Source organism: Cupressus sempervirens, chromosome 3 (genome assembly GCF_028749045.1).
Source record: "Cupressus sempervirens isolate cs-2001-9-10 chromosome 3, ASM2874904v1, whole genome shotgun sequence".
Taxonomy (NCBI): domain Eukaryota; kingdom Viridiplantae; phylum Streptophyta; class Pinopsida; order Cupressales; family Cupressaceae; genus Cupressus; species Cupressus sempervirens.
Window position 1 is genome coordinate 736,922,346 of NC_143120.1, and position 144,179 is coordinate 737,066,524.

Genomic DNA, 144,179 nt, shown 5'->3' on the forward strand with positions numbered 1-144,179 from the left:
ATAAATGTATGGTGAATGATTTATATTGTTAAGTGTTGAATTGATTTTAAGTTTTTGAGGTTCTTGATTCACCCCTCCCCTCTTACTAACCTAGCTAGTCTCCTCTCTCTCCTCTTCAAGTTTTCTCAGGTATAGAATCCTCTTCTCTAGACCACCTTTATAAATTTCATCTTCAATCACTGTTCTGAGTTTATTCATGGCTAATTCTAGAGGTAAGGGGAGATTAGCCTCAATCCTGTAAACCAATTCAAAGGGAGATATGCCAATTTCCCTTTTAGGTGTCACTCTATCTGACCAGAGTGCTTCATGAATCTTTTTGTGCCAAGTCTTTTGATTATCTAAAACCAAATTCTTAACAATATTCATCAGATTCTTGTTACTAGACTCAGCTTGACCATTTCCTTAAGGAAAATAATCGGATGAATGACTGATAGTGATCCCATAGTCAAAATAGAAATTGATAATTTCAATTAAAGAGAAATAAGTTGCATTGTCCATCACTAATTTAATGGGAACACCAAACCTGACTAGTATGTTTTCTTTTATGAATTCACATACCACCTCGAAAGTAGTTCTCTTGGTAGCTTTAGCTTCCACCCACTTAGTGAAATAATCAATTGCAGTTATTACATACTGGTGACCTACACTAGATGCTAGATTAATCAGACCAATAAAGTTGAGACCCCATTGTTGAAAAGGTCCTTCAATGATGACAAGTCTTAACAACAGAGCAGCTAGTTGAGGGTGACCACAAAACATCTTGCATTTCTCGCATCTCACTACCTAGGCATAGGCATCTTCAAACATCCCAGGCCAATAATAGCACTACCTCAGTATTTTAAAAATCATGACTAAAGATGAAAAGTGTCATCCGCAAGCTTCATCATGAAATGTTCTCGATAGATTTTCTTGTTGTTGCTTGTCCACGCACCCGAGGAAAGTGTCATTAATGGATTTTTTGAATAATTTTCCATCCCAATTCACATACTTAGTTTCTTTAAATTTAAGATCTATCCTTTGTCTTGCAGTTAGGCCTTCTAGACATTCATCATATGTTAGCAGATAAGAAATATTCTCAAACCATGAATCATAGAAACGTATAGCTAAAACCAACTGCTTCTCCCCTGATTCTCCTGATTCTTCAGTGATCTTGTTTTCTGCAATCACCTTGCATAGAGAATTTCCCCTTATTAGCTTAGTAGGCTTGATTTTTATAACATACTCCTATGTTTTTACTACCCATGCTCCTTTGACATTACAACCTAGATCCTATTGTGTTAACATGATTTTCACTACTACATTTGGGATAAAAACTACAGAATGTGAATATAGGATATAGAATTAAAAAAAATTGAGTACCTTGACCACTACATACGCGTGTTTTTCAATTTGTGAATATTTTAGTTCATGATTTTTCAAAGGTATGCATGAAAGCTATTGGAGCTTGTACTCCTTCATCATTATTTTTCATAAGTATTGCAGATAGAGTATGTTCAGAAGTGTAACAATAAATGATGAAATCTCATTTATAATTTGGATGACATAATATCAGGGCATTTGCAATAGTAGTTTTTATGTCCTGAAAGGCCTGCTTTCCCGCCTCATTCCATTTGAAATTTGAATTCCCTTTCATCATATCCACTATATGCTTAGTGATTTCTACAAAATCTGGCACAAACCTTCTGAGTAAATTCACTTGCCCAAAGAATGATTTAACTCTTATTTTATTTGAAGGCAAGCTTAATCTTTGAGTGGCTTCCACTCATTCGGGATCAATTCTAATGCCTTCCTAGGACACTATATGACCTAGGAGTTTTCCCTCTATCACACACAAAATAGATTTCTTTGGATTGAGAGAGATTCCACGTTCTCGGCATCTTTGTAAAACTTTCCTCAAATCTTCCATATGATCTTTCCTCTTTTTTCGAGAATACAGTCAGGTCATCCAGGTATATGACTATGATTCAATCCTTCAGATCAGTGAACATCTTGCTCATACATCTTTGGAATGTAGCACCACTATTGATAAGTCCAAAGGGCATTCTATGATATGCAAATGTACCTCAAGGACTGGTGAATGTCATCTTATGTTGATCCTTCTCTTCTACTTCAACCTGATTCTAACCTAAGAATCCATCGAGCATGGATATCATTTTAGATCTCACCACCGTTTGTAGTAAGTAATCCATATTGGGAAGAGAAAATTTATCCTTTAGAGATGCCTAGTTCAAATTGTGGAAATCAAGACTGATCCTTATCTCTCTGTTCTTCTTTCTGATAGGTACTATGTTAGCTATCCAAGTGGAATGATGAATAGGATAGATGATCCTCGCCTTTAACATTTTATCTACCTCCATAAAAATAGCATCCACAACCTTAGGATTATAATTCCTTTATTTTTTTCTGAAAAGGGATTGCATCAGGTTTGAGTGGGATTTGATGTTTCACTTTCCCACCTCAATAACTTTTCAAATCTTCATAACTCCAAGAAAAAATGTCTCTATATTCTATGAATAATTTTCTTGCGGCCTTTTGCTCTTCAGGTGAACAACATTTCCCAATATTAATCATCTTAGGATCATTAGCATCTCCAATGTTCACTCCCTCATATTCACCCATGGTAGGCCCCTTTTCTACTCTATTTTTCTTTATGTAAGTATCATGTCTATTAAATAGTTTTTTTAAAGCCACAAAGTATGGGGGAATAATATTACCTTTAAGTTGAACTTCTCCATTTTGATTATGTTTCCTATTAACATTAGAGCTTTCATGATCACCTTCACTAGATTCATATTCAAAACTAGACTTATCATTTTCAAGGAATAGCTACAAACTCTTATCATCGTTAAAGACTTGCCAAGATTCTACATTGTCTGGAATAGAGGATGGATACACAATTTCAATCTGATACTTTTTATCTTTGAAGCTTGGATGAGGAAGTAATAGGGAGGCAGAGATTGCAAGTGAATCAACCTTAGTGTTCATCTCCCTCGAAAGTGCTTCAATAGAGAAGGTGTCTAGGCCTTCTATCTCATCCCAAACTCTATTTTTGTAATTCTTCAACTTGTGATTTTTCACAGAATATTGTCCTTTTTTTTTTTTTCAAAATGAGCTCTGCATCACCTTGAGCTTTCAAGATCTTTATCCCTCTTTCTTTTGTTGTTATTATCCCCAGTAATAAGGCCTCATATTCTGCAGTGTTATTTGTATTCCCAAATTCTAATTTGAAGGCCAAGGGTTCATGTTCTCCTTTTGGGGCTATCAACACTACACCTACTCTGAACCTTAAGGAGGCACAACTTCCATCAAATTCAAGTGTCCATATGCCTGCTGCATCTTTATTTTCATTAGGAACTCTTCCACTTTGATTTTCATCTTTCTATTCATCCAGAGCCTCTTCAGTAAACATCATGTAGTTGCCGAATTCCAACTCTTGATATAGGATCTAAGCTTTAGGATCATATGATTTCAAGACTGTAAAATTTTCCTTTTCTTCAGGATCTAATTTGACTTTCTTATTCCTGATAGGTATCATTGCCTAAGACCAGTCTAGCTTTATTTCTCCTCCTAAGTCTCAACAAAAACTTCTACTTAAAAGTAGTCCATAGCTCATTGGAATATCAACTACTAGAACAGTCAATAATAGCTTCTTTTCTAGATGTGAAGCTAAGGCTACTTGATCATCTTTAATCTTCCTGAGCAAGGGAACTTGTTTAGCATCCATAGAGTAACATCTCCCATGCACTTTAGTGAGGTTGAGACCCAAGGCCTTGGCTACATAATAAGGCATAATGTTATCTAATGCACCCGAATCTATTATAAAATTGTTGAGTTTACATCCATTGATATATAATGAGATATAAAAAGGGTCAGGTTTTTGTCCAAGAGATGTTTCTAAGACAGTAGAATCTTCTCGACTAAATAGACCAAATGTCAAGGTTTCATCTTCTTTTTCAATAGTCACACTATGATTCAAGTCTAATGTGTTGCCTTTACACTGGTCTACCAATCTCTTTAACTCAAAGGGATGAGATTTCAAATAATCTATGGGAGAAATTTGAATTTTTGATTCTTCACAAAATTGAATGAAATCAAAAGGCATTTTGTCCTTATTCATTTGTGAAGTGTATACTCTATGATCAGTATGTACATTATTTTCCAAAGGACTAGAATTTCTCTTGTGAGCATGACTGGAGGATTGATTCTTTAGTTTTTGGCCTCAAGTAAGCACTATGTATGTACTTCCATCAATGGTTGTGTAACATTCACCACTTGGTTCAGAATCTAATTCATATTCTAAATATAAATTTCTAGAGTCACCATTTGAATATGAATTGGATTCTGGACAAGGAGTTGCAGTGTTCAATTCATTGGTCGATAGTAACTGCATCATATAAGCAATCTCTGGGCAATTTTCACATCATGATATGTGGTTAAATGAAAGACACACATGTTTCCCTTCTTTTGTGCTACGTCAATCTGCAACCTAGGTTGCGAGCCTACAAGATGAGGATATTTTCTATCATTGTTCTTTCTAGGCAAATTTTGATAATTTTACTGGTAAGAATTACTGCACCCAGGTAATTTCCTTTTTACTACTATCAATTCATTTGACAATTTTTAAATCATCTCATCAAATGATGTAGTATTACTAGAACTTCCTTTAGTTTGAAGTTATCATTTCCATTTTCTCGCAGAAATCAAATCATCTTTGCATTTGATTGCTTTCTTTTGTTCATTAGCCAAATTTGTGGGGTGTGTCCTTCTCAAATCATAATTGATATCTAGGGGCATCGCACTTATAAAGATCAAATTACCATCTATGGGTCTATCAGCAATAGGAATTCTACTGATAATCTTATTGAACTTGGCAACAAAATCTCTCATACTCATAGTCTATTGCTTTTTAATTGAAGTCAACGGTGTTAACAAGGCATGATCGTCTTCTATAGTTTTGAACCTTGTCTCAAAGGTCATTCTCAATGTATCCCAATTAGTTATTGAGCCATCAGCTAGATGATAAAACTAGTCTATTGCACAATCCGTGAGGGTCTCTACCAACAACCTTACAGCAACATCTTCATGTCCAACCCCTAAGATGTGACTAGCTACAAAGAAAGCTTTAATGTGTTCATCTGTAGTAACTTTCCCATCACCTAAGAATTTAGCGAGATTATTCCTTGAACCACCTGGGAGTGGATGATAAGCGTTTAGTGCTAACGGCCCTATTGTCACAGCCCATCGAATAGCCATGATTTTTCTAGCAGTGTATGACGAGAAATTAACAACTGGAGGAGTAGTAATTTCGTGCAGGACCAATACCTGACAAGTAGACTATGAAGTGTTGGTATCTTGATTCCTAATAGGAGAAGGTGGTCTACTCATACTTTTCTTTTCACCTTTCCTCTTTGGAGCATCTAAGATGGGAAAACCAAGCTTTGTAAGTTTATCAAAAATAGGGTCTCACCCACCATGTTCCTTGGTACTCCTGAGGAACCTAATTTGTTCCAAGATGATGGGTTAGATTTATCTTTGAGCTTCTTGTCTCAATTTTCTTTCTATTCTCTGGATATCCCTCCTTTGAATAGCTCTTTCTAAAGCTTCAACTCTTCTTTCTTCTTCCTCCAATACCTGGCTAGCATTCCTGTAATGTTCAACATTCCTCCTATGTCTCCAAATGAGTGTGTTGAGGGATGAAATTATATCTTCTTGGTCTTCTTGAAAACCAAGATTATGTTGGAGCACGGGAAAAATGTTTTCATGAGGTGGTACCATTTTCCCTCATGATATAGGCTTTTTAGTCAAGCGACTGTTCGTTTCCCCAGTAGAGTCACCAAAAATCTGTTGGTAAATAGATTTTGTTCTTTTCATTATGACCCTTTAATACCCAAATTTGGAGCAATATCTGGTTACAAATAGTTGAAATTCCACTTACGGATAAACATGGTTTTCTCTAAATTGATAGATATAGCTCCCTATGCAAGACCTTCAGTGAATTATGTTTTCTTCCTAAACTAATTCGGGGGTATGTTCTTGACCTAAGAATAGAAGAGGTATAACCAAGCTAGACCTAAATAGAATCTAACTCAGGCGTATAGACATTTCTAAAAACCAAAATGGGTTTATGCATTCACACATCTTATGAATTCATAAAGTTTATACAAATAATAGCTAATACTGAACTAAGCTAATTTAACTCTGAACTATGATTAATAAACCAGAAATGTTTGAGAGATTCCTCTTTGAATGAACAATAACAATGCGTATCACATTCATCCGTTGTTTCAAAATAGGGGAAGTGAAATTCTATTCTTTCCTCATTTTGACTCAAACAAAAGAGAAAAACATAAGACTAAAACTAATCCAAACTGGAACAGAAAATAATTGACATAAAATACCATTCAATTGTCTTTGCAACTAAAAGTACTTCACACCAAAAAATTTCTAACCTTCCATTGATCTTTCAATTTCATACATATAGAGTTTCGAGATGACCATTACAATAGAAGCTTAATCGGTTCATCTTTTGAAAATGACAAATGGCAAGATGCTAGTTTGTCGTATTACAAAAATTACAAAAGAAAATGAAAAGAGGGCATAAAGTAAATCACTTAGACTTCTTCCACTTTTTTGTTTTCACTCTACATGCCTTAGTAGCAACTATAATTGGAATTAGCTCTTCATGGTTGGGCACGTGTATGTTGGTGAATCCCAAGAGCCATTTTGAATGTTCTCTAGCCAGCTCTTTTACAATATTCAATTGATTTGGCAACTCCTCCACGGCTACGTGTATACATCTGCTAAGTGTATAGAGTTCTGCAACTCTATTTTGACTTCTAGAAGTCACTCCAGACAGATTATCCAAAAATGTAGAAAATTTAACTTTCATTACATCTATTCCAATGAGAGCCTTTCTGTGGCCACTAGTTTGTGAATTAGTGTGTAACCCTCTCATGAGTTCAAATCTTCTATCTTGAGTCTTCTTTTCTTTATCCTCTATTTCTTTGGGTCCCTTTTCAACTAGCTAGATCATTTCTAGCTTGAATTGCATGCTTTGAAGCCACTCGAACAGAGGTTCTTTTCCCTTCTTCAAGATATTTGCTTCAACTACTTCTTTTTCTTTTATCTAGATGATAATCTTTAGAAGGGAGATGTAATCATCACACTTTTCCCTTTCTCCAGCCAGAGTATTGCTATTCGATATGAGGTTATCCTTTTATATTTCTAGTCTAAGGATAACATTACCAATTTGTTCTATGATGGAAACTCCTTCTAATTTGAGCTTCTCAATCCATTCCTTTCCAATCTAGCCAAAGTGTCTATCTTCTTGAAGTTGAGGAATGAGGGCTTGCACTTCAGCAGCAGTAGGATTCTGGGTCACTGATACACTAGAGATAGTTGCCAACGGGGTGACCAGTTGCCTGATGAACTTGTTCAACTCCTCTATCTTGGATTTCATCCTGATCTTTGACACTTAAGGCTTTCTAACTATCCTTATATTACTTCATTACTTGACCTCCACAATCCAACCTTTGTATCGTGTCTGGCCTCTCCAAGGTCAACTAAATGCAGAGCGAAATCATCAGCCATCATGTCCTTGATTATCCCTCCTTTGTTCAGCTCGGATATCCATTGTCAACTGCCCTATTTCTAGATCTTGCCCACGTATTGACAAAGTCTTCTACTTCTTAACCTTTGTCAATGCAGGCCCAGGAACAAACTGCAAGAGATACAGTATCTTTTGCGGAAGCACTTTCATCTTTTCTTTTTCTCTTCCTTTGCAAAGTATCTTCCAACTAGGAGTCTATACCTATTACTTTGGAGGTTGTTCCAAGTGATTCTATACTAAAACTATTTTTCTTAATTAGAGTTATTGTCACAGTAGTTGAAGAGAAAGGATTCTTAGAATCTCGAGAGATGAACCTAGAGGAAGTTTGGCCCTTCTCCACTTCTGAAGTTTTCTTCGCTACCTCATCTGACTCAGTAGACTCACTACTACTACTCTTTCCATCCCCTAAGTCTACTATTTGTATAGGGGAACCACTTGGCCATAGAAGTGAAGCACTTACTGATGAAATAGGGCTATGATGAGGAGATGGAACTGGAGTGGTATGAGGAGAAGGAACTAGAGTAGTGTGAGGAGATGAAACTGGAGTGGCATGAGGGGATGGGACTGGAGTGGAAGCATTGTCCTTTGGCTCTTTTTTCTTCTTTTCTTCAGTACCAATCTGGGCTCCAATGACTGGGACGGATCATTCATGATAGGTCTTATCTATGGAGACATTCTTGTTAAGAGGTTGATCACCTCCACCTGAAGATTGAGTTGGCCCCTGGGTGGAGGCTATGGTCACTCCTAGTGTAGCACTCTGAGGTGAAGTAGGTGTTGTAGCTACTGGAGAAGCTTGAGTGGTTTCACCCTTGCTCTGACTCCACTTGGTTGTCCATTCAACCCATTTCCCAGTTCTCTTAATGATTTGGGCCATCATGACGTTAAAGCCTTCTTCTATATCCACATAAGGCTTCAAACTGATAGGAGTGTTCCTTATCTTAGTTAAATATGGGTTAATGTACATATTTTTCCCATCATCTTCCAATCCTTCAACATTGAGATCAATACCATATGTCTTTACTTGTCCCACTATGAGCCTTTCGAAAGCACGATCTCAGCTCTCCAACTCATCCTTGCAATCTACCCAATAATTTTCTACGATGGTAACATTTTTTATCACACTCCCAATTTGTAACACATCCCTTGCATATCCATTAGGATTGAACATAAGTCTCATAGCCTCATATGCTTCCAATTTGTATTTCATCTCAAAGGCCTTGAGCATGTTCTTTGCATCAGGTCGAGACTCACAACTATAAGCCCCAACCTTCATAGGGAATTCATACCCTTTCTTCTTCAGGCTCCTACTTAGCACATTCACTTGAATCGCTTGCATCACGATCTCTATCAACACAATCATGTCACTTGGGTATTTGGGTAGCTTCAAAGGGAATCCATCAAGAAATTCAAGATACAAATAGGAAAAGGTTGAAAACTAGATAAAATAATATCCAAATTGACTAATGGCCACCATTGCTTCTTGGTTGAACCTCCTTTATGGGCATCCTTGGAGTTCCCTACAAATTCTCATTGTAAATGCATCATTAACTCTAACATATTCTACATAATTGTTTTGTAATTGCAAACATGGGTAGAACTCATAGCATTTTACATCATCAGGAAAAATTTCTAATCTTAGCGAACCCGGCCACAATTTGAAGAGATGCTAACATGTAAATTAGAAATGAAGACATGTAAAAGGTGTTGTAGAACTTCATAGCACTAAGAGCTCTAGACAGATTTTCACTTACCTCATAAGCCCAATCAACATAATATGTATCTAAACGAATAATTTGCACCAAAAAGAAATATTGTTCAACAAAATTGAGTTCTTCTACCTCACCTTTCAATCTATGTATGAGAACCAAAATGTTTACGATCTCGAGCTTGAGATCAATGTGGAAGAGTGTCTTAAGGACCTTACTCTTAGCGCCCGCAACTTTTGGAACCAAGACCTTGTGATTTCTTTTCTCCACACCATTTTCTTCAATGAGAACTCAGACATTGCCCCTCCTACTGTCAATTCTAAGAATTATTCTCATTCTAGGATTCTGAGGCAATTCACAATAGTTTGGCTATCAATTGAGATTAGTACAGTATGATCAGGCAACAAATTTTTCCTAGTGTCTAGATTGTAATGATTTATGCATTCACAAATCAATTATGGAGCTTGCATGGCCAGTAGGAAACTAGTTGCCTCCACTGATCTACACCCTCAGAGTTTCTCAGTTATGGGGTGGATTAGTTTTGACCTCAACCTCCTTTGGAAATCTTGCATGTCATAGAAATATAATGAAGTATCTGTGAAACTTTGCAATGTGGACTTGATCCCACCTAGTCCATCAAACCCAGTGAATTTGGTTGCTATTCTGTCAGAATATAGGATAATTCACAAATTTGAATATGGATTAGGCACAAAGAAATGAATTCGCAACACGAGAAATTTGAAAATGTTGCACAATTTTGGTAATATAACAGTTCAAGAAAAGTGGTGATTTGTAAAACCATAATATTTCCCTCTATAAAGGTATTCTAATCCATCCGTTAATTTTCAAGATTATGAATTAAAGGATGAATCCGTTAGATTAGTAAATGTGGGAGTTCCTAATAGATATTTCCATGTCTTTTCACTATTTTCATTGGCATAACGATAACTTTCCTTTATTTCAACTTTACCTTTCCTTTTTTTTACCCAGTTTCAGAGAATTGAAAACAGAGTAATCCATAAGAAAATATCTACTGAGTTAGATTTTTCTCAAAATACCTTCCCAACTATAATTAACTTATTTCCATTACCATCTTTAAGTATCTTGTGATCAATTTGTGTGCCCAACATGCTTGCGATGTTGATTTCTTACTAGATGTAGAAAATCACCTTCAAGGGTTGGAAACTCGTCGAGGTGAAGGCGATTTCCATTTGTTTGCTCGTGATTTTATTTTCACTTTACCCTTTAAGCCAATATTCCTCTTAGTTTCAAAAAATCACAAAAGGGTTGCGAAAGTTGAAGTGGGGCCCCCTTGTTTTTCTCTTTTGCAAATGTCTTTATGGGAAAACTAACTTCATGGGTCAAAAGCCCACCATGGAGAAGTTGCTTTAGAATTTTTTGCTAGAGGTGATCCTGAGCACTATGATGGATTATGAATGCTTCCCAAGGTAGAAGACTGTAATGAAGATATGACTTATCCATAGAACTACTTACTTCCTTCTTGCTTCAGCCTGCAAGCCTCATTTGTTGGTCTCTGCGGGAAATCACCTTCAAGGGTAGAAAACTTGTTGAAGCGAAGGCGATACTCCATTCTCCAGAAGCTCCATTCTTTTTCATGAAAAACATGACAAGCAGTAAGCAAGTTCATTACCGAAGATCACTTTGTGAATTGTAAGAATCTCCATCAGATTAGGTCCTAGACTACCCACAAACTCATGACACAGAGGGAACCCACCCAACCATGTGATGCAAAGGAAGGGAAGAATGGATAACCTAATGGAGAAACTTTATACCTAAGTAAAATTGAAACTAGACCCAAACACACCTAGACCTAACCCATTACATAACCTTTTCTAGTTTGCATCAAGGATACACGATGAAAAGTGGGGCAACATAAGTCTTATAAAATTTCATTCCCTTGCACAAACAACATAGTTGAGTATGAAGGATTAGTAATAGGTTTCCATCAAGCTACTAGATGGGATATTAAGATCCTACCTATCTTTAGAGAATCCCAATTGGTCATTAGGAAAGTCACAAATGAATATCAAACAAAGGATGAAAAGTTGTTGCCATATCATTAGATAGTTGAAGATCTTAAACAACACTTCACTAAGATAATCTTTCAACAAATACCAAGGATTAATAAGAAAGTTGCAAATTTTATGGCCACCATAGCCTCCATGATCAACATGCTTGAATATAGTCCTAAGTGTGAGTTTCTTGTTGAGAATCTTTTTATCCCTGGTTATGAGCAACCTAAATCAAAGCTAGTATGTGAAATTGTTGGTTTTGAGTCTCCATGGTACTCCAACATTTTTTCCTACCTCCATCACAAAACAATCCCCATCACCCTTCCCACAAACCAAAGAAAAACCTTTATTCATCACACTGCCCGATATATAATCGTAGGTGATACACTTTTCTAAAAAAACTTCGATGGAACCCTCCTCTGATGTCTCAGTTTAGATGAAGCCAGAATGATGTTAGAAGAAGTTCACCACAAAATTTTTGGTACCCATTCTAGTGGCCTTACATTAGCGAAAAAGCTCCTCAAAATAGGTTATTATTGGCCTACTATGGAGTTTGATGTCTATCATTTTGTGAAATGATGTGTTCCTTTTCAGCAACATGGGGATTTGATACATCCTCCCGCCCAAGACCTCCAATCCACCATCACAACATGGCCCTTTTCCCGCTAGGGATTTGATCTTGTTGGTCAAATATATCAAAATTCTGCAGATGGCCACAAGTACATTATTGCCACCATTGAGTACTTCACAAAGTGGGTCAAGGCTATCCCCTTAACCTGCACCACTGAAAAATAGGTTTCAAAGTTCATCTTGAACTACATTATCTATCATTTTGGTATCCCTCAAGACATCATGACTATTAATGGAATTCCTTTCAAAAATCAAGAAGTTGCCACATTGTGTAGGAAATTTAGAATCACCCAACATTTTTCCACCAAATACTTCCCCCAAGGAAATGGCCAAACTGAAGCTACTAATAAAACCATTTTGAAAATCCTAAAGAAAACCATCAATGCAGTTGGCCATGACTGGCACCTCCAAATTTCTCCTGCTCTTTGGGCCTATCAAACCTCCATCCTATCTGTACACTCGAAAGTGTCCCACTCTAAACCCTTCTATCCAAACAATTCCATGAGTTTGGAATGCTTGGATGCCGGCTTAGAGCTCCCTATCCACGGAGTGCAAGAGAGTATATTTCAAGAATAAAAAGGCTCTCAGATGAGCCTTAGATATACTCTTCTTGCTAGTAAACCATGCAATGGGAGGTTCCAAAGACAAGATGCAAGAATGCAAATGTCCCAAGGAGTTCCTCAAGGATGCAATGCAAATGAAGATTAAGCTAGAATGAGAATGTCAAATGCAGCTATGCTAAAACATGTATGAGAGTGTTACAATACCATTATTAAGCTATGTGAGATTAAGCTACATGTAAAAATGAAAGCTAAGCTAAGATGCTATGGTATGAGAGAATGTAGACAAGAAATAGAAGTTCTCCACAAAGCTCCAAAGAAAATCTGTTAGAAAACCTGCAGCATAACAATGTTCAAAAGATGAGGATGCTTTGAGGGGGAAAGCTCTCTCCCTTTTAAAGATGTACGGACGGTGGAGATCAAGATGAAGATGGTGGATGATCAACGGTTGAATTCGAAAATAGGAGTGATCCATGTGCACACACAAATCAACCAATAGAATATAAGTTGACTTGTCATATAAGACAAAAGTCACAAAGCCTTTTCTTTTAATTGCAAAATAGAAAAAGGACTTTATGTGTGCACTTTAAGTGGGTTAGAAGAATGGGGTCTTTTATTTAATTAAAAGGGGACATGTTCTTTTAATCAAATAATGAACTTAGGATAGCATAGTCAAACTATAGGTTATAATCAAATAAATTGATTATTAGCAATTTGGTCTAGATAAATGATTAAATTAATTTAGCCAAAATGCTGAGAAGGGGGCTAATAGTCTAGATGTCCATTTTTAGGTGATTACATTTGCCCCTCTTTGACTAATGTGTGATCAATCTGGGAACACATTATGTCAAAGAAAATAGAAAGCCAAGTAGGCGGTGATAGATATAGATATCTGATTTTGAAGAACGAAATGTAGAAAAAAATAGCAAGTCCTAAATGTACAGCCTGATAGCGGTAGTACTGAACACTAGGAAGATGATGTTAGAATTCAAGAAGAATGCTAACACCTAGCAAAGCAGATAGAGTGAGAGCAAGTGAGAAGATCAAACAAATGCTCCTAAGCAGTGATAGATTATTTCTGCCCCCTCGGGATCGAAATTGAAATGAGGTAAGGGGATGCAAAAATTGGCTAGAAATGAGAAAATTAGAATATAGCAATGTCCAAGATGACAGATAGATGATTAGAACCCAAGAATGACTATAGAAAAAAATTGATAAAATGCCCCAGTTTGACTAGAGTTGACCTTGAAGGATATAGCATAAAAATAAGGTTGAAATGAGTAGAAAGGTGATTTTTAGACATGAAATAGTGAATTTAAGTAGATATGAAGTATGGAAATGATGAAGACATGAAGAAATGAAGATGCCCTAGTGATGATTCAGAGATTAGACCTCAAAAGGTCAGCTAATTGCTCAGAAGAAAGTAGAATTTTAAAAGACAATTTTGACCATCAAGATGAACTCGAATTTGGATTTTGATCCCGAAAATAAATCTAGGACGTCAAAATTATTTAAGAGGTCAAAACTTTAGATAATGTGATGACAAGATAGAAAAGAGATGAAGCGAAAGATTAAGAAGGTGAAAAGACATGAACAAGAAGAAAGTAAAGAAATATATGAAAGGAGTTAGCTGATATGTCCACAAAAAGATGAAGAAAGAGAGCTCTCCCCATATGCAAGAATGGAAGACTAAGCTAGAAAATGAACCTAAAATGCAAGCTAATATGCAAAGTGGTTTACCAGCAAGAAGCGCATAACATTTAGACTCTTAATTTCATCATTGAGCATTTATTAGGGACATCATGAGATCACACAACCATCACTAGTATAACTATGAGGATATGAATATGATCGATATTAGATAGGTATGTGGAAATCCAATCTAAGCATCAGAGACATGTAAGTCAAGATAACTACACGATTAGATTCCCTAAGTTTAATTTAGCAAGATTACACCTGTATCAAGGCATAAGCGCCAGGATAAACCCTGAGTGCGGTCTTGCAAAACAATCAAGGATGATACATTTATAAGTCAAAGTGTTGAATAGGACAAGCATGAATGCTTACAACACTATAGACAAACAAAAGTATACCCACAAGCAGAAATCAAGAAAATATGTCCCATGCCCCCAGTCTTCTAGTCAATGACATCCTTGAAAGACTATTAGGGAGGGAATACATGGAAAAGAAATCATCATAGACAGCACACAAAATAGATAAATGTCAGCATAGCTCAGTCGTTTAAGTGTTAAAGTGTGTGTGTGTAAGTCACTTGGCCATTTCTTCCAGACTTGATTCTGATAGTGAGATATCGCGACATCGGAGACCGTAGGTAAACTATCTGTAAAGTGTTAAAAAAACACTTGATGTCAAAGTGGGGGAAGTGTTGAGAAACACTATTTTGTGAGGTGTCAAAGAAACCCTAATCCACAAGAATACCTCAATAGGCTAAGTAGCTATGCCCCCAAGATGAGGACAAGAAACAATTCCAAGCTAGGAAATGTGTAGCAAAGTGGATGATTGAGATTGATAGACATAGGTGCAAGGGTTTCAAGTAGCGCCTGTTTCCAGGTTTTCACCACTTTGACAGATTTTTTTTTTTTTTTTTTTTTTTTTTTTTTTTTTTTTTGGTGATACATCAAAGTGAGGTTTTCACTAAGATGATCATTTTTTCAGGACATTTTCTGATTTTTAAGATTTTTTCAGGCTCATAGATATATACAAGATAGCTGACCAGCAAGCCTCTAAGTATAGAACTTCTTCAAGTGTAGGATGTTGATAGGTTCTGCAAGTTCTTCACCCTCTGAAGTAGACAACTGGTAAGCACCAGACCCAAATGATGTTGTGATAATGTAAGGACCTAACCAGTTAGGTTCAAATTTCCCTTTATGTTCTCGATTTTGCTGATTTTTGGGATTCTCTCTAAGCACGAGTTCACCAACTTGGAACTCACGGGGGTGAACCTTTTTGTTATATTGTGTAGACATGCGCTTCTGATAAGCTCTCATGTGATCAAAAGCAGCCTTGCGCCGTTCATCCAGAGTCTCTAATTCCTCTACTCTCATAGCTCTATGGTCTTCATCGGTTATTAACCCATGTAAGGAGATGCGCAAAGAAGGTATTTCGACTTCTAATGGGAGAACAGCCTCAGAGCCATAGACTAGAGAAAAGGGTGTAGCCCCTGTAGGAGTACGAATAGAGGTTCTATAGGCCCAAAGTGCCGAATTTATTTGCAAGTGCCAATCTTTCCCAGACTTGTGAACTGTGCGGTGTAGGATTTTCAGCAACGTTTTATTAGAGGCCTCAGCTTGGCCATTCCCTTGGGGATAGTAAATGGAAGACCAGTGTTGCTTAATTCCAAACTTTTTGCACAGCTGTTTTAAGTCTTTATTTTTGAATTGTCCTCCATTATCTGTAACAATAGAGGATGGGATACCATATCGACAAATGATGTGATTCAGTATAAACAGGGCAACATGTTTGCCTGTAGCAGCAGATAATGGTACAGCTTCAACCCATTTAGTGAAATACTCCGTTGCTGTGATGATAAATTTATGACCGCTGGATGAGCTTGGATGGATCTTTCCTACCAAGTCAAAGGCCCATTGTTGAAATGGCCAATATGTCACAGAAGGGATTAACTCTCGCCCAGGAGCATGTATCAAGTTACCATGGAGTTGACATTTCTGACAGGACTTTGCATAGCGCACAGCATCAGCTTGCATGGTGGGCCAGTAATAACCCGTCCTAAGCAGTTTTCGGGCAAGTGCAAGGCCATTAGAATGCGCCCCACAAATGCCATCGTGGACTTCGGCAAGTGCCTTCTCGGACTCTTCTAGTTCTAAACACCTAAGCAATGTTCCGTCTAGACCCCTCCTATACAAGTCACCAGAGACCAAAGTGTAGTGTAAGGCATTACGAAGGAGTTGGCATTTTTGGTTGCGCGTGAGGGTTTCGGGAATAACCTGATCACGTAGGTAGGAGAAAATAGCCGCATAGCGGGAGGAATCATGACCTACAACAGTGTAGATCACCTGGTTATCTGAAGAATCATAGGCTGGATGACACAATTCTTCCACCAGGAACTCAAATCGCGATTCATGTTCTTGTAATTGGAGGATAGATGCTAAGGTGGCCATAGCATCAGCAGCCTTGTTTTCTGCTCTAGGAATTTTTTGGAATGTTACAAAGGTAAAATAGTTCCTTAGAGCATCTATCAACTTTTTATAAGGGATCAATTTATCATCCTTGGTTTGATATTCATTATTCACTTGGTTCACAACCAGTTGAGAATCCCCATAGATGTGTAGCTCAGTTATTCGCCATTCAAGGGCCATTTTGATCCCATTTGTTAATGCTTCATACTCTGCAATATTGTTTGTACATGGGAACAATAATTTGTAGGATTTTGGGATCGTATAACCATGAGGGGAAACAAACAACACCCCTGCTCCTGCTCCATTCTGTGTATGGGATCCATCAAAAAACATTTTCCATGTTCTATCAGTAATGTTCATGATTGAGGCATCTAGAAACTCAATTTGTAGAGGTGCTACATCTTCAAGTGGGAAGTCAGCCAACTGGTCAGCTATGGCTTGTCCTTTGATTGCCTTACGTTCAACATACTGAATGTCAAATTCGGAAAGAATCATCATCCATTTAGCAAGGTGACCAGTAAGTGCAGCTTTACTTAATAAATATTTCAAAGGGTCTATCTTGGCAATCAAGTGAATTGTGTGGGCCAACATATAATGTCAAAGTTTTTGGGAGGCAAAAACTACAGCAAGGCATGCCTTCTCTATACTTGTATAATTTAGTTCATAAGCCACCAAAGTTCGACTAATATAGTATATGGCTCTTTCTTTACCCGTCTCATCACTTTGGGCTAAGAGTGCTCCTAGAGAAGAATCCGTAGCTGAAATGTACAGAATCAAAGGTTTTCCCAGAATGGGTGGCATCAAAACTGGCGGTTTTGCCAAGTAGCCTTTGATTTGGTCTAAGCTTTGTTGACAGTCACTGTTCCAAATATGGGTAGATCCTTTATGTAGATTTTTATTGAAAGGTTGAGCCTTATCAGCTAATTGAGAGATAAATCTTCTTATGGATTGTAGTCATCCTTGCAGACCTCTAAGCTGACTAATAGTCTTTGGTGGAGGCATATCCATGATAGCTTGGACCTTTTCAGGGTCAACCTCAATGTCTTTTGCTGAGATGATATAACCTAGCAATTTTCCAGAAGTGACACCAAAGGCACATTTTTTTGGATTCAACCTAAGTTGGAATTGTTCCATACGATCCAATATCAAACTAAGGTCTTTGAGATGTGTGTCTCGTTTCTTTGATTTCACCAATGTGTCATCAACATAGTCTTCCATGTTTTTATGCATCATATCATGAAAGATGGTTGTCATTGCTCTTTGATATGTCCAAGATGACAGATAGATGATTAGAACCCAAGAATGACTATAGAAAAAAATTGATAAAATGCCCCAGTTTGACTAGAGTTGACCTTGAAGGATATAGCATAAAAATAAGGTCGAAATGAGTAGAAAGGTGATTTTTAGACATGAAATAGTGAATTTAAGTAGATATGAAGTATGGAAATGATGAAGACATGAAGAAATGAAGATGCCCTAGTGATGATTCAGAGATTAGACCTCAAAAGGTCAGCTAACTGCTCAGAAGAAAGTAGAATTTTAAAAGACAATTTTGACCTTCAAGATGAACTCAAATTTGGATTTTGATCCCGAAAATAAATCTAGGACGTCAAAATTATTTAAGAGGTCAAAACTTTAGATAATGTGATGACAAGATAGAAAAGAGATGAAGCGAAAGATTAAGAAGGTGAAAAGACATGAACAAGAAGAAAGTAAAGAAATATATGAAAGGAGTTAGCTGATATGTCCACAAAAAGATGAAGAAAGAGAGCTCTCCCCATATGCAAGAATGGAAGACTAAGCTAGAAAATGAACCTAAAATGCAAGCTAATATGCAAAGTGGTTTACTAGCAAGAAGCGCATAACATTTAGACTCTTAATTTCATCATTGAGCATTTATTAGGGACATCATGAGATCATACAACCATCACTAGTATAACTATGAGGATATGAATATGATCGATATCAGATAGGTATGTGGAAATCCAATCTAAGCATCAGAGACATGTAAGTCAAGATAATTACGTGATTAGATTCCCTAAGTTTAATTTAGCAAGATTACACCTATATCAAGGCATAAGCGCCAGGATAAACCCTGAGTGCGGTCTTGCAAAACAGTCAAGGATGATACATTTGTAAGTCAACGTGTTGATTAGGACCAGCATAAATGCTTACAACACTATAGAAAAACAAAAGTATACCCACAAGCAGAAATCAAGAAAATATGTCCCATGCCCCCAGTCTTCTAGTCAATGACATCCTTGAAAGACTATTAGGGAGGGAACACATGGAAAAGAAATCATCATAGATAGCACACAAAGTAGATAAAGATCAGCATAGCTCAGTCGTTTAAGTGTTAAAGTGCGTCTGTGTAAGTCACTTGGCCATTTCTTCAAGACTTGATTTTGATAGTGAGAAATATCACAACATCGGAGACCGTAGGTAAACTATCTGAAAAGTGTTGAAAAACACTTGATGTCAAGGTGGGGGAAGTGTTGAGAAACACTATTTTGTGAGTTGTCAAAGAAACCCTAATGCACAAGAATACCTCAATAGGCTAAGTAGCTATGCCCCCAGGATGAGGACAAGAAACAATTCCAAGCTAGGAAATGTGTAGCAAAGTGGATGATTGAGATTGATAGACATAGGTGCAAGGGTTTCAAGTAGCGCCTGTTACCAGATTTTCACCACTTGACAAATTTTTTTCAAGACTTTTTAATATTTTTTTGGTGATACATCAAAGTGCCTATTGCTAGGTTTTCACTAAGATGATCATTTTTTGAGGACATTTTTTAATTTTTAGGATTTTTTCAGCATCATATATGATTTTTTGGATTTTTTAGAAGGTTTTAGATATCACTAGTTCTCAAGAAAGATCACATCATTTTCTCCCAATGTCTAGCAAGGTATAGGATATGATGGAGCAACGAGCCAGTGGATAAGCAAAGATGGATGAAAAAAGAGTATGAAGCAAGTGAAAGTGATCCTCAAGGACTGACTCCTCAAGAGTACCCAAGCTAGGGAAAGAGTTGAAATAGTCATATGAAGCATGTTTTGGATAAGCAATGGAAGTAATGAGAAAGATAGCATGTAGGATAAGCAATGAAGCCAACAAGTGAGATAGCATGAAGTGTGTAGTCCAAAAGAGTAGCCATGTCAAGAGATCTATGATAACCATGTTTCATTTATTATGATCAAGACCAAGGGGTCAACTAGATAGTATACCAATAGGATAGAGCAATAAGAATAAAGCTCAAGATAGAGGCTATGAGTGAATGGGAGAGCACAATAGAAAATCTGATGGATAAGATAGCCAATATGCAAAGATAGCTCAACATTGTCAAGATCAAAGAGAGAAGAGGGGATAGATGGATGATGGAAGAATTATGCATGATGCCTGTTTGCCAGGTTTTCATCATGGTACTTATCCAAGGTACCACAAGAAGTAGTTTTCACCATAGGATAAATTTATTTCTCTTTATTTTTGCTACCAAGGTGCCACAAGAAGTGGTTTTCACCAAGGCACATTTTCATTTTTTTCATTTTTTTTTTTTTTTTCATTTTTTAGAAAGAGCTCAAGCTTTTTGAATTTAGATAGTGCTCCTATAGGAAAGATAAGCCATGATAAGACAAGACCATAGAAAGCTATGCTCAAAGATGTTGATAGGGTGATGAAAGAGAAATGGTAGTAGGAAGAATATATGGAGGATAATAGTTCATGTATAGAAAGGAGGTGTAAGCTTTAGAGGATTTCATGTGGGTAGCTAAAATATTGGACAAGGTCAACATTGACACACACCTTGAAGGGTATTGGAACAATGGAGGAATCATGGATGAAGTAGCTTGAGGTTTAGATGTATGAGGTGGTAGAAGAGATTTGGAAAAAAGTGGAGTGGAAGGCTTTGGAATATTTTTAGAAAGATTTTTGAAAGAAGATGGAATGGAAGCCTTTGGAAGCTTGAATGTCAACTTTGAAGTATTTTCAATATTCAAGTCTTTTAAAAGAGACTTGGGAATCCATATAGCTTTAGATTTTCCTTCGGATACTTCAAAACACATTTCTTCAATAATGGGTTTAGGAACCCATATTTTCTTTGATTTAGCTTTTTTAATAGTGGACCTTTGCGGTCTCTTTTGTGCATTCTCCTTCTTAGCATTCACATGTCGATTATATGGGACATAGTGATCTTTCTTTTTCAATGGATTCTTATGTTTATTCTCACTTCCAAAGGACTTGGGATTTGTGGATGAATAAAGATGATATGATTGGTTTAGATGTATAGATGGGTGAAAAGTCATCAAGGATGAGTGTCTTTGTTGATCTTGAGGTAATATAGGAGAGCTAGGGAATGAGCTATGAGTGAATGTAGGAGATGGAAGAACATAAGGCCCCAATATGGATGGAAGGTTTGAATGCTTTAGTTTAGATGGATAAGGACCAAGGATAGATTTAGAAGATGCAAATGGATAGTGGGAAGGGATATCAACATCTTTAGAGTGAGCAACATAGTCAAAGCCATCAATAGACTCATGAGTAGCTTTGATAGGAACAATAGTTTTAATAGGAGCACTTGAATCTTGAGCACAATTTTGACGTGGATATGGAGAAGTAAAACATGAGGGGATGCTTTGATCTTGACAAGTAGCTTTGGATAGCATATGAAGAGAACTTTTTTCATAATTTTTAGTAAGCTCAAGGGAGATAATTGAAGTGATATCTTCATCATACTTAGGAGGTGGACAAGATATAGGATATGGAATGGAAAAATCTTGAAAGAGATGAACGGGTGCTTGATCTTGATCTTTCTTGACATTTATAGCTTTTTCTTTTTCAGAGTCCTCTTGACATGGAGCCACTTCGAAGGACAAGGGAGAATGAAGAGTGAATGGAGTAGTGCATGGATTAGGCATAGTAGTGCATGAAGGTTGAGGATGTTTAGGATTAGTAGCATGGAAAAGGTTTGCAGCCAAGTGAAGGTTAGCTTGAGTTTCTTTTAGAGGTAGCCCTTTAGGATACATGTAGTCAATGTGGAAAGCATTAGGTTCTTTATTTGATGGAGGCATGTTGGAAAGCTTTGAGGTTTTGGGAGATGCACGAGTGTTGGAAGAAGTGGAAGATGTAATGGAGCCACTACTAGACATACGTTCATCAATGTAATCTTGCTCAAGAGAAGTATCTTCACCACATGAGTCACTAGAGGTTCCAAGATCAACAATCTCATCATCAATGAGATCTTGAATTTTATATTTCAGCTCTATACAATTAGAAGTAGCATGGTCATTAGATTGATGATAGGAACAATAGGTATCTAAGAATGGATTTCCATAGGAGCTAGACTTAGGCAACATGATGAGCTTGGTGCCAAGAAGTGTTCTCAAAATGTCATCATAAGAATTCTCCAAGGGAGTAATATTTCTCTCAAAAGTATGTCTAGAGTCCTTTGGTTGTTTCTCAAGTGAATAGAATGCATCCATGTCTTCATTATTATCTTGGTCAAAGATAGGTCCATCATGAAATTTTGGCATAGCCTCAAAGGAGGTATCACTTTCTTGTTCTCTAAAGAGGTCTTTAGATCTAGAAGATGAAGACATTTGATGTCTTGAAGTAGAGTATGTAGACCTAGAAGAAGAGGATGACCTCAAAGAAGGTGACTCACATGCATGTAAAGACCTTAAGGAAGATTCATGTAATGATGCAATCTTCTCCTCCAACCTTTTCTCAAGTTTAGACTTCATTTCTATCATGCGCTTAGAGAGATGAAGGTAAGAAAGATCATTTGTCTCTTCTAGTTCTTTGTATTGTGCATATAGATCTTGAAACTCTTTAGTAACATGGAGGATATCATGATCATCTAGATTCAGTAGAAGTTTGGTAGCACAAGGTTTAGATCTCATAGTTTTAGATGCAAAGCCAAGCATAAAAGAGCCTAGAAGATAACTGTATGTTGAAACTATAGGAGGTAGAGTGTTCACTCGCCAAGATAGTAGAGAGAGATTAAAGTGACTTGTCAAACAATATGTCCAAGAAACTTACGACATGAATGACTCAAGTCAATAGCTAGGCAAGATGCCCAAATAGCCAAATAGATAGAGCAAGCAGGGTGACAAGTGAACAACTCTCCAACCCAAGAGTGTAGTCAAAAAATCAAGGCAACCATTTTAGCAAAAGGATAACTAAAAAGCATGCATAGACCATGAAGATAGAAAGACCAAGAGCACCAAGACCAAAGAGTCACTTTAAGCATGTTCAAGAACTAGAGACATAGAAAATAAAAATCAAATGATGAGACTCCCCTTGGCAAGCAACACAAGAAAATGTTTGCATTTGATGTTTTGACTTGGTTGATAAAGTTTGACAATAGTTGATAGCATAGCAAGTTTGATGTTCAAAAGAAATTTCTTTCCAAGCAAGATAGTGACACATGGAGTAATCTTCAAACAATCAAGCAAGGGACAAAGCAACCTTGCATGATACAAGCATATGTGAGGTCTTAAAAGAAAGCCGTATAACTATCATCATGTGTATGTTCCAAAGATTTCCACAAGTATACCACATTCGAGAACACATCAAGCAATATCTACCTAAAGGACATGGTTCATTACTCAACAACTTGGCCCACGCTTGATGCTCCTTCACCTCACACCAAGTGGTTGCCCACAAGAGATATTGGCTTTGTCATGGAAGTGCCATAAGCACAACCAAGGGAACACATATGGTGAGTGTAAATCTTGGGGTGATCCGGGTAGTCCACTAGGATCGATCCTTCCACCAAGAAGTTGAGCGGCTAAAAAAAAAAGTAGTTACTAACTTAGAGTTTTTAGATCGGGCTTCCGTTCATAGTGTTCCTCTTGCTCCCAATTACAGGACACCTCACCTTGCGATGAGTAACCGATCTCACGATCACAAGAGTACCTTAAGCATTCTTGCCTAGTGATCTCCCTATGGTCGAAATCCCATAAGCAATCACACTAGGCGAAGACAAACGCTACGTCTACCAAAGTTTTGTGTCCTTGGTAGCCTTGAGTTTATAGTGGGTTGGAAGAGCCAGGTAATCGGCTTGTCCCCACTTGGGTCGTTCCTCTCAGGTTGTCCGAGAGCAGGCCCTCTAAAAGATTCTAAACTACACAAAGAGTGGATCAACTTTTGAAAGTCAAGATTTCTGATTCACCATAAGGGTGAAGAGCATACTCTCTTATTCCAATAATTTTCTCCCAAATACGCCAAGAAGATTCTGTTACCCCTTGCTTTTGAAACCAAATGGCAAGTCAAGATTTCTGATTCACCACAAGGGTGAAGAGCATACTCTCCTATTACCAAAAGACTTCAATCACAAGTTTTATGTGCCTAAAGAAAATGAACAACTATTCAAATGCCACACATAGAAATAAAAAAACAATTTTTTTTGGGTTTTTATGCTTTGGGCAGCCCTGCAAACAATGTTAGTAGCCCTTGCGCATTTGAAGCTTTGACATGCGTTATTTTTATGCAATGTTTCAATTTTTTTTTTTTCATAAGGATAGCAACCTGTAATCACAACTTGTTAGCACCAAAAGTTAGTATGAAATAACATAAAAATCTGCAATAAAAAGTGGTGAGTTGCCTCAAAAATCCAATTTATCTTCCAACCAAGTGCATGCAAAAAAAGTGCAAGTTAATCACAAATGCTCTCATTTTTACTCTTTGATTTTGACCTAGTCAACAAGATTGGACTTGCTTACTATGATTTTGTATCCAAAAATGAAAATGAAAAGAAGAGACCCCTATTAAAAATGGTCATAAATGATTTAGCCAAAATGCTGAGAAGGGGGCTAATAGTCTAGATGACCATTTTTAGGTGATTACACTATCCCCACAGGAGCCACCCCATTTTCCCTTGTTTATGGTTCTGAAGTTTTTTAACCCATCTAAATTGAGCTCCCATCCCTCAGAATCTCTCTCAAAAATATGATGTCCAAAGAAGAATATAGAGTTACTCACTTGCAAGAGTTGCAACTCCTCGATTAGAGATGCCTCAATGCCCTAAACCACCTCTGCATGTATCAAAATAGCCTTCAACTACAATTTCACAAAAAGGTTAGACCTCAGGAATTTGAAGTGGGTGACCTAGTTTTGCAACATAACATGAGGAACCTCCATAACTGTGAAAAGAAAGGAAAATTTGAAGCTAATTGGCTTGGTCCATTTATCATTGTAGCCAAATATGGTTTGGGGCATATCAGATTGCCACTTTAGAGGGAGATCTGCTCCTGAGCTTGTAAATATCTAACACCTCAAGTAGTTCTATGCTTGAGGTCTGCAGTTCCTGTACAATGTTGTTAAAATTCCACAAAAATCCAAAACAAAAATAGAAAATCAAAAACTCTAAAAACATTTGTAAAATTATCCTAAAGAAAAGAAAAATTTTTAAAGAGAAAAAAGTTTGTTGATCCATTATCTATAAGGCCCATCTCACTTCACTACATTTCCCCCATTACATCGCATCTTTGTGCAGAAGTCCTATTTGACTTGCACTTTTTATAAAAAGCCTCTCATCTACAAGGCATCCATTCACTTTCATCTTTCAAAATACCTCTAGTCCACGAGGTACCTTCTTGTCGAATGTTTTTCCTACTCCCATTACACTGAGCTTTTTTAACACAATAATGACTGCAACTGAACTTAAATAGATCACCATTTGAGACTTAGCAATTCAAGAAAATTGTTCTTGAACTTAAATAGCTATTGCCAACAAACATTTGTGACAACAAAATTAGACAAACAAACTTTCATAAGATGAATCCTTCCTACACATGGCACTACAACCTTCACTCTTGGACTAACATTATTGGCAAGAACTATGGGTTGAATGAATACTTAGTCATGAGGTCTCTTTTGGTTGATTTTATCTTTGTGTGTTAGTAGTGGCCTTTTATGGTGTGCCTCGATCTTCCATATCTTGGTATAACTTGAATGGCTCCAACTGACTATACATGTCATTTGTGGTATGATATGTTTTCATGATTCTTTAGTACATCTATGTCAATTTTGATTTATGGTTATGCATTGCTCACTAGGGGCAATGGGTTAGCACACTTTCGTCAAGATCCCTAAAAAGAATTTGGGTGTGCCTAGACCTTTTTGGTGTGTAGATGACATTTTTTCCATCATGACTATGAAAACTTCAAACTTTATCCTAAAGTCTCTATTTTTGAGAGTCTAGTCCATGCAAAAGAATCTTGTCATCTATGCTTCTATAGCATTGAGTGCATAACTCCTTTTGCAAAATTAAACTAGGGTTTTCTCTCCCATATAAACATAGCTGAATCCCTCGGTATCATATACTTAGGATTCATGTAGTATAGGATTTCGTTACACTCTTCTTGAGACAAAGGTTCTATTTATCTCCCCCCCTATGCTAGGCTACTTGATTCTTACAAGTTAACAAGTTTGACACAAGTCCATCATTTAGGCTTCATTCATTTTACATCTTTATTTACACTTTGTGCTTATATCATTTTATTTTGCATTTTTAGCTCATTCATAATTAGTGTGTTTGACATTTTCATTTAGGATACATTTATTGTTCATATTGTTGCATTCATTACATATTACATTATGCATCTCATTTGTTAGTTATCATTAGGTCACATTTTTTGACACTTATAATCATTACATTTAGTGGCGTACACATCACGATACATCTAAAGAAAATCATATAGTAAATCCATACATGTGACATAACAAAATGCATACATCTCATATATTGCCATATGACCTGCATCATCCACACATTAGTCATCATGTATGCATCATAGGATATATAACATTAAATCAGACACATCCTGCATCACAAAGTTAGTAACAATATCATAATATTATGCATTACACATAGCATCCTAAACATCATAAACATCACATGCATAAGAGACCATCATCCATATACATATAGGCTCATCGAATCATGTCATATATATCAAAAGAATAAGTGTCCATGTACAATCCGTATACGAAAATGAATCATGTAGTACATTGTGCATAATGCATCATCAAAAAATCATTGCATCTGCATCACTGTATCAAAACTAAAAATTCTAAGGCTCATCTAGTTGGTTGTGAGGGCCCTACCCCTCATATCCCCCCTCCCATGAAGGCCTACCTTGTCCCATTGATGGCTCTGACCTCTGACGTCCCCCTATGGCCCATGAGTTGGATGCCTCCTAGAACTCATGCTATCGTTGATCTGTCAGCAGAGCATCATGATACAATGTCCTGTAATAGCTAGCCTCTCATAGGGCTCGTGCCTCATGTCGACATGTATTCAAGACCTCCTGCATCACTGTCAACATCCCCCTAGTCTACACAATCTACCTGACGATATCGCACTAGCTGCAATACTCATCCACTTACCTCTAATAGATTTCTCTCTTTGTTCATAGGGTAGCCACCTCCTATCAAAGAGTATCTATCTTGGCCAACTCATCCATCTCTGCCAACATGGTGAGATCACTTAAATCACCAACGTCCACCCTCACTTGTAGCGCTACCAAGGCCTCCTGTGCACTATCTACCCTGGCCCACTCTGCATGTATGTCAGCCTATAGTCTGACAATCTTTGACTATGTGCTTGTAGCCCTAACACTCTCGGTAGCTACCTCCCCCTACAAATGGGCAACCTCAATTTGGATGCTATCCCACTCAGCCCTCACAGTATCCATATTCCCCTATTGAGGTGGCCCCTATGGTACCTATAATGGTGGCCCCTATACCTGTGGACTCGATTGTGGTCCCTGCCCTAAAGGTGGCCCTATTGGTGTTGGCGCTCTCCACTGATGCACTCTCTGTCCCTATGGTACCTGCACTAGTAATGGCCCTACTAGTACCTATACACCATCTCCCGATCTAACCCCATCTCTCCTGCCTCATGGCTGCTCTACTAGTGGAGGTGCTCCTAGCACTGTCAGTCTCAATGGCTGATGTGCTGCCCACCACTGTGTATATGTAGGTGTCATACCTACATCTCCCATGTACGTAGGGCACTGGTTGCATACCACAACATGAAGCCCTCCCAATCTCAAAGTGGCCTCATGTCCCCACAATCTATTGTACTCCCAGGATACCACTACATACAGGAACCTATCTAGTACAGCATCCTAAATCTGTATGATGTGTTAATGCACCCTAGAGGGCATATATCTCATAACTATGTGAACCATCTAGCCGATCAACCAATAGTTTGTCTACACATACATGAGATAAAGTTGATCCTCAGTGTCATCCTCTCCCCCTGTTAGAAATATGGCCCCCCACTACTCACTGTTTGCATATGGTGTCTAGTCAAACATGATAATCTCATCTAGACATCTCCTTCAAAATTCTACCAACTTGGTGGATGTGTACTGAATCAGTGGCCTATACTGACATGCATAGGGCTCACCAGGAAGTTGTGTCTCTCATCTAGTAATAGGCCAGATAATGCCTATATGCTCCCACAACCATACCATGAGTAGAGTCATCCTTGGAACAATGGTCCACTATGTCCTATATGCGCACATATGGAGATCATAATAAAGTTGGGCCAAGATGGTGTGACCCAAGTAGAAAATTGTGTTATCATCCTATAGTGGAGTGCTTAGCACTCGTGTCCACCCAATTGAAAATCCATGCCCAACATGGTCCAGTACCATCCTCCATATGATGAAGGGCCACACCACCCTACCAACTCATAACCAAAAATGCAACAACATGGAGACAAAGAGAGACAAAATGCTTCCCAAGAAATTTTATTATACTTGAAAATCCTTACAACATCCACAAGATGATATCATAGATATGACTTCTTCAAAAAAAAAGTTTACAAATTCTTCAACATAAGAGAACTCCCAAATAAGAATTTTCACAAGAAGAGTCTTCACACCAAGAGCTTCACCAAGAAGAACTTCCCAACTAAGAGCCTTCACCTCCAAAGCTTCCACCCAAGAACTTCTACTTGAAGAGCTATACCTTAAGAGCTTTCACACCTTGAAGCCTTCACACCTTAAAGCTTGACCTTCCAAAGCTCGATTAGAAATGCTCATATGTCTTGCTTAAATAGGCACTTACCACCCAATGCATGATTTATCCATGACCTTCTAGAATTCCACCTACACAATATCCACAACCTTCTAGGATTCCACCTACACAATATCCACAACCTTCTAGAATTTCACCTACACACCTCCATAAATGGAATGACAACCATTTTTTTTTTTTTTTTTCTATTACGCCACCTATGCACCTCGAAAATAGAAATTCTTCTTTTCTCCTTTTTTTCCATTTTTTATTATTTCTTCTCTAATTTTCATCACTTTCTCTCTCCTCTAGATTTTTTTTTTTTAATTCCCATGCAAAATGCTCCTGCATCAGACTCCCCCAATAGATAGAAAAATGTGTCCCACACTTTGACGCCAAAAAGAAAGATCTACAACCATATTCATCTTCACCAAAGGTTTCCACCTCAACAGGGACAAGAAAACCAACAAGAAAATCTTCCACATAAAAATCACTCTATCAAACACCAGAATATCAATCATCCAATCAACACGCTCACTTCCAGGAACAAACAAAACATAATGCTTCATTAGCAAACCCTTGTCCACATCAGCAACTAGCAAATCCACACCAGCAACAAAAAAATCCATATTAGCAACAATATGTAACTCCTCAGCAACATATGCCAAACTCACAACACTAGTGGTCTCATTGCTCACAACAAGATGCTTTGCAACATACAAGTCACCACCAACAGCAACTAGATCATCCACGACTAAGTGCTCCACAATGTCCATGTCAGACTCAACCAACTAATCAAGAAAACGAATCTCCATCCCAACATCATCAAGATTAGGAATATCCTCAGCAACAATCTCTAGTTGTTCTACAGGTTTTGTATCAAACTCCACAATCTGATCAACAAAACCAACCTCTTCCACCTTGACCTTGCGATGCCATCTTCTCTCTCGAAAAAGTCACTTAACCAACTAGATAACCCTCTTCCAGATCAGTAGACTTCAACTCCACAAATGTTCACGGAATTCCTTCCTCACCCTATCCCTAACTCAATCAACTAAACTAGTTTCAAATAGAGCAACCTCCTTCTTAGTTCGATCAGCCAAACTAGCTTCCAACCAAGCAGACATTTTAGAAAAATTCCTCTCCATTATATCATGGATATTCACAATCATCTTAGGGTCCAATCCTCTCAAGGCCATCTTCTAAGATCTTTTTAAACCCTCTGCAACAAATTCTTCACACGCTTCTTGTGACAACCTTGAATTGTTTGCAAGTCAAATCGCAACCTGCCACCTTGCATGAACAATCAGGAACCACATCACAAGTTCAAGACCACAAATCTATAATCCACAAGCTCTTTATGATCATGCCTCGACAAGATCAACCTTCCATCTTCACATCCATCGATCAATCTGCATGTCCTCCCAAGGTTTTGGTGCAAATTGCCACAACTTTGGCGATCTGTCTACATGCTCAGGAACAACTATGCTCTAATACCACTTGATGAAGGACCACACCACCCTACCAACTCATAACCAAAAATAAAACAATATGGAGACAAAGAGAGACAAAATGCTTCCCAAGCAATTTTATTATACTTGAAAATCCTTACAACATCCACAGGATGATATCATAGATATGACTTCTTCAAAAAAAGTTTACAAATTCTTCAACATAAGAGAACTCCCAAATAAGAATTTTCACAAGAAGAGTATTCACACCAAGAGCTTCACCAAGAAGAACTTCCCAACTAAGAGCCTTCACCTCCAAAGTTTCCACCCAAGAACTTCTAGTTGAAGAGCTATACCTTAAGAGCTTTCACACCTTGAAGCTTGACCTTCCAAAGCTTGATTAGAAACGCTCATATGCCTTGCTTAAATAGACACTTACCACCCAATGCATGATTTATCCACAACCTTCTAGAATTCCACCTACACAATATCCACAACCTTCTATGATTCCACCTACACAATATCCACAACCTTCTAGAATTGCACCTACACACCTCAATAAATGGAATGACAACCATTTTTTATTTTATTTTTCTATTACACCACCTATGCACCTCGAAAATAGAAATTCCTCTTTTCTCCTTTTTTTCCATTTTTTAATTTTTTATTATCTCTCCTCTAATTGTCATCACTTTCTCTCTCCTCCAGTTTTTTTTTAAATTTAAATTTAAATTTTCCCATGCAAGATGCTCCTGCATCACCATATGAGAGAGGCCAAGTACAGAGCAAGTTGTGGCAACCCCTCGTCCAATGCCTGCCTCCATACCAAACATGATCACTATATCAGTAGCCTTTGTTGTCACTGCCCAAAACACTCCCGCAAATAGGGATCTACACCACCTAGCACATACTCTACATATCTACCATAGATTCAGCACTCTTAGTATCTATCATTCATCTAGTAGAGTGATTGTCTCCTCTCCTACTGGAAGATGGAAGCTATAGGTTGGTGTATGCCATCACTTTATTAGTTCTGACAGTTGTGTTGAGTGTGCCCTCAGATCTGTCCACTCGTAGATGTGCTCCAATCCACATAGTCGAATGTGTCCCCACTCTGCCTCTGTGAGTCTCTCCGCTAGCACCACCATCGAGGGATAGTGCTCCTATGACTGAAATTTCATCGTCGCCATTTGTAACATAGACATGCAATAATCAGTTTACCATTTTTTTTCCTCTTTTTTTGCTTATCTAAGCATGGGGCATCATCCTCTATCCCCCTTCCCCCCAATCATCCCTGTCACCTAAACCTATTGATTCATCCAAATTGGTGGAGATGCCAATCCACACAGACATGGATTGGTGGAGACAAAAAACAACAAAGACACCAATCTAGCATCTCTAGCGGCTGCGAAGTTGCTAATTTTCCCACCGGTGGCTGCTAGATTATTTTTTGCAAAGACAACAACGTAGAGATCATCGTCTTTGACACCATCTCTACCCCACTTTTTCCCCCTTTCGTCGTCTGCGCAAACAATAGAATGAACCCTGTCGTCTTCAAAGATGAAAGGACGTATCATGTCGTCTCCGTAGAGCCTTTGACCCTATTTTGTCATTTGTGAAGAAGACGGAGCGAAGAACTGTCGTCTCCGCCCCGACCTTATTTTTTTCCCACTTATTGCACAATATATACCAAAATCAAGTGCATAATTGGAACTTTGACAAGCAGGGATAGTCAACTTACCGGTGGTCCCATGTCAGTTGATCTCTGGTGCTCTCGAACGTGGTCTCCAAGCTATAGTCTCTTGATCGGATCCATCCTTCACTCTGGTTCTATGCTCTCTAGGTGTGCAAATGACTCTTCCATGAGCCCTTGGGAGGCTTATATAGGGCCTCTGAGGTCCCTTTTTGAGCCCATACCCTTTCCTTGGCCATGTCTACTCCTATTTACCCCCAAGTCCTGCAAAATGTTCATCTATGTCTTTTTCCTACCCTTTCTTTTCTTCTAGAGTCTTTTTCATGATAATTGCGCAAAATTTATTTTTTACTCTATTTTTGCGAGGGGGCACTCTCCTCCCCTATCGTCATTACAAGACAACTCCTAGGACTCCTATGCTCTTTGGGGCAACCTGTATTTTATTTTCTTTGATATAATGTCATCCCAACATCACATCAAAGAGGAGCAAAATGTAGATGCTTAAAATCATCCCAAACACTATATTAATTTATTTAATATTTCCTCTAACACTATGATTATTTATTTATTAATTAAGTATACTTGTCATATTCTTCTACTTATTTAATTAAATTTATTTGATTAAATACGTTTGTTTCCCTAATGTATTTAAATTTAATTTAAATGCATCCCCTCTAATGTATTAAATTTATTTAATGCATAGTGCTCCATAAAATCTCCTTTTAAATAAATCTCAATTTATTTAATTCCCTCCACTTTATTAAATTCTTTAATCCTATTATTAAATAAAATCTTTTTTAATTTAATCATAATTGCATCCTAAAACCTAGTCTACGCCCATCACTCTCATCCTTCTAAGCCTACCCATTAATTAATCTTACTTAATTAATCCTAAACACATGTTAGTCCCTTAGTATTTTCTCACACATGTGTGAACAACTCAAGATCCAATAAAGCTTCCATTTCATTATTTTATCCAAAAAGTCGTACACTCTACACTTGTCCCCCTTTCCTTTCTCCATGGTTTTTCACACATGTTAGCAAACCTTGAGCAAACCCTTTCACCAAAAAGGCTTATGTTGACCTTTGCATGGCTTGTCTCCTTAGCCCATGTGTCTCTCTTGTGGCACCTATGTGGATGCCACATAGATGCCACCTCCCCAAGGCCTTTCTCAAAACTATAAATAGAGTGCTTGTCTCAAGCGTTTCTCATCTCTCTCATTTGCATTGTTAACTTAGTTTGATTTCTTGCATCCACATTCACCCTCCTTGAGTGCCTTGAACATGGTTGTATCCATAGCCATTGTTTAAAACACTCTCTTCATATCTAGTTAGATTATACACTTTGCACTTCATTTCAAACATATTAGGATTCAATAGTTGTGTTTGGAAGAGCAAGTTCACATCCCTTCAACTTGAGCACACCAACAAGGCCTCTTATGGGTGCCCTTGTTGAACTACTTTGAGGTTGCATGAGGACTTTTCTTTTCGGTTGTATTCAAGTTGTAAAACTCAAGCATAGAATTAGTTGTATTTTGCTTTCTTTTGAATATTTGATATGCACATGCTACTAATGTTTTATTGTTTACATGTGCTCCCAACAGGTTAGGTTTTCTTGCATACACTAGGTTTCTTGTCGTGGGAGGTGTTTATATATCTAATGTCGAGGGCTATGTATTAGCTTTTGAGATTTCAAAGTGGTTTGATGATTTATTTATTGTTTTGAAATGCATAATTTCAACACAATTGGGTCTCTTTTTTAATGAATATAAAGAGCTTGCCATTAAAGAGTTGCCTAAACAAGTGCTTTTTAAAACTTTTGAGGAGTGCCTTTCAAAGGGAACTTTTGAAGTTTCATTGAAGATCACTTCACAAGAAGGAAGGAGGGGAATAATATGGAAAATGATGAAAATATCAAAAATCACAAAGAACGGGTGAAAGTGAAGTCACGGGACATCTCTAAGAAAACTAAGGAAGCAAAACATTTAGAATGTGCATCAAACCCAAAAGAAACAAATTATTTGATTATTCATGATTGTATTTTACTAAGTAATGAGAATTAGCATATGTTATAAAGTTTAAGGAGAAAAATAGAGGAGCCCAAAATGGTGACAAGTACCCTAGAAACGAGTTCACAAAAGAAGGACAAAATAGGTATGTTTAATGAAGACTAGAATTAGAGGGAAAGAGAGAAAATTATGGTAGAAATATATCCCCCATGAATAATTTTAGGTGAATGAGGATATTTCTAGAGAGATCCATATAAATAATCACTCACACTTTCATGATAGGAGAATTAGATAAATCTTTACTTGTTAATGAATTCCGTTTTGAGGATATTGTTACAAATCTTCCAAAAGTGTACAAATTAGCAATAAGAGATACAAGATGGAACATAAATCATTTTTCCCAATTTTAAAAACTATCATGGATAATTTTCTAGGTTGAAACGATCTTAAATTTTCAAATTTATTGCATTTTTTCTTACACATACAATATATTTTTGACAATAAAGGATTACAAATTCAAGTGATAGATTGAGGGCCACAAGTTATAATTTAGAGGATGTGGACTCTTGGTTTCATGTTTCAAATTTTATGTGCCATATGGAATCACATTGGATTGGTTGAAAACTATTACCATTTTTCAATGATACAATTTTATGGTACATAGATCACTCATGGGAGTTTAGATGCCACTTTTGGAGACCATATTGGGATGGATGGCCCAAATGAAAATACTCAACTTAGATTTGATGCTAGATCAGGGTGAGCTTTTAAAGTTTATTATTTTATGACTAATGATGCTATGAAAGTTTGCATAAGTAATTACAAGAAATGCATGAAGGATGTAAAGTTAAAAGCCTTTGTGATGAAGTTGAGAAGATTTGGACATATTTTGGCGTGATCAAAAGTCATGCAAAGAATTTTATATCTTTGTTCAAAGCATTACAGTGGTCATTTTTATGAAAGAAAAATGAGAGAAGATATTTGAGAAGCTTCTAGAGGTAATCAACTCATGTTTAGAAATTATTATTTTGGATTTATAATTACATTTATTCGTATAAGAGCATAACATTTTAGGAGCATAAAGTTGAACACTTTTAGATATTGAAAGGGAAGTGAATCAACACATAAAAATTTAACCAATTACTATCTATTTTATTCAATATATGTGCATAAACAAATAGAAAGAGTATGACATGAAACACACAAAAATACCAATATTGTTATGTTAAAAACCCAATGTTAGAAAAAATAAGGTGACATCCAACTCACAATATGAAAAAAATGATTACAATAGTTTTAGACATGAGGTCATTGAAGTTCACTTCTCCTTACTAGACTTAAAAGCTAAGGCGTACAACCTTAGGGAAAGGTACAAGGGACTTGTAGACTAAATATCGCTTCTCCAAGGAATGATAAAATATGATTTGAATACAATAAAATATGTTCATTGAACTACAAAACAAATCATATCCCCTAAAATGCAAATTATAGATCTCTACTTCATACATTTAAAAAAATGACTTCACCAATGATCTTCTACACATGCAAACCTTCACACTCATTTCATATAGCATAAAAGAATCTAACTCATGCATTTCACAAAGGGGCTTGATTATATATATCTCCTTTAATAAAAATATATAGCAATTAGGTTGTCCTAGTTATGAAAGATATAGCACACAATTTGTTAGCCAAAGAAACTTATCTCCAACACTTTGTAAAAAGATATAAAGATGTGCAAAGCATAAATAATGTTGGCATGTCATCTAGTCATTTTAACAACTTCATATTTATCATCATATGATCCCAACCCACTTAGGTCAATTTTGGAATATAAAATTGGTAAAGAAAGTTGACATAACAAACTCAAATCAACATGTCGACCACTACAACACCTAAGATTTACAACATATCAACGTATGATCTCAATGGAATACATTTGAGAACTACAACATGAAACCATCAAAGGTAGAGGAATGCAAATAATTCCAACAAGTACTTTGTCCCTGAATAATGACACTTCAAACTTTACCAATACACCTATGAAGGGTTTTAGAACTTGAAACCTAAAATATATCTTCTCTATACATCCACAAAAACATACTACAACCACAAACCTAAATGTTACAAACCAAGCAAAAATATAGTAAACCAGTATGTCATATTATTTACTAGAATAGTCATCATTAGCCATAATCTTATACAATTAGATGGATATCACTCCATCTTTCTAAATAGACATCACTCATCAAGATACGATATCTCTAATTAGGTTTTACTTCAAGAGAATAATCTTGCCATAAAAAAGAACATTATCTCTAATTTCCCCAAAATTTTAATATCAATGACAACATTATGCAAAATTTGCACATTACTAATGATCTTCCCTCTTTTCCCTTGTTGACAGCATTTGCACCACATTTTCATTACTCCCCTGTTGGCATCTATATAGTATATAATGGTTATCAATGGTAGACAACCACTTTACATGTACCTTGGAAGACCTAAGCTATGAACCTTAGGTTAAATTTAATATGTATATCGAAAGGGGATAAAGGGATACAAAAAAAAGATCTAGTTAAAGGAAACACTTAGGATATTCTTATGTAAATGAATCCGAAGTTTTGCAAGAAATCTATACTAATGACTAAAGAGATGTTGATTGGCAAGATATAATAGCATATTTTATCCAAATTATATCGAAATAGGTATAAGGAAAGTGTGCACCTAAAAATTAAGGAGAAGACACTTAGAAAAATTGGTTTATATATGTCAAAGTCCTGAAATGGCCTGATCTTTGCACATGGCAATCCATAATCTACAAATATAAGGTGGTTCCCAATATAGCTCCAAAAGCATAACAACTCAACGTGACATGTACTAGTTTAGGTTGAACTTAGAGGCCTTTACCCAAAACTAATAGCAATAGAAACTAAAAGATGATTATGGGTATGTTTAAGACTACCTTTCCAACTCTACAATTGGTTCTACACTATGAATATCTAGGTATTGATCGAATTTACAAAATATACCAAAAACTATTGGAATCCAAAATAGGAATGTGGTTTTAACAAGATCCAAAATTTACCAAAAACTATTGGAATACAAAATAGGAAAGTGGTTCTAAAAAGATCTAAAATATACCAAAAACTATTGGAATCCAAAATAGGAAAGTGGTTCTAAAAATATCCAAATGGGTATCTGGATATATATTTGGAGCTATGCTCCAAACATGCACCTACACAAAAGAGGAAAGGGGAGATTGTTTGGGAAAAGAGGCTTACTTAGTTAACCCCTTGTATAGTAATCATGAAATGTAATTACAAAAGGGGCTTGCTTAAATGCAATTGCAAAAGGGGCTTGCTTTAGTCAAACCCTTGTGTAGTAATTAACCTTAAAATGTAATTGCAAATGTATGAGGAAATATAATCTAGATGGATTTGCCGGCATAAGTTTATCAAGATAGTTATGAGGATAACAAACCAAAAAAGCCCTTTTCCACCACCATCAAAAAGCCTACTAACCATGGAAATTACAATTAGGTGTAGAGTAGCAACTCAATAGTTGGATTTTGTGTTCGTTAATTAAATTATTTAATTTAATTTTAGTTACATAAATAAAGTTAAATTAATATAAATATCTTAAATATATAACCTTTTAAAAGGTGTAGTTTTTTTTACTATTTTATTTAATTGTCATATATAGAAAAACAAAATCATATCATTTATTGTAGAAATATTATGTTCACATTGTTTTGATATACATGTGATTCTTTAAGGAAAAAGTTCTTTTAAAAGGTGTACTTTTTTTTACTATTTTATTTAATTGTCGTATATAGAAAAACAAAATCATATCATTTATTGTAGAAATATTATGTTCACATTGTTTTGATATACATGTGATTCTTGAAGGAAAAATAACTTTTTCAAGTGAGATATTCAAGACATTAATCTTCATCAAACCTCTTTCGAAATAATAGAAGCTTGAGCCCTAATAAGACCCCAACCAAAATCTATGTTGAGCAAGAATGGCGAAAGTAATTAGCAACTCCTTAAATGCAAGGTACCTTCCGCTTGACGTTAAGTAGAGAAATTTTCACATCATGCGGTTCATGAGCTCCGAATCATCGCTCCACATCTGTGATGCCTATCATTTATTAGGAAGACAGTTGAGGCTCAAATTTATAAGCAAACTAAACATATTCGCTCATCAGTTTAAAGAGGTCCAAATATTTTGGTACCAATTTTGTGATCAAGGACACCACTTAATTATTTGTGTGTTTTCTAATAAAGAATAAAGAACAATGTAACATTGTATTGCCATTTCCGCGCCTGAGGTACAATACAACGATACGAGAGGTGAACGTCTCATCTGTAACTTCATTTAAATCCCTATTAAATTAATGGCCAATTATACTACTGAATCGCTATGACACAATATAATACAAATGTAGGTGAGGGCGGCTTTCTTTTTACTACATAACCCGGGAAAAATGTTGGTACTTCTGGTTATTGCTCGGGTAAAATAACAAGAAGTTTTGGTTTGTGCTCGGTCAAAATCATAATTATTCGTTGTTTAGAGCTTAATCAAAATAATAATACTAAATCATTCACCATGGCGCAAAGGTTTCTTACAATTGTCTCGCGATTTCAAATATACTGTTCCTTGCTGAAAATAATCAATTATGAGTGTCATTCAAATTGGGTTAGCTGACGTTGGCAACCCTCAACCGATCCTTTGAACACGAAACTGATAACATCAACTCCTATAATCTTATCCACCATGGCAGATAGGTTTTATATTGCCAGACGAAATTCAAATCCATTGTGGCTCTCTCATCCAGCTTGCCATTACCCAACATCATCCGCCTAATCCTTGGAACACAAACTTGACACCATTAACTCCACAAAAATGACAGAATTCAATATTAAGTACCTTAAAAGGATCAGATGTGTTTAGTCCTATTCCTTTGCAAGATGCATTCTTAAAGGATCGGATGTGTTTAGTCCTATTCCTTTGCAAGATACATTCTTACAGCATAATCTTCTTCAAGGCAGGATACTAAAGGTGATCCCTTCTCCAGATGTACATACTTTCATTACAGTAACCTAAAAATAAGTGCACCACAAGCTATTGAATGACAACCAATCTAAACGACAAATTTTAGAGGTTTGAAAGTAACTTCAAACATTCCCCAATTAGTTTTCGAACACCGATTGCCACTAAATTTTAATGCACATCACTTAATTCCGTGCTTGCTATTAACAAGGACAGGTGATATATAGCTTGCTATTAACAAGGACAGATGATATATAGCATGAGGTCAAGTCAATCCATTCAAACACGATAAAGATAAAATTCTACTCCAACAGTAGCACAAATTCCTTAACAAAGTCTGTTTCTTATGTGAACAATTTCAAGAATTATAATCTAGAATTCAGACCAAAAAGTTTACAAATTTACAGAAACAGAAAAAATTTGACAATTTGCTCTTTGAATAAAACAGGATCATCATGAGTAGAGATTTAAAAAAGTAAACACAAAGAAAGCATTTACATTACCACCAATCACGACATCATTTTGATGCATAGCATGGCACTCCCCTACAGAATCCATCGAAGAACTGTCCTTTTTAACTTTTTCTATTTACCTCGTATAATTGTTCACTGATGTATATGGCATCCCGAAGATTCAAACCTGCAGCTTCTGAAGAGCATATAATATTCAATGAGGTGTGTGGAAGTTACAATACAAGCAGGACGAGAAAACCTGTAACCTCCTCAACAGAGGGCTCACACCTTCACCACTAGTCCCCCTCGGCTTTGTACAAGACCACATACTATCTCTATTCTGTTAAATACCAGAGTTGTCTGATCAAAAGAAAGTATAATAATCCCTTCAGATCTAAATATTTCAAGGAAGAACTGCAAATATTCACTTAGGCTAGCAAATTGGCCAATTTCTCCAGTATAACAAACAAGTCCACACTTCAATAAACACTTTCAGGATTTCGTGGAAAGAAAAATAAAAACATGTGTCATTAAAATAAAAACATGTACATATAACTGAAATTGTTAGTACCGTAGGTACAAAATGTGCCTTTACAGTGCAAACCGCTAATCTGTGGCTTATATTGTTTTGACTTTTATTATCTCGTCACATAGAACACATTGACCTCCTTTCTTCCCCCGTGTAGAGCAATCTCCACATAAAAGACTACCTAATTCAGGAACTCAATTCTGAATACCAGCAAAATAGCAAGTTCTCTAACTTCCGTGAAGGACTGGTGAGTGAAGCTTTACACAATATAATTGCAGAGAATATACATGAATCACTCTATCCATGCATGGTCAAAGACTTTATATTAAAAATCTCCCCCTGCAAAATTACAGATCCTGAAGGCAAAAGTCAACAAAGTTAGCAACTTAAGTCACATTACAAACTATACAGAGTCCGCAATCTAATTCAGTCACGAGCAAATTGCAGTTATACCACATATGTTAATATATGTCTCTCACTTCCTTCCAGTTATATATCTGCACAGAAGCCACAAAAAGTATATCATTAACGGTCAAGTGGCCTCTTCCAGACTAACTTGTTTTCTCGCAGACAGCATAATATGAGTTGTGCAATTGTCAACATGCACAAAACAGATACCCACCTTAATGGCTGACAGAGGTGTGGATAAGTCGTTCACTACTTGAGTTGACATCTATCCATGGCTGACTTTTGCTGTTGATACCCACAGAGCTAGGATGGTCCTCAAGCACATGCTGATCCTTTTTGCTAAAGTCAATTCCACGTACAATTCCCCGCGTGCTATGGTCATGCTCTTTAAAACTTTTTCCAAAACGCCCTTCCATCTGAGAATCTATGTGAGGTCTAAGTCTAATTTTGTCAAATATCTCTTTATCCTGTGCGTACAACTGAAGCGCCAGGCGGGTGAGTTCCTCCGTGGCAAATACAACAAAGGCATAATAGTGAGACGGTACTCGCACTTCAGTAACAATCTCATCGTGCATAAGTCCCTTGACATTGTCACGAAGAACGCTTTCAAAAATATGGCAAATCACTTCCCCTGTCGCACTTGCGGGAAAACCATGGGCAAATACTGTTTTCTCAGGATCGGATTTGGGACGCTTCCTGAAATCAAAAGGTTTGTCTCGGTGGTATTCCTCAGATTCTTCTCCAAAATCAAAATTTCTCATTCTCTTAGCATTCCTTTCCAAGTATCCATAAGCACCAATAGGTTCAGAATCTCTTTCCAAATGTGGATTTCCTCTGGATTTGATAGGATATCGGCCTGGTTTAATGTCATGGTGTACCCAGTCAGGCCTGCCCATATCTTCCCTGTTTTCATAGATGTACTTGTTACCTATTTCCATTTTCATGTAATCAAAAAGCTCTGGTCTTTGAGAATGCAAATCTAGCATGAAGTCCACCAGCTGAGGGGTTGCTAAATCCACAAATGCACACTGCTTTGTGCGCACATATCTCACATCCAGAACCAACTTTCTCCCAGTTGAACTCAAAAGCGGAGTCCCAACATAATGAGCCAAAATGTCCTCAAAGAGATCTCTGATAGATTGAGCAGATGCATTTATGGTCAGCTCTGTTAAGTAGAGAGTATTTGGCTCCTCTGTCTCATCATCCCACCAGGGCATACCTTTCCCACGCCTATAATCGTGCTCAACATATCTTTGTTCAGGCTTCCGCCTACTACCGTATGAAAAAGGCTCTTTCTGAATGTACCTCTCATCACGGGGAGAGAATGCAATTTGGTCAACAGATTTTGTGCTTAATTCATTATAATAATTTGTCCTTGCTGGCTTAGGGATTGATACTCGGGGTAACCTTACCTTCAAACCATCAAAAATGGTTTTGTCCTCAGCATAGAGGCCAAGAGCAGCAGTGACTAGGCTCTCAGCTGCAAATTCTACAATGGCATAAGAGCGGTCTGAAACATAACTTGCCTGTAACACTATCTCGCATGTATAAGGAAGAGCAAGCTTTTCGCATAAGACCCTCTGAAAAATAGATCTCAACATTTGGACTGGCATGTTGCCCTGCATATTGTAGACATATAGCAAATTGGATTTGTTTCTTGAGTCTAAATATGTTGTATCGTCATTATCCTTATAGAAATCCTCCCCATACGTTTCTCTATATAGTGGTCGCCTAGATATATGAGAATCTGGCACTTCCCTGTGCAAATACCCATCCATAAACTTGCGATCTGGTTTTTCAGAGGAAGGATATAATGGTTGGGAGATGGTTGTAGGACCCTGTACTCCTGCCCTAGCTGCAAAACTTCTCTTCACAGCACCAGTTGATTGTGGTAATGGGCTATGCAACAAATCAGGATAAACAGCTTTCTCTTTGGCCTCCACATTTGTTTCCTTCATAAAATAGTCTCCTGCCAAACCTAGCAGTTGTTGAATCTTCTTCGATGCTTCACAAACTCCTCTTCTTCTTATACATCTGATACGTACACCTATTACTCTACCAGGAAGATCGGCATTGCCAGATTGTGCCACACTAATGGCCTTGTTACTGAGAACCATGCTTATGATTACTCCAGTACGGTCTTGAATTCTATCCAAATTCTTCCCATCGTGACCTTTTATCTTCTTTACCACAGAAGACACTGATGGAGCACCATTACTACCTGGGGGAATAGGACCTTCATACCAGAAGCATTTTACATACACCCCCTGAGAGGCTATTTCCCTCAGCGAGTTTGAGGCTTGTTTTACAAACCATTGAGCTTCCTCCTCATCACACATTTCAGATGTGTCCATTGAAATCCTAAAGCAAAGCAGATCTGCAATTTTGTAAAATAAAGGCCTGAGTTTCACATGCACTTGATATCCAAATGAGATGAAAATTAAGGAAATAGTTGATCTTCTCAGACAAGGAAATCCACCACATACATCAGATAAACAATTTAAAAAGCTCTGCCAGCCACACATAATCACTACCAGAATCAACATTGTCAAAGATATCATCTTATCATCTGATCATTCCAGACTCACAATGAATCCTATTATAGGAAAACTCTACCTGGTTGTAGCTCTGCTTTGCGCTCAACATCCATTGAAGGATCTACCTGCCGCGAAACCTTTTCATCTGCAATAAATTAATCGTGGAATCATAACTAAGACAAGTAAACAAAAAAGAGAGCAAAAGCACCTCCTCAATGCTTAATTTGTCCACTACTCACTGACCAAAAAGTTTCTTTCAAGAAAGTATCCTTAAACAGAAAGAAACTCTTTCACAATGGATGTATGGTACAAGATATCAACAACCAATAGTTATCCTAAAGCGTCATAGATGATAATTAATTACCGAGTAAAGTTTCAAGCCTTCTCTTCTTGCTGGTGATTTTCAAAATTTTCATTTACAGTGCACATGGAGACACTTGTCATAAGTGCACATACATATATCTATACATGTGTTTGTATGCATGTACAACTATATTTGGGGGCGTAAAGAAATATCATATATGAGATCTATTAGATTTCCACAATCCATGCTAATGCTTTCAAATTTCTGGATTTGATTGTGTATAGCTTTTTAACACAATCAAATCCAGAAATTTGAAAGCAATAACATATATGTTAAGAATGCATATTTATACACTGACCAATTTGCTAAACTAATTTATGATCATTGTGATATTTGGCATTTAATCAATGTTTCAAGATAGTGGTGAAAATCTACATCAAAAACAAGATATTACCTAATTGTGCTTCTGCCTTGTTTTCCGTATCAGATAAAGGAGTTCCCACTCTCAAGAGATTTACACCTGAACCAACCAAAACATCATGGTAAGATGATGAGCCTGGTTAATGTGTCTGTTGCTTCTTCAAAAAAGTTGAATAATTAGTAATTACTCATACAAATAAAATAATAAATATATTTGCTTTGTTGCTTAGATTTCTATTCCCAACTCTTTCAAGGTAAGTTTAAAAGATTTAGCTTTCCTAAAAATTAAGCCAACAGCAGCAAGTATCTCTGTTCCAAAGCCAGCTAACAATAAAAATAACAGCAGAATTTTCTCAATGAAATTTATGCCTGATTATTCAGTTTTAGCAAGTATAGGAGTAAAGGTCCAAGGTAAAAGCTAAATCTAAACACCAGATTTCTCAACAGTGGCAAATTTGGTTTCTAGAAAACTGGACACTAACACCCCCAAATAGGAAATATCATTGTCTATTCAAGCTGGATATTGCTACAAAATATTTATTCATGGTAAATTACAGGAAGAGAATCATATTTATATGTGGATAAGCTTAAGGAATTCTCTATATCCATAAAAGACAAGGAAGCATCTGAACAGTAAACATGAAACTTGAAAGAGAAGAATTCAAACAGACTGCAGAGAATTATAACATAAAATGTCAAGATGGGAAAATCTTGCTTAAACATCAAAAAGCATTGCCAAACTGTGCCAGTAAATAAACTAACAAGCTACTTTGACTGCATATGTTATCAGAATTCAGCCTTTGGTGAAAAGACATGCAAATACAAGAATTAAGAAAGAATGCACATTAAGAAAATTTGGATGTGTGTGCCAAGTAAAAAAAACATATAGAGAAATAGCTATGTTCAATAAAGTTCTTATACAAAATTGGCATAAGCCTTGAGTTGGAAACGAAAAATAAACAATCTACACATAGATAACATTGAAGAAATAAAATGACTTGTAAGAGAAATATGAAAGCATGCTAAGACCTTAATTGGATATGCAGGATATGCAGGAGCAGAGCTTGATAGATTTACTTCTAGACCATGTCTCACTGGAAGCATATAGACGATGGATTTGCCAAATACAGCTGTGGTGAATCATTCAAGAAGAACCAAGAAGGAAAGCAATAAGGAGTTTTCAGAAACAGCACTGACAGTTGTTGATTCTTACCATTATAATGGAGGAGTTTGTAATAGGCACAAAGAAAGCACATTTGATCCTTGTCTAGATAAATTGAAGACACTTTTTTAAATCAAAGAGCAAGTGATGGGATGGAAAGGGCAACCAACATTTCGATCAACAATGTGGGAAATGTCCTGAAGACTTTTTTAGTACAAAACAGTGTTGAATCATTAAATGCATTCCTCCAATGAGCTCAATCAACCACATGCTCACTAAACCATGACCCTCTAATGTGTCAACCACATCAAATGCATTAGTGTCAAATACCATCTTCCCCCCTTAGAAAATATTGGTCAACTGCAAAAATATAAAATGTTTTACTATGAAAGTTGTTCAACACCTTCCCAGAATTCTCCCACTTGTTCTAAGCATTGCTTATGAGACCAAATCTATAAAGAACAACCATATATGAGCTCCCTACAAAAGGAAAAACACATAGTTACACCACCCTTGGGGATGGGGGGACGGTTGGGACGGGGAGAAAAAGAAACAAACAAAAAGTTTTGTTGCAATTATCTAAGTTTAAAATATCATATCAAATGAAATAACTATGTCTAACTACATTAGTAGTCTGATATCTCTCATCAAACAACTAGCAGAAGATAGTGTTCTAATTGATAAAGATGATGCTAAAGCTATCTTGCTAAATAGTTTTCCTTCAAAATATAGAAATTTTATTTTTACTCTTAGTCAAATGACTTCGTAGACTTTAAAATATGTGATTTTAGTGCTCTTGGTTAAAGAAAAAAGAACAATTGCATGGGATTCAAGAGAAGATACTCAAAGAAAACATATGGAAAAGAGAATGTCTGGTAAAAATGAAATTGAATGTTTCTATTGCAAAAAGGTAGTTCATAGTACAACAAGTTTCCAGGACAAGGGGGCAGCTCTCTCTCTCTCTCTCTCTCTCTCTCTCTCTCTCTCTCTCTCTCGTCCAACTTAAGTACATTACACACACACACACACACACACATACACACACGCACATATATAGTCCTAATCAAGATCCGTACTCCTTGTCCAACATATGCAAATTCACTTCTTAAAAATAAGATTACTTATGCAATATTTGATCTAGTGTAAACCATTATACTATCTATTGTACTCGCATAAAAGAAAGAGTTCATTTCCTCTATCTCAACTAGGGTGGAAGAATAAAGCAAACCATGTCTTCCCGGCATCAACAAAGTGCTCATGCTATGAATTAGAAAGCTCCTCAATCCAAATCCAAATCCTAAAACAACTTTCCACATCCTAACCTTTCAACCCAAAGGTTAAAGTTATAAACATAATAAAAACAAATCAAAAAGTGTCTAACAGTAAGGAGATTTGTCCATTCCAACACTCAATCTTCAATGCCCAATAAATCTCCAGTCTCACTTCAATCTATTAAGAAGAATCAAGTACAATATCAATCTTCTCTCACGCCTAATGACACTCCACTACAACACCACAATACCCTAGAGCATTTCTTGAAGGAAATATTTATTGTACTTAAAACTAACAAATTATCTCCAAATCATGCCAAATGTTCCCACTATATTCATGATTAATGCAAAATCTAGGGACTCCCTATGGCAGCTTGACATTAGAATATAATTTCTTCCAACCAAGCGATCTACTTAAGAACAACCATATTGTCCAATAATCCAAAATTGAATATAACAAAATACTACTCATAACAAAAGACCATGTATTTAACCAACAAAACCATATCATAATCAAAGCTCTTACTAAGAGTGTTCTAGAAGCTATCTATCACATTGTCATATCCCTATGATAGACACACAAACATAGTCATATCATTCAAAAGACTCCATCCATGTGCAAGATCTTGAAACTAGAATATAATGTCACCAAAAAACTATGTACAGCACACAAAAATTCTGCAGTAGGCCACGATCAAATCCAAATCATCTCACAGCAACATAGATTGTCTTCAAAAATAGAAGACAATCTTTCTACCTACAAGGCCTAAAAAAGCCTTTTCAACAATTCATCTCACCAACTCTCTTTTACACAACATGTCAATATTCCATGACAACCAAAGAGGACAATAAATTAGAATCTACAATTCCTTGGTATCAAAACAATCTATAACAAATAGCCAAGACCCCCAAGAGACTACCATCTCACCTCCACCACTATCATAGCAAATCACTCTACTACACAAACACTACATCATCAACACTCTACAAATCTACTCCCAAGTTCTTCATGCAAAATGTGAGTACACAATCATGGAAAGCACAATTAAATGCTCCACACATTTAGCCTCCACAAAGATGACGAAAAAGCATGGGCTCATGCTCCTATTGAACCTAAGTAAACTGCAAAACTCAGAGATCTCAAAATTATTCAACTTAGATCCACCAAAACATGAAAACCTAAAAAGTTTAAGACAAAAACCTCCACAAATGACAACAAAACCAAGGCAATGAAACATGTAAATTTTCTAATGATTAGAACATTAAATCTAAAATGCACAAAAATACTGCAATTGCAAGACGGAAACTAGAGACTAATAAAGAAGCCTTTAACCATATGATCAAAAACACGCATGCAAATATAAAACTATCCAGAAACTAGAGGCTAATAAACAAGCCTCTAACCATGCCCAAAAGCACACATGCAAAATATATAACTATCCAAACAACCTCTGCCTTTCAAATATTTGCAAACCACAAAGTTATTGAACATGAAATCTACTTAAACCATACATGACAAAGGCATCCATGCAAATCCATATAGCATGAATCTACAACATGCAAGTAGATACATCCGAAAGAAGACCAAAGTGTTGTCCAAAAGCTTTACGACACCAAATGGCCAACTCCATAGCTTCCATCAATTATATGGATTAAAGAGCTCCAAGTCAAAGTCATCACACAACCTTCTCCCTCATCAAGTACATTCAAGATGAACCAAGTTATCCAAGATGTTCCACATCCTCAGATGACCAACCCCACAATCTATACACAAGCATCCAAGAGGCTATCCCATGAGCTGGCCAAGTCATTAAAATACCAAATTCACAACTTCCATGTAGCCAGTGAATCACTCAAAATGACAAGAAGAGCTCCAACTAGGTGGATGATCAACTCCAACAATGTAGAGAATGAACTTGAAGGAAGCTAGCAACATGATCAAGCCAATTCCCCATCTCAAACCTTGAAGCGTATTACATTAATCCTCTTAACCTTCGTTTCAAAATTGGATACCATAATTGTCCCCAAAAAAAGATCAACACTATAACCAACTTATATTCAAGGAAAATTCATTCCAAAAGGAAGGCTGCCCTCCTTCAAACCTATACCAAGTTGTGATACAAAGTACTATAATCATATAGAAATTTTCATATTGAGCATCAAAGAGCTTCCAAGAGCCTCCAAGTCACTAGAAGATTGATGCAAGAGATCCTGGGCTTGCTTGCAATCTTGCATGATTGGAGGTATTTTGGCTAGGAGTTGTGGACTCGGTCAACAAACAGTGGTGCTCAATCGTTAAAGGGTGTAGTTGTGGCCGAGGAGCTCGGTCATTGAAAGGGCTTGATCGTTGTTGGTTGCTCAGCAAATACTGTGCTAGACATTCATTCAGAGCTCGGCAATGCTTGTGGTTTGGCTGATGCTCGGCTTGGTTTCTCTGACACTCGGTTTGGTCTTGGTTCCTATAGGTGCCAAGTTGTCTGTGAGCCGACTTTGGGTATTTAATTCGTGTTGTAGCCAACTTTGGGTATTTAATTTGTGTTGTAGCCAAATTATGGCTTAGTTGAGTATAAGTAGGGTGTCTTGTGGAGTCTTTAGTAAATAGTCATCTAGTTTGGAGAAGAGGATGTGAACTTTAAAGAGCTAGTAGTTGCGGCTTGAAAACTTGGAGATTGCTTGGTGGGCTTGTGAGTACAAGCGAAGATTTCCTTGGGGTTTTCTTCCAGAGTGCAGATCTCGACTAGCTGAGATAGTGTTTGATTTGGATCTTGTGGGATCTTGCATAATTGTTATTATAATTGTTGTTGTATTTGGCCCTAACCCAGAAGGCCTTACAACAGGGCATATTGCATGTAATCAGTTATTTTATGAATGAAGAGTTGCGATTTGGTATCAGATCTTGCATTGTTGTTGTGTTTCTGTTGTGTGGTTATTTGATGGGGGCTATGACATCTCCTTTGGGGATTCTCCTGACTTGCACTGCATCAAAGACCAACTTTGCCACCTCCATGTAGTCAACAAATCACTCAAAATGACAACATGAGCTCTAGTACAACACATGACCAACTCCAACAATGTGAAGAACGAACTTGAAGAAACAGACAACATGATCAAGCAAACCTCCATCTCAAACTTAGAAGCACAACATGTATTCCATTGATCCTCTTCGCCTTCATTTAGAAATTGTGTTCCATAATTGTCCACATTAACCCTATGAGGAGTGAAGTCACCATGGTATGTTAAATTGATAGACATTACAAAGGGACTACACGTGACAAAATAAAAGCATGAACACGAAAAAAAGAGATATTAATATAGCCTAGGACACCTCTTTAAGAGAAGGATCCAACCTCCAAAGCACTAAAACCAATGTTTTTATTGCAACAATAATAGGCACAATATCATATTGGGCTCAAAACCTTAAGCCTGAAGATCAACACTCTCAACTAAGGAGAAACCATGAAAGATGCAACCTTCTTTTGTAATAGTGAGCAATCATTGTTGTTATCCCCATGAGAAAATCCAACAACAAAAAATAGTCAAATATCTCACTTTGTGCTCCTCAAAATCTCAACAAGAAAAACCAATTCAAACTTCAAGGTCCATCCACAACACAACAATCAAGAGGATCAGGTAACAAATGACTCTATCCCAAGACTCATTTATAGGCAAGAGAGAAACAAGCAAGAAGAGACTAACTAGAAAATTCCTAGCCACTTTTGTCACTATTATTTAATGCACCCCTAATATATCAAATAAACAATTAATTGATGCTCAAGCATCTCCATTACAGCCCCTTTTCTCCCTCAAATCAAGTTGGCTTGCAACATATGCCGCAAACTTAGAATGATTTTACAACATTAAAAATATTTTGCAATCAACTCAAAACAATAAATACATTATGCTATGTGCTCAAAAACTATGAAACCCTCTCATATCATCAGCATTAAATATATTTGCAATTTCAAATTTAACATCTTCTAGGAAACCATTGATCGAATACAAAATATAGAATATTTGATATGCCTATAATGTTCCTGTTATAAAATAAATCATTTATCAAACTATTGTAACGGGCCGATTGATTTTATGTATCTCGGACCCATTCTTATTTTGTTTCCGTAGTTTGTGTCGCCGTCGGCTATCTTTGTACACCCTTGGAAAGTTTTCCCCGACGAGTATTTAAGCACGGCTTAGAGGTAGTCTTTAGGTATGCTTTTGGATTATTTTCTATGTACTGCAAATTCTTGTTGGAGTTCTCTGTTGTTTGCCATTTCGGAAGTGAAAGATCTTCTCTATTTGGCTTGTCCGGTTTCGGTGGGAATCAACCCTCACCCTATTCTGTCGCCTGTAATACTTCACTCGGATCTGGCAAATCGGAGCACCATCTTTTTGGCAAATCTTATTGAAAGGTTATGTGTTTTAATCTCCATTGTTGAATCTATCTTATGAATTTGGGTCTTTTCATTGTTATATGTCTGAGCACTTCCTCTCTACCCGTACACCATCCACTTCCTCCGACACAAAGTTCATCTCTCATGTGACTACATTGCCCACTATACGACCCACGCCCAACTCCTTCATCTTCCTGCCATCGTACGGCACTTGGCCTTCATCTTCTGCCATCGTACGGCCAATATTGGTCACCATACTGCTTCATACCACACCGTACGGCTTCAAAAACATTCTCGTACTGCATTTTCCTTCACCATACAGCCAACTATCTAATACCGTACAAACTATCCTCCAGTCTACTATATGGCCAAGACTTGGCCGCCGTACTTTCCCCTCCCTTGACATTGTACAGTCTCTTCATACCACCGTACGGCCTCTCTCTTGCTCATTGTATAGTATATTAGGCGACCAACAGCATACCGTACGGCTATCATTCTAGTTGTACATCACCATTTGGCTTCCATACCAGTGTTTTTTGCACTTGGTCTTCCGTATAGCCTCAACTTAGGGTTTTCACATCGATTTTTTAAAAAGGTTGCAAGTACGGGTCACTACAATGCCAACACCTTCCCCACATCCTTTTCTTCTTTTCATATAATTAAGCCCATGAAAGCTCACAATGAAATTTAATTAAGAAATCACAATATAACCATGCACAAAACTAAAACTAGAACGAACTAACACTATCTTATAAAGTTCAACTCGACTTTGAATATCGTTAGAAGGCATATATATGGATTTAGAAGTCTTTCAACTCAAAATTTGTTTTGTTGTTGTGTTTATGTGCAAATAAAGGTGATGCATTGTGTGCCTCACCTTACGTGGATAAATCCAAGATTTCAACCAAGGGAGACCACCTTTTTTAGCATATATATAGAGTGTTTGAAGTTCCAATACATCAAATGATGTTCCCTTATGAGACTAAGAGGAACCATAATTCTGGGATTTCTAAGCAGGGAAACCACCTTTTAAGCAAAGTTAGAGTGTGGTAAGTTCAAACACATCAAAAAATTTACCAGCCCAAAGAAGGGCAGCTTACTTCTTATATAGGCTCGGGAGCGAGACAAATATATAGTAGACATCTAAGGAAGAATAGGACATGGGGATAATTGTCTGATTCACCACACTAGCAGTAGAACTAGAGCCCATGTGATTTCAAATTCAGTCTTCTAGGAGAAGACTTGATCAATTGCAAAATACAAAATATTTTAATATGCCAACATCTCCCCAATCCATTTCACCTTTTAATAAAATTAAATTAAACCCATGAAAGCTCACATAAATGCCCAAGCAATTTTTTAAAATTTAATTTTAAAATCAATCAAAAATAACCATGCCAAGAAGTAATACAGGATGGAATTGACCTATCATACAAAATTCAACCCGAGCATGAATATGTTACTAGGCATATGAGCATGTAGACATCTTTAGAATAGGCAGTTGATTTGTAGGTGTGTTTGTGGGTGAATGGAGGTGATGCATTTTGTACCTCACCTCACAAGGCTAAGAGGAGCCATAATTCAGGAATTTCTATGAAAGGAGACCACCTCTTTAGCAAAGATAGAGGGTGCCAAGTCCTCACACAGCAAACGATGCTCCCAGCCCAGAGGGACTTAGTTCTTAACACATCAAACAATGCTTCCAGACCAAGTAAGGGCTTGGGTGTTGGACAAATAAATAGGAGACATTTAAGGAAGCAAAGGAAGTGGGACATCTGTCTTATACACCACAGTAGCAGTAGAACTAGAAAGTAAAAGGCATTTCCTCATAAAAAGCCAGCAAACAACATCGGGGTAAAGCATATGGAGCAGATCTGAAGGTTGGACTTGGACTCCATGTTTGAACTACTTGAAGATACAAGAAAAAATAAATTGAGAAATCCTTAATCCAGATCAGTAGAACAAGACAAAATAAAATCCGAAAGTTTTTATAAATTCTGCCCCTTTTGGGTAGTCCATACATTTCTGAAGTCTGTGGTAGTATGGTGTTTCATTTAATTATAGTGGAAAGAGAACTTAACTCTATAACATCAAATACTACTTATGAATCCCAGAAAAGGTTATACAGACAAAAAGCACAGGGAAAACTATTTTCAAAGACAAGAAATTAAAAACCATGAAAAACTTGGAGACATAAAAAAGCGAGGATAGAAAAAAAATTAAAAATTAAAAATATAATTGGTCATGAAAAGTCACAGAAACGGCCCTCTTATTTGAACAAAACTCAAGACTACCAGTGCTTATTAAAAACCCCAGAAATTATTTCCAACTCTCTTCAGAATTCCCTTGAAAACTATCTGGAAATATAGACACGTGCACTCAAGAAAAAGTTAAAGAGTGGGCAATTAACTAGCCGAAATCAGAAACAAAAAGCATAACTAATTTATTCAGCATAAGGAACAAAAGTGGTGAGTGAAATAAAGAATTAGTTTTAAAACTTTTTTTAAAAGTGAATAACAGGAGTAATACAATCAAAAACGACTTTCAATTTTTATTTTTTGAAGTACTCTGACTACTGGTTAAAAATCCAAGTAATTACATCAAAACTCAAAAATTGGAAGAAAGCATGCATCGAGAATATCCATTAACAACCAGCAATGATTAAAAATGTAAAACTAAAAAATCAGAAGTAAAACTATCTCCTCGTTGAAAATTTTAAAAATACGGCTCAAACAAATTTACAAAACCCACCTGCACCGGAAAAACAGACCAAGGACAAGCGGTTAAAAACGCAACATGCACTTAAAATGGTGAAAATTTTCTATTCGGAACTGCAGAACAATATTCACTAGACAACACAATACGAAACAAAAATTTAGAAATAAATACCATTCATTGTTTGGCACTACGCTGAAGGATGTCTATCATTCCCGTTTTAATCCTAGAAAGCAAAGTTGCTCAACTCAAAAAGAAGCCTGATCCGTTACGGTGAGGCAGACCAGTAACAATCAAATGCATAATCTACCATTAGAAACAGAAACTTAAATGAAAACAGAAAAAGAATATTTGAAAAACACGAACTGTGATGAACAAATAGAAGTGAACAATTGTAAGAATGTGAACCCAGTATTGGCAATAAAAAGTCCAACGAAAATCATAAGTGCCATTTCCCAAGTCTGTAACGTAATGATTATTTGCATTTTCTTGCCTGAACTATATTGATAAATTGTAAGACCGTCTGCTAGTACACTTCTTGCATTTTCACGGAGCAGCTCTGTCATAAATCCTCTTAAACAACTTTAAAAGGCAATGAAATTTAATCATTTTCAATTTTAGAAGAGAATCTATTTTTCTGCTACGAAGCTTGAACACCGCAAACGTTTTATCTTCAAAGGACAGGACACGTGTAATAAAAATTGTGAATCACAAAATCTCAGAACTGAGCGATTAATTCATGCACAACATCAGCTGAAAATAGTACGATAAACCCTCCCCGAACCCTCTCAACGTGATCATCGGCTGAGAAATTAGTACTTTTGACCCCCTTGCCATATAAGAACCGGAGCCCCAGCTAAATTATTGCATTGATCCCAACCCCATACGAAGAAGGCCAGCTGAAATCACTGCGTTAACCCCCTCACACCCCCACCCCCACACAACCCCCCGCTTTTACGTGACAACCGTCTCAAATCATCGCCTTACCCCAGCTCCACGTGACTACCGGCTCAAAGTATGGCGTTGCCCCAACTCCATGTGGCCACCGGCTCAACTCAACCCATTAAACCCTCTCCATGCGACCGCCTAAGGAGCAGGCCCTAGAATGATGAAACTTCTGTTTCCTCCCATCAAAAACAGAACGCTATCAGAAGCCAACCATAGGCCACTGTTTACCAGCTCAAATCATTGAAAAGTTCCTCTAAAAGAACAAAAACAAGTAGAAGACAGCAAAAACCAGATCCTGAACAACAAAAGTCAAGCTCAAAGAATTACCGTATTCCTCCTTGAAAAACCTCATATTCTGCTTGGATTCGAGCCAGATTTGCGTATTTTTATCCACTGCCTCCACTCTAACCTCATTAAACACCTCCTCAGGCACTTCATCGACGTTCTCATCATCCGCTAGATCGTCGTTTCGATCCCCGGTAGCGTCTTCCGAACAAGAAGACGATTTCCCGGGCGACGACTTCTCATCGATCTGCGATTGCGAGTGCGTTTGTTGTTGTTGTTGTTGTTGTTGTAGTTGCTGCTGCTGCGGTATTAGTACTTGTAATTGTTGTTGTTGTTGTTCGTTCTCGGATTTAACCGTCGAGTCGATCACCTGCTTACTTCGTTTAAATTCATTCGCCACTTCGATCAGTTCATCCTCTGCCTTTCGCTTCGTTAACAAATCGTCCATTTCTATCATCAAAATCCAAAATCCACTCTTGTTCCCTCGCTCCGCGGGCAATGAAATCTACAAAACTGCTGCGGAGAGGCCAGATCTGTCGAAAATATCAACGTTCCAAAGACGGGATCAATCTTTGACAAGGCACAATAAAAACAATTAAAGGAAACGAATTCATCCGGGGAGACGATAAACGGAGAGATAATGTGTGGGAGGTATCGATCGAATAAAGGAAAAAGTAAAGACGGCAAAATCGCATAGCATCATCGACTCCGCTACTCTATAATTTATGCTCAAAACCGCTGGAGGCACAAACGTGGTGGGCCCGCCACGGGCCTCTCACGGCCGTCGGATAATCCACCTGTGGGCATCTCGTGGCCGTAGGATGATCCGCCTGTGGGCCCGCCTGTCTGCCCAATCACGCACCCTCAGCTTTGGACGGCTAAGATTCCGCCTCCCGACAGATCAGGGAGCATCAGCCCTCGGATTTTTGTATTACCGGACGTGGCACGTTCGATCACGAGGCTTGATCGTGGATTTGACTGACTGTAATAAGATACCATTTTCACGTTAATTGTTGGTTGTTACAAAATACGTTAAATGTTGGTCGTTTCTTAATACGTGCCGCGTGGAAGGTCAATCGACGTCTTAACGACGCTGTGTGTCTTTCCGCGATGAGAGGAGAGCGTCCACGTGTAGGGCGAAAAAATCCAGCCATTACGATGTGGACACGACGGACGGTCCAGATGGCGTCCTGTGAGTTGGGGAGTAGGTGGCGTGGGTAATTCCGCATAAAGTGTCCGGGAGTGGTACATACTTGCCGTTCTCGTTTTGTCAGAGTTAAGTTAACCCCCACTTTCAATTCAGGCATCCCCTGCTTTGTATCTGATCTTATTCTTTCCGTGGCCCCCTGGTTAAACTCTGCAGTGAAGGACACCTTAAAAAGTACTCCATTTTTTTGATGGCCTCTGAGATTCATTGTATTTTTGTCATTGCTTTCACCGACGGCAAATATTACAAACCCCTCGGCTCCCTTGAGCCACCCAAGCGCTTGTGATGATTATAATGATCCTTTGAGGGGTTTGGTATATACTAAAGGTACATGTGTTAAAGACTTAGGTATATTTCCAGACCATTCTGATAATTATAATGATACTTCGAAGGTTTTGGTATATACCAAAGGTAGATGTGTTAAAGAGTTAGGTATATTTCGAGTTGAGGTGGTGACTTCTTGATAATGAAAAGGAAAAGGAAGTAATTTAGTCTTCATAATTCAAAGTCTTATTCTCAAGGAACTTTCCGTTTCTTATTTTCTTTGGTAAGATCTAACTTTGATGACAAGATAGATGTTGGGTTAATATAATTATTATTAAAATAAAATATGGTGACAATTTTAGAGTTGTAGTCTAATAACCATGATTTAGATATTATTAGTCTCTACTTATCTATACGCAGCAAACTAATGTTCCCAATTGAGGGTCATAATTAATTTTCATAATCAAAATTAGACAACTACAAAAGTTTAAAATCATTTCATTTTTAAAATAATTTTCAATTCCTAATTTCTCTTTTGTGATTGGCTAGCAATAATTTTGGTAGGGGTAAAAAAAAAAAATTTTGGAGAGAAAATTATAGAATAAAATCTCTGAAATGTCCCAACTTCATTCTGGAAGCGTCTTCTAATAGTTCTCATGTTTTCTAAACTATTGCCTATAAATGTCCATTTACAGAGAAGAAGAGGAACCCCCAAATCTGTGGTTGTGCAACACCTAGATGAACCACCGCTAGCTTTCAATCCAAGTGCCAGATCTGTAATTTTCTCATTGTGACACTAGGACTCTCTGTTGAGCTTATTTCTTGACCAATCAAATATTTTTCCTATGGTCAGTATTCAATGGCCATGGGCGGTTCATATTATTATACAAGAACTTTAGTGCTACAATTACGCTATGACTTTGAATTGTGAAGTTGAGTAGAGCATGTATTGTTCTACAATATGTAAAGGGTTGAAAGCTCTCAATAATGACTTTGCCAAAGTCCTCCTAACATTTTGGAACCCCATTCTTTGGGAATGTCTGATTAAATGGGAGTCATAAACTTATTGAGATTGCTATTTTTTATTGTCTGAGTTTAATTTTTTTGAGTGGAGTTTGTTTGGATGTACATATTGTGTGTTTCGGGCTCAGGTAGCAAGTTAGTTGGGTAGTGAACAGTCAAGGATCTTGAGTGGTTTTTTGAACTTGTCGATTGTGTCTTTTTCTTTTCCTTGTGTTTATTTTGCATTAATGGAATTTGAGAGTTTGATGGTGAGTTGTGGTTTGTTCGCATGTCATTTGATATGAAGGTTGAGGAAGCGTTATCAATAGTTTTTTAGACCTAGACATGGATGTCAATAATGACTATCTAATTCCATCACATGCCTTGAATTTATGTCAAGGCAATGACATTGTGAAGGAAAAGCCCAATCTTTCCAGCTTGTTGTAGAGAGATATTTATAGCATTTAAGGTGGATTGGCGAGTTTCGAACCCATGGCGTACCAGGTAGGAAATAAATAATAAAGTAGTCCTCTGGGATAGAAGCTCTTTGGTAGAGGAAAAGCTTTAAGCCAACTAGCTATAATTTCTCTTAGTCATTTGTTTCACTATTTTGTGAAATGATATGCCTTTTACCCATCATTATTATTTTCGCCCTTCACGGAAAACTAATTTCCAATCATCACAACAACATTTTTCCTTAAAAATTTTTGGGAAATATGTATGGTCACAATGTTCTTTTCATGAAGAAAGCAATGGTCATCGCAAAATAATTGTTGTAAGCTACTTATTGGAAACAAAAACAAGCATATACTCAAATATTTGTATCTATCACTTATGTACAGTTTTTTTATTTAAGATATATCATTCAATTAGATGATCTAGAGAGAGAATTTGTAATTTGTAATGAAATTAATTAGTACAATAACAATACATCATAGTTTTATCAAAAATATAAAGAGATAATATTTTATAATTTTATAATTGAAAAAATGCCAGGTGTTATCTATTTATTTATATTACATTCAAAATATTTAGAATAGTTATCATTGTCAAAATTATCATATATAGAAAAATAGATAAATGGACTGTTGCACTCCCTTGCATAAAACTTAAATTAAATATTACATTTGATTTATTTCAATTATAAAAATTTAATCAAATATTCATTATTAAATTTCAGAGATTAAATATTTAATTTCTACACTATTTAATTCAGCTCTTTAAATCTCTAGTTTTTACACTCTTTCCTATTCATTAAGTATGATTTAATCATTAACTAAATCTATGTATCATACCCAACAAAAGGGAGGGACTCAAGCTCTTTCAGAGCTCTTGTTGCTTAAAGATTTGAGTTGAATTGATACTCTTCTTAATAAATTTGACACTTACTCTTAATTATGACCATTTATGTACTTATCTTTCTTATGATGCTTGAGGATTGTAGTATGTATAGAGGTTGATTTGTTAAAAGGTTATAGTCATGTATGATTTGAGTTGAGTTCGTGACTTTCTAATAAATTTGGCATTTGAGTGAAATATGATATTTGATATTTCAAAGAATTTCTCAGAAACCATGGTTCAATTATCATTTAGTAACTATGGTTTGTATATTATTGATTAGATATTTGAGCTGAGTGGATAAACTTTCAAAAATTGGCACTTAAGTCAGGGTCATAATCATCCATGTACCCTATCATGTATCTCATTATGTATCTAAAATACAAACTAAAATCATATTGCAAGAACGCCTCCTTTAAAGATTTTTTAGATATTTTATAAAATATATAGGTAAGAGATAATTCAACATTCTAATTAGTTTTCATGTGGTTTCTAAATCTAGTAGGATGTATCCATGATCATTAAGAATGCAAGATAAAAAGATTTGCATGACTATATTTCTAAGTGACATTTTTTAACTTTCAAATTTGACACTTAATAATATCTCTAAATAATTATATTTCTAGGTGATTAACCACACTTGAGTTGGAATAGTACTAGGGTGGGTGACCCTCTGGGAAGTCTCAATACTTCACCTTTGTGGTCCTCATCTAGGTGCAATGAGTGATAAGTGTTTCACTCATTCTCATGAGAAATGAGTTCTTGGGAACTACTACTCATGAAACATGGGTTGATGAGAGTGACTCGTAAGCTCCATAGTTGAATCCTAATAGCAATACAACAATTTGAGGACCTGTTCCACACTTTCATATATAATTGAATCATAACTAATCATTACTTGAGGTATGTGTTTCATATATGTGTGTTATACTACTTGAAAGAGAATTATAAATTCTTCGTGTATAATTTGATAATAAATATGTTCTATTAAAGATACAATTACACATGAGAAAGAAAATAGAAATTGGTTTGTACTTGCATAGTTGACAACATATCCATATAACTAATCGATACAACAATATAATATTAATATTAACTAAGTAATATAGTAAGTTTGTTTAACTTTCCTCAAGGACATTATTAAGATTAAAATACTACTACAATATGTCTTGTGACCCTTGTAAACCATCAATATGTCACATGACCCTTGTAATGGTGTATTGTGCTTCACAAATCATGCCCCACTTTCCCCCTAAGACAAATAGGCACCCCCTCCTTCTTTCTTTTTTGTCTCCTTATTTCCCTTGTGTTGGTGGATATTAAAATGTTTCATTATCTAAGCCTTAAAGAATTCACATTGTGAATAAATCCCCAATACTTTGGAGCTTAGATGATGAAGTCTCCTTTGCCCTCCCTTATTTTTTTGCCTTTTGTTTTGGTAACATTCTTCTTGGAACCCGTGAGAAGTTAACCTAAATTGACTCTAAGATGATGAAATATTTTTTAAAATGCATTAACCAATATAGATATCCAAAACAAAGTACAAAAAAACTAAAGAAATAAAGTACAAATATGCAATTAGCATTCCCATGGGTTCTAAGATATTTTTATTTAAAAACTTAATTTACCTACTAATTTCAACCATAACCTAGTCACATGGCATATCTTATGTTTACTTTAAAACCAAATGAAGAGTTCTAAGTTCTTTAAATAATCATAGTAAAATGGACACATGTACACAAAGTAACTTACATATAAATTGCATCGAATAACATGATATGCATTCATTATATCAATGTAAGAAAAAGTACACGAATAAGTTACGACTAATATGTTGGTATATGTATAAAAATGCATCTTCTGATGCACATGTTGTAGGGATCACAATAATGATTTAAGCCATATTTACAAAAATATTTTAAATCTCCTAGATGGATGTCTCAAATAAATACACGATAGTCATCTCATAATGACAATGAGAAATTATTTGAAAAATGAATATGGTAGAAGCATCTAGGATCATCAAAATATAGACCATTATATCTCAATGGAAAATAGAATCATTATCGCCTAGCCAAGTGAAACCTAGAGACCAACCACGTGATGATGAGGAGATAAATATGAGACCTCACTCAACCAAAAAAGTAAAAGCAAGAAAGGCTAATGTAAATGTACATTGGAGGCAAGGATTACACTGTTATAAAAAATGTACAATTAAGAAGCACTATTATAGGCACCAGACACTCATAGGAAACTTAGGATATATAAGGAATAGCCATCATCTATGTTTATGCCTTGGGAAATCCTATATGACCTCTCTAGACTCTAGCCTGCAAGTGAGATCATATGTGGAATCAATAATCATTTTATGAAGACAAGGAAATGAATAATTTCAAATCACTAGGTCCCCTAAATAAATAAATGTCTTCTCTCGCTCCCATCCTTTGCCAATACTAACACTCAAGGCATAAAAAAGGAAATATGATTATCTTACAAATATTTAACTTAGTAATTTAAATTAAGTTACTTACAATGAGTTTCCATGGGTGGTCACTTGTGGCCCCAAACTCCATAGCAAGTTACTTCTCTCCTCCATGTCTAGATAATCTACCCTAGTTTCATAGATTGAATAAGCATTATAATGGTAAAATAATTATCCAATTTGGGTTCCTTCTCATAAAAGGAACATGTCAATTCTCATATAATCATAATAATCACAAAATACTCATAAAGGTATGAGCAAGAATACACATACAATCACCTTTGAAAATAAGGTTGGACAATATGATTATCATAATACAATATCACATGATGTAGTATGTTACAAAAATGTATGCAACTTACAAAAGACTTCAAGTCTCTAGTATGTCTAACTCTTAGCTAAACTTAATTCTTGCTATATCAATAATGAACACAACATCCAAAAAATCCATTATAAAATAATGCATCAGCATAAAATTCAATTTTAATGCAAACTAATTATAATCAAAACTAGTCATAATCCATACATGTCCTTGTACATTGCAATCACTATAGACATTGTAGGGTCATAGTTATTATGGATACCACAATGTGGTACGTGTTGGAAACTTACAATTGGAACAATTGTTGTTTTGTCATTGATGTCAAATCTATGGATGAGACATATTGCTACCTAATCTAAATGTCATATGTATTTGATTAATGAAGAAGATTTCAGAAGTTACTCATAACCATAACACCTAGAGGAAAGGTTGAAGATATGAAAAGGAAGTTACAGTGGACATTTGATTGGATAGACTTTGATAAAGAAAAGTAATTGTTTATGTCAAGATAGATAAGCTAAGTCGGGCAAAAGAGTCAAATACTAAAGAGTGTTGAGTAATGCTAGTGTCAACCGAGCTACAGTTAGTGTTGAGCAAATCTAGTGTTGATTGAACATTAGTGTTGACTGAGCAAGTTATTTGATGTTGAGACAAAAGACTTTATAGCGACAGAGTATTTCAATGTTCGCTGAGTATCAAAATTTAGAAATTGTCGAGTGACAGTAAAAGAAAAAATTCAAAGAAATTGTAAGATCAAGTTGACTCAATCAATTTCTTTGGAGATGTAAAACATATTGAAGATAAGATCGATGACTTGGATCATTAAATTTAAGGAGATGAGTAGGTAAAGACCTAACAGACGGATTCTAGAAAAAGTTTCTAGAGGATGATCAAGAAGAATGACAAATACATTGAATTGAGTTGAATTTGATTGTATACCCTAAGATCTACTGTGGATGTAGAAATGGTAAAGCACAAATTGCCTATTTAAATAGATACATAACTGAACTTTTGGTGTTGTGTGCAGTCAATCCAAGCTGAGCCCAACCAATGTGCATATGAGCGAGTTTGTATGTGAAGGAAGACATACAGAGAAAGGTTGATCAGAAACACACAAGACTGTGATTGCAAAGCTAAAGGAGAAAGCTTGCAAATATAATGTTGTTGTTGATACGAGAATCATAGCAGAAGGCTTAAGTGTTGATAAGAAGAGTGGATTGGTTGCTTGAAGGGTGACCAAGTAGATCAAGAATAGAGATGACAATGGAAGGCTTATCAATGAACCAACATAAGGACCAAACAAAGATATGAACCTGCAAAAGTGAGTTGTAATCACATAGATCAAACCTATTATTTTCTTTCTTATCATTGTAAATAGTTTGTATTCAAATCCTTTTAACAGAGATTAACCTAACATTCTATGCAAATCCTTTAACTAGGTGACATTCTAAATAGAATGATCAAAGTCCTCTTACAAGGCCACTCCTAACAGGGTGATTAAATCCTCTAACTAGGTCACATTTCACATTTTACAATGAATATGTAGAAGTAAAAACTTCTCCTCTGACTACTGATCAAATGAGACAGAAGTTAGAATACAACAAAGCAATGTTGGAGATTGCCTCAACCCTAACCTATGCTAAGTTTGATGACATAAAAGAGTGCAATATTGCAAAGAAGATGTGGTATAGATTCAAGACCATATATGAAGGTGATGACAATGTTCTCAGAGATAAATTAGAAATCTTGAGAGGCAAATTTGATGACATGAGAATGATGGAAGAACATAGTACAATACTGCACAAGAATTAAAGAGTTTGTTAATGCTATTCGAGTAGCAAATGAAAAAATTGAAGATGAAATAGTGATAAGAAAGGTATTGAGGACTCTACTTCCTATATATGCTATTAGAGTTTTTGCAATACAAGAACTGAGATGTACTCCAGGTAACACTTTGACCTTAGAAGGTGTAATTGGTAGATTTGTTTCTTTTGAGATGTCTAACTTTGATAACTACACATCTGCTACCATTGAATCTACTTTCAAGTCACAACTTGTTCTTAGAAAGAAGAAAGGGAAACATGTGAGGAGTGAAAGTGATAGTTTTGATGATGAGATTGATGAACTTGAAGTCCTCATTGAAAAAAGGTTTGGAAGAGGAAGAGGTAAACACAAATGTAAATTAACTATCATTTATTTTTCATGCAACAAAGTTGGTCATATTGCTGCTAGATGCCCTAACAAAGAAGATAAGGATGAAAAATAGGAAAGAAAGTTCAAAAGAAGAAGATATGTAAAGAATATAGGAGAAGCAAGGATGAAAAAGGTAAGAAATTGTATTATATTGTTGAAGAAATGACTGATAATGAATCTAAGAGTAATGATGATGGAGTTGTTTATGTTGCTATGAAAGAATATTCTAATGAAGATGAGAAAACTGCATTAATTTCTTATGTGAACAAAAGTGATAGATGGATAATTGATAGTGGACGTTCCAATCATATGACTGGTGATAAAGACAAATTTGAAGATATAGGTCCATACAATGGTGGATGTGTTAAATTTGGTAATGATATCCCATGTGTTATAAAAGGTAAAGGCACTATTCAACTGACTAACAAGATTACATGTGTGAAAATGTTTATTGGGTTGAAGTACTTAACTGCAATTTGTTGAGTGTTTCACAGCTGAACAAATCAAGTTATAAAGTTGAATTTCACAACAGAAAGGCCAAGATACATGATGGTGATGGTAAGCTAATTAGAACTAGTGAGCAAAAAAGAGGTAACTTATTCTATCTAGACCTATCAAGTGAGACATGTATGTTTGCACTACAAGAAGATGTTTGGTTATGGCACAAAAGGTTATATCATGTGAATTTTGACAATCTGGTGAATATCAACAAAATGAAGAAAGTAAGAGGATTGCCTAAACTAAAAAATCCTGACAATGCTATGTGTAAATAGTGTCAATTAGGAAAGATGACAAAGTCTAGTTTCAAGAGTAAGATATATACTACTAGTGACATTTTAGAATTGGTTCATAGTGACCTATGTAGACCCATTGATGTTGAATAGAAAAGAAATGGAAACCTCTTCTCAAACCTAATTTCCAAAAGAATGATCCAAATTGATTAAACACAAAAGAGTGTTCAATGCAAAAATGGATCAAGCAATGGAGAAAAAGGGTGAAAATAAGCTCAATTGGTGTTATTTAAATTCATAGGGGAATGTGTGCCTAAATCTTGAAATAGATAAAAGAAAAATACTCACCTTGAAGTAGGAAAATGCTAATTTCTGATGTTTGTGGGAATTTTGCAACCGGTTCTGGACTGAAAATGTCGATATAGAGAAAACCTAGAAATTTTTTTGCTTTTTGAAGGGAGGTCGACCTTGACCCTTTTGGTGGGGTACAATTGTGCCTCAGAAAGTTGACCTTGACCTTTTCTACTCCGATGACAATTTTATTCGTGGATCTTGGAAGTTTGACAAAAAGGGTATTTGAATCTGCTCTCCAATTCGTTGTTCCACACCTGTATCTGCAAGAAAAATGGTTTTGTTGTTTGGATGAGGGGTTTGCCCCAGTCAAACCCCGGTTTGGAATCAACCTTAATAAAAGAATTGAAATAGATAATGCTAGGAAGTAGTAGAAGTAAATCTAACAATGAAGCTATGATACTCAATAGATTTGCAATTGTATTTGAAATGTAAACAAATATATTGATATGAAAGCTTGAACATAACATTAACAAATGTAAATCAAAATATTAATGAATGTATGCTTAGAATCCACCTTAAAAGAAGTATAAAAAAGATCTTGAAGATGAACAAAGGATCTTGAAGGAAGATCACACCACCATGATGGATAGATCTAGGGTTTTGAATGATGAATCTTGAATGCTTGAACCAAATCCCTTCAAAGGCATGAATGCTTCAATCCTTGATCTTCAATGGAGAACTTGAATGCTTGAATGTACAAGATAGTAACCTTGCTCATAGATCATCGATGCACCCATGGATCATAGATCATAACTTTTCTCATAATAAAGGTGATGTCAAAATGAGGGAAGAAGGCTTCCTTATGTAGTGATCTAGGGCACTAACTCCTAAAGAAGGCCGACATAGGAGAATTAAATCCCATTTAACCTTAACCCATAAGAATAGACCTAGATTAAATGTAATTTAAAGGTGTAGCATTCCAAAACCCAAAATAGCCAACTTGGAAGCGGGAAAAGAAACTTTCCAAAGCCCAAGAACCTAAAACTTCTGGAAATTGAAAATAGGACCTAGTGTCAGGGATGAGGTCGATACTACCCTAGGTCAGGGTCAAGGTCATCCTTGACCTAGGTCATACCTTGACCCAGAGGCCAAAGTCCTTAGTTTCATAGTGCAGTTTGTCAAAAATAGGTTGTAACACCATGCCAGGGAACCCAAAAGAAGTTAACCTAAAGTTTTACTAAGTTTGCCAAACATTTTTTTTAAAGATAAAGATAACATACAACAATAGTTATAGAATAGTGGAAGCAATAACATACACTCATACATCAACAACATATAAATAGGTTACAACTCTTAAAGGTCTCATGACGATGAATCACATTTAATTTAATTAACACTAAATCTAATATATAATAAATCCACATCAAAAAATAATGTACAAGCATGATTCCATTTAAATAATATACAATTATCTCGAATGTCACTTGGCAATAATCATAATGCACATTCATCCACTGTACATGTCACATGGTATGAAGGGTTGAAAGAATATACATCATAGAAATAGATTACAACAACATCTCATAAGTTCCACGAAATCAAATACAATACAACAGGTATAACCATCCATCAAAGTACACAAGAATATAATGAAAGAGATACAAAATAGGGAACTCCAGCCATGACAATCGAACTATCAGATCTCAATGGTAAAAGTAAATAGCACTACCATCTGACCTCGTGGTAACCCAAAAAAGTTCACTCCCACCACATTGAGGAGATAGTCTCAAGTCCCAAATAGGATAACAAACTCAAAAGTCAAATCCAACATCTAAGTCAAGGAGAACCTAAAAGTAATCTAACTCAAAGGTACCAAGACACAAAAGACATCTAAACCCAGAGGCAACAATGACACGTAGGGAATCTACTATGCATGTGGACAAGTGTCATCACATGAGCCAAGTCTAAGGTTACTCAATTAGTCTTTGAATCCTTCGGCCCCCTCATGACTCTATGCGACACTAGTATCCTTTCGTACTGACAAGGCATACTAATGAGTCATCTCTAAGGCTACTCGACTAGTATTTTAATCCTCTGGCCCCCTAATGACTTTCTGTGGTACCAATATCTTGTTAATTCATATTAAACCCATTTAATGAATTGTTATCACTTATTAAAATAACCTACAATGGGTTCCCATCAGCCTCTTTAGGGCCTTGGCCTCCATTGCAAGCCACTTCTCAACATGACATACAGATAACCTACCCTAAGCTCAGTAAAGCAAAAAGATCTTGAAAGACCATATACCATACATCAGTTCAAAATACAAGCATCACTAAAATGATCATCCTAATAGGATTGATCTGAGAAAGTACACATAAACCAATCCACATCATAACATGACATCACCAAGAACAAATCATACAAACGCCTCAGTCCTATACAGGCAACTAGAAATAAATCCAAATACAACTGATCGAAGACTCAAAGGTTATATCAGATAGGTCACACCATTCACCTCAGTTTCACACAAGAACACTGGAAATCAATAACAATCAATAGATCAAAACACCTCATAGAGCATACAAGACACATTACCATGGTTGAGTATAAAAGATCATTATCAAAACATCATCATGACATCACAAAACATAACTCTTGAGCCTCTGGTAAACATCCTGATTTGGTCAGAGTACTAAATCAACCCGACACTCAACGGTAAAATCACATGTCATAAAAAGAGCATACAAAAGTCATTTTCATAATTCATTAGGTTTTGAAAAACACACAAGTTTAATTTTAACTATAGGTCTCCAAGCTTTCATTTTCATTTCCAAATATTATAGTTAATGTTTTTGATCCCAGTTAGGGTTTCAATTTCCAATTTCACTAGTTACTAGATTCACTAAGGTTTTCTCGAGTTCACTAGAATCCCAAACGATTCAACAAATCATATTAAGTTGTTTAAACATGGTTTCAAAATTCCATTCATATCAAAACACCAGATTCAATATACAAGCAGGGTTACAGTTTTCCATTTTCCCTAGTGTAGATTTGCTAAAGTTTTTGAGTTTGCACGAGTCTCAACAACAACAAATCATAAAAAGGTGTTTAAACATTGTTTTTTTCACGATTCAACTCATTATCAAAATACAAGATTCGATAGGGTTCCAGTTTTCATCTTTCCAAACTATCATTATTACCAAGGTTTAATTTCCCTAAAATAATAGAAGTCGTTTTCATATAAAATTGATCAGTCAAGTAAAAACCCAAGTTTACTTAAAATAATCATTTTTCCCAAATTTTTACAATTATCCATTTACTTCACAATTATATTGTAATAATAATTTAATTAAATCTTCAATTAATTATATTATTACAATTCAATTAAAAACTATTAAATTATTAATGACTATAATTATCTATTAATAAAATAACTTATTTTAAATTATTAATTAAATAATTACTAACCTATTAATAAAATAATAATTAACAATAATAATATAATTTAACAAATTATAGGCAAGAGCCTACAATGCATCTGTAAATTGCGAGCCTCTCATCGGGAGGTCTTGGGTTCAAATCTACTCGAGATTAACACATAATAATAATTAATCTTACAATAATAATAAAATGAATGATAAATAATCTAGGCTTCGGCCGATTATCAATAAAAAATAAATTAAACAAATTATATTAATTAAAATAATCATAAAAAAAACTACATTTAAAAAGATTTATTAAATTTTGGAAAAACTTTCCCAAAATGGAAACCTACTAAAAATAGAAACTTTCCCGAAATGGAAACTTTCTAAAAATAGAAACTTTCCTAAAATGGAAACTTGCTAAAAATGGAAACTTTCATGAAATGGAAACTTTTCCAAAATGGAAACCTGCTAAAAATGCAAACTTTCCCGAAATGGAAACTTTCCAAACCCTATTCAGAACACAATTTGCTAAAATGATTCAATCTATGAATTACCAAATTAAGCAAGCGAGGGTTTCAGATTCTAAAAGCATAAACATATATTTCTCAATCAAAGAACAATAAACTCACATACAAGGGTTTCAATCTTATAACATTCTTAAACAAGAATATGCAATAAACACGGAGAAGACAAAAGTTCGAAGAATGAAAACTATTGTACAAATAAACCACAAGATCCTACTCGGATCTGATGCTAAAAAAACAATCACATGAAGCACACAAACAATCCCCTTTCTCTAAAAACCTTCCTCTCTGAAATTGCTCCTCCAAAACTTGGTTCATGCAAAATGAGCTCCTGATTTCTAATAAAGAGTTCTCCCCTAAATTTGGGGCTCTAATTGTGCAATCACGTGAGGGAACTTGATGGTCATTATCTTTTTATTAATTTATTATCTTTTTCATTTTCATGCACAAAATTTTAGATATTTAATTACAAAATATCTTTATTTTTAATAATTAGCTTTCTCTCTTTAATTAATTTTTCGAAACGCTTTTGATAAAAAATATTTATTAACTTAAGTAATAATAATATTTAGCATTTATTTAAAAATGATCTCCTAAATATATTATAATTAAATTAAATAAATATTAATATGCTCCAAAATTAGAACTATAACTTTATCTTTAAATTTAATTCTTTTTTTTAATTAATTTCTAAATTAATTAAATATAATTAGATATTGAATTTTCTTAATAAAATTTTCATTAAATTATTCTTTTAAATTGATTTAATATAGCAGAAAATACACCAAAGACCCACAAGAATGAATGCAAACCCATAAAAAAGTACATAAAACCTAATCAAACTCAAGGGTTATAATCACGAATTTATGTCACTTGACGAATTCGAAAGGTGGACAACTCAGATTCTTGCCCTACTTTCTAGGACAATTGGCTTAGGGTTTAAGATTCAGACTCAAGAAATATCTCCCCTCTCTTACCATTGAGATATTGTGATAGGGTACGTTGATCCTAGCAATTCAGGGAAGTCGATACCTAGTACCTGCAATCTACATAAAATCCACGCATGTACAAACACCATATTCTAAACTAGACATGTAATGGCAGGAAGTGGTACATCGTGTAGATCTCGACTAGCAGGTAACTATGATTCCCTTCCTCAACCACATCAAAAACATCAAACATAAAGAAAACATACATGTACACCATACACATGCAAGTATGGGGCAAGTAACCATAAAAATGCATATAAATAGTTCAGATAACTAATCATAATGAGATAACTAAAATAACTAAGTAACTAAAAATATATATAAACTAAGTATGAAATACAATTAATCAATTCCGATAACCCAACACCACTAATCATAAAACATAATCATAGAATAGGCCTAAAAGAATCTAGTCAAAACAAATCAGAAAAGTCAAGTAGGGGTAGGCATTACATAGACTTGACATGAAGAGAGAGAAGCTAAATAGGGGGAAAACTACCATATCCATGTAAAAACCCATTCAAGGCACTTGACATGACCCCAAACCACTTTCTCGAAGGGCTAAACACTCTTAACATGGAAGTGCTTCCATTTTAAGATGATACATTAAGCCCCCACTTTAGCAAGAGTATGGACTCAATACAAACTCTTGGTAAAGGAAGAGAAGAGGAGATCCAAGTGGATTCATAACGAGATAAAATAACACTTAACTAAGGACATAAGCCCCTAGGGTAAGGATTCTAAATCAACATGCACACACAAGAGCGCAAGAAAACTAAAACAACAACATAAAAGGGTTAGTACAAACAAACCCAAATCAACTAGCACAAGAAACCTTGCTAAGAAATATTTCTCACACTAATATCATATTTGGAAAGCTATCATAAAAACATAAGTGTTTACATAAAAAATACAAGAGAAACACTATAAATAACATAGCTTCATGATCCAATCCTACTAGCATGAAAATGAAAAAGAAAGAGAGGAAAAAGTGATTACCTCTCCCAATAAGATGCCCACTTTACCATGAATCACCAAAATAGGGGGAGAGCCAAACAGGTGGCCAAACTTGATAGTTCACCCATAAGTTGTGCTTGCAATTATAAATGTGTCTTCTGACGGCTTCTAGAATATTCATAGATCTATCTTCTTGTATTACTATGAATATAAAATGCATGTCTTCTTGAGATTTAGCAACTTATGTGCATTAACTTCAAAAGATTTAGCATATTAAAAATTTTGAAAAATGTGTATCTCTTCAGGATTTAGCAACTTATGTGCGTTACCCTCAGAGGATTTACCATATAAAATTTTAAATAATGCGTGTCTCTTCAAGATTTAGTAGCTTATGTGTGTTACCTTTCAAGATTTAGCATATAAATAAATAAAACTATAGTATAAGGGAGACCCTATATATGCCCCCCTCCTTATCGTGGCTGCCTACAAGACATGATAAGGAAGAGAAAGAGGATACCTACCTCACAAGGCAATAAGATGTACTATTAACAATGATGTATGCTATGTTCTTAGGAAAGGGTATTGACCCCTACATCCAAGAGCATAGATAATCATGAAAAGGATATGTCACTTATGGAAAAAGGATCCTCAAAGAAAGAGATCTTATCAAGAAGATCCTTACCATAGAGGAGTGCTTCTAGATAAAATATCATCTTTCAAAGGAACAAAGATTTAGTCATCAAGACCCTTATAAAGAAGAAGAAAATGAAATTTTTGGAATGAGGAAACAACTCTAACACCAAAGCAAGGGTAAGAGTTTATAAAGAACATAATTTGCAACATAAGGAAGAGGTGATGGCCTAAGACAACAACCTCTCTTATAAAAAGATTATCCATAGTCAAAACATCTATGAATATGAAGAAATAATATTACAATATAAATAAGTACCACTAAGCTAAGGAAAGTAGTTCACTAGACAAAGAGAAAGAAGCAAAAACCTTGCTCCCCAGGGAGGAAGACAAGGGATACCTTTGAAAAACAAATGTCATAGAAAAGATATCTTGAATAGATTCTATGGATGATTACAAACATAATACAAAACCATAGAGAGATTGAAAGAAAGAATGCCAATTAAGCACAAGACACAAAATATGCTAAAAGCCTAATGGATCCTAAGAGACTGGATGAAAATCCACCTCTTGCCCCCCAGTCCAGAGACAAGAGTGGAAGAAATCTATATTATATCAACAAAAGGAGAATCCCCTATATCGAAATTATGAAGGAATTGTTAAACCGCATGAGAGTGAGTTATAATTCTTAAAGCAGCTCGTTCACAAACATACAATTTAAAATGTCTACAATCAGCAAGTAAGTGTGTGTGACAATAATGAAAAGGACATTTGTACTTGGATAAAGCATCTTTTGGCATAGGTTTAAAGATTTATTTCTTAGAATTCATTAATTCAACATATACCTATTTAGCCACCTCTTGACGAATATCAAAGTTATCCAAGGTAGGTGTAGGGATAAGTTTATGAAGAGGAGGACGATGATTAACATCACCTTCTGTAACTTGATATTTCAAACAACCAACACCATGAAAATCTAGTTTAGAGGGTATATGAACAAGATACTTAATACCATGCTCATTAACTCCAAGCCCTAAGCCTTTATAACCTTGTTTAGTGATCATCTTATATCCTGTAGTGTACATATCATGTAAATCTTCTACAGGAGGTGATTGCTTATCATGTTCAAGAGAAAACATTGTATGAGGTGGAATAATAGGTTTAGAAGAAGTGTATTTACCCTTTCCTTTAATATCGACATGAATTAGAGGATAAGGTAAATCAAAGAAGTCTTATACATCTGTATCCTGAACTATAGCTTGAATACCATCACAAGAATGGGAAGAACAAGGATTAATAGATGGAGAATTAGTTATTGGATTAAGAATAATAGGATTTAGATTAGGAAGATTAGGAGATGGTGTATCATCTACCAAATCCTTCACATAATCCAAAAGAATAATAAGTCTACCACATGAATCTTTAATGAAAGTTTTAAATGTAGAAAGACTAGTATCGGTTAAATTCACAAAAGCATGAGCAAGAAGAAAATGAAAGATCATGAACATAAGAAAATGAATGATACTCTCATAAACCTCATAATTATGGTAAAGAGATGCTAAGAGAAGGGTAATAAGGAACAAAAATACGCACCAAAGCATCTTAGTAATATTCATAGTAAATGAAATGCAATAAATGTTTTTGTATTTTATGGAATATGTAGATTTTTTTGTATTTTTGAATTTAAAATACAAGAGCATAAACTAAATCTAATCTTAATACAAGAAAAAACCTAATAAAATGGAAGGAAATATAACACCATAAAGCACAATAGGGCATCTAATTTCACAAAAGAAAAGAAGGTAAGCACGTCAGGTTCACCAAAATGAATAGAAAGGAAATTGAAACCTCTTCTCAACCCTAATTTCCAAAAGGAATGATCCAAATTGATTAAACACAAGAGAGTGTTCAATGCAAAAATGGATCAAGCGATGGAGAGAAAGGGTGAAAAGAAGCTCAATTAGTGTTCTTTCTATTCATAGGGGAGTATATGCTTAAATCATGAAATAGATAAAAGACAAATACTCACCTTGAAGTAGGAAATTGTTGATTTCTGATGTCTGTGTTCAGTTTCGGGGAATTTTGCAACCAATTTTGGACCAAAAATGTTGAGACAGAGAAAACCTAGAAATATTTTTTCTTTTTGAAGTGAGGTTGACCTTGACCCTATTGGTAGGGTACAATTGTGCCCTAGGGTACAATTTGTTGAGATAATGGGTGTTGCACACATTGCATAATATTGTTATATTGTATTATTTTATGTTCTTATATAATGTTGTATCTAGGAGCACCTAGATGGATGTGCAACAAGTAAAGATTCCCATGGGATATTATTAATGAGTTGTATTGTAACATTGTGATAATATTTCATGTAATTATTTAATATTGGGGAAAAAAAATAAATTTCCAATATTAAGTGTGGGGTCAATGGATTAGGTAGCACATGGTTTTAGCAAATGGTTAATGTAATACCACTTGGTGGTTTTGTGGGACTTGCTGCTATATAAGCAACCACAAGGGTAGTTGTTATGGGAGAAGAAGAAGGAAAAAAAAGAAAGATTCAAGTGGAACACGACCTGGCAGGTTTGCTAAGGGAGCATTTGTGAAGATTGAAAGCATGACATGAGATGTGTGGATTCATGCTTGTTCACATGGATTGCTTAGTTGTGGCTATGGATTTGAAGGCTTTCATAGTTGTATTGCAATGGTATTTTTGTTGAATAATACATGGTGATGGATGCTTTTGGAGGTTGGGTTTTCGAAGGTATATCTTGTGTCACAATTTTTGTGGGTATGTTGTCTATTATCTTGCATGTGGATTTCAATTGCATATTTATTTCAGATCTATTATGGGTTATGTGGAAACAATTATATTCTTTGTTGCAAGTTTTCTTACAAGTGGTATCAAAGCTATGGTTTTATTATTGTAACCCTAGATTGAATCCATGGGTATGCATGAGAGGATAAAAGAAAGGGAAAGATATACGAGTTATTTATTCCACATCTGAAGGTTTTGGGTTTGCTATTATGATGGAATATTGGTAGATTTTGGGCATGTGAAATTGTTGGACAAAAGGTCTTTCAGTTGTTTCATTTAAATGAGGGTTTTAGGGGGTAGCTTGCAGAAATGATCTCCTAGGTAAAAACAAACCTCACCATTGGATCTAGGTTGATGTTTCCATAAATTTTGATATATAATATGCCCTAGTTTGGCCATGTTCAAAGGAAATGAAAGAGTTTTTTAGTTCCAGCCCATGATGGCCATCAAATTTAATCTTGTCAGAATTTTCGTCACAAAAGAAAAAAAAGTCATAGTGAAAATGGTAAAAAGATTGTCTTAGTAAAATGACCATAACTTTCTCTCAGGATGTCAAATTTTAGACTTCTTATAGCCATTAGAAAGCTAATTCAGAGCACTACAACTTGGTGTAGGTTTAGTTCTATGATTATGAAATTTTGTCAAGTTTTAAGAACCTAAAAGTTAGGTGTTATTTATTTTGAGCACAAATTAGGGCATAACTTGGGCATACAAAGTTAGATTTTGGACTTTGAGTAGTCAACAGAAAGCTTTTGGAGAGCTCTACAGATTGGTTCAGATTTGGTTCAAGTTTGACATGGCTTATTTGGTGATATATTAATCTAAACAGTTTATGATATATATTGACTATGGTAACATTATGAGTTTATGACATTGTATGTTTGGAGATTTAAGATTTGATGTCATTGCATACTTAGTTCATATTTCAGATTGGTCTCATGATGATATGGTTATCAATGTTTGGTTTGGATATGTATGATGACTTGCTGGGTTTACAAGTTGTGCAGTGTTTTAAGTAGTCTATACTTATAGGTTGCATTTATGGCTTGGCCATGGGTTGTCTTTTTCCATTGATCTTTCATTATTGATGCATATTCAGATTGGTGGCTTGGATTTGGGCTATCTATGCCCTAAGTCACATGATTTGCTGATTTTTCTTCTTATAGAAGGGATGAGATGTTATTACTAGGTACAGTCATGGTGGAGGATTGTGGTTGACTATTTTATGCTGATAGGTTGGGCATATTGAAAGTTAGATGCTTAGTTCATGGATGTGATCATGATGCCATGGATTTTGGCATGACATGATTGGATATACAAGTACATCCTTGATGTTCATTAGTTTGGATTCTTGATTTGGTTATGGTGGTATATCTTCTTGGCCAAGGATCATGGTTATTTGGTTTCTTTTGAGGAGCTCATGAGGTGCACTTTGAGTTCTTTGATGGTTTGATGCCTTGGTTGATTCTCATGGTTAGAGGATTTTTTTCCATCATGATGTCATGGATAGCTTGGATACACAATTTAATGGGAGCTTGTGACAGTGACGAGGTGGCAGTGTAGGATTAGTTCTTGGTTTGGTTTGTATCTTCTTGGTTTGGAGATCTTGGTTTCACTTGGTATTGACACTTTGGTTGTGTGAGTGTAGACCTGAAGAATCTTCATGTAGGAGATGGATTTTATGATGCCATGGGTGACTCAGTACCACAGTTGAGTGGGAGTTGTTGGCATTGATACATTTATTGAGTGTTTGTAGATGTTAGAAGTTTGTCTTAGATCTTATTGCTGCAAAAGCACCTTTGACATTTGCATGGTGCACTTGTTATCTTCATGGTGTGTGAAGATGGTTAGATCTTGAGGACTCATGGAGTTTTTGGTTATCTTCATGTTGTGTGGAGATGGTTCTGCATGGTATGTGGAGATGGTTTTCTTCATGGTGTGTGGAGATGGTTGCATCTTGAGGACTAATGGGGTTCTTGGTAAAGGTGTGGTTTATGATTTCATTTGACATGTTATCCTTGGTGTGAGGATGGTTTCATTATTATGTCATGGTATACTCTTGATACACGTTTAGAGTTTTGACATGTTATAGTATGTTCATATGGAGCATGTTATCTCTTTGGTTGAGAAGGTTAAACCATGTTGTCATATTTATGTTCCTAAGGTCATGGTTGGAACTTTGACATTAATCTTGGTTTAGTTTCTTGGTATTAAGTACATTGATCATAAGCTGGATACTTCATGATATTCCTATGTTGCATTTGGAGTTGGCATGAATTGATTGGTTACAAGTGCTCATGGATACTTAGAGACGGTGTTGATGCTGATTTCTCTTAGATTAAAGAAGTATTTGTTGGGACAATTGATGGTTTTAGCAGGAAGTTCGAGGGGTAGTCACCTGATATGGACTTGAGAGGAGATTTTTCTTAGATGAGTCTTGGTTGGATACTTGGATATCTTGATGAGCATTCTCATTCCCCACTCTTGGTCTACTCAAAAATTTTCTACTTGAGAGGTATAGCCCATTGTTGCTCTCAGGTGCATTGTATTTATGCTTGTCTTTCATGGATATGGATCTTGAGCTATGATACATGAGTTAGTTCCTGAGGATTCATTTGAAAGATGGTTTAGCATTAGTTATCTCCATTTGCATATGTTGTTATATAGATTGAGTTTGGGAGATGGTTTTATATTGGGCATATATCCTTCGATAGGAATGGTTTATGAGCTTGATCTTCTTGTGAGAGGCTACATCCATGATTAGTTATATGGTATGGTTTGGGTATTGTTGTGGCTTCTTGTTGGGGTTTTATGGAAGAGATCATACTTGCATAGTTTACATCTAGAGGTGTGTGTAGAAGGACATGATACAGGTTATGATTTGCATGGTTTCTCTTTCCTCTTGGTTATCTATTAGCTTAAAGAATAAATTTGACAACTGAGTGTCAATACACTTAACCAAGATCAAGAGTAAGTGTCGAGTAAGATAATGTTTCGAGCTATAACAAGTGCCGAGTGTAATAGATGTGGAGTGTTGACAAGTGTTGAATGTAACAGATGCCGAGTGTTAACAAGTGCCGAGTGTAACAGATGTCGAGTGTTAACAAGTGCCAAGTGTAACAGGTGCCAAGCATTAACAAGTGCTAAGAGCAACAGGTGCCGAGTGATACAGTTTTGTTTAGGTGCCGAGCTATCCAGGAAATAGCATGTGCCGAGTATCAGAAATACTTCAGGAGCCGAGTAACTCAGTAGATCAGCATAAAAGTTTGAAATTGCACAAATTATGATGCAAACAGTTTTTGCAGCCGACAGAAGGTAAACTTCGAGGGATTTAATGATAAAATTGAATCTTTTATTTTTCCCATGCAATTCTCATGCAGCCAATAAAAAAAAAGATAAAGGCATGCAACCAATTAGTAAAAGCAAGTATTGAGCGAGAAATTGAGATTCAATATGGATCATAGATTCAAATCAAACCCTAAGTCTTTGCAGTCTTTATAAGGAAGAAAAAATTTCATTGTAAATATATGAAAGGACATACAAGGGTGCATAAGCAAATCTATTTTTTCAGAAGCAAGAGTTATCAGATCACAAAGGATCAAGATCAAGAGAAGGCAGAAAAGGAGCCTGCATTCAACAATCAAGGATTGTAATCTATCAGGTTTATTGTATCTAATACTCTCTATCAATTGTATTAGAATGAAAATCCTATGGTGATAGGTTAGCTTTACAACTATTTTGTAAGATCCTTTTGATTAGGTGATTAAAATCCTTTAACAGGGTGACACTTCATGTTAAGTGTTTGTAAATCCTTTAACCAGGTCACTATTAATACAGTGTAAAACCTTTAACAGGGCAGGCCTTTAACAGGGTAAACCATCAGAAGTGGTTGAACAATATTGCTGCAGTAAATTTTTGTGGGTATCATCCCCACCCCAGTTTTACCTTCTTATTCCTGGAGGGTTTCTGGGTTACCAAATTCCAGTGTTAAGTGTTATTGATGCATGTGTTTTGTTACATGTTTATTTGATGTACTTACATGCATGCAATTTACTTTAAGTTAAAAGTTTTATTGACTAAAGTGTGATACTTATGATTCACACCCCCTCTCATAAGTACTCTTTCCATATTTGAATATTCCAACATTATCTTCCTAGATGTTTGGTTTCACTTACATTGGATTTGAGATTGGTTAGAGATTGTGATCACTAGTTTGTGCTCATGTATGTCATGTGAGAGATGGCATGGTTATTCCTTTATCTCTTTCCTCTGTTAGTTGTGGAGAGGTTGGGAGACTGTTGGAGATTTTTTATGAGAATTATTCTTGTAGATTATTGATTTATGTGTTGTGGATGTCCTTGAGACTACATGGATTCACTTCTTTGAGATATTTTAAGTGGATTGGTTATAGATTTGACATTATCTTTTGCAGTGTGAGCTTCTTGGTATATATATGGAAGGTATTTCTCTTGAGGCTTGTGATTGTAGGTTATAGATTGGATATGTTGATGATGTGAGATTCACTTAGTATACCTTTGGAGGTATGGATAGTTGGATGGGTTTGGCACTTGCTATGGGTGTTATTTCAGGTATGGATATTTTGACAACTACGAATACATGTGGTTACCTTTGGATCAAGTTTTTGTGCTTGGAATTTTAGTTGGTATAGGATTTTATGATCTTCTAATGTGACAGGTTGGGTGGCTTTCTCTTTGGATGACTTCTATGTATGTCCGGTGGCAGTGGCATAATAGGAGGTGAGATCATTCATGTTTGAGATGCTAGATACTTTGATTTTTTTGTGGGTACTAGGATGGAACACATGATTTACTTTTATCCATGATGGTGGATGTGTTGAGAGGGATTATTCCCTTGTTCATTTATGTGGCTACAGATTGACCCTACACAATGTATACAACAAGTGGGAGATTGTTGAGATAATAGGTGTTGCATACATTGTATAATATTGTTATATTGTATTATTTTATTTTATTATGTAATGTTGTATCTAGGAGCACCTAGATGGACATGCAACATGTAAAGATTCTCATGGGATATTCTTGATGATTTGTATTGTAACATTGTGATAATATTTCATGTAATTATTTAATATTGGGGAAAAGAATTAAATTTCCAATATTAAATGTGAGGTCAATGGGTTAGGTAGCACATGGTTTTAGCAAATGTTTTATGTAATACCACTTGGTGGTTTTGTGGGACTCGCTACTATATAAGTAGCCACAAGGGTAGTTATTATGGGAGAAGAAGAAGGCAAAAAAGGAAAGAGTCAAGGGGAACAAGGCCTAACAGGTTAGCCAAGGGAGCATTTGTGAAGGTTGGAAGCATGGCATGGGATGTGTGGATTCATGCTTGTTCACATAGATTGCTTGGTTGTGGCTATGGCTTTGAAGGCTTCCATGGTTGTATTGCAATAGTATTTTTGCTAAATAATACATGGTGATGGATGCTTTTGGAGGTTGAGTTTTTCCCTATATGAGGGTTTCCCAGGGTATATCTTGCGTCACAATTTTTGTGCGTTCTTGCATGTGGATTTCAATTGCATGTTTATTTTAGATCTATTATGGATTATGTGGAAATGGTTATATTCTTTGTTGCAAGTTTCCTTACACAATTGTGCCCCGAAAAGTCAATCTTGACCTTTTTTTCTCTGATGAAAATTTCGTTCATGGATCTCGAAAGTTCAATGAAAAGGGTATCTGAATTTTCTCTCTAATTCGTTGTTCCACACTTATATCTGCAATAAAAATAGTTTTGTTGTTTGGATAAGGGTTTGCCTTAGTCAAACCCCAATTTGGAATCAACCTTACTAACATAATTGAAATAGAGAATGCTAGCAAGTAGTAGAAGTAAATCTAACAATGAAGCTATGATACTTAATAGATATGCAATTGTATTTGAAATGTAAACAAATATATTGATATGAAAGCTTGAAGATAACATTAGCAAATGTAAATCAAAATCTCCATGAATGTATGCTTAGAATCCACCTTAAAATAAGAATAAAAATGATCTTGAAGATGAACAAAGGCTCTTGAAGGAAGATTACAGCACCATGATGGATAGATCTAGGGTTTTGAATGATGAACCTTGAATGCTTGAACTAAATCCCTTCAAAGGCTTGAATGCTTCAATCCTTGATCTTAATTGGATAACTTGAATGCTTAAATGCATGAGATAGTAATCTTTCTCATAGATTGTCGATGCACTCATGGATCATGGATCGTAACTTTGCTCACAATAAAGGTAATGTCAAAAAGAGGCAAGAAGAATTCCTTATATAGTGATCCAGGGCACTAATTCCTATAGAAAGTCGACATAGGAGAATTAAATCCTATTTAACCTTAACCCCTAAGAATGGACCTAGATTAAATGTAATTTAAAGGTGTACCATTCTAAAACCCAGAACAACCAACCTGAAAGCAGGAAAAAAAACTTTCCAAAGCCTAAGAACCCAAAACTTTTAGAAACTGAAAATAGGTCCGAGAGTTAGGGACGAGGTCAACCCTACCCTAGGTTAGGGTTGAGTTTGTCTTTGACCTAGGTCAAGGTCAAGGTCGACCTTGACCGAGAAGGTTGTCCTTGACCTAGAGACCAAAGTGCTTAGTTTCACAGTGCAATTTGTCAGAAAGAGATTGAAAATGAAGAGAGAGAAGCAAAATAGGAGAAAACTACCAAATCCATGCAAAAACCCATTCAAGGCACTTGATATGACCCTAGACCACTTACTCATAGAGCTAAATGCTCTTAACATAGAAGTGCTTCCATTTTAAGATGATACATATGTTAAAAGTTATTGTAGAGATCAATATTTCATTCTATGGAAATTAAAATCTACATACCATGGATTTTGAACTGAAAATCAAAGAAGGGATACTTTTGCAATAACCCAGATTAGTCCACAAATATCACTTAGGATGAATTGACGATTACCATCAAATACTACTATATCAAAATCAAATGATGATTACCATTAAATACCACTATATCAAAATCAAATGATGATTATCATCAAATACCACTGTATCAAAATCAAATGGTGATTGCCATCAAATACCATTGTATCATTTAGGGTATCACATACCATTGTATCAATTAGGGCATCAATTACCATTAGATAATTTAGGGCATTAGATACCACTATATCATTTAGGGCATTGATTACCATTGGATCATTTAGGGCATTAGATACCACTATATCATTTAGGGCTTCAGATACCACTATATCAATCAAGGCATCAAATACCACTATATCATTTAAGGCATTAGATACCATTGTATCATTTGGGGTGTCAATACCACTGTATCATTCCTTTCCTTTTGATTTCCTAACTGTGGCAATAACATAAGATTAGAAGATATGCTCATAATCATGATTCTTATAAATGAAAGACTGAAATAACAATCCATCAAATAAATCTATCTCTCGCAAATATATATATTCCATGTTTAGTTAGAAGATCAATCAATCTAACTGGTTGCCAACTATATTGACGATAAGAGTTGTTTTCATTTAAATAAATAACTATAATGATGATACAACTCAATTAATCCTACCTTCTACTTGAATATACTTCATAAAAGTAAAAATACCTATTTTTGACAAACGTTTGAATGCATAGCTTATATTTATTTGATGCACGTCCGACATCTTGTGGAGAGGGGAAACATTGTTAGGGGCTTAACCACCCAACCTCGAACCATAACTTATCCCCACACAATCTCTAATGAGAAAGGCCCTCCGTACCTAGAATAGACATGGAACATCTTGTCATCCACTAAGCATCCTAGTATCTAATCACACCACTCGACTTGACAAAAGGAGAAAACAATAAACATAATCATGTGTGAGCTATTAAATGATTCCTATTAAAAATGATAAACATTGTTATGTCACATCTGATTTTGTTTCATATTTTGGTGGGTACCTTTCTCTCACCTCTTCACCCTTTTCTTTGGCTATACAGCCAGGTGAGTTCTAGATGTTTGAATCTCGGAGAAACCAACTCTTTCTATTGATTCTCAACTAATATAAAAATATTATATGTTTCCAGCTCATCACAATCTGTGATTCAAAGAATGTTATCTCTAAGACTTGCAGAATAATATCATTGATTCTAAATTTCAATGGTATAAATAGAATATGGTAGCATGTCATGGATACTTGACTTTATTCATCTTAACTAATGATATTATAAACAAGGATGATTTGCTTCATAATCCAAAATTGTATCTTATTGTTATAAAAATTAGGCTGTAGTAATAACTGATTATGAAATTATAATACAATGTTTGGATTTTTGGTTAATCACGTAACTTAGTATAATCTAAAGGGAAGAATGGAGTTTTGTTGAATGTTCAACAACCCGCCTCAGAAAGGATCTTGACGCCAATTTCCAGATTTTATAAATTTAACATATATTTGTAACTTGTAGCCCCTAAACTATATTTCTTCTTTGAAAATCTCGATATGGTTAATCAGATGGCCTTAGTCTGAACGTGCTTTAGATATAATCATAATTGTTGATTAATATCCTTTACAAACTTGGGCTTATTTGAATATAGCATACAATTGATGAAAATCACACTACTCTACTTCAACTCGATCTACCTTGCAAGTGTTTGAAGTTTGAATTGCTTGAGAATAGAAGTTGGGAGCCAGAAAATAGAAGTTAGGTGCCATGAAAATACAAGTCGGGTGCTTGGAATAAAAATAAGAATAAAGTGATGCTTTCTGTCTCCTTCGACTTCAAAATATAAGAAAAGTGATGTGACTCCTTGGATTCCAAGAAGCCGTAACATAAAAGAATGTCTTGGCTCTTGGACACCAAATAAATCTACCAAGTGTTAAATCGGTTTTCAAGCAAGAAAAAGAATAAAAAGATGGAAGAAGATTTAAAGGTTTAAGATTGGAGTTATTATAGTTTGTATTTATCTACGTACACGTAGATATATTTTTTGAGGTGGCATCATTATATTATAAAGAAAATAATATTATGGTGTCACTTTATATTTATATCTATGTGTATGTACATAGGTAGATATATTATAATAATATGGTGAAAGATCATTCAAAATCCTTTGAGGTATGTATTATATTTTAATTAAATTATTTTATGTTTTGAATTGTTCATTTAATAGCTCATGCGGTTTCATCAATTGTATCCTGATGTTCAAGTCTCTAGGTCCTCAAAAATGGTGATTCACGATTCATACCCATTTGCCCAATGATGGTGATGCTCTTGTGCTCAATTCTTTTCTAACAATGCTTCCACCCTTCAACATGCTTCCTACAAGGAAATTCTCTGTGGTTAAATCATATTACCATAACAAGTTATTTAATCATAAATAATCATAATGGCTAACCACCTTTTCAATTCCATGAATTCATGATAAATAATCAACTAGCATGTTATCGTCATATGAAATTATAACAACTAACCATCTTACCATTTCATAGGATTATAAAAAATTTAACTATCAACTGACTTTATGTAACCTCAATCACTATATGAATATTTTAAATTAGGTCAAAAATTGGAATGTAACATAATGAACAAAGAAATTGACGAGATTGAGAAGAACAATACTTGGAACTTAGTAACAAGACCTACAGACAAAAATGTCATTGGGACAAAGTGGTTTTTTAGGAATAAGCTCAATGAAAATGGTGAAGTAACAATAAACAAGGAAATACTGTTATGCAAGGGTTATTCACAAAATGAAGGAGTTGACTATGGAGAAACTTTTTCTCCAGTGGCCAAACTTGAAGGATTTAGAACTCTTCTTGCATACTCAACTTACAATAATTTCAAGGTATATCAAATGGATATCGAATCTGCATTTTTAAATTATATACTAGAGGAAAAAGTATACATTGAACAACCTAAAGGATTTGTAGATCCAGACAAAGGGAACATGGTATGTAAATTGAACAAAGCTATTTATGGATTGAAGCAAGCCCCAAGAGCATGGTATGAAAGATTGCATAACTACTTAGTGAAAATTCATTTTTAAAGAGCAAATGATAATGACAACTTATATTTGAAAAATGATCAGAATAACGAAGTACTACTATCTAAGATATTTGTTGATGATATCATATTTGAGGAAGAGAAGAATTATGTAAATTATTTACTGATGAAATAGAAAAGGAATTTGAAATGTCTATGTTTGGAGAAATCAAATTCTTTGTTGGATTACAAGTATGCCAAATAAAATTTGGTATGTTTATTTCACAATCCAAATGCATCAAGGAAATATCACAAACTTTTGGTATGGAGGATTCAAGGCCAGTGAGTACACCTATGTCTACAAGACATAAGCTATCTAAGATTGATGATTCTACTAATGTGAACCAGACCCTATACAAATCCATGATAGGAAAATTGCAATATATTGTTCACAATAGGCCATATATTGCTTTGACAGTTGGGATAGTTGCTAGATTTTCAACAAATCCTATAGAGAATCACATGATGGCTGTAAAAAGGATATTGAGATATCTAAAAGGTATAGAAGACTATAGATTATACTACAAGATGAATGATAGATTTGAACTGAAGGTTTTCACTAACTCAGATTGGGCTGGAAATATTGATGATAGAAAAAGCACTAGTGGAGGTGTGCATTCTTTCTAGGAAAGTGATTGGTGTCATGGACAAGCAAGAAGTGGAATTTTATTTCCCAATAAATAGTTGAAGACAAGTATGTGGCAGCTAGAGTGAATTTTTCAAACATAATATGGATCAAACAATTGTTGAAAGGTATGAAAGAAGAAATTACAGATTGAGTAGTTATCTATTGTGATAATACATGTGCTATCAACATTTCAAAGAATCCAATGATGTACACTAAGACAAAGAACATTGCTATCAAGTATCATTACTTGAGAGAATTAATTCAAGACAAATAAGTGAAGCTAGAATATGTGAATATAAAGGAACATATTGCTAACATATTCAAAAAACCATTACCCAAAGATGCCCATGAATATCTTAGAGGTAAACTAGGGGTGATTTCCCTCACTAAAGCTACTTAAGGAGACAAGGTGCATTGCATCACATGTGTTAATCATAACTTTCTACATAGTGGTGCAATGCAACTCTACTTTGGGACATGCCTAAGGTAAAATACTTTAGTACAACAAAAATAGAATAGTGATAGATAGATGACAAGTATCAGCTAGACATGCAAAATCTACATAACTCAGATGTATGAAGAATTTTAAGTTGAGAGAGCTATACATCTTTGGCATTGTTGTCAAAGAGGGAGAGATTACTAAGAAGTCAAAGAGGGAGCAATTACTAAGAAACAAAGATCCAAAGAGGGAGAATATTAACGAAGAGATTATTGAGAAAAGAGAGAATCATGAAAGTGAAGCAGATTTATAGAGGGAGTTTGCATGGATGAGAATCAGAATCAAACTAAGGATGTTGGTCACTCATGGAAATGAAATCTTTTGGATTGTATGCAAACTTAGCTATTACTAGTATTTAGATCTTTGAGATGTTTCCATCAATGCCAAAGAGGGAGATTGTTGGAAAGTTATAGATGGAACAATTCTTGTTTTGTCATTGATGTCAAATCTATGGATGAGACATATTGCTACCTAGTATAACTGCTATATCTATTTGATTGATGAAGAGGATTTGAGAAGTTACTCATAACTATAGCACCTAAAGGAAAGGTTGAAGTTATGAAAATGAAGTTACAATGGACATATGATTGGATAGACTTTGATAAAGCAAAGTAATTGTTTATGTCAAGAAAGCTAAGCCAAGCCGAGAAAAAGAGTAAAATACCAAGGAGTGTCGAGTAATGCTAGTGTCAACCGAGCTACATTTAGTGCTGAGAAAATCTAGTGTTGACCAAGCATCAACATCGATCGAGGGAGTTAGTTGATGTCGAGCGAGAAGACTTTACAATGACCGAGTATTTTAGTGTTGACTAAGTATAGAATTTAGAGATTGTTGAGTGACAATAAAAGAACAAATTCAAAGAAATCGTAAGATCAAGCCAACTTAGTTGATTTCTTGGGAGAATTAAAATGTGTTGAAGATAATATTGATGAGTTGGATCATTAAATTTAATGAGATGATTAGGTAAAGACCTTATCGAAAAATTCTAGAGGATGATCAAGAAGATGGATAGATACAATGAATCGAGTTTAATCTAATTATAAACCCTAAGATCTATGGTGGATGTAGAAAATGGTAAAGCATGACTTATGTATTTAAAGAGATACAAAACTAAACTTTTGGTGTTGTGTCCATTCAAGCCCAGCCAGTGTGCATATGAGTGTGTTTGTATGTGAAGGAAGACATACAGAGAAAGGTTTATCAGAAACACACAAGAGTGTGAATGCAAAGGTAAAGGAGAAATCTTGTAGATATAATGTTGTTGTTGATAATAGAATCAGAGTAGAAGACTTAAGTTTTGATAAGAAGAGTGGACTAATTTCTTGAAGGGTGACCAAGTAGATCAAGATTAGAGATGACAATGGAAGGCTTATTAGTGAACAGGTTTAATTTCTTATCATTGTAAATAGTTTGTATTGAATTCCTTTTAACTAAGGTTGACCTAATAGTCATTTGAAGACTTAACATTATGTGTAAATTTTTAAATAGGGTGACATTCTAAATGGAATGATTAAAGTCCTCTTACAAGGCCACTCCTAATAGGGTGATTAAATCCTCTAACCAAGTCACATTAAATAGTGTGTATTGTAACCTTTTTATAGGGTTGGCTCCTAATAGAGCTCACTTCGAAAGAGTGAAAAAGAGGGTCATGTTGTTGGTGGTTTTTCCCAAATTGGGTTACCACGTAAAATTGTAGTCTCAAATTGTGATGAATGTTTTATGATTTTTTACATTTGGTAATGTTTTCATTATGCAATGCAAGTTATAGTTTATGATAGTTTTAGAATAGAGACTGAGTAAAAATAGGATAAGCAGAACAGTGAAGTGTTTAATGTTTAATTGTTCAAGTGGTACATAGAGACCTTGAGCAACTAATTCACCTCCCACCATCTCAGTTATTCTAAACATTTCTAACACTACAATGACATGAGGTTGGGGTTGGGGGTGGTGTCCCCACCTCCCACATTAACACTTTAATATTTTCTCAATTTAATTATTTATTTAGTTTTTCACACACACACACACACACACACACACACACACAAACACACACACACACACACACACACACACACACACACACACACACACACACAATTCATTTGAACTAAAATACACTTTTCCCAAAAAGCTATATTTTTACTATTCTTATTATTTATTCTTAAAGGAAAAATTCTACATACCAAAAGAAACCAAATTTAGAAGAAAAATAAAGGTACACGTATTTTTTCTTGAAATTAGACATCTAATTAAATTATCAAAATCATGGGATGCTTTTTCGTAGCATGGATTCTTGTCTTTTTTTTTCTTTTTCTTTTGATAGATAATAGGTTGAAGCCTAGATCATTTATTATTTATTTATTATTATTGTTAAGATTAGTTAATTTTATGTGTTAATCTAGAGCGGATTCGAACCTAAGACCTCCCTGATAAGAGGCTCACAATTTACTATTGCATTGTAGGCTCTTGCCTTAAAATTTTTAGGTAAGGGGTCAAAGCCAAGAATGAACTTTAATGCCTAGTTGTAAGAACTATAGGAAAGAAGTCCCAATATTACACCAAGGGTCAAAGTAGACAACTCTCAATTAAGAACCATGGTTGAGAGCAACCCTATCCCTATGGAGACTTGAACCTTGGTTGTAGGCTCTACAGGAAAGAAGCCCCACCATTTCACCAAAGGCACAAGGAAAATCTTTTGGGGCAATAGGCTGAAGCCAATAATGTTCTTCAACCCTTGGTTGTAAGCACTACAGGGAAAAAGCTCCACTATTTCACTAAGAGTCAATGTCAACGACTCTCAATTAAGAACCACAACAGAGAGAAACCTTGTGGAGACTTGAACCTTGGTTGTATGAACTACAAGAAAGAAGCCCCACCATTTCAACAAAGGAACAAACCTAAAAAATTTGGAGTAATAGGCCAAAGACAATAATGTTCTTCAACCCTTGGTTGTAAGCACTACAACAAGAAGCCCCACTATTTCACTAAGAGTCAAAGTCAACAACTCTCAATTAAGAACCATAGTAGAGAGCATCCCTGTGGAGACTTTAACCTTGGTTGTAGGTGTTGAGTTGTTGTCTTACACGATGCTTAATGACATGAATCCTTTTGAACTCCTCTCTTGAAAAGCTAATTTGCGATCAACTCTAAGGTTCTGGGCAATCTTGCGACCTACTGGAATCCGCTCAGTAGAAGATAAATGTGAGTATTCATGAGGAGGCCTTTGCTGGTTCGAACCAATTTCAAATAAGATGACCAATTTGCTTGTTGTTTCAAAATTAACCACAAAAGAGATGTGTTTTTTGATATTTTTTATTTTTAAATGAATGCAATCTAACAATGCAACTATATGAATTCCTAATTTAACTAGGGGTTAGCAAAGCAAATAACAAAGATAAGGTAATGAGAGATGAAAGTAAATAGCATGAAAGGGAAATTCCTAATGGACATAAGTCACGAAAATAACATGTCTACAAGTTAGGCCTTTGAAAAGATCAGCAGGTAACCAATGAAAATAGGAGCAACACTTCCTCAATTCCACTGATGCAATTGTCGATGGGAATTTAGTAGCCATAAGATGTTTCACTTTTCATCAGATTGCAAGGCCACAAAAATTGCACTCATGCGAGACAAGAAGTTATACAGTAACAATAGGGTGATCTCTTCTCCAACTAAGTACGTTAGCAAAATTTGTAAACATGTGGCAAACACTAGACCTAAAAGATCACACAATCAAAATAACACAATAAAACAATTGGCTCTATTACACTTCATGAACATACATTCACAAAATATAACACAGGCAAGAATCACTACACTCCACATGCGAGCACCAATAGCATATATTATTACATCAAAATAACAACAGTGACCTAGAATACGAATTACATTCTTGAATTTATAAGAAATTCTCTCCTCAATTTTTATTGAAAGTAAAAGATTCCTTCATGAAAATATATGCCTAAAACTAATAAAAAAAATCTATTTATGAACAAACTAACTCTCTAACTAGTGCTAAGTAGAACTCCACCCTTGTTTATATCATTTAATGGGTGTATGAGCCTTTACATATTTTAAAACAAAGAAAATATGAGAAAATGAGGAGAAAAAAAGCCATTAGATGATGTAGGAGTCTCAGGAGGTGCCAAAAATAGAAGCTCCATCTTCACTAGGTGTTTGTAGGAGTTAAATTGTTGTCAGAATGCATTTTTGGTGCATGGAAAGCTCTAAATTTGGAACTGGTAGTTAACTATCGGTGCACCTCTAAAGAAGTGCACCTTGGGAGAAGAGTACCTTACACACTAGCACATCAGCGCACCTGTGGAGAAATTTGTGCAAGGTGCTTAATTCACCAAAATATCAAAGTTCTTAGTTTTGAAAATAGTTTTTGGGTTTTACTCAAATGGGGTTTTAGATCACTTTTGTGTACTTACTTTGATCCTTTTGATGATTTATACCCTCTTTATAGAAAAAACTTTCATAGACCTGAGCTCCTTTTGCTTTTAAAATCCCAAGGCACCTGTATTGAATCTTGTCATTAATAGTTGCATAAGATGAAGAACCTGTTCTGGTTCATGTATCCAACCTCTGTATCTTTGATCTTTTCTTCTCTCCAACCATTCAATCCTTCTAAGTCAGAGACCAGGGGATTCAAACTATCCAAAATGATCAAATGTTTGAAACTTATATGTATATTTTTTCACAAGTTTTTCTAGGTCCTCTTAACTAGCTTTTTTGGAGGTCTTCTACTCAAAATATCAAGTTGAAAGTTTCTTCAATCCCTAAAGCTGGGTAGTTGAAGGTTTGGTGTTTTAGGGACCCAAATTACATTTTTAGTTCTTTTCAATGGTGTAAATTTTTTTGAATTCTGAGTTCTAGGTCAAAAGTTATGACCTCAACAAGTTAAGGATGGCTTTTTATCTACACAAAGAAGCAAACATTAGTTTGAAAAGTTAAAAAAATTAATTTAAACAAACCCTAGATATGAAAAAACACAAAACATAAACCCTAAAACCAAAAAATTTGCTAAACAAAACCCTAAAAAATATTGAAACACCTTTAGAAGACAAAAAGGTGCACCTTGCGCATCTTGAAGGTGTGCTAGGTGTGTCTCCCCCTACACAAAAAACCCTCAACACTAAGGGTGGGCTAGGTGTGCACCCTTATAGTGTGCTTAAGACAAATAAATGTTGGAAGGGGTGCGACCTAGAGTGGAGTGTGCCTTTGGAGGTGTGCACCTTGTGCAGGTGTGTACTTCCAAAAAGAAGTGCTCCTACTAAAGCATTTAACGCACTAGTGCACCTTTTGGGGTGTGCTAGGTGCACCAAGTGCGCTAGTATGCACCCATATACATATAAAAAATTGAATATTCCTCCTTATAACCTCTAGTTTTTGGAAATTGGGTTTTTTAGGCAGAGACCTAGATTAAGCCAAAACACTTAAAAAAACCTTAAAAAGACTCAGACTCCAGATTAGAGATCTAGAAAGCTAAAAAATTACACTAGGGGTTCCCCATTTCTAGGCAAAATGGGGTGTGCATTGTGAAATCACAATAGTAGGCAATACAAGAAAGAAGCCCCACCATTTCACCAAAGGCACAAGCCCAAAATTTTTGGGGAAATAGATCGAAGCCAATAATGTTCTCCAACCCTTGGTTGCAAGCACTACAAGCAAGAAGCCCCACAATTTCACCAAGAGTCAAAGTAAACAACTCTAAATTAAGAACCATGGTAGAGATAAACCCTATGGATACATGAACATTGGTTGTAGGTGTTGGGAATCAAAATTGAAGCCTTGATTTTGAGTACCATTCTAAATTTTGAGTAAAATTGAGCCCATGTAAGAGCATTTAATACATGTGTACGCGGTTGTATTTTTGAGAGCTATGAAGTGTTTCATGTTTCTAACACTTTTTATTCAGCATGTGCATATGTACCATAATGATAATTTATCATTCTGAGTCATTTTGTGAAGTTTCATTTTGAGCATTGCTTAAATCAACATTTTTGCCTAAGTGTTAAACACTAACAAGTAGCCTAGTTTGCAATTTAATATCTTTCACCCAGTTAAGTTGCATGACTTACTAATTTGGAAGTGTTTAGTATGCATATCATCCAACATATATTTCAATTTTCAAGTCATTTTGATATGTTTTGACTAGGTTTTGAATCATGCTGATGCATATTTCTCAGAATTTCAGGAAGCCCTGTTTGACCAGTAATAAATCTAACCTAGTTGACCAAAATGAGAAAATTTTCATTACATTCTATGGGTCATGGAATTTTTATGTTCCAAATTTGATCCTATGAAGAATCCATTTGACTAATTTTCAAACACGATTCCAAATGTAGTTTATGAAATTTTACTGGTGTCAAAAAATTATAGATTGATCAGTAGCCCTGTTCGAGATGTGCTAACTCTGAATCCATGATAGATGAGACCAAATGATTTATACCACTTTATTCTACTCTAAAAATTCTACGAGTGTGTTAGTTTTCAAGTCTTGATGAATTTTTTTGCGCACTTTCCTAGGTCCATTCCGTTTGTGAAAATCATAGTTTTATTGATATTCCTAGTTCTCCAAATCCAAGTAGCCAACTTCGCACGCTTGCCAAATTTTCCAAGTTATTCATCATGAGCCAAAATCACATATTTATACTACCCTCATGACAATAAACTAATGCCCCAGTTTTCATGCCCCCAAATGTTCGTTTGACATGTTTTCAAGGCCAAAACCAAACACACTATTATTTTTTGACATGTTTGTTTGCAGGCAATTTTAAGTCAACAAATTTGACGGTCAATATATTTTGACCCAAATGTCATCATGACATGAAATTTAACAAGGTACAAGAATGTGGAATAGAGAATTAGTTTGGTTAATCTTAGGGCCTGGTTGTTTGATTTAGTTAGTTTTTAAAGTTGACTCATAAGCCTCTCTGATAGAAAGTTATAGTTTCAAAAAAGGGGTAAAGTAAGTTTTAAATGACCAATTAATGATCAATTCTGATCTAGATCATGTCTAGTCAGTTTAGGGAGTCAAATCAATGGATTCCTAGAGTTAGGTGTTTTAGTTTGGAAATTTTTTTTTAGCCAGACCTACCTTGGGTCCCGACTAACTTCAATAGATTGATAAGGCATAGTTGGGAGTTGGGATGGTTAAAGAAGATTTGAATGAATTTGATCAATCAAGATATTACGTATTTAGGATATTGTGATTGGTCTAAAATGAGACTTGAAAATGCAAGGTCAATACCTCATATTCTTCTCAAAGTGGATACCCAAGTCTTGTAGTTGATAATACATCACAAAACTATAACACTGATAATGAAAGAGCTGATGCTCATAATTTAGAGTTGGAACACATGAATATTGTGTGACATTGTTCACCTAAAATAGTCAGAATGTGATTTCAAAAAAGGGTTCCTTTTGAAAGAAATCGAATGGAGGGATATTTGTAGATTTTCAAAAAGGAAGTTATGATGGTCAATCCCTAACATTGCACAAAAGTCACGTAGGGGAAGGTTGAAGGGAAATGCTTAATGAAAAATCCCACATTCATCTTGTGGGGGTGTTTTGATAGTTTTTATACTCAAAGGAATGATAAACAAGTGTCTTAAGCACATGCTCCCTTTGGGACATGAGGCTTGCGTGGTGGGACTCGTGTATAGTTGGCTACGAGGTGTAGATGGAAATTTTGACCAAGTGCAAGCAATATGAAAGCTGATTATGTGGTGCATTTCGAAGGCCATTCGTGAATTTGGGAAGTTGAAAATTGTAGAGTTTTGAAGCTACAAAAAGGGTATGGTTAGGAGCCGTATGGTTGGGAGATAAAAAAATTTGAAGCTAAGAAGCTACAAAAACTTCATAAGTTTGGGAGTCTGAGGATGTGAAAGTTTTGAAGATATGCTCAAGCATGAGATCGAGAGGTCAAAAATTTAATGTTGTGAACTTATGCTTGAGAAGATGTGGGTACCACTAAGCGATGAGGTGGCAGATTTAACCAATGGGGAGTTGACACATGGCATCCATGTGGAATTGGAGAGATAAGGTAAAATCTAAATTAAACTATTGAAATAAAAAATTCTCAAAACTATTGAATTTTTTTAAAGATACGATCATTTCATAAAGTTAAAACTATATGAATTTTTTAAATTTTCAATATTAAAATGCTCTGTTCATGGCCAAGGGCCTGGAATTTTCAAATGCACACTAGTAGGGCAATTTTTGTCCAAAATGTGAAGTGTAATATACCATTGGAAAGGGGAGAAGATGAAGTTTTCAAATCTATAGTTAGAATATGTATAGGTCATCGGTGATAAAAGATATAGGTAGATTTGTAAAATCAAAGGCACTCTCAGTAGAATGGGTGTTTTTAATCTTGGAGTTTTAGAATCAGTTGGAAAGCAATCCGAGAAGTTTGTTGGCACTAGATTTGGGGGAAAATATTTTTAGGTGTATTGTTATACCTAAAAATCTATTTGGCATGTGTTTTGGCCTAAATTTTATTGACAGTTTTGTGTCTTCTTACAAATTAGTTGTGTTCTCCATCATTTTGAAGATATTTTGATCACATTGTAGAGGAAAAATGATGAGATTTGATTTTTAGTTGAAGGAAGAGAGAAGAGAGAGGCTTTGCAACATGGGATAAAGATTCAAGTGGACATGTGTCACTTCTAGATTAGATCCAGATTCTTCTTTCTCTATATCTTTCTCTTTTTCTGTCATTGTAAGGATTGGTTCCAGGTTTTTGGACAAATTTCCATTACTATGATACCACCTTTCTTTAACATTTCTCTCTCTATATATGAACAACATTAATGAAGTTTTAGAGATAGTTATAGTCTATTCAGTTGTTTCATGAGTTAATTTCATGCATCCTCATGTATTTGTTTCAAAGAAATGAATAAAATGCAACAATGAGTTTATCTTCAGTCTGAATCTTGTCCCGTGTTTGTGTTGTTTGTAATCTTCTATGGTTTGTGAACAAATAGCACAAATTCAGTTGCAATTTGTTTTAGGTTGTATGTTTTGGTATATTTTTTTTATGATTCAAGGAGTCATGTAAATTCTTTATTTACCATAATGGGGTTGTAGATTTCATGAAGAGATAGGTCGAGTATGAGATTCAGTCTTCGTGTAGATGTCTAATTCAAAAAGTGATAGGATAGATTTGGAGTCTTGATATATGAGATATATCATTGATATCCAAGGATGTATGTTTGTGGTTTCTAGAATTTCTCAATAGATAAGGCACTGATCAACTATAGGATTCATATGTTTTGTTGCTCATGTCTTGATTATGCTGAAATCAACATATTAATCAACATCTTTTCCCTTTTATGTTGAAGAGTTGAAAGGATTTACCCTCACTTAGCTTGTCAAGTTCATAAGTTATGTTATTATCTATTTCATGTCTATGTTGTTTGCATAAGCAATAGAAGAATTGGGGTTTCAATCTGCTTTGTCTAGATTCACATATATGTTTTGGCAACTAGTACCATATGAATGAATCTGAGGTTCACCTGCCTAGGTCTTGTAGAGCTTGAAGAAGAAGAATGGGTATAGCCTTATATTTGGCCCCAATGTCTGAATAAGTATGTTGAACATGAGAATTAGCTTCCCCTAGACGTATTTGTTCCTATCATTAGGTTATTCAAAAGCTATTAATTTAGGAGCCAACAAAATGATGACTCTATTAGAGACTGTACTAAATCTATATGATAGAAAAACCTTGACAATTTGAAAAGAGATCCAATATAGCAGAAATAATTTGCTATAGCAGTAAAGTTGTGAGGTGTTTTTCGTTTCTTTGCTAAAGATTCATGTCTCCTAGTGGTTACTTTATTTAGGAAAAAAATACTTTGAAATTTGAATGTAAATTGCATTGTTACTAGTGAATTCATCATCATCAATTTAGCTGGATAATATTTTAAAAGAAGTGTTGTAAAATCAGAGTTAGAATAGATCAAAAGTATTTTCTCTTTTCTAAGTGTTTGATGATTTGCAAGTTTCACAAGTTGAAAGTCAGTTTCAAATTTATCAAGTGATAAATCATGTTTTAAATATTTCTCACAATTGTGAGTGTTAACTCTCCAAAGCAAGGATTTTCAACTTTTTTGGATAGATCTGGAAGTTTGGTAAGAAGATCTTGGCAAGAAAAGAAAAGTTATCAGTTCTTGATTGACAAGTTTGAGTGTTGTATGCATTTATTGTTCTAAGAATTTGAATGTTAAAAATAAAATCACATCAATGATTTATTTGTTCTCTTCAAGGAGGTGGTGTCTCTACAGGGTTATTACAAATGGTGTGAAGAAATCCTTGTTTGCACCCATGTTGAATTAGCAAATTGAGTTGCAACATCAATACTCAAAGGTATTTTTAATTTTCATGAGTTTCCCTTTCATGAAAGTCGAGTGAATAAAAATGGTTGCCTCTATTTAGTGACTTTCAACACTAGGAGAAAGAGGTAGAGTTTTTTGTTTCAAAATGGAATCAGATCTTAGATCTAAAGTTAGTTTACCAAGTCATGAAAGTGTGCTTGAAGATATTGTAGAGATATAAAAGGAACTTTGCAATCAAATTGTCAGTTCATAAAAAATACAGTAGGAAGTATTCAAGGTCTAAGAGATAATCAAGTTTATAAGAGTTTTAAGTTAGAAATCATGGAGATGCATGTTTCTTTAAGACCTAAGGAAGCTTTGTTACCTATTGTGTTCTTATCTAAGTCTTTATGCTTGATTCATTTAATTGGCCAACAAATTTGAGATTACAAAAGAATTTGCACGTTGAAGAATACATCAAGAAGAGGGAAAGTGATTTATATAAAAATGAATTTAGTGATTCGTATAACAATGGAATTCATTATGAATCTTCTAATGATGAAAGTCAGAATGAATGTGATGAATCCATAGATGATGATAATGTGTCTTATGATCATGAAGAGATGGATTCTAGATCTAGTGAATCAAATGATTTCAGTTAGCAAGATGAATATGGATACATAACTGAAAACAAATAATGCGATAGTATGTATGAGAGTATGGAAACCTCTAACAACAGTACACATAACTCTTCTTGTGATGAAGATGAGAATGACGAAGTACCTATTATTGAGGTATTGTGCAAAGAAGAGGAAATATGTTATGATAAGGATTCTATTTTTTCATATTATCTTACTAATGATACTGTTTCTATAAGTATTTTATATCAGCTACATTATGATCATAGCCAAGGAAAATAGACTTGCGATGAAGTCTTGTTGAATGTTGATGAAATCTCAAAATTATTGGCTCATGATCTTGAAATGTATGCAAAATTTTCTCAAAATTCTCATACCTTCCCTTGTTATGTTTATTCTCAAGATGAAGTCCTTTCCCCAAAGATTGATATTGGAACTAGTACAAAATCATAACATTCTTTGTCAAATTTTGGAGGTCTGTATGACAGTAGTTCAAGTATCAATACACATGATGACTTGTCTTATGTGGAGAATACTATTAGGGAGAAATTTGATACTATTTAAAATTCTTTTCATGTTGATGATATTGAAATTGGTTTTGATTGTTCATATGATGAAGAGGAAAATGCTAGAAGTTGTGATTCTAAGTTTGATCTTTCCTTATGTGCTGATGAATCTTGTGACGATAAATTTGATGAGTTCAAAGTTCATTCTAATGAGTTTTTTTATGAAGACTATGATTATGATCATCATATTATATGTGAGCACTAATTTCATGATAGTTTTTAAAACTTGGCAACTAATCCGTTGTTTGAGTGTGAAGAAGTTTTAGCATATGAAAAATCTGATTGGATGAGTAATAGGACTACAAAGGATGAGAAATTAGATTTTATATATTCTTCACACCCTATTACACAAGGTGAGTTGCAAGCTCTTGACACATGAAATTTTTTGAATGAAGTAGAGTATGAAACGTTTGTGTTTCCCATTGATAACATGCATCAGTCATATGTTCATGAATGTTTTCAATTTGATTATAGTTTCTATGAGCATGTTGATTCACTTTTTCATAGTGAGCATGATGTTGAAGTCAATTCTGATTGGTATATGCATTATGAGAGTGAAGAGAGTAATTTTGTTTTGCCAAGTGAGCTAATGGAGAATGTTGATTTTGTTGGTGAAACTGATGAGAATAATATTTTTAGCTTACCTCATGAAACAAGAAATAAAAATCAGGTATATGATAGAGGTAAGAAGTTTTGTTGAAGTTCGGTTGCCCAAGGCCATTGTTTGTACAAAATAGGTGTAGTTTTTCTTTCTTTCAATAAAGTAGTTCGAGAGAAAGTTTTGGAGTGGTCCACTTCTTCCAAAGAATTGAATACTTTCCATGCTCACAAGGGACATGCATCCCTAGATAGAGCCACAATTGGGACTCAAAATTGAAACACTAATTTTGAGTACCATTCTAAATTTTGAGTAAAATTAAGCCCAAGTAAGAACTTTTAATACATGTGTACCTGATCATCTTTTTGAGACCTATGAAGTGTTTCATGCTTCTAACACTTTTCATTCAGCATGTTCATGCATCCCATAATGATAAGTTATTATTTTGATTCATTTCGTGAAGTTCCATTTTGAGCATTGCTTAAATCTGCATTTTTGCAAGTACAATGACAAATAGACTAGCTAGTTTGCAATTGAATATCTTGCACTCGGTTAAGTTTCATGACTCACTGCTTTGGGAGTGTTTCATATGGATATAAGAAAACCTAACTTTTATTTTTCAAGTAGTTTTGATATGTTTTGAGTAGGTTTTGAATCCCTTAAAGTTGGTTGTTTACTGTTGTCATGTTGATGCATATTTCTTAGAATTTTGCGAGCCTTGTTTGACCAGTAATAACTCTAACCCAGTTGACCAAAATGAGAAAATTCCTTTTCCATTGCATTCTAGGGGTCAGAGAGTTGCTATGTTCAATATTTGAACCTATGATGAATCCATTTGCCTAGTTTTCAAATGTAATTCCAAATGTAATTTATGAAGTTTTACATGTGTCAAAAAGTGCAGATTGATTAGTAGCCCTGTTCGAGATGTCATAAATCTGAATCTATGATAGATTAAACCAAATGGATTATACCACTATATTATACTCTAAAAATTCTTCAAGTGTGCTAGTTTTCAAGTCTCGATGAATCTGTTTGCACACTTTCCCAGGTCTATTACGTTTGTGAAAATCACAGTTCTGCAAATCCAAGTACCCAACTTTGCATGCTTGAATTTTTTTCCCAATTATTCATCTTGAGCCTAAATCATAGATTTATACTCACCTTGTGATAATAAACTAATGCCCTAATTTTCGTTCCCCCAAGTGTTCATTTGACCTATTTTCAAAGCCAAAACTAAACACACTTTATTATTTTCTCACATGTTTGCTTAAAGGCAGTTTCAAGTGAGCAACTTTGATGGTCAATATCTTTTGACCCAGATATTGTCATGACATGAAATCTAATAGGGTACAAGAATGTGGAGTAGAGAATTAGTATGCTTAATCTTAGGGCCTAATTGTTTGATTTAGTTAGTTTTTAAAGTCAACTCATATGCCTCTCTGGCATAAAGTTGCAATTTAAAAAAAAGGGTAAAGTGAGTTTCAAATGATCAATTAATGATTGATTTTGATCTAGATCGAATCTAGTAAGTTTAGGGAGTCAAATCAATGGATTCTAGGAGTTAGATGTTTTTGTTTGGAATTTTTTTTTAGTCGGACCTACCTTGGGTCCCGACTAACTTCAATAGATTGATAAGGCATAGTTGGGAGTCAGGATGGTTAAAGAAAATTTGAATGAATTTGATCAATCAAGATATTGCTTCTTTAGAATAGTGTGATTGGTCTAAAATGAGACTTGAAAATGCAAGGTCAATACCTCAAATTCTTCTCAAAGTGGATACTCAAGTCTTCTAGTTGATAATACATCACAAAACTCTGACATTGATAATAAAAGGACTGATGCTCATTATTCAGAGTTGGAACACATGAATATTTTGTGACACTAGTCACTTGAACAAGTCAGAATGTGATTTCAAAAAAGGGTTCCTTTTGAAAGAAACTAAATGGAGGGATATCTACAGATTTTTGAAAAGGAATCTATGGATGGTCAATCCCTTATTACTCTCAAGAGAAACCATCATGCTTGCTTTGGTATGATTGACTTTGAAAGGTTGTTACTGAAGGAGGCAAGGAAGAGGTTATTGGATGGATTTGAAAACTTTGTGTGCATTGTAGAACATCTTGGAACATCACCTATAGCCGATGACATTGAGAATGTCTTGTTTGCATCATCAAAGATGTCACACTCATCAAGGAAGCCTTTGGAAGTTGCTGAGAATTCCAAAATTTACTTGGGCATCTAATGTTTCTAAAGAAGATCAGATTAAGTTACTTTCAGCAGAGGTAGAATCTCTATGGGGAGAGATTGCTAGTGTTGATGAGCGAGAAACAAATCTAAAAGCCTAGTTGGAGCATCTTGATGAGCTACTTAGATGTGCTCAACTTTCAAGTTAGGCAACAATTGAATGCTTGGGTTCCCTTTTACCTTCCCAATAACCAGGGAAACTTAAGAAGGGATGCCACCATGTATAAATGTGAGAGAAATGCATTTGCAGAAGACATCTAAGAAGATGGTGATAGAGACGTTGCCATTTTTTACTGAAGTGACCAACACTTCATCTACCAAGCAACATGTGCCTCCATCATCATCAGATTTGACAATGCATCAACAAAGTATTTCTACTGTTAGTGCCATATCTAATTTTTTTGCTAGCCCCTCAATTTCCACTATTGTTTCTATTCCACATTCAGCTAGTACAAGCATAGTTGAGAAGAAGTCTCAACTGAGCACTAAAGTTTCAAATAATGATAAGGGTAAAGAAGAAGATATTGATCTAGATGAGGATATAGTTATCTTGAATTGGGATATCTCTATTCTAAATCCCGATCAAATGAACATCATTGGTGAATTATTGTAAAAGAGAGCTAAGCAACAGATGCTTAGAGATTAGAAAAAGAAGGAAACCCAAGTGCTTGAAGATGTAAAGAACATACTTGTAGATACACTAAGTATAGAGGTTGATAGTACACAACTTGTTTTTGATCAGTTAGCAAGAGTTGTCCAAAAATTCAACAAAGATTCAAATGGACAAGATAAGTTGCTACAAAGAGAAGAAAATAAATTTGAAAACAAGACATTGGAACAAGTGGCACAAAAAATTGATATACACCAAGTAGAATTGTATACTATTCTTAGTACATTGGAAACATTTGTAAATAATGTAACTTCATTATTCAATAAGTTGTGTGATACATCTATCTTCACCCAAGGAATCAAGGACAAATTGTTAAAGATAGATGAAGACTTGAAGGAAAATGCACACTAGTTGTCACTTGACCCAAGCTATAGTTCTGCTCACTAGTCAAAAATCATATTTCTGATAAATTTACTAGTAGAATTATTAAGGGAAGAAGCTAGGATTAGGGCCACACTTGTAGACATCCAAGGCATAATTCTCAACATGGATGCATTATAGAAACACATTGCACATGCCAAGACACTCATCCATGACAATAACTTCTCCATAGCTAATTACATGATGAAGTTATCAATAGAAGTATAGATTGCATTACATGCAAGCAAGGTGTTATAGGAAAATTGGGACAAGACAATGGCATTGATTTTGAGGGTACATTCTAAATTCTTATTACATTTTGGTATTAACATGTAGTAAACACACTTTTGGCATTTATGTCAAAAAGGGGGACAAGGTGTATATTATATAATGGAGGAGAAGTATATATGAAAAGACATATATAGAATATATGTAGGGGGGAGTAGTATAATATAAGATGAATGTATATATGAGAAGTCTATATATGGGGGAACAACATAGTATTATAGAAATACATGTACAGATAATTAGAAAATATCTTTTACAAAAGCAATTTTGAAAAATCTCAAAAACAAAGTATGTTACTGAGTTGCAGACACGAGAAGGAGATAAAAGAATGTTTTTTGAAATTCTAAGCATTCAGTTTTGGATTGATAAGTTTTTTTGTCACTAGTGCCAAAGGGGGAGATTGTTGACATTAAGGTCAAAGTTTTTTTTATTAGTGACTCACACTTAGTCAATTGGTTAAGCTGCTACTGAGCTTATCTTTTAGTTTGTAGTGTTAACCAAGTACTACCAAGTTCTATAGTTGCTACCAAGTTCCATAATCATTATACAGTTCACGTCGCGCAGTATCTACTAAGTTGATTAGTGACAGTGCTAATTGAGCTTCATAGTATTAACTGAGTTTCAGAGTGTCAACCAAGTGATTCAATTTATATGTTGAGTTTTATAGTATTCACTGAGTCACACAGTACTAACAACATTCCAGCTACTTGGAAGCGATCAGTACGAATCAAGCTTCTACATCTACTGAGTGTATGATGATGCTGAGTGTTGACAATGTTTGCCAAGTATTAGAACATCATTGAGTTTGTCTTTAGAACTTGAGTGCTAGCAGTTGGGCCAACTTTGTGAATTATGGTGAAATTGGTATTGTAGCCGACTTTGATGAATTGTGATTTGGATTGGTATATATGTAATGATTTGTATCACATCCAAATATAATAATAAATAAGATATGAAGTGAGTATGACAAGCAGAAGTGCGAATTAAGAAGGCTACAAGTAGTATAAGTGACAACAAAGATTTATCTATCAGAACAAGGTGATCATTACATTTCAAAGGAATCTCAACCAACAAATCAGAGTTGTAGATTAGAGATCAACCAATGGTTCATCCTAACAGTGCCTCAGTCAAATCCTTTAACATGATAGACTTAGCAGTCTTTGACAAATCTCTTTATCGAGTGCATACTTTATTGTATGTTTTGTAAATCCTTTCACAAAGTGGGCCTGATAGTCCTTATTGCACCTAATAGAGAAGATCATCAAAAGTGATCAATTGTAAGCCTTAATTGGTCAACTTTATATTGCAACACTAAAGCTTATGGGTATCAGCCCCACCCCATTTTTACTTTCTATTTGGGAGGTTTATGTGTCACCATATCTTGTGTCAAAATGTTATGAATGTTTTACTACTTCCATTCTTTCATGCATGCAATTACTAATTCACCCCTCCCCTCTCAGTAACCTTGCATATCTAATATTTCCAACAGTAGTAATCTGACCCTTGAAGGAATGATGGGTAGACTCATTGCTTTTGAACTCTCTATTTTTGATAATTTCAAAACTGAAAATGTTGAATCTTCTTTGAAAGCTAAACTTTCATTAAAAGAACCTAAAGAGTAAAAGAGAAAGGTCAAACATCTTTTTAGTGATAGTGATACAGATGAAGAAGATGTAGAAGAGCTTGAAGCATTGTTGGTAAGGAGATTTTGTAGAGGCAAAGGGAAATACAAAGGTAAGCTACCTATCATGTGTTTTAATTGTAATAAGGTTGGTCATATTGTTGCTAGATGTCCAGAGAAGAAGAATGATAGAAGTGGAGAAAAATTCAGAAGTAAAAGAGATGAGAACAACAAATATTATAAAGATAAAGGAAATAAGTCTTACTACATTACTGAAGAGGAAACAAAAGATGAGTCTAATGACCATGATGATGAACTTGTGTATGTTGCCAAGAAGGATGATTCTGATGAGGATGAGGCAACTACACTAGTATCTTATGTGAACAAGATTGACAAATGGATCATTGACAGTGGATGTTCACATCATATGACTAGAGATAAAAGTTTGTTCATCACCCTTAATTATTATAATGTAAATAGTGTAAGATTTGGTAATGATGCACCCTGTTTGATAAAAGGTAAAGGATCAATCAAATTGATATAAAAGATCATGTGTGACAATGCTTATTATGTAGAAGGACTTAACTATAACTTGTTAAGTGTGTCACACTTGAGTAGTTCAGGTTGTAAAGTTGAGTTTGAGAACAAGAAAGCAAAGGATCTATGACACTGATGGAAAATTGATTGGAAAAGGAGATCAAACTAGAGGTAATCTATTTTATCTTGACATGAATGGAGGTTATATCATGTTAACTTTGATAACTTAGTCAATATCAGTAACATGAAATGAGTTAGAGGTTTTCCTAAACTGAAGAAACCTGATAATGTTATTTGCAAACAATGTCAGTTAGGCAAGATGACAAAATCTAGTTTTAAAAGTAAGACTCACTTCTCTAAAGAAAATTTGGAATTAGTTCATATTGATTTGTGTGGACCAATTGATGTGAAAATCTACAAAGATGACAAGTAAATTATACTATTTGTTGATGATTATTCTAGGATGATGACAATTATGTTTCTAAAACAAAAATCTAATGCATTTCAAATGTTTAAGTGGTACTTGGCAAGAGTTGAAAATGAGAATGGAAAAAGTTTGAAATGTCTGAGATCTGATAGAGGTGGAGAATTTACATCAAATGAGTTTGAGATATTCTGTAATGATAGAGGAATTAAAAGACAAACTTCTGCACCTAGGACCCCTCCATAGAATGGGATTGCTGAAAGGAGAAATAGATCTGTAATGGACTATGCTAGAACACTTATGATGGAGAAGAATTTTTCTTTAAAATACTGGAGAGAAGCTGTAAGTACATATATCTATACCCTAAACCAAGTACAAGTCAAGAAAGGTACTCATTCAACACCTTTTGAATTATGGTATGGATACTCACCCAATGTAAAATATCTTAATGTATTTGCAAGAAAGTGCTATATTCTTAAAGACAACTTGAATGGTAAATTTGATGCTAAAAGTGAAGAAGGTATATTATTAAGCTATTCCACAAGAAACAAAGCTTATATGTGTTTAAATACTAACACTAACAAAGTTGTAGAAAGTGCAAATGTGAGGTTTGATGAATATACAGAGGTACACGAAGTTGAACCTTTGAAGGAACCTAAAGAGTACAAATATTTTGTATACTTTTATGAAGATATGCCTGTTGATGAAGGTGTTGTGAACCAACTTGTAAATCAACAACAAGTTTTAGTGACTACCGAGTCACATACTATGGATGCTGAGTTGCATTCAAGAGCTAAGGTACAAACAAAAGATGAGGTACATTCTGATTCTAAGATAAGTGTACATGAAAGTAATGTCGATCTACCTGATAGAGAAGTACATAGTGATTCTAAAGTTGATAGACCCATCGAGGAAATAAGAGTAGAACCAAGATTGTCAAAGTATGTCAGAAGACATCACCCTGCTGAAAAAATTATTGGAGATAAAGAAGCTAGACCAATAACAAGGAATAGGCTAAGAAGTGATTCATCTTTGTTGAGCATGCATAAGCCCAAGTTAGTGAAAGATGCATTAGAGAATGAAGGCTGGAGTAAATCCATGAAAGAAGAGATTGATCAGATTGAGAAGAAGAAAACATGGACTCTAGTACTCAAACTAGAGAAGAAGAATGTGATTGGAACCAAGTGAATGCATAGAAACAAGTTAGATGAGAATGATGAAGTCAAAAGGGATAAGGCAAGATTAGTTTGCAAGGGGTATGCATAAGAAGAAGGAATTGACTATGGAGAAACATTTTCCCCACTTGCAAGATTGGAAGGAGTAAGAATTTTGCTTGCTTACTCTACATACAAAGGTTTCAAAGTTTATCAAATGGATGTGAAGTGAGCATTTTTGAATGGTATACTAAAAGAAGAGGTTTACATAGAAAAATCTAAAGGATTTGTTGATCCAAACAATATGAACATGGTATGTAGACTACAAAAAGCTTTATAGGGTTTAAAGAAAGCCCCAAGAGCATGGTATAAAAGGCTTAACAATTTTCTTGCAAAGATTGGTTTTGAGAAGACTGATGATAAAAATAATTTGTACTTGAAGACAGAAGGAGGTAAAGGTATCTTACTAGCTGAAATTTTTGTTGATGATATCATATTTGGAGGTCAAAATGCATTATGTAAGGCATTTGCAAATGAAATGAAGAAAGAATTTGAGATGTCTATGTTTGGAGAGATCAAGTTCTTTCTTGGTTTGCAAGTATATAAGATGACATGTGGTATTTACATCACTCAGTCTAAGTATGTAAAGGAAATATGAAAACTTTTGGAATGGAGGATTCAAAACCAATTAGCACTCCTATGATGATATAACACAAACTTTCAAAGAATGATGATTTTGTTGAAGTGAATCAAACATTGTATAGATCTATGATTGACAAGTTGCAATATGTAGTACATAATAGAACTAGCATTGCATTAGTTGTTGGGATTGTTGCAAGATTCTTTGCAAATCCTAAGGAGAATCATTTGATGGCTGTTAAGATAATTATGAGATATCTGAAAGGAACAAAAGATTATGGTCTATACTACAAGAAAAATGATAATTTTGAGTTAAGAACCTATACAGATACTGATTGGGCTAGACACATTGATGACGAAAAAAGTACAAGCAGTGGAGAATTTTTCTTAGGAAAAAGGTTGGTCACTTAGACTAGTAAGAAACAAAATTGTATATCTCAATCTACTACTGAAGCTAAATATGTGGTTGTTATAGTAAATTGTGCAAATGTAGTATGGATCAAACAACTACTCAATTGCATGAAGGAATAAATTACTAAAGTTGTGGTACTTTATTGTGATAATACAAGTGCTATAAACATATCAAAGAACCCTATGATGCACAAAAATACTATGCACAATAGAATCGAGTATTGTTACTTGAGAGAGTTGGTTCAAGACAAAGAAGTGAGAATGAAATATGTGAATACAAAAGAACAGATAGCTAATATATTCACAAAATATTTACCTAAGGATGCACATGAATATCTTAGAGGTAAACTGGGGGTGATACCCCTATCCAAAGCTACTTAAGAAGTATGAGTAATGCCCTACATCAACTAAGCTGAATGTTGTATCTTACAACTTGATGTAGTGGATCTTACTTTAAGAGTTGCCTAAAGTAATGAAGGAGCTGAATTGAAAAGATTTATAGTCACATGAAAGGTGATAGAGGGAGATCCTGAATTGATTATATCTGCATGAAAAGATGAAAAGTCTTTGCCGTTGTTGTCAAAGAGGAAGAAATAACCTAAAGAGAAAGAGGGAGAAATAACCTAAAGAGTGAGAAAAGTATTTGATAAGGAAGATATAAGAGAAATACATTGAAGGATTTTGATAAAGCTCACATTACCCTATACAGAGGAAGGACATATACTGATAGAGAGAAAAATTTCAAAGATATTATTTTCTTTTTGGTATTGTTCTTGGTATTGGTTTTCCATCAATGCAAAAGAGGAATATTGTTGAAAAGAGATTATTTTGAAGTGTAGAACCTGTATTGGAACAATCATTATTTTGTCAATGACGTTAAACCTACTACTTTCTAGTGAGACAATTTCTTTTTGGTTTGAATGCTATCACGTGGTTGATTGATGAAGAGGATTTGAAAAGAGGAGATAACAAGAGAACCTAGAGAAAGGTTGAGTTATTTGGTGTATAAAAGGAACACTAAGACCAAGTAAGACATTGATACTATAGTGTATTATTTACCTACTTAAAGTCTATAATGAAAGATTACTCAAGCAAAGAATGGAAGAAGATCAAGTAAGAAAAGTGTCTGCCAAGTCTTGTAGAGAAAACAGTGCACGCTGAGCAAAAAATAGTAGAAGCTAAGTGAAAATCAATAGGTGCCAAGAAAAGAAGACAAACTATGCAAGCCAAGTGAAAGTTAGTATATGATGAGTAAAGTTTAGTTGGTTCTGAGCATCAATAAACTTTAGTGTTTTCCAAGTGAACTAGTGTTGGGCGAGTGACAAAATAGTATAGATGCCGAGTGACAACAAACAATGTTAAATCAAAGATTTGATGAATGTAAGTTGACTAATTTGATTTCTTGAATTATGTGAAGCATGTGGAAGATAAATATGATGAGCTAGTGGCACAGAACTCAAGGTAAATAGTTTTGAGGTGAACTCAAGGAAGATTGTAAAGGAAGTTTCTAGAACTCAAATGGAAAAGTGGGTAGATTCATTGAATCCTACCTAACCCTAAAATGGGCGATTGTGGTTAAGCAGAAAAAGATCTAAATTATCTATTTATAGAGATAGCTAGCCAAAAGCAAAGATTTTCATGTGTGAGAACCTAAGGAAGACAAGGAGTCTAGGATTTTGCTTCATCTAGTGGCTAAATAGAAGAGACTGTAGTTGGCATACAAAGCAAGAAGGCTTAAGGGGATGAATTCTTGAAGGGTGAACAAGCTATAGAGTTGAAGAGTATGGATGCCAAGCAGAATGGAGGACTGAACCAGAGATCTGTGATCTTCAAGTGAGTTGTAAGTTTTTATCAGATCAATTCCTACTATTATTTTCTAACAATTGTATCAATGTCGATAAAATCCTTTGGATTAAGGTTGACCTAACAGTCATTTGTAAATCCTTTAACTGGGTGACATTCCAATGGAATGTTCTAAGTCCTCTAACAGGGTGATTGAAATCCTTTAACTATGTCACATTTAACAATGTGCATTGCAACCTTTAACAGGGTTGGCCTTTCATAGGGCATCACTTTAGAAGAGTAAAATTGGGTAGCATGTTATTGGTGGTTTTCCCCAAATTGGGTTCCAACATAAAACCCTTGTGTTAAATTATGTGAATGTGCTTATGGTATTTCATGTTTACATTTTTACAAAGTTATTTTGACCTAGGACAATAACCTACTAAGTTAAGGTATTGTATGATCTAAAGGATGCATGTATGTTAAGATTTTATGGATATGGATTTGTTAAGGTCACTGAACAATTTTACTTGTACATCTAGACCTTGGATAACTAATTCACCCCCCTCTTAGTTATTCTAAAGAATTCTAATAGGTTTAATGTCTAAACCATGAATGGTAGAATTCGACAATGGGGTAGAGCGTAGGGTTCAATAGTGTTTATCTTGTAGCAAGTTGAAACTTCCAAACTTTCAAATGAAAGTTAATATTTTATATTGCTCTACTAGGATCGTATGATATTATCCTAGGCATAAATTGGCTAGTTGAACATAAAGCTATAGTAAATTTCAAGGAGAAGTCCATTAATCTCTAGATGATATAGGGTTAACTATAATTGTTAAGGGTATGAAGAGGCATTTGAAACTAAGACAAATATCTGCTATGCAATTGAAAAAGGCTAAGAGGAAGGGATGCATGATCTACATAGAATATGTGAAGGATCTTGACACTACTCCTAGTGTAAATGATTTCTCATTTTGTAAGAGTACCAAGATGTGTTTCCATATGAACTACCTAAATTGCATCCCAAGCAGGAATTAGACTTCTCTATAGATGTTATGCCTAAAATAGAGCCCCAATCCAAGGCTCCCTATAGAATGAAAACAACTAAAATGTATGAGCTCAAGATGTAGTTGCAAGAACTTCTAGATAAAGGGTTCATATGCCCTAATGTCTTACCATGGGGAGCACCTGTGATCTTTGTGAAGAATAAGGATGCAACCTTGAGGTTATGTGTAGATTTACTGAATGATTAACAAGGTAACCATTAAGAACAAATATCCACTTCCTTAGATAGATGAATTGTTTGATCAAATGAAAGAAAAAACTATGTTCTCCAAAATTTACTTGAGATCTAAATACCATCAACTATGGATCAAAGAGGAAGATATAGCTAAAACTACATTTAGAACAAGGTATGGGCACTATGAGTTTGTGCTTTTACCTTTTGGTTTAACCAATGCTCCTACAACTTTCATGAACTTGATGAATAATGTATTTAGGCATTGCCTAGATAAGTTTGTTGAGATTTTCATTAATGATATATTGATCTATTCTAAGAACACGAAGGAGCATGGAGAACACTTAAGAATAATCTTGCAATGTCTTACGAACAAAAAATTATATGGAAAGCTATCTAAGTGTTCATTTTATCAGACATAGATCCATTATTTGGGCCATATTATTTCATCTCAAGGGATTGTAGTGGATCCTACATAGATTAAATCCATACTTGAGTGGCCAACACCTTAGAATGTGAGTGAAGCTAGAATCTTCATGGGTTTAGCATGGTACGATAGGAAGTTTGTGGAGGGTTTCTCCAAGATAGTTGAACCTATTACATCCCTTCAGAGGAAAGGGAAGAGATACAAGTCATCTCAAAGGATTTTAGTGGATCCTAAAAAGATTAAATCCATACTTGAGTGACCAACACCATCTCAAGGGATTTTAGTGGATCCTGAGAAGATTAAAGCCATACTTGAGTGGCCAACACCTTAGAATGTGAGTGAAGTTAGAAGCTTCATGGGTTTAGTAGGGTACTATAGGAAGTTTGTGGAGGGTTACAAGATAGTTGCACCTATTACATCCCTTCAGAGGAAAGGAAAGAGATACAAGTGGACTGATGATTGTGAGAAAGCTTTTTAGTTGTTGAAGCATAGCTCACAACTACTCCTATATTGATCATATTTGACCTTGATGGTCATTTCATAGTTATCACCGATGCTTTACATGAGGGTTTAGGAGGTGTAATTATGCAAGATGGTAAGGTGGGGGCTTGTGAGTCACAAAAACTAAAACATTATGAGGTTAATTATGTGCCTCATGATTTGGAACTAGCTGCCATAGTACATGCACTAGTGATGTGGAGACACTACCTTTTGTGAAAGCTATTTGAATTGAAGACACATCATATGTAATTGAGGTACATCTTCACACAACCTAAGGTTAATGCCAGGTAGAGGCATTTGTTAGAGTTCTTAAGTGAGTATGCTTTTGGGATTAAGTATATAAAGGGTAAAGAAAATAGAGTGATAGATGAACTGAGCAGAAGGATACATATTACAACTATATTCACTACTAGAACACACTTGGAGGATCACATGTGTTGTAGAAAATTCAGGGTGATGACCACCATGAGTTAATCAAATCAACATTTCTTAATGATCCACTAGATCATCGTTTTGAGGGATACTACATGGATGAGGATGGTATTTTGAGATACCAAGGAATAATGTATATTCCTAACCAAGAAGGGTTGAGGAAATTAGTTTTTGAGGAGATGCATTGTACTCCATTTTCAAGACATCCAGGGGTAAATAAGATGCTTGCTTATATGAGGCCATTATACTTTTGGCTAGAGCTTAAGAGAGATGTGGTTTCTTTTATAGCACAATGTTTAGAATATCAGCGGGTTAAGGCTGAACATGTACATCCAACTAGACTTTTGTATCCTCATGACATAAAAGACTATAAGTGGAAGGTTATCACAATGGACTTTACCTAAAGGTTTCCTATGAGATGGTGTAAACATGATGTAATATTGGTTTTGGTTAATAGATCAACTAAGGTAGCTAATTTCATACTAGGCAATTTAAGGGATGGTTCCTTGGCTTTGGTCAAGAAGTTTGTTTAGGAGACATTCAAATTGCATGGAGTTCTTGATACTACAAGAGCTCGTTTGGTAGTGGAAATACGAGTGGAATAGGCATATGTAAATTCTTAAAATTTTGAATTCTCTGTTTGGGTGCAACAACCTAAATAGGTGGAATTGGAATACATATTCCTATTCCAAATTTATTTATTTTCAAAAACATAAATTTTTGGGTCCATGAATTCCCCATCAAATTATGGCTGAACCAAATAGAGAATAAGAATATGTATCCTTATTTTCAATTCCAAATTAACAATTCTTATTCCCTTATTTGTATTCCCATAGCCAAATGGACCCGAATATTAGATAGGGACACTTAGATGACATCAAGGTTTTGGACAACCTTGAATACATCTTCGGGTACAAGATCGAGCTTCAGTGAAACTTACCACCCACAGATGGAAAAATTGAGAGGGTTAATCAGGTTCTTGAGGATTTGCTTCTATAGATTTACACCAATCTCTGGAGAGCATTTATACCAGGTTTTTATTTATATATTTAAAATATATTTTTAGTTGTGATTTTATGTGCACTAAAAATAAATAGAAATATAAGAATTTAATTGTTTGGGATATAGTTGGTTCTTTGTTGGTAGTAGACATTCAAATAGATTTTTTCCATTACTTTCTAAGTTGCAATTAGGCTTACACATAAGTTTCATTTCAAAATTAATTGCAAGAAAGTTCCACTTTATAGTAAAAATATTCTATTTCACAACCTAACTAGTTGATAAATCTTGTTGCCTTCCCTGTGAGACATTAATTGTTCAAGAAAAACTTATGTTCAAACCTCTGTAAGGAATTTTCATTTCTTTTTAATGTTTCAACCAAAGCCAAATTTATCAAACTTTCTTCAGTAATAAATTACTATGACCATTTTCCACACTTGGGTGCTCAATGTGTGTGTGTGTGTGTGTGTGTGTGTGTGTTTAATCAAGAAAATAATCTATAAGGATCACCATTGAGATTCGTATTATAATGCCCTGCCCAGAGATCCTTGGAACAAGGATGAAATACAAGCCAAGATAATTTTTATTTTAACAAGTATGAATGCACATGAAAACATCATACACAGATCACATGTATCACAATGGAAGTCTTAACCACCATCCCAACAGCCAATGAATCTCCAAATGTCACTACCCAAGATGACACAAATACAAAAGGAAATAGAAATCCAAAATGACAACCGCACCAAGAATCTAAGAACTACCCAAGAAAGGAAAATTAAGTCAACTCAAATGGTACTAGAATTGATACCAAAAATTGATCCTTGAAAACCAGAGGATACACCTCCTATTTTTTGCATGAGGACCTACATCAAACATATTCTCACGTAGGGATGTGCAATATACCACATGAGAACATGCCTTCTGCACGAGAATGTGAAATACACCACACGAGAAGGTACCTAGCCAAACAACCAAACTAGTGTTGGGTTTCACGCGAGAAGATGCTAAAGGCTATGTGAAGAAACCCAATACACCAAGCAAGATCTTGCATTCTTGTGTGAGAAAGTGCAATTTCACATGAGATCCCAAGACAACATGCAAGCAAAAAAAATGTGCAAAGACTTAGTTAATAAAATTTCTCCGCACCAAGGAGTACTAGATCCACATTTTGAGGCCAGGACACTCAAACAATAGCTGAAAGACAGAAAGCTAGAAAATACTTCTAACCATCTAATCAAGCAGCAAAGGGAAAGTATGGAAGGAAACATTACAAAGTACTAAAGAAACATCATAGTAAGTATTAAAAACAAACTAAGTACGTGGTTCCTCCCAACCATAATAGCATCATAAGACCATCATGGGCCCTATTCATCCCCCACATGTAACATCCCAAGCTACCGATCAGATTGTCAGTACTATCAGATAAGGATGCCACTACTAAAACATACTACAACATAAGCATAAGGAAATCTAACATGCTAGAAGTAAAGCATAAGATAATCCTACAAATACGGATAACATCATCTATCATATGCTAATCATCGTAATAAGGAAGTGTGTCAATAACTAACATCATCTAAACATGATATACAAGCATTCAAATGAAAGCATAAATCACAAGAAAGCATACTCTAGAACCTGAAGTACCAAGTGAAAACATCCATCAATGGTTGCACTAGGACAATACACTATCTCTGTACACTGGTCCCTAGTAGTGGTATAGGTAGCTATGCCTCCCAACCATGTGAAACCTGTAGGCTCACTCCCACCATGCTAATGGAGATAAATATCCAACCACAAACACACCCAAAGCAAACATCCATGGCTAACACACATGCAAGACAGTATGATGACTGAAACCAAGAACATAGACAATGCATAAACTACAGGTCCTAGTTAGACAACTCAATGGGCTACTAAATAGGAGTTGACATCATCGAGAGTTGCTTGGCATCAACAAGCCCAAGCTTGGAACTTATAGATTCAACTATCTCAATGGAAAGGCTCTAGTACAAATTATTATCTTAAGTTTTATTACCACCTAGTGTGTTATTTAGTTATCACTTACTTAGAACTTCTTTTGCCAACCCTTTTGGCACAATGATCACTAGGTTGCGAGATAGAAGCCCCCTTCATATGCTACCCTACCCTACCCATGCTCATCCAACGATGAGTGCTCATAGGCATGCAAATTCCCAACCCAACTCCAATGATCATAACTGCCAGAAGTACCATGAAAGATCTGGTCTCACAAGTCACTCGACAAATGTACATGCACGTACTCGTGTGTAGCAACCACCATCATGAGGATCATAACACAAGGAATAGATGAGGACACAAAGCAAAATGTCACTCAATTAAAAACAAACTTTGGAGGATGGATGCGACACACATCCCAATGCAACATAAAGTGCAATAGTGGTTTGACTGACATCCAAACGGATCATCCAGGTCGATGACCAACATCATGCCAAGAAAACTTGAGAAAATAGGGTATCACACAAAATGAGGTAAAAATCCCAAAATTGGAAAACTTTGAAACTAAAACCCATTTGGTCTTTGGGTACAGAAACCCCAAAAATCCAATAATATTTGGGTTTAGATATCGTATGCAAAAATGACCAGCAAAATGACTTGAAATCCCAAACCCCCATCCCAAAAATAAGGAAAATGTTCATACTTGACCAATTGGGTAGAACCAACAAATAGAAATGGAGGGGAATACTAGTTCTCAGCCTCCAGACAAATAACTACCAAAAACATAAGTTGAAATGAAGTAGAAACAAGAAAACTAGAAAGCCCTACCTAACAAGAAAAGGGGTAGAAATTGAAAATAGCCTGATAAAATAAATAATCCACTGAATTTGCTAGAAATCATGGCAAAGCAAGGTCTACCTAAGCTAAATCCAATGAGACTGACCTCATGAAGATCCCATGCTCATAGCTCCCAGAATGAATAGAAATCCAATCCTTTAGGAAGAGGATTTTAGAAAAAGCTCTCCAATTTTCTAATTGCAAAATTGAAAAGTGAAAATACAAATCCCTTTTTCAATACATATTCACTTTTCAAGTGAATAGTCAATTAGGGAAAATAGCCAATTAGACTAGCTAGACTCTAAATCAACCCAAACAAAAATAGGTTATTTCTTGTAATGGGAATTCACCTAAGACAAAGCTGCTAGAAATTAAATTTGAGAAGATTTAAAGCCTGAAAACCCAAAATCATAGAAAACCACTTAATAATTTTGTGACAAAGTGAACCTCTAAATGCACAGACACACTCAGTGATCTAATCACATAATGCAGATGAGTTCAATTTTAATAATCACCGAAATACATCGACCATACAAGGACGACATTGGTAAAATATGAATAGTTTAATCACTAACTCCATAGGCCATTGCTAGGGATATAAAGCCTGCATACTAAAACACACAATCAAGTGCAATTGCATATAATATCATAGCCAAAGCAATTAATGTATTAAATACCTAATTAATCCATTTACATCACTCACGTTCACATAAAGCATAAAGAACAAGAATGAAGCAAATAACCATAGCATAAAATCCATCTCATAACATAATCAACAAATATGTCCAATAAACCATATAAATTGATATCATCATAGATCTACTATCATCTCAAAATAGCATCAACATGCAAATATGATAAATTGAATAGTATAACACTATAACATCTATGATACTAAATCAAAGTATAACATTCAACTCTCAGGTCATCTCAAAGTACATAACATAAGAGTATCAAGTATCTCTTGAATCAAAATAGACAAGGTGTAGACTGCAAACACGAGAGGCACTACATTCTCCCCCACTAGCATAGGCTTACTCCTAGAAGTTGGCAAAAAGATAGGGGTACAATCCTCTCAAATGTGTAGTATCTTTCCAAGTCACAGAGGTCTCATCACTTAGGTCCCATTAGAACCTTACCCGCTCGATGTCCCAACCTCGCAAGGTCAGTGTCTGCTGCTATAAGATACAAATGGGCTCCAAAGTAAGTTGACCATCCGCTACCTGGAAAGCATCCCAATCAAGAACACGGGTCACATCTAGAATAAATTGCCTCAAAATAGAAACATGAAAAACATTATGGATGCGCGATAATCTTGGTGGCAATATTAGTCGATAAGCAACAGGACCAATCCTCTCGAGGATCTCAAATGGTTTGACAAAACGTGGTGCCAACTTAGAGCCTTTCCCATAACATATGGGGCTCTTCCTTGGTCGTGCTCTCAAAAACACCCTATCACCAATAGAAAAGTGATGATCCAACCTATGGGCATCTACAAACTTCTTATGCTTGTCTTGAGCAGTAATCAAATGCTCCCTAATGCAAACAACCTACTGCTCCATATCGTGAAGCATCTTTGGACCTAAAGAACTTAGTCCTCTAAACAATCCCAACTCAAAGGGGTAAAACATGGTCTATCATACAAGGCCTAAAAAGGTGACATGCCAAGAGAACTATGATACTCGTTGTTGTATGAAAATTCAACAAGGTACAAATAATTCTCCCACTTCACCTGTTTATCCATAACATAAATACAAAGCATATCCTCCAGAACTCCATTCACTCTCTCAGTCTGACCATCGGTCTCTAGGTGATAAGGCAAACTAAAATTGAGCTGCCCACCCAATGCATGTTGGAGAGTCGTCCACAATGAAAAAGTAAACAATGGATCTCTATTCAAAATAATCTGATGAGGGATCCCATGCAAACAAACAATATCCTCCAAGAAAACATGCGTTATAGAAGAAGCTGTGTAGGATGCTCTCATGGGTGAAACATGTGCTACCTTGGACAACTTGTCAACTATCACCATGATAAAGTCATGTCTCCATGATAACATAGATAACACTGTGATAAAATAAATAGATATCGTATCCCAGTTCCACTCTAGAATGGTATGCAGTTGCAAAAGACCTGTCGGATGTTGATGCTTTGCCTTCACTCTCTGGCACTCGAGACATCTAGCAACAAGATCAGCAACATCGCGTCTCATCCCTACCCAAAAGTATAGTTTTCTAAGGTCAACTTGCATCTTCTTGACTCTAGGATGTGTGGAATATGGTGCATGATGCACTTCTGACAAAACCAAGGTATGAAGATCACTCGACACAGGTACATAGATACACCCTAAGTGTCATAGTAGTCCATTGGAATTAAGAAAATATCCAAAAAACCTCCCCTCTAGGGTACATCTAAACTCGATCTCTACTCTCACCTCTTGATAGCAAGTGTCATTAGGCAAAGCCTCCAAGATATGACCTCGCAAATCTACTCCCAATGACAACTTCGATACTTGATGTCACCTCCTACTCAAAGCATCTGCAATGATATTCTCCTTGCCTTTAATTTAATGAACATCAAAGTCATACTCGCACAAGAACTCCATCTAGCGACGCTATTGTGCATTCAGGTTAGGCTGAGTAAAGATATACTGCAAGCTCCTATGATCGCTATCCAACTCAAACTTGTGTCCCAAAAGAAAATGCCTCCAACAGACGAGGGCATGTGCCATGGCTGTGAGTTCCAAATCATGATTGAGGTAGTTAAGCTCATGGTCCTTGAGTTTCCTAGACTCATATACAATCACTTGACCATCATGCATCAACACCACACCCACGCCTTCCAATGAAGCATTTGTGCAAACCATTAAATCACTGACATGATTACGCACTATAAGAACTGGTGCACTGGTCAAACACTTCTTAAGAGCATTAAATGTTGCCTTGCATTGGTCTGACCAAACATACTTCTTCCCTTTTCACTAAAGAGAAGTGATGGGATGAGCTACTCATGAGAAATCCTTCATGAAGCAATGATAGTAACTTGCAAATCCCATGACACTATGAACTTTTGAGACATTAGTGGGTATCAACCAATCCATGATAGCATGAATCTTCTCTGGATCCACAACAATGCCATCACTCATGATGATATGTCCCAAATACTTCACCTCTAACTAGAAGAACCCACATTTACTCAAGTTGTCATACAACTGATGGTCTCTCAAGCACTGCAATAACTAATGTAAGTGGACTTCATATTCCTTTACAGTCTTTGAATAGATCAATATGTCATCTAGGAATATAATGACACACTGATCAAGGTAAGTGTGAAATACACCATTCATCAAACTCATAAACATTGCTGGTGCATTGGTTAACCCAAAGGGTACAATCGTGAACTCATAATGCTGATACCGTGTATGAAAAGTCATTCAATGAATATTAGCCTCTTGGATACAAAGCTGATGGTATCCTGACTTTAGATCAATCTTTGAGAACACTCGTGCTCCCTTCATCTGACAAAACAAGTCATCTATCCTCGACAAAGGATAACAGTTCTTCGACATCACCTTATTCAACTTCTAGTAGTCAATGCACAAATGCAAGTAACCATCCTTCTTCTTTATGAAGATGACTAGTGCACCCCATAGGGATACACTAGGATGAATATGGCCCTTGGCCAAGAATTCCTCCAACTACAATCTACGCTCACTCAACTCCTGAGTAGTCATGTGGTAAGGAGCTTGTGAAATTAGCTCTGCTCCTGGTACAAGGTCAATCTGAAAGTCAATGTCACACTACGGTGGCATACCTAGAATCTCATCAGGAAATACATTGGCATACTCATGAAGGAGTGGGTGATAATCAAGCATCACCTTATGGCTCTCAGTTTCCTCAAGATCATTGATAGAAACAAAAAACAACTGGAAACCCTTCCACACACTCTACTTCAGCTAGTTACTTGATATTATATGAAGTGAGACTGGTCTTTGAACTCCCAAATGTTCTACCTGCCCACCTGTGTCATCAACACACTATACCATCTTATGATGACAATCGATATTAGCCTGATGGGTAGCTAACCAATCCATGCCCAACACAGTGTCATATGATCCCAGAGGTAGAATGCATAGATCCATTGTGGTGGTGAAGGTACCCAACTTCAAAGTACAATACCCCACCAAAGAATCTACAACCACTTTGGAACTTGTGGCTAAGTCAACTTGCCACCTATCGACCTAACACATTGCCACCAACCCATATTGCTAAACAAGAGATGGTGAAAAGAGAGAATGTGAAGCACCATAGTCAAACAAAATTGAAGTTGAAATACCATGCAATGTACCTGTAGCCTCGACTACTATACCTTGATGCTAAGCATGATAGTTGTTAACTACCCAAAGACTCAATGATTCATTCTAGCATCTCCCACTATAGGCTCCAATCCGGTTGCACCCTTACCAGGTCTCATGGATGGTTTGATCAAACACTAAAAAGATTTATGGCTAGGTTAGCAATAAGAATAACAGTTTCCTCCGAAGCTAGAACCTGTTCCACAACCACCCTGAGTAGCACTAGGATATGGTGCACTACCCCTACTAGAATTTTGTTGAGCACTCTGAGGAGGACGATCCTGCTAAGACTTTTGTCCTTGATTCTGGTTATCTCCTTTCTTTCCAGATGTACCGAAAGACTATCCACCCTTGCTCTAATAACTCTTCTTATTCTTACAATGATGACCACCCTGAGAGGGTTCTGATTGGGCATGGCCCTTCCCAGAAGACTGATTGAACTATGCATCTTGCCCTGAATTTTGAGAATTTTGATTCTGAGAGCTAGATTTGATACTGAAACCTATAGCTAGATTCATCTCTGTAATACGTGCCTTCTCAATAGTGAGAACACGAGTCCTAGGCTGATGCATACGAACTTCTCCAATGAGGGCATCCTTAAGGCCTTGAATGAAATGATGAGCTAGGAGTAAATCATCATTGTTGTAGCATGAATACTACCTAAGCTCCAAGAATTAGATTTTGTACTAATCCATTGTCATATTTCCTTGCCAGATTGCATGGAACTCATCAGCACGGGCCTCCCTAAACTAAGGAGATAAGAATCTCTCTTGGAATCTCTCCTTAAAGATCTCCCAAGTGAGATCTACAATGCTATTCTCGAGCTTCTGACTCTCAATATTCCACCATATGGATGCGTGGTCCCTCAATTACATAATCACACAACGTGCCTTCAAATTGGTTGCATAAGGGTACATGGTGAAGCAATGCTCCATGTCTAATAACCAAGTTTCTTCCTTGAGGCCACCACCCTTACCATCATACAATGACAATTTGAATTGATGAAGAGACTTCATGATATCCGACCTAATGGAATCTTCATTGTTGCGGTTCCTACCACCTTGACGGTGCCCTCTTCCACCTGGTGGAGTATGTGAACATTCACATTCATGTTCCTCCTCTCTATGCTTTCAATGATAGGAATCCCCATGATGGGATCCCTCCTAGTTATAATTCTGTAGGTGTTCCTCAGCATGAGGGCACAACCAAGCAAGAATCTAATGGAGCACTGGCATCAATGCCCCCATGACATTTTGATTAGCGTTATTACCCTATTCTCCCTCTCCTTCCTAACATCTCTCTTCTTGATGTTCTTCTCCATGGTTACCGCTACGAGTACCACACCAACCACTAGGTCTACGTATAGGAGGCATCACTAAGGGAACAACAAGATACTATTAGAACAATCAGATCACAAGTATAAGAGACAAAACCAAGAAGTAACAAGATATCAAATAGTCAAACATAATATAACAATACACAACAGAAAACAAAACCATATTGGAAGCATAACACAGAGATCCCAATGTTTCAACATAGGCTCTAATACTAGATGTAATGCCCTGCCCAAAGATCCTTGGAACAAGGATGAAATACAAGCCAAGATAATTGTTTTAAACAAGTATGAATGCACATGACAACATCATACATGGATCACATAGATCACAATAGAATTCTTAGCCACCATCCCGACAAACAATGAATCTCCAAACATCACTACCTGAACTGACACAAACACAACAGGAAACAAAAATCCAAAATGACAACCACACCAAGAATCTAAGAACTACCCAAGAAAGAAAATTAAGTCAACTGAAAGGGTACTAGAATCACCAAAAATCAATCCCCGAAAACTAGAGGAGACACCTATTTTTCGTGCAAGAACCTACATCAGACAAATTCTCTCGCGAGGATGTGCAATACACCATGCAAGAACATGCCTTCTGCATGAGAATGTGCAATACACCACGTGAGAAGGTATTTGGCCAAACAACCAAACTGGTGTTGGGTTTCATGCAAGAAGACATCAAAGGACACATGAAGAAATCCAATACACCAAGCGAGATCTTACATTCTTGCATGAGAAAGTGCAATTTCACATGAGATCCCAAGACAACACGCAAGAGAAAAAATGTAAAAAGAATCTCCACACTGGGGAGTACCGAATCCACATTTTAAGGCCGGGACACTCGAACAATAGCTAAAATATGGAAAGCTCGAAACTACTTCTAACCATCTAATCAAGCAGTGAAGGGAAAGTATAGAAGGAAACATCGCAGAGTACTAAAGCAACATCACAGTAGGTAGTACAAACAAACTAAGTACGTAGTTCCTCCCAACCATGATAACATCATAAGACCATCATGGGCCCTAGCCATCCCCCTCGCGTAACATCCCAAGCTACTGATCAGATCGTCAGTACTATCATATAAGGACGTCACTACTAAAACATGCTACAACATAAGCATAAGGAAATCTAACATGCTAGAAGAAAAGCATAAGATAATCCTACAAATATGGATAACATCATCTATCATATGCTAATCATCATAATAAGGAAATGCGTCAATAACTAACATCATCTAAACATGATATACAAGCATTCCAATGAAAGTATAAATCATAAGAAAGCATACTCTGAAACTCAAACTACCAAGTGAAAACATCCAACAACGGTTGCACTAAGACAATAGACCGCCTTTGTACATTGGTCCCTAGCAGTGGTATAGGTAGCTATGCATCCCAACCACATGGAACATGCAAGCCCACTCCTGTTGTGTTGATGGAGATAAAGATCCAACCAAAAACACACCCAAAGAAAATGTCCATGGCTAACACACACGCCAAAAAATATGATGACTGAAACCAAGAACATAGGCAATGCATAAACTATAGGTCTTGGTTAGACAACTCAAAGAGCTACTAAGTAGGGGCTAACATCATGGAGAGTCACTTGGCATCAACAAGCCCAAGCTCGAAACGTGCAGATTCAACTCCCTCAATGGAAAGGCTCTAGCACATATTATTATCTTAAGTTTTATTACCACCCAATGTGTTATTTAGTTATCACTTGTTTAGAACTTCCTTCACCAACCCTCTGGGCACAATGATCACCAGGCTACGAGATAGAAGTCCCCTCAATATGCTACCCTACCCTACCCATGCTCATCCAACAATGAGTGCTCATAGGCATGCAAATTCCCAACCTAACCCCAATGATCATAACTTCTGAAAGTACCACAAAAGATTGTGCCTCGCAAGTCACCTGAAAAATGTACATGTATGTACTTATGTGTGGCACACCACCATCATGAAGATCATAACACATGAGGACACAAAGCAGAAAGTCACTCAATCGAAAATAGACTCAGGAGGACAGATGTAATGCGCATCCCAATGAAACATAAAGTGAAATAGTGGTTTGACTAACATCCAATAGATCGTCCAAGCTATGACCAGCATCATGCCAAGAAAACTAGAGAAAATAGGGTAGCACACAAAACGAGGTAAAAACCCCCAAAATTGGAAAACTCTAAAATTTAAATCCATTTGGTCTTTGGGTACAAAAACTTTGAAAATCTAATAATATTTGGGTTTGGACACCGTATGCAAAAACAACCAGCAAAACGGTTTGAAACCCCAAACCCCCATCCCAAAAATAGATAAAATGTTCATACTCGACCAACTGGGTAGAACCAACAAATAGAAATGGAGGGGAAAACTAGTTCTCAGCCTCCATATAAACAACTACCAAAAATAGAAGCTGAAACAAAGTAAAAACAAGAAAACTAGAAAGCCCTACCTGACAACAAAAGGGGCAGAAACTAAAAAATAGCCTAATAAAATAAATAAGTTGCTAAATCTATCAAAAATCATGGCAAAGCAAGGTCTACCCGAGCCAGATCCAATGAGACTGACCTCACGAAGATCCCATGCTCATAGCTCTTAGAACAAATAGAAAATTGAAAAGTGAAAAGTGAAAATACAATTCCCTTTTTCAATACTTATTCACTTTTTGAGTGAATAGTCGATTAGGGAAAATAGCCAGTTAGAATAGGTAGACTCTGAATCAACCCAAATGAAAATAGGTTATTCCTCGTAACAAGAATTCACCTAAGGCAAAGTTGCCAGAAATTAAATTCGAGAAGATTTAAAGCCCAAAAACCCAAAATCATAAAAAATCACTTAACACTTTCGCAACAAAGCGAACCTCTAAATGCATAGACATTCTCACTGGTCTAATCACATAATGCAAATGAGTTTGATTTTAATAATCATCGAAAGATTTTAATTTAAACAATTAAAATAAGGATATGTCAACCATACAGGGACGACATTGGTAAAATATGAATAGCTGAATCACTAACTCCATAGGCTACTCTTAGGGATATCAATCCTGCACACTAAAACACATGATCAAGTGCAATTGCATATAATATCATAGCTGAAGCAATTAATGTATTAAATACATAATTAATCCATTTACATCACTCATGTTCACATAAAGCATAAAAAACAAGAATGAAGTAAATAACCATAGCATAAAATCCATCTCATAACATAATCAACAAATATGTCCAATACATCATATAACCAGATATCATCATAGATCTACTGTCATCTCAAAATAGCATCAACATTCAAATATGATAATTGAATAGCATAGCAGTATAACATTTATGATATTGAATCAAAGTATAACATCTGACCCTTAGGTTATCTCAAAGTGCATAACATAAGAGTATTAAATATCTCTCAGATCAAAATAGACAAGGTACAGAAAACAAACACGAGAGGCACTACACGTATTCCTATGTAACAAAAATATGCACAATATTGGTTGCAATTTTTTGGTCTTTTTATATGTCTATAGATTGAGTTATAAGCATTTATCCAGTTGATTGGGACTCCATCTTAATGCCATGTATAACTTGATATGACATGGGATAGTATATTCTGGCACCACAGATAGTTAAACGCTGATAAGACACAACCCCATCTTTGTTTTTATTTATGAAAATTTATATTTTAATTCTGACTAAAACATTGTCTGGTTACAAATTCCATTTGTGACATTTTTGTGTTAGTCTATTATATATATCATTTTTTTTTTGGAGCAAGGGAAAGTCTTCTTATTTGACAATGAATAATATTTATACTTAAGCTTTCATTACCTCTCCATAGATTAAATTGATTGACAAGAAAATTTTCAATTTTCTAATTGAAGTGGTTTAAAACAAGGAATAGTGTACCTTTAACTAGAACTTAAAATAATAATAAATCAACCTTTTATGATTGAAAACTTCTCTTTTAAGGGTGTACGTATCATTACCTAATAGTTGAAGTGTGCTTTTTCTTTAGGAAAATTATTTATGTGAAAGATAGGTAAGACTAATTTTATTATCATTAGAAATCCATTCTTATTATATAGATACTTCTCTTGTCTCTCATGAGGAGACCAACTTTAATATTAAAAAAAAATATAAATCTTGATTTCTAAGATATTTAAATAATTTAGTTATTTAAAAATGTTTCTTTTATATATAGAGAGGATTATAAATTTAGTGGAGCATCGTTAGGGAAATAAATTGTTTATTTTATAGATTTTCTTTTTCAAAAGGAAAAATAAGTAATTATAAAGGTTAATTTTAAATAAGGAGGGGAATTATTTTTTTCCTAAAAAGTGGTGTATAATTTGTAAGATATAGAAAGGTAAATATATATTTCTTTCATTTACTTGCCAGCTTTATCTTGGTATTTTAAGATGCTTTGGCCAAAGCTTAGATCACAAATGTTGTTAAAATATGCTTGGTTAGTTGTTTCTATTCTCTTTGCCACCTCGTGTATATGATTTTTGGTTGGACTAAAGAATGTTTAGTAGATAGGTTCACAGTTTTGCCATATTCTTCTGACTCATCAATACTGAGTTGCTAGGCTTCTCGAGTAAGGGTTGATGGGCTTTTCATTTCAGTAAGAGCCCCAGGGGAGCTAATCACTCCATGGTTGGACTAAAAAAATGCTTGGGCTACACTCCCATCTCAAGATTTTCAAATGGACATAATGTCTAGAGACTTAAGACACTAGGTTGAGTTGCAATGTAGTGCCTTGATGACTAGACCAGGATGGTCTTATTTGGATGTACTTTGGTCATACATGATATATTTAGTTTTTCATAAGTATTATTCATTAATATATCAGAGTTTTCCAGATAGTCAACATTCCTTTGATTAGTTTTATCATTGTATATGTTATGATATTAAACTTATGGTTGCTTATATGTTTTGGAACCTTGAAATGAAGAATTAATATATTCTATGGTTGCTTATATGTTTTGGAACCTTGAAATGAAGAATTAATATATTCTTATCTCTACAACCTTTGGTCAAAATTTTGTACTTGAAATTTAATTATGTGAAAAATGAACTTTAACTAGTCTTGGATCTTTTGACTATGTTTATGTGCGATAATTTTTTTTTCTACTATTATGACATGGCAAAGGTTTTAGGAAAATGGATCTTTACAGAAGTGGGACAATTGTGGGACAAGGATTGTATGCCACTTGAGCATGGATCACAATGCAGTATCTCAGTGTACTCGAACATAAACGTGTTGGAGCTTGAGAAGACTCGATATGGATCACCACAAAGGTCAAGCTATTGCATGCTAGAGAAAAGGTTAAAATGAGAATGCACTATCTGGATGTCCAACCGCAAAAAATCATGTGCTGGAAGGCGAGCTTAGAGCATGGGCTGATGAATCGAATCAACATTGATGCGCTTCGAAGAAAAAATGAAAAATGCCAATGTGACTATGTGATCCAAATGAATGTCGCTCAGAACAGTGGCTACCGCATGCACATGTGACTGCAATGTGTTCAATCAATTTTTCATTGCTTGACTCAACGTCAATGTGCTCTCTATCAAAAACAAGGACTGTAGCTTGATGTGCTTAGAGACGTCAGATTGTGGATTGACACGAAGTAAGGGAGGAAATTCAATGAATGTTAAACCCGCATGTCACAAATTCCTTGATGATTTGAGTCGCTAAGTATGGCAGGAGCATATAGAGGTGGTTGGGGGTTACTGAGTCTCGTATTGGATTGGATTGGGAGATGGATTTCTGTCAGATGCCCCTATGTGTGTCAATCCAAATGTTGAAGTAGATCAAGCTCAAATTGAATCGTTGCTTGGATGCCAATGTTGAACGGTCTTTTCACAGTAATGAAGGCCGCAGATCAGGATGTGGGTGGGTGAACCAACTTTCAGTCCCACACTGAAATAATGAATCAACTCTTAAATACAATGGTCCACCAAAAATGTTACGATGATTAGAACCTCCACTTTTGGCCTTCTGACAAAACGGTGATCCGAAAATTTGGCAGAATAATGTGTGTTGAATAATAACATAAAATAATAGATTCAAAAATCAAAATAATTTCTGAAAATGGAAAAAGTTACCCTATTTGGAAAACATGGGTTACCATACTACAGCTCGCAAGCTCGTGGTGACGAATGGTACTTGTAATCCTTCAAATTGGCAAATTAGGGTTCCAAGTTCAATTTGCAAAAAAAATTGCCTCATATTTGACTTTTGCCCAACATAGACAAATTTATAGTGAAAATTTGCTAAAACAGCCACCAGACGCAATGACAAGGTTAGATCTTGGTCAAAATGCTCCCAATAATTGCAAATATTTTGGATTTGAATCGTGGCTCTCCAAAATGAAGCAAAATAATGCTCTCCAATGGCTAGCAAGTGAACGCTTCTATGGCTCTAATACCATGTAAGAATTCGCCTAAGGCAATAATGCAATGCCAAGATCTAGAAGCACAAGAGATAGCACAAGAGAAACAAGAGATGATCAAATGAGAATCTCAATAATGATCACATGATTGTAGATTTCAGATGAATACATCATAGAAGTGTCTTGTATATAAAGGCAATCAAGATTACTAAGAATCAACAAAGAGATAATCATAATAACTAAGCATGTGTCCACCAAGAGTGAATTATCCTCCATTGTGCATGAATGTGCATGTAACAATGAGTAGACAACAAATGTAGTAGACAACATGTACTCAAATGGAGTGAAAAGTATTGTGTTGTCAACATGACAACTCATGCGAATATGCAAACTCCTAGGTGTTTACATGACAACTAATATGAATATGCATTATCGTAATTAAACATAAGTAAAGTGTAAATAGTAAATACTTATTTACACCAACAAAGACCTTTTAGCTCCTTTTTAGTATGTTTTCATTTCATATTCACCCCTTAAGCACACACTTCGGCCCTTTTCTCCTCCTTCTCCAAGATGAAACTGAGATAAGACCTAACATATCCTCCTCAATTTCCCTTTTTCCTCACACATTCACTACATTAAAACTTAATCTATGAATATCCTCCCTTCTTAGGACCCCAAAATCCTAGATTGGATCTTTGGGTGACAGTCTTGGACACCTATTTCACTCCTAACCCTTACTAGTCTAGAATTTGAAACAAGGAGACCTTGATGGTTAACCTTCTGGACAAGGTCAACCTGGTCCAAATTAGGTTGACCCAGGTTGACCTAGACCTGACTAGGTCAAGCTAGTCTACACTAGGTTGACCTAGCTCGGCCTAGTCCTAGAGCTTCTTGTGATTCTCTGATTGGTGGTGTTTAACTTGTACGATAAAAGCCCACGTGTGCAATAGGCCTTTGTGGAGTAATTTCAAAAATATTCCTAAAATCTACTATAAAAAGGCATTTAATTCCTCATTTGTACATGAGAAGAGAAAGGAGCAAACACATGTGAACACACCAATCTGACTTAGGGTTTGTTTCTTATTCTTCATTTTAAATTGAGGTTATTACTCTTTATCAAGCATTCAAAGGCAAAAACATCAAACATGGAGTTGTGAAGGAATCTGAAAGATGGTTAGAGTACTTTAACCTTGGGGGATTTAGTATGATTTCTACTTTATGCTTCAGATATTATTCATTGGTTCTTCACACATTTACATACATTTTACATACATACATACGTACATGCTAAGGTTTCACTCAAAGAGTAGATTCTTAGCATTTGAGCATATTTTCATTTTAGATCTATACATCTGTAATATGCACAGACACATACACATGACATTTTTTCTAATGGTTATTTGTGGAGGTGGAAATCACCAAATAAGGGGTGACTAAGGAAAACCCCTTTATAGCCACCCACACACACACAAAACTTGTTACAAATTCGCAATGAAAGGTTTACAGATCTGGATCCTACTTTTCAAGAGCTATATGGAGAAGTTAGTTTGAAGTCGTTGGACTACGTCAACTTGGTTGTAGGATGTCTTTCCAAGTCGACCTAATCCTCTAGTCTCTATTTTTTGGGAGATTTCTTGGTTTCGTTCCTTTTATCATTTTATTTTGAGATTCGAGGTCAGACGTTTAGAAATAGTTTACATCCACAAGTTTTGGAGCTAAATTACGGTTTCTTCTTTGTATTTCAAAGTGACTACTTTATCTCTTATTTCTCCTCCTAGCATACATTTACTTTCATATCTCTATTGGGCTATTTATGTGTCTTACAAATCTATACTTGTCATATCTCTTATTTACATTGCATGAAAGAGAACTTGCTAGCATAATTCCTTGATGAGTTTCTATATTTTTGGCATCCCTTAATCCTCTTTGGGATTTTTTCTAATCAAATTTAGGGCTTATTGAGTGTTACACTTGGAAGCCCCTCTTTCTCTTGTATTGAATGGCTCAGGGAGAAAGTGCTCAACTTGCTTAGTCTTGTTTGCATTGTTATCATCAGTGTCATTTTCCCCCTGAACACAAAGTACTTGAGAAATTAGAAAAATCAATCTTATGCTTCAAATTCAACTGAGTTCCAGATCTATCCAGCTGATTGACTCTATCTTCTATAGGTCTCTCCATCTGATCAACTCTTTCTTCACCACTAGATCCAAAAACCTCAAAGTCTTCAGCAACTTCCTCATAGCCATCCTCTATACCCACATTCCTCAGTAAACCAGCTATAGCTCTCATGATCTCATCGACCATATCATTCTTCATCAACTCCATATAAGATATGATATCTTCTTTAACCTTCTTTGAAATCTTAGTCTCCATAGTATCACATAGATCTGCAATCACCCTAGGATCTAATCTTCTTGGAGGCATCTTCCAAGATCTTCACAAACCCAAAGCAACAATCTACAAGATCAGCTGGCTCTGATACAACTTGATGTAGTGCAAGGTAGGAGAATTTCCAAAGGAGATGATTGAGCCCCCAGTAAATAACTACACAGTGGAAGAACAATAATTACTCAGAGATTTAAATCAATTACAACATACATTCTCACAACAAAGTTATCAAATTTATATCCAACATGCCTCGTTATAAGGCCATCTAGGTTACAACCAAATACAATAATAGTTTTGGATGAGCTCACAAGATCCAAAATACCTAACTAGCTCGGACCCACAATCTGGTAGAAACTCCAAGAAGAATCTAAACTTGTGCTCGCAAGCCACCACACAACATTCTTGTTTTCCAAGCCACACTTAGCTAGTAGCTTTGCTAAACTTCACTCCTCTCAGCTACTTCATGTTGAACTGAATGACTCAATTCATCACAGGACCCTCTACTTAGACTAAACCAAGCCAAAAGTTAGCCTAGCAAGTTATATTAAATTAGCCCTTACATTAAATAAACCCTCAAGCCACAAATTGGCTTGGCAACATATATTAAATACATGAAATAACTAAATACTTAGGACAAACCCCAAGTTTACAATACATAACTAACTCATATGATAACATAAAAGTACACACCCTAAGGCATAGGTCCTCGTGTCATCAAACATTCCAAATCTAAGAGCCCATGAACTGACTCCCATGGATCAAAGCTCATGAAAACAATCTCCAAAGTTTGTCTAAGAAATCAGGAACATGCTACCAATAGCCACCAAAATGGATCTAACTCCAACACAATAACTCCAATCTTTATGCACACTTGGGACAATATTATGTAATGTGCCTTGAAAGCATCCCCAACTCCATGAACCACAACTTCATAAATCTAAGCCTAATGCTATTGCATATAGGACTATTGAGTATCCCAGGATGCTCCTGCATCAATCTTGATCCAGTTCCAAGCACTAATTTTGCACAATTCTTTAACTATTCACATGTTAGTCAAATGGAGATGTACAACTAGGGCTTGATTATAAAATTAGTACAAAAAAACATTTCCTCCCAAAATCTTTTGGAATCTTGGAGTAAAATTCCTAAATTGAATTTTGTCAAGAGTTATTGAAACCCATTGGTGGAAAATCAAATTAGAGGCATTTGAGTAACAAAACCTTGCCAAGATGAGGGTTTTGAACTAGTTTACATAAAAAGGTCAAATACCTACACAAATTTTAGCCAAATTGAACCAAACCAAACCCAAAACCTACTTAGTTCATTCATCCTAAAATACAACTGGTTATAAGTGTAGATCAATCCCTTGGTGCAAGTGACAATATCATAAATTCAAAAATTACATAAAAATTTGAATGCGTTTATTGATTTCAATTACCCAAAAGTACATATCCATTCACCTACAACCTCCCCAACTACAAAAATGGTATTTATATGTGAACTACAAAATGATATTTATATGTGAACTACAACCTTACCAACTAATTTTTGAAGTTGGTGACAATTGGGATAAGGCTCTTCCTTTTGCACTTTTAGCAGTAAATTTTTCCAAACAACATTAGTGCAAAATGAGCAATTAGTGCAATTTGATAATAGTACATTCAAACTAAGTTTGAAACCAAGAAAAACATGGCATAATCCAGTTCGTTGACCCAGTTTGACTTTGGTGCTTATAATGTGCTACCCAAGAAAATGGTTGTACACAATGACTCATTATTACATCCAAGTTATTCACATCTCCTAGGTGGATCTATTACATCATATTATGATGGTAAGAAGGTGCTCCTACACCAATTATCCTAGTAGGGGAGTTGAAGCCTATGATGATTAGTATGTGTGAGTGTTATAGAGCTATATATCTATGCATGGTGGATCTAAGGTGCATATATCCTGGGTGCACATTTAAGCTACCTAGAAGGCTAGATTTGTGTTAGCATAAGGTATCTCAAGGGCCTACTGGTTTGGTCTAGGATAGAAATTGGGATATGGTGTCCTGGAGGAGTGTTAAAGGTGAGCCAAGCCATGAGGAAAGGTTCATAATGGTGACCAAAAGGTGAGTTGTGGTGCATTACTTAAATGGTGATATGGTCCATAGGAAAAGTGCTATGATGGTATAATTGATTTGGAAAGTAAGTACAATGACCAAGATATTGGGTTGATCATGAAACTCGGGTATGGTACTCAATTATGTATGCATTGCAAATAGAATCCATGGAGCCAAGATTTCATGTGCACATAGTGTTTAGTCTAAATGTGGTGGATACTTGAACAAAAAGATTCACCAACAAAGTCATTTAGATAGAGATTGAGGATCAAGATAACCAATGCTTTATGCCTAGATTCTGAGCTAGCTGTGATAGTTAGTTATCTTGTGAAGAATTGCTTGGTACTTCAAGGTTCATGGTGGACTAGAGGATCCCAACATGTGGCACCATCTACCTATTTTGGTAGTACTAAGCATGCTTTGCTAGCATGGCTAGGATGGGCTACATGACTCAAGATATTATGAGGTACTTTGGTAGTTCCAAGTATGCTTTGGTAGTATGTGTAGTGAGTAGGAGAACTCAAATGTCTAAGTCAATCAATATGGATGTAGTATTCAGCAAGGGAGACTCAAATTCCCAATGTACTCAGGGCATGCAATGCATAGTTAAGATTGCATTCATAGTTTACAAAGGGAAGATACAATATTTTCAAGCATTTAGGATGCTCGGATGGTGATTGAGATCTTGGGGGAATTGAGGTCAAAATGACCAGTATTAGTAGCTTGGGTCTTTTGGGGGATGCCAATGTTGAAAACACAGGGGGCCAATATAAGGGGTTTAACATGGTTGAACATGAGTAGAGCATATATTCTCAGAGAGAATTTTGAGCTAGAGCTTTCACTTTAGATCATGTACTTAGGGCTCAAACACTAATGGACCAAGCTTTGTTGCGTTAGTGTCGATTGTAAAAAATGATTGTTGCATCAAAGTATACATTAAATTTTGTAAGAAAAAAATGCACGAGGAGAGTTTTGAGGTATTTATAATGCATAATGCTAATCTAGGCACTAATTTATACACAAATTTATCTACTAAATTTGAGCTAAGTGAGGCAAATGTACTAATTAGATGCTAATTTAGGTTCTAAATTAGTCACAAAATTAGGTCCTAAACTAGGTACTAATTTAGGTGTTGTTGGCTCCTAATTTAATAGAGATTGAACAACTACCAGGTAGTCAAGACAAGATTGCATCTAAGGGAATCTATCTCCTATGATTGAGACAATTTGTCTAGAACTTGGGCCAACTATAAGGCTGAACTCCTTCTTCACTTTAGGCTCTACAAAACCTAGGCGGGCATTCCTTAGATTCATCTATATGGTACCAGTGTCTAAAAAATAAATATGAATTTGTATTAAGCATATTAAAACCCCAAAACCTTTGGTGCTCGTGCAATGACAAAGATGTGGAATAGCTACTAACATGATCTATGAAATTCACACACTAAGTGTGGGTATCCTTTTTAGCTCTACAACATTAAAGGGAAAATGATTTTGATTAATTAATTAATATCAACAAAACCCACATATGAAACAACAATATACTTGTAGATCCTCTGACTGATCAATGCTCTATCCATTGGGGATTCCACAAATCACAACATACATCAGGTATTAGATCTACCCGTTCTCTTTTTGAATTAGGCATCTATGTTCAAAATTGAATCTCATACTCATACTATCCTTCTCATGAAATCTACAACCCTGCCAAGATATATCAAGCATTTACATGATTCTTTGAATCAAAGGCAAAACACATTAAGATATACACCCCAAAATGAGATGCAATTGGATCTAAGTTCTTTGCCCATAAGCCACAAAAGATTGTAAATAACAGAGACAAGAGACAAGAATCAAAATCAAACAAGTACATTCAAGATGTATGAAAAGACTCATAAGGCACACAATAGAGCAGAAATATACACTAAAACTCCATCAATGTTGTTCATACAGAGAAAATACTAAGGAGAATGGTGGAAACACAACTATAGCTTTGCTCAATAGTTTGGAACCAACAACATCCAACCGTAGAGAAAGAAAAAGAAGAGAATAAGTAGAAGAGGAAGAATTCCCCAATCTAATTTTATGATTCCATTTGTCCACTTGAAATTTTTCCATTTTCTAAATCCAAGCCTCTCTCTTCTTTTCTCAACTGAAATCTAAATCAAATCTCACCATTGTGCATAACCGACTCTGAAAATATCTCCAAGAATAATGAGAATACACTTCTTGATTAAAAAAAAAAAGATCTACTACTAAAAGTTCCACCAAACTAATTTGGATGCAAAATAACATCAACAACATGATCATCTCCAAGTTTGGCGAATACCCACTTCAGCATTTGGCCACAAATAGAATCTGAACTACCCATATCAGAATGTAGTTGAATATGGAGCACCTCAGACACATATGCAAATATCTATTATATGTTGATACCTGTGCAAAAACATATGGAAAATCTGGAAAGTATATTTCGAGAGCTTTCCATCAATAAATAATAGTCCTATCTTTGATGAAAAATCAGGAAGTTAACCCCCATCTAAAAACCAAGCAGAGTAGGAGACTGAATCTGCAAACATTTTCTCTAAAGCTTTGATTTTATTATGATGTCTAAACTTTATAATAAAATATCCTAGCTTTAAAAGATTTGTGGTGCCTTTAATTTTAAAATTCATTTAAAACTTCATCCCAAATCTGACGAGCGCTCACATAACATTTAAAATTTTGAAATTTTCCTCCAATTTGGTCTCTAGTCAAACCTAGTTGATCATGTGTCAACACTCAATTGGCTACTCCAATAATCATCACTACCACATCAACATCTAGTTGGCACCTAAGGATGGATCACCACATCTACACCACGTGGTGCTTCGTGATTGGCCCTTGACATTTAGTCAATACTCTAGCTCATTCAACTCTACTAGGGCATTCTTGCTAGGTGGCAACATCTTGCTGCATCTAATTTCTATAGCTTGGGCTTGCAAATCCATGAGATTTCACCATGTGTCATTGCCTGATTCACCAAAATTGCCACCCCACTAACCAATTGGATGCCATGTCACCCTCTTTCTATTGGGCAGCCTGAGCCTGCCACAACACATATCCTAATATCACTTCTTCGACCTCCTCAAGGCAAGAACATGTGATCGCACCATGTGGCACCCTTGTCTTAGTCATCTTCATGGATCCTGCCACCACGTAGCGCCTTCACGCTTCCTCTTAACTTTGACAACTTCACATGGTGAATGAGTGAGCAGGCACCACCTGTCCACCTCGTCTTCCTTGCTTTTTGTGCCACATGGCATGTCCTCATTGGTCTAACTGGTCACCTCCATACTCCATACGGTGCACATGATTGGTCAAAATTTACCTCACTGACCAACTGGATGCCATGTCACCCTCTTTCTATTGGGTGGCCTTGGCCCACCGCGACACATATCACAATATTGCTTCTTCGCAAACAATTTACTCAAGGCAAGAACACACGATCGCACCATGTGGCACACTTGTCTTAGTCATCTTCGTAGGTTCTTCCGCCATGTGGTGCCTTCATGCTTCCTCTCAAACTCTGATAGCTTCACATGGTGAATGATGATCGAACCATGTGGCACCCTTGTCTTAGCCATCTTCGCAGGTCCCATTGCCACGTGGTGCCTTCACGCTTCCTCTCAAACTCTAACAACTTCATATGGAAGATGAGTGAGTAGGTGCCACCTGTCCACCTTGACTTCCTTGTTCTTTGTGCCATGTGGCATGTCCTCATTGGTCCAACGTCACCTCCATAATATTGTGCATACTATGCACATGTGATTGGTCAAAATTTATTGGTTCAACTGGTTGTTGATGTCACCTCCATAATGTGGATGTGATAAATTTACCTTAAAGCACCATCTAACTGGTGTCCAAATGAGCATGTGATCTTACTCATTTTATCTAAAAGCATACAACTTTTGACACTTGATAGTGGAGTGTCTTTTGTTAGGATTAAACCACGAACAAAAATAAAAATTACATGCAAATATAACCAATATTAAAAAATAATAGATCACATAGAAAAGAACACAAGACACCAAGATTTAACGTGGTTCACCCAATCCCTGAGCTATGTCCACCAAAAAACAAGTCCAATATTATTATGATCTAGTGATTACAACCTGATTACAATCTATAATCCCTTACAACTCAATACTGCCGCAAGAACCAATTTCACATCACTACAATGAAATAATCCCTAACCCTAAGCCCTTTTATACAGTTATTTTAATGCCACTTTAGGGTTACAACATGTCGGCTATATGTACAGTACTTCCTTGATTAGTCACCACAAACTAACAATCTCCCACTTGGAGACTGATCAGACTCCACACTAGACAACAATCTCCCACTTGGAGACTGATCTTATAGCTATGCCACTATGCCAAGAGGCTCCCACTGGACCAAACCCCCTTGGACTCAGCTGTTCTTGTATTCTTGTTCAGTTTGGAAGACCAACCGAAGCTGAAGAGGAATTCAACTTCTCCCTTGTGACTACCTTTGTCAACATATCTACTGGATTGTCATCTGTATGTATCTTGTCCAACTTTAACTATCCATCCTCCAAAACTAACCGAATGAAATGGTACTGCAACAATATGTGTTTAGTCTTTGAATGCAGAGTGGAATTCTTTGCAAGATGAATGACACTCTGACTATCTATAAATAAATAATTACCCCTCTAAGGGTGTCCCAATTCTTCCAAGAAGAATTGAAGCCATATCATTCCTTGGCTGCCTCTATAGTAGCAACATACTTTGCCTCTATAGTGGATAAAGCAGTAACCTTTTTTAACCTAGAAACCTAGCTCACGACTGCCCCACCAATAGTAAAGACATAACCTATAGTACTCTATCTAGTATCAATATCCCCAGCCAAATCTAAGTCAACATAGCCTTGTAAATTAGTAGTAGAGCCCCCAAAGTGTAAATACTTATTGAATGTTTCTCTCAAATATTTGAGAATCCATTTGATTGCATTCCAATGCTCAATTCCTGGATGACTCATATACCTATGACTCCCACTACATGTGCAATATCTGGCCTAGTACATACCATAGCATACATCAAGCTTCCTATAGTTGAAGCATAGGGTACCTTGGACATCTTAGCCTCCTCTTCTTGTGTCTTGGGATACATCTCCTTAGTCAACTTCAAATGACCATGTAAAGGTGTGTTGACAACTTTAGCATTCTCCATAGAGAAATGTTGGAACACCTTCTCAACATAATTAGCCTAAGATAGCATCAATGTCCTATTCTTCCTATCTCTGCAAATTTTCATACCAAGGATTTGTTTTGCTGATCCCAAATCCTTCATAGCAAATGTTCTAATTGGCATTTCAGCCCCTTAATGTGATCCATGTTAGACCCAACTACAAGCATATCATCAATATATAAACATAAAATAATGTAGCTATCATCATCCAACCTCTTAAAGTAGACACAATGATCTAATGACACCTACTGTAACCATGCTCATGCATAAAACTGTCAAATTTCAGATACCATTGCTGAGGTGCTTGCTTCAAGCCATATAAGCTTTTCTTCAATTTGCACACTAAGTTCTCCTTACCTTTGACCACAAATCCCTGTGGCTGAGCCATATATATCTCTTCATCCAAATCACCATGAAGGAAGGTTGTTTTAACATCGAGCTGCTCTAAATGCAAATCTTCAGTAGCCACAAGACTTAAAATAGTATGGATAGAAGTCATTTTAACAACATGAGAAAATATCTCATTAAAATAAATTCCCTTTTTCTGTGCAAATCCTTTTACAACTAACTTGGCTTTAAATATTTTCTTACCTCCTTCCTCTTCTTTCAACCTGTAAACCCACTTATTCTGTAAAGCTCTTTTACCTACTGGCAACTTGCATAAATCTCATGTCTTATTCTTCAGCAAAGAGTCCATTTCGTCTTTCATTGCAAACTCCCACTGAATCTTAGTATCCACCTACATTGCTTCATCATAACATTTAGGTTCACCAGTATCAGTAAGTAAAATTGAATACAAAGAGGGAGACAATCTTTCTGGAGGTCTAATTTGCCTTGTTGACTGTCTAACACTCATTGGTGTATGTGGTATTTGTTCTTGCGATTGTTGCACATCATGAGGAATGGCTAAAACATCATCTTGTGGAGTATCATCCAACACTACATAATCACCTTCTTTCTTCTCATGTTGCTGCAACAGATCTTTGTACAACACTTTCTCATTGGATATGACATCCCTGCTTCTTACAATTTTATGATTTTCAAAATCCCAAAGCCTATAACCAAATTCATTAATGCCATATCCAACAAATACACATTTCTTTGACTTAGCTTCCAGCTTGGTTCTATTTTCAGAATCTATGTGAGCAAATGCTTCATAGCCAAAGGTTTTCAGAAAAGAATAACTCACCTTCTTACTAGTCCATATTTCCTCTGGAATACCATAACCCAAAGGAGTAGAGGGACCTCTATTAATCAAATATACAATAGTATTGACAGCCTCTGCCCACATGTGTAAGGGCAACCCAGCATGCAACCTCATGCTCCTTGCACGCTCCATTATAGTCTTGTTCATGCGTTCAACCACTCCATTTTCCTATGGAGTCCTTGGAACAATTTTCTGTCTATGAATACCATTAGTGGAGCAATAATCTTCAAATTCATGAGTGCAATACTCACCACCATTATCAGATCCGATACATTTTAATTTCTTACTAGTCTCATTTTCAACCAAGCATTTCCATTTTTTAAAAGTTTGAAATACATCAGATTTTTGTCTAAGGAAATAAACCCACACCTTTCTTGTTGCATCATCAATAATTGTAACCTAATAATGAGAGCCTCCAAGGGAAGATACTTGAGCCGGTCCCCATACATCGGTATGCACAAGCTCTAATTTCTCCTTTTTGTTTTCCTTCCCACTCTTCACAAAACTCACTCTCTTTTGTTTTCCATACACACAACTTTCATAGAAATCCATATTAACACATTTCAGACCTGGTAAAAATTTCTTTGAATGAAGTACTTTCATACCTTTCTCACTCATGTGCCCAAGTCTATTGTGCCACAACGCTGTATCAGAATCTACAACAACTATTTGTTCTCCTTGCTCAACTACAACAATTGTTCTTGAACATTCTTTTCTCTTTGAAACAATTAAAGTAGAAGGAACAATATGAAATGTACAAAGATATAAGGTGCCTACTTTCACACCTTTTGCTACTACAAGGGAACCTTTTAAAACCTTCCAATTTTTATCATTAAAAGTAACTACACAACCCTCATCACTGAGTTGCCCTGCTGAAATTAAATTCTTACTTAGCCTTGGAACATGTCTTATCTCATGTAGTAGCCAATGATTCCTATTCTACAACTTAATCTTTATTTTCCCCTTTCGAACAATTTGACAGGGTTCATTATCCCCCAAATAAACAAGTCCAAAATCCCCTTGGACATAATCAATGAAATAACCTCTATGAGGTGTAGCATGAAATGAAGCACCAGAATCTAAAACCCATGAATCATCAACACTTTTTAAAGACAGAAGCAAAGAATCCTCTTCAAATTGGTTACTTACCACATTTGCCTTCTTGTCTCCATCTAGTTTATCTCCTTCATTTTTTTTCGATTCCAACAGTCTTTCTTTTTATAACCTAGTTTCCCACAGTACCAGCATTCGTTCAATCCTCTCGATTGAGACCTTCTCCCCTTTGACTTTCCTCTTGATTTCCCATGATTTTCAGAATTACTTCCTCTTTTAGTTGTTCTACCTCTACTTTGCGCGTTCAAAGCACTTCTTGATGTAGATCCACCTAAGGATTTCCTACGAGTTTCCTCACTCAAAACAACACTAATCACATCATCATATTTTAGGGTACTAGATCGAGGAACAAAATTACTCACAGCCATTACCGAGCCATTCCATTTTTCAGGTAAAGAACACAAAATCAAGAGAGCCCTAATTTCTTCTTCAAAATTGATACCCATAGAAGATAACTAACTAGTAATAGTATTAAACTCATTTAAATGATTTGCAATAGATCCACCTTCTGCCTTTTGCATAGTAAATAAAAGCTTCATGAGAAATACCTTGTTTGAAGTGGAGGGCTTTTCATACAGTGTCGCTAGGGTTTTCATCAACTCTTCTATTGCCTTTTCTTTTGTAATATTAAATGCCATCGATGGTACTAGGCATAATCGAATGCTTTCAAGTGCTTTTCTATCTAAAAGATCCCATTCATCATTTGACATAGATCCCTGATTCTTGGTTTTTCCTTCCAACGACTCCAATAAATCCTTTTGATAAAGATAGTCTTCCATTTGCATCTTCCATAACTAAAAATTTTGCCCATTAAACCTGTCAACCCTCAGCTTACTCTCGTATGCCATCGCTCCTACTCAACTGTGAGACTCCCACTCAACCATGAGACTTTCTTGCAGAGGATAACTGAAAAAACAACCTTGCTCTAATACCACTTGTTAGGATTAAACCACAAACAAAAATAACAATTACATGCAAATATAACCAACATTAGAAAATAATAGATCACACAAAAAAGAACACAAGACACCAAAATTTAATGTGGTTCACCCAATCCCTTGGCTACGTCCACCAAACAGCAAGTCCAATATTATTATGATCTAGTGATTACAACCTAATTACAATTTGTAATCCCTTATAGCTCAATATCGCCGCAAGAACCAATTTCACATCACTACAGTGAAATAATCCCTAACCCTAAGCCCTTTTATACATGTATTTTTATGCTACTTTAGGGTTACAACATGTTGGCCATATGTTGGCCATATGCACAGTACTTCCCTGATCAGTCACCGCAAACTAACAATCTCCCACTTGGAGACTAATCAGACTCCACACTAAACATCTTTATTTATTAAAACTTAAGGGCCCATTTTGTTGCTAGAATATAATTGGAGAATTGGCATCTAGAATCATGGATTTGGGATTTTGGAATTTGAAATATCGATTATGATTTTGAGAATTTGATTGGGATTGTTTGGTTCAACAAGAGTTTATTGTGAGAATATACATTTCCTTCATTTGGTTGCACATTTGTGAAATCAAAATTCCAAACTCCCCTTTCTCAACATGTTTGTAGACCCCAAACCAAAGCATGTCTGTAGAACCCAAACCAAAGCTATAATCTGAGACGATGATATAGGAAACATAAGCACTAGATCTAAGCCTCCCCATTACTGTCCAAGATCAGAAGAAAAAGCACATGAGAAGTAATCCATTATTGTTGACGAGGAGTACAAACTTTTTAAGTTGGGACCCCTGGACTCTAGGATAACTCAACTGGCTGATGCTGCCACAGAGACCAATGAAAAATGTGGGAAAGCAACTTTCACCCAAGATAAGAAGACATAGAAGAAGCGTCAAAAAAGAGTGGGAGTAAATGGGTTTAAAAATGCATGCTTTTGATTGCTTGTGTAGAAATAGGAAGAGACTATTGATTCCATCCGGTATCAGTTCAAATTTAAAGAAAATGCATGCTTTATGCTGATTATCTCACCTAGATTCACTTCCCTTTCATAGTTTTCCTCGATTAGATCCAGAGCACAAGTGTCAGAGGCAAAAACAATGACTCCATTGTTGCATCGTCCCATGACTAGGGGTCAAAATCAAGCTTGCATCGTCCCATGACAGGGGGTCACAAACAAATAAAAGCTTGTCTTCAGTGAGAAACATGAGTAAATAAGCCTTTTCCAGCCATTTGCATGCATGCACAATCTTGTAAATGAAGGGCTTGGCCATGGAAGTGGCTATGAGGTGAAGAACAACTCCTGTGTCCAAATAAGTGTTATCTTCCAATGCCGCCTAAAGGAGCTTGAAATTCACCATATTGACATTGCGAGTGGGAAACAAAATAGGTCAGGTGGACCTCAAAATTTTTTTATTTCAATTATTGTGTAATGCTCATTTTGAGCAAATTGGAATTAAAATGAGAATTAAAGCAATTCCACCTATTTAGTTGGAAGACCAAATCCGAGGTATGGGGGGTAAACGAGCATAACAAATTCTATTTTTTTCAATTCCAATTCCAATTTTATAAACCCAAACAACATATTAGAAATTTTTTAGAATTCCAAATGCCAATTCCATTCTAATTCCAACAGCCAAACGTGCCCTAAGGGCCCGTTTGGTTGATGGAATAGGAATAAAAAAATTGGAATGTGATTTTTATTTTCTGTCTGGTTGATGGAATAGGAATAAAAAAATTTGGAATACGATTTTTATATCCCCATTATGCCTCTAAAATGAGCTTATACCCATTCAAAAAATTAGTTGTTAATAGAATAGCCATTCCTATTCCCAATATTACATGCCTATTCTCCATTCCTATGCCCGCGGCCAAACGGACCCTAAAGGAACAACCACCCATTAAATGTGGGACTAAAAGATTACACTATCCTCATATGAGAGCACATGGTCAAAGAAAATAAAATGGAGGCACTCACAATCGATTCAGCCTTCCTACAAGTAGTGAATCCGTCTACCCAAATCGGTTTATCCCAACTCCCAACTGCATGGTATCCAGTAGGAACATCATATCCATTCGTGTTGTTCCCATTCACATATTCCTGTGTGCTAATGACAGCCTTTTATCTCCTCGGGGTTGATTTGGAGAAAACTTACTCCTCTGATCGATTCTTCTCCACGTTCATTAAAAATGTTCCTTTGCAACAACGATTCTCGTGACTCTCCAGGAATAGGCAGCATTGCTATTGTATGAATGCTCATTTCCTTTGCTGAACTCTACCAAGGATGCCTACACCACTTTTAAAGATGGCATCATCAATTTGTATGGACTAGAATGACAACTCTCCGCTGATCTAAAATTGACCTCTAATTTTTTCGTGGATCGCACATTCATCACTTCATATATGCTCCACGCGACTTTTGTGCTAAAATAATGTATTTCTACCCAACTGCCGCCTTTAGGATTTGAGCAGGTTGTTTTCCAATATCTAGTAAACCTTCCATCTATTTGATTTGCATTTTGGGCACTTGAGGTCTCATTTGCGTCAGCTGCAGCCTATGTGGAAGGAGAAACCGCTGAAAGAATCTGCTTACTATCCATACACGATGAGCAGGTGGGAAAAATAACATCTTAGACCTGTGTCCTCGTACAATAGAGCGCACATTGTGGAGGACATTGTGGAAATTGTTTGCTTCCATGTGGTCAAGTCTGAACAGATTAGGAGGAATTACATTCATGATTGAAGTAACGCACAAGAAGCTGTAAGATTAATGCCCAATGAAAGAAGAGCTCACAACTCATTAACTTAGATTGAGAAGAGAAATATTGCTTGGAAATCATTTACTCTGTCCATTACTTTCCTATTGAACCAATATGGGAGCTTATTTATGCTTTGCACATTGTCTAAGTTTGTCCAGACTAAGATTAGCCTGCTTAAAAGAACTAATTCCCTGAAAAAATTACATAAACTTCCTTTATTTTGAACCATTCTAGAAATTACTTGTCTCTAATCATGGCTCAGTTGGGCCCTTTTGTTAACTGCAAGTACTGACAACTATATCCATCAGATCTTCAACATTGTTTGGCCAGTAATCCTCCATGCTTATTTAGTCAAAATATCATTTCAATAATAAAACTGGACCTATGGCAATACAAGTAGTACCTTTCACAATTTCTTTGCAACCCCTTTAGAGTGGCGGGAAAGGTATATCACATAAAGTCACCATTTGATTTTCTTTAAGAGTGATCTAGCTCCCTGGATGAAATATCCCATTTATCGACGATTCATTATCTATCCCACACTTGTTTGATCAATTACCGGCCATATCAAAATGTTTTGAGCACATAGACAACAATATTTTATTTTGAAAGAAAAGTACCACTAAAACACTGATCTCCCAAAAAGTGAATCCCATGAAACTTCTGTATTTGATTTAATTTGAAATTGATCACTAATTGGACACTTGAACTTATTTTTTAACTTCCTTTTGAAACTGTTCATTTTGTGTTGGTAGGCTTGTTGGTAGGCCCTGGAATCGGCTAAAAAACTAACTAAAACATTTGATCCATCTTTACCATTCAACACACTGGTTCTTTGGTTTGGATACTCTCATTCTGCCAATTTTTTTCTCATGGTGATGTTCCTATTAGAAGACATCAATCTCTAAAATTATGCATTTCAATTTATAAACAATTTGTCAAAAACAAGAGAAGTAAGCTTGGTTTTAGCTTCAAAAACTGATTAAACAACCACGTGAAGATATGAAACCTGGGGTATTAGTAAAATCTTATATGGAGAGTATGAATGTTCAATTTAGACTCATGATGAATAACTAAATAAATTTGGCAAGCGTTCAAAGTTGGGTCATGGGAATTACAGAACTAGGGAATCATGATTTTTGCAAATGGAATGGACTTGGAAAAATGTGCAAAAGGATTCGTCAAGACTTGAAAACTAACACACTGGAAGTATTTCAGAGTAGAACAATGATGACAATTGTTTGGTCTCATTTATCATGGTTTCAAAATTATAACATCTCAAACAGGGCTAACGATAAATCTGAATATTCTGTTACAAGTAAGACCTTAGAAATAACATTTGGAATCATGTTTGAAAACTAGTCAAATGGATTCTTCATAGGCTTAAAATTGAAACATAGCGAGTATTTGACCCTTAGAATATAGTAGTAGAAGAATTTTTTCATTAGAGTCAACAAGGTCAAAGTTAAGAATGGTCAAACAAAGCTACCCAAAATTCTGTGCAATGTGTATCAACATAACAACAGTAAACAACCAACTTTGAGAGATTCAAAACTTAGTCAAAACATATCAAAATGACTTGAAATCTAGAACATAAGTTCTACGATATGTGTACCAGACACTCCCAAAGTGGCGAATCATGAAACTTTATTGGGTACAAAATATTCAAATGCAAACTAAGCTTCCTGTCACTATTTGACACTTGGGCAAAAAATGTAGATTCGATAAATGCACAAAATGGTATTTCACAGAATGACTCGGAATGATAATTTTTCAATATGAAATGCATGCATGTAATGAATAAAGGATGTTAAACAAATGAAACACATCATAGGCCTATAAATGACAATCAGGTACATATGCTTGAAAAACTCTTATAAGGGCTTGACTAAACTTGGTTCTTTGAATGGTACTCAAAATTAGTGCTTCAATTTTGAGTCCCAATAGGTGCTAAGTTAGATGCTACTAAAATAGAAAATAAATTGGGAGCTAATTTTGGTACTAAATTAGGTGCTACTAATTTAGGCACTAGATAGCATGTAAATTAACACATGCTTGTTTTATCTAACATGAATGCCAAAATAGCATTGACCTGCAAAAAACTAGTGTGGACTTTCAAAAAAGTGGAAAAAAAATAGTGAAATAGTGGGTAGAATAGAAAGGGAGCATAAAAATGAACTAATTGGTTGTTTTTTTGTAGTGATTGAGGCTTGAGGATATGTATGAGGTGCACTAAAGGAAGAAAATTCGAGATGGCTCGACATGAAAATCTATATTCAATGAGGATTTGTGTTTGTGTAGTCAAATGGTGGACACTTGATGAAGGGGGCAGGTGTAATTTGGAAGCAAGAAATGGACTTGACCATAATGGGAGTCGTGAGTAAGGATTGCTAATGTTGCACAAAGTTGAGAATTATATTAATTTAATTTATTTAACAAATGCAAACATAATGAGGTGTCACCCCTCGAAATAGGAATTTTGGGGCTTGAGGCAAAATGATGAGAAGGAAATGGGAGCGAGAAGGACAAGATGTTCTCTAAGGTGCTCCATAACTCACCCTTTCTCCACTAATGTCAAGGGAATCTGCTTTCTAAAAGTTGGAGATGACAAGGAAGTGTTGTAGACTCAATTGGAACAAACAACTATCTCTATTACAAGACTATTAGACCCTAAATGAGGCATTGTTGTTGCTCGACTTATACACAAAAAGGTTTCGTCTATTTCCATCCAATTTTAGTGATTGAAGTTAAATAAAAAAATGAATGTTATCTTAAGTAGGGGGTATTTTCATTTCAAAATGTTCATTAATAATTTTGATGACTTGGATTATTTACTTCCTATATAGTTGGCCAAATTTGGATCTCCACAAGAGGTCTTATAGGTCTATGTGCAACTATCCTCCCATGTAGTTCAAGTATTTGCATTCAAG

General features: G+C 35.6%; 1 protein-coding gene and 1 pseudogene across 2 annotated transcripts; one reads left to right on the forward strand and one right to left on the reverse strand.

The window, feature by feature from the left end:
- Positions 1-39,884: 39,884 nt before the first annotated feature.
- Positions 39,885-54,923, reverse strand: LOC149568904 (uncharacterized). 2 transcript variants are annotated; one of them, XM_089821758.1, is made up of 6 exons: positions 54,399-54,923; positions 43,619-43,684; positions 42,940-43,005; positions 40,538-42,700; positions 40,369-40,412; positions 39,885-40,271 (listed from the first exon to the last, which is right to left on the reverse strand). In XM_089821758.1, the coding sequence occupies exons 1-4, from the start codon at positions 54,811-54,813 to the stop codon at positions 40,539-40,541; spliced, it is 2,709 nt and encodes a 902-aa protein (XP_089677884.1). In that variant the 5' UTR covers positions 54,814-54,923; the 3' UTR covers positions 39,885-40,271; positions 40,369-40,412; position 40,538. The 2 variants fall into 2 exon arrangements, with proteins under 2 accessions (XP_089677884.1, XP_089677882.1); XM_089821756.1 differs by having other exon boundaries at positions 39,885-40,412.
- A 2,398-nt stretch (positions 54,924-57,321) lies between these two features.
- LOC149568905 (uncharacterized) lies at positions 57,322-99,211 on the forward strand (annotated as a pseudogene).
- The last annotated feature ends 44,968 nt before the right edge of the window (positions 99,212-144,179 follow it).

Bases quoted from the DNA above. Each gene is read 5' to 3' on its own strand.
- LOC149568904 (XM_089821758.1), bottom strand. From the start codon at position 54,813: ATGATAGAAATGGACGATTTGTTAACGAAGCGAAAGGCAGAGGATGAA. The intron at 43,006-43,618 runs GTAATATCTTGT...AATTTATTGCAG, and splicing joins CAAGGCAGAAGCACAATTAG to ATGAAAAGGTTTCGCGGCAG. The intron at 42,701-42,939 runs GTAGAGTTTTCC...ACAAAATTGCAG, and splicing joins CAAAGCAGAGCTACAACCAG to ATCTGCTTTGCTTTAGGATT.